At 32.0% G+C, this 132,879-nt stretch overlaps 1 protein-coding gene across 2 annotated transcripts; it reads right to left on the bottom strand.

Annotated features, from left to right (window-relative positions):
• Positions 1-17,265: 17,265 nt before the first annotated feature.
• Positions 17,266-105,790, bottom strand: LOC145313538 (sodium/potassium-transporting ATPase subunit beta-2-like). Of its 2 annotated transcripts, XM_080152986.1 has the most exons (20): positions 105,651-105,790; positions 103,657-103,709; positions 102,177-102,232; positions 101,068-101,093; positions 99,830-99,846; positions 96,465-96,505; positions 91,694-91,728; positions 89,388-89,445; positions 84,621-84,645; positions 81,251-81,286; positions 62,008-62,107; positions 60,290-60,363; positions 59,814-59,879; positions 55,987-56,077; positions 51,596-51,631; positions 44,996-45,057; positions 36,954-37,047; positions 32,248-32,321; positions 22,476-22,508; positions 17,266-17,463 (listed from the first exon to the last, which is right to left on the bottom strand). In XM_080152986.1, the coding sequence occupies exons 1-20, from the start codon at positions 105,681-105,683 to the stop codon at positions 17,379-17,381; spliced, it is 1,095 nt and encodes a 364-aa protein (XP_080009112.1). In that variant the 5' UTR covers positions 105,684-105,790; the 3' UTR covers positions 17,266-17,378. The 2 variants fall into 2 exon arrangements, with proteins under 2 accessions (XP_080009112.1, XP_080009113.1); XM_080152987.1 differs by lacking the exons at positions 99,830-99,846; positions 101,068-101,093; positions 102,177-102,232; positions 103,657-103,709; positions 105,651-105,790 and adding an exon at positions 97,504-97,840.
• Positions 105,791-132,879: the final 27,089 nt, after the last annotated feature.

Here is a 132,879-nt window from a genome sequence, read left to right on the forward strand (position 1 = left end):
ACAGAAAAATATTAACTATGTTGTCAGCTCTCAATCTAATCTAATGTGAATTATTTACATATTCCTTTATATCGCTAACAAGTCTCCCTATCTATGCCTATTTTTGAAATATCATTTTTCCTAATTTGTCCAAGAAAATATGCTCATATAATTGTAAGGGATAAAGAAATGAGTAAAAAATATATTTTATTACTGGCGAAGCTTCATTCATACCATACAATGTAGGATGACGTCTGCACATCTGTATATCCGTCTGAAGCTTAAGATCTCGTTAACGACTGAACCGATTAGGTTGTCCTTCTCAAGGGATATACTCACTGGTCCTTTGGTGGTTCCAAGCTATTCCCCCCCCCCCCCCACCTGAAAAATTGCCCTTTTCCTATTTTTTAATTTTCATGGTTGTGATTTTATCTTTCAAATTTCCTGTGAAGCCTCATAATGTGTATGGGTGAATCCACTAGTGTATTAGTGTAAGCCGTAGAAATGATCCCCAAGATTTGAAGGGTGCCTTTTAAAATGCAAAATGTTTAATGATTTTAAACCATGGCCTAATGCACCTTCTTAAATTCGGGTGTAAGGGTATTTGGAGCGTTTTTATTTTTCAAATCTGTGGTAGTTTATCATCTGATTTTTAATACCTTAATTTGATAATATATTTAGAAGATTTATAATGTACATTTACTTATCCCCTGAATCCTGCATAAATATGCACATATTTTTCAACATATAAATGAAATATGATCTATGATGATACAGCAACATATTTCTGATTTGCCTTTGATGGGCATTTTTTGTTTCCATATTTTTTGTTTGTTTGTTTTTATCCTTTAAAAGACTTGAAATGTTTCGAGGGACTGGAAAGCTAATTGAAAGATTCAAACTTATGAAAAAATATGAACTTCTATATTAAGTTGACCTAATAATAGCTTAGAACCTTCAATTGTCAAGGGATTGTTTTACTTTTATCTACCAGGCCTCAGCAGCCGTGACTAAGTCTGACATATTTGAGTCAGTTTTAGATATACAGCTGATTTTTAAAATTGTTTAAGGTTGATTTCTCTGAGGCCTACAAGCGGCTGTCGCGCGGCTGCCGAGTTCTGCTTAATACTAACTCCCTTACCCTTTGAATACAGAGCTTCTATATGCTAGGGTCAAAGACACTAACTTATTTATCAAGTAACTTTATATGATAGCTGTTGATATAAAATTTTCACACAGTTATTCATTATCATATTACAATGCTTCTGTAACCCTTTAATTCCAAAATAAAAACATGTACCAACAGTTTTTTTATAAATAACTAAATTATCTCTTTGGAATCATTACTAAAAATTTAGATTTTAGTTGCGTGGTCACTCTTTAAGTATTCGTGTTCCTCTGTCTGTCAACCTTTAGGTTAATCAGTGACGAAATAAATTCTCTTTCTTTCCATATTGTTCCCTCTTATTTTTCTTCTTATTTAATAATTTATTCTTTTAAGAACAAACTATACATAATTAAATCACATATTAATTTAAAGGAACTATCATACATTTAAATTTAAAAAAAAACATAAACAATTTAAAGAATAATAAAAAACATTAATCTAACTACACAGTAATAATAGAGTTAAAAATTTGTAAGTAGTAAATTGTCAAAATATATGACATTGGACCCGCTAGGCTCGGGTAGGGTGAGGGGGCTACTCACAATGGGCTATAGTGTGTACAAACATATAGCATTCATCAGTATTTTTTTCATTAAATACTGGATAATAATGTTCATGGTAAGCATATACCAAAACAAATAATAATGATCCCATGTTACTCTGCATGGGCAGACATATGATAATAATAGTGATAATCAACAAGATAATAGATTTGTAGTTAAATATGTTTATGTTATTCTTCAAGTAGATATGTTCTTCAAATTGATGTAGTCAAGATTCCACGGAAATAAAGATGGAGGAAAACCGTCTGCTTTGCTTTAAATGAAGTTTACTATTGTCACTTTTTACACTTTATACAAGATCCACATAGACAGGTATCAATGCTTCTCGGTGATGATTTCTTATGTAGTGTATACCATGACTTTGAATTGAAGGGAAAGTGTCAGAGATCACTGCAAGTCGTCGACAGCAAGACGCCAAAGTTTCAATAAAGAAACCCTCTACCCATAAAAAATGGCAGCTGCCTGGCATGAGTAAAACCAGGAGATAATAACTGAAATATCAGGAGTTATGTAAAAAACAAATTAGTTATCTCCAAGCTAAATTGTTTTGTCCCATATTTACCAATGTGATGATGCGAAGTTAGGTTCAGATTTCAGCCAAGCGTCACCCAGCGGTCAGGCTTGGGAGGAGGGAGAAGGGGTTAACAGGTTCTTGTAGAATGATGTAGGGAGGTTCTTCCATAAGGAGGGTGAGGAGGAGGGTGGGTCTGCAAGTAGAGTTTGTGGGGAAGTATATTCCCCAACAGATAACACAGAAAAACATCTTGGAAACAAGAAAAAGAATTTTTTCTTATATTTTAAGCTGGCTTCACTGAATGGTTTTGGTATGTGGAAATTTCTTCATGCTGGTTTTCTCACTTCTTTACATAAATTGGTTTCAAACACATTTTCTCAACCTGTATTATATATAAGCTGACTGTGTATGAGAAAGACTGAATAATTACAGCCATAATGGGAGCAAGCCCTTTAGCGTCCACACTCTGCAAAGGCTACAACATAACTGTCCCTCTTATTTTTATTCTCACTTTCTTCTTTTAATCCTTTCCCAACTTACCTACAACAAGAATGACAACAAGCATTATTGCGTTGGTATGATGCTAAAAGGAGTAATAATAGAATGCCAGTTCTTAATTATTTATTAGACGGACAAAGTAAACCGCAATATAGCTGCGCTTCAAACAACTTTTCTCCCCACTCACTTCTGTATATCACCGCCTAGAGTCCATTCATAAAAAGAGTTTGTTCACATAAAATATAGTTTTGATACTTTTATGGGGCTATAAATTAATTTTTCCCAATCATATCGATTTCCTCTCTTCTACACAGATATTATATCAGCAGACACAAATCAAAATTAAAAGAAATTTTAAAGAAGATATCATGAGATAAATATTTACATATTTACAAAGTTTTTTTAAACACAATATGTTGGTTTGAAAACAAGGAGGAATTTTATCAACTCTTAATTGAATTGAACAAAAACTAATCTTAATTACAGTACTTTTATTTGCTGTAAATGAGTGTGTGCATCAAATTATTTTCAATTGTCTTATCCCTCTACAAGATCGTATCAGAATACATTTCCTTTTCCCTGTCATATCTACTAAAAGTTCCATACGGTATACTTGTTTTCCCTTTAATATTTACACATAAAGAGGGCGTTTAATGTTATGGTTCTATAGAATATTAAAGTGAAATAGTCAGTCTTCTAAAAAACCAGGAAAAACTGTTTCCATAAAATTTTAAAATCATAAATAAAAAGAATGTAAGCTTCACATTGGCCCCAAAATGGTTTTGGGCTATCTTATATCTTAACTAAAGTCCTGGGATGGCTTTAGACAATTTCATTTTTTTGTATCAGAAAGATCAACAATCGTGTAGAAGTGGGGTATAGAATTTTGTCAACATTTCCATTAAAATTTAAATTGGAATGTATAAAACGAGCAAGCTAATATTGCCTGATTCACTTATACAATAGATACTAAATGGTTAATTTATATTACTTAAATATATTTTTTATGAATAGCAGATAGTTTATATTTTAAGCATATATTGAATCATTGATCCAACCCATTCTTTTAATTGGGAAGGCCTGCTTTGCCCTCTTTTTCACCCTCTCAAGTTGTACACCGTCGCGCATATTCCTGTGCACGCCACCGGATAGAAAGATATATTTCAACTGTATGACCCTATGACTATATAAAATTATGTTGAGTTATAAGAAAGCGTGTAAAAGATGTGTAAAAGCTAGAAGAGGTCAAAATGACGAACCCACCTTTTAGTTCCATTACTTTATAAGGACAGTGTTCCTTCATTTCTACATGGTGTTACCTCAGCGAAAAGTTTTTTCATAATTTGGTTGTTAAATGATTACAGTTCAGCATAGGGAACAGGAATGTTGCAATAATATTCAGTTATGATGATTTTATATTATGAACATGCATAAACATACTAGAATCTTTCAGAATCATCTTTAAAAAAAAAAAATTTAAAAAATATTCCTTACTTAAAATATCCTATTAAAAAAATAATCTTATTCCAGTCTTTTTCTGCCATTTTTGTGAATTATAGAGTATCTACTTCTTACACCAAAAATAGAGAAGTGAAAGAGATAGATAAAAAGAAACAATATCCCAAATTTTGCAAGTAAAGCCCTAAAACCCCACTCCAAAAAAATGACAGAATACAGAATGGTTAGGGTTTCTTTGGAAAGGTCTTTTGCAATAGTGAGGTATTAAGAAAAACAAACATTTAGCTTTGGAAGATTAAAATTATTCCTTTCCTAGATTGTACCCCTAATTGTTTAAGTTTCAAAGTTTATGATTAACCAAATATGAATCTGTTAAGGGGGTTATGTATCGGTCCATTTAAATAAAAAGGGATGGTGCTATGTAGAAAGATGTATAAAAACCGCAAAGCCCAACATGAAGCTGTCAAGACTCATATTATTGTTATGAGGAGTCGGTGTGGGGTTAGAACAACATAATTTACAATAGCATTATTGTTGATGTATTAATGACGAGATCTATTAAAACAAAAATAATACAATTGAAATCTTTTTGGTCCATTACCTTTTTTCCAAAGATTTAAAGTAAATACAGGGTGGGGCAAATAAACGGACATAGCGCCAAAACTACTTGACCAATCAGGACGTTTGACCCCACTATAAAAAGCTTAGCTAATGACCTTTTTGCCTATAAAAATCTTTGGGCGACGGAGGACGTGTACTCTGAGCTGTACGTGTATATGTTCAACAAGGCAGATTTGAATTGCGCCCGTAGTTGCTCAGGATTCTCGACTTGGGTCCACTAAATCTGACCTCAGCCCATCTGTAGGTGAGATAAACTTATGAAACTTGCTGGAGATACTGTTAGATACATAAGTAAGACACTAGAAAAGACTAGAGGTCTCTATCCCAGCTGGTTTGGCTGTAATACTTCTACAAAGTGAACCGTGGCATTTTTGAGTTGTCAAAAACGTCAAAAATCTTGAAAATGCCGTAAAGACCTCCCTCATTGCAATTGTAAAGGAGAACTTCGCCAGCTTGGACATGGACATAGTAATTAGGGCCTGCGGGCGGTTCAGGGGGCGGGTAGAGGCGGTGACTGAGGCTAGCGGCGATTTTATTGAATAATCTAATAGTCATATACCTAATTTTCTCTGCAGTTTTTAAAATTTAATAAAATCTTCAAAATTGACGATTTTATGTTAATTTGTTTAAAAATTAAAATTTGTCCGGTTTTATTTGCCCCACCCTGTATATTCAGGGATCTAAAGGAATAATACAATGTACCGATAACTTGATGTACATCCCTAATAAAGATACACAAAATTACCCCTTCTATAGATTACAATTAGTGGTTGATATGTTTGGACACTCCACTCATTAAACCAACCAATCAAAGTTCATTAAAAGTTGTTAAGCCAATGAATAAGAAAACATTATTATAAAACTTTAGGGACTAGTGTAAAAACAGCCAAATATCCCCTCCCATGTGAAGTATATTTCTTAGAAAAAAATTCTTTCGTTTTTTACATCAAGGGATATTCTTTAGATGAAAATTTTAATATCTTACTCATTATCTAATAAGCGCAAAATTCTGTCTTTTGTACCTTGAAAACTTATAAGGTTAATTTTTCTTTCATTTATTTCAAGTTACAATATTTTTTTTTATTATTTCTTTCAGTATTTTGCTGAAAAACACCCACTATCATCTTTATACATCATTTCCTTTCTATATAGGTATAGACGTATATAGGAATAGACATTTCATAAAGGATGTGCCACAGAGTATAAACCAACACAAGGACAGCATTGTACATAAGAAATGCAGCAAATACAACAAAGAAAGAAATTGTAGAATAAGCAATTTATATCCATTTATCCATAGATCCAAAAAGTTGAAAAATAATACTGTAATTGGTCAAGCATACGGACAAACCATAGTTAGACAAAAGCTACTCCACGATTCAGAAAATAATTATGTCGTCATGATTTTGTAACGGTTTATGTTTTCCTTACAAAGAGCAATGATTTTTTATATTTTAAGAAATAAACAGAGTTACCAAAGATGGAAATTGGATTTTTTTTGAACAAAACATATATAACAACGAAAAAAGGGATCTTAAGGGATAAGACAACGGAGAATAAATTAATGTACACTCCCAATTATGATAAATAAAAATATTCTACTGTGGATCCAAATAATTGTCGGAAAAATCTGTTAGTTTGTACCACCCAATCAAGATTTGTCCCAAAAGATTTAAAGGTAAATTATTAGAGAAGTATATAGGGAACAAGTATAACTGATACATACCCCAATGTCCCCTCCGTTCTTGTTTTTTTTCTACTGAATGATTTCAATGAACAATTTTAACATATTTAGTTATATGGATATTTCAACTTATTTATCCCTTCTAAATCATTCTGGTTGTATTGACTCTAGTACAAAAGGGCAGTAGTTTAAATGCTTACTTTTGTTATTTGATAGGAAATATAAAATTTTATATTTTGTTTGATATATTTAAAATAAACTTTTATGGTGGTCCTTATGCTTTATGTTATTGCTATAGTTACGAAAAGGTGCTTAAAATTTGAAAATTTTGTATTAAAAAAAACAATTTCATTTTTAAAAGCACAGCTTCAAAAGTGTATAGGGTTGTATGGTTGTTTCGTAACGGTTAGCTTTATTTTGTGCATGTTATAATTCCTCTATAGAATTTAAATTTATTATGAAATTTCACATTTTTTTTGTTTTGAAACCAAACTTCAATTCTAATGCTTAAGTCTTTAAAAAAAATAGAAAATAGCATGCACTTGTAATACAATGAAAGCAATGATATTTCCAGTGCATTACTGACTAGCATACTGAAATGCTGACATTTATGAATTGGAAAATTGCTTTGCTACTAACACGTATACTTGATGAAAGACTACTACATTGCTACTACAGAAGGCAGTTGCCAGATTTTTTCTTGTTTTGTGTCTTTTTAATCAGTTTGGCTCTCTACAAATCAGAAATGCAGGGATGGGACAATCAGGGGCGTCCAAGCTTTTTTTTTGGGGGGGGGTAAAAAATTATAGGGGGGGGGGTAATTCGTGTTTGGGGGGTGGTAAAATGGCGCGCGAAGCGCGCCGAAATTTTTTTTACCCCCCCCAAAATTTTTACCCCGGGGGTAAAATTTGATTGGGGGGGGTAATTACCCCCCCTAAAGTCTGTTGGGGGGGGGTAATTACCCCCCCCAAACTAATTTACCCCGGGGGTAAAATTTTTGGGGGGGGTAATTTAATTATGTAAAAAAAGCACCTACCTAATCTATTAAGTTAATAAGTACTATCCTATAACATAAAGTAGTAAGTATTTGACTATAGCTTCAGATTTCATTACTTTTAATACTGAGTTCTCCTTTTTAGGAAAGCTTCACATAGATCCCATGATGGTTCCACACTATTATAGGTCAATCCTTTGAGTGGTTTTAGGCTATTTTTCTCATCCCTTTTTACCCTTTAGAAAACACGAGTTCTTAGATGCTAAGGGCGCCACTACTATTCAAATATATAGTAGTATCTCATTCTTTAGAACATAAAGATACAATAATTAACTCACTAACCAATGAACCAATATGATTATACTTTAAAGTGAAGCGTCTTATAGGTCCTGGTAAGTTTTATAACTAGTTTTGAGACACCCTGACATCCTCCCAAAAGAAATCGCCTATAGAAATTCTTTTTCATTATTTAATGAAATATTTAATTTAGTTAGGTATCTATTTTATGGAATCTTCAGTGCTTTACAATTACATCATAGATCCCCCCCCCCAAAAAAAAATTTTCAGTAAATTTTTTTTTTAAGAACATTCAATTTGGGGGGGGTAAATACCCCCCCCAAAAATTTTTTTTTAAAGAACATTTATTTTGGGGGGGGTAATTACCCCCCCAAAATGGTTTGGGGGGGGTAAATACCCCCCCCCAAAATCGTTGGGCCCCAAGGTAGGGGTAATTTTTTTTTGGGGGGGGTATTGTTCAAAAAATTTTGGGGGTGCCTACGGCACCCCCAAAATCGTTTGGGGGTGCCAAATGGCCCATTACCCCCCCCCCTTGGACGCCTATGGGGACAATGGTTAGAAATTCTAATGTGTAAAGATCTGCCCTTGTTCAAATCTGTTGTAGTTGCATTAATACAAGGATGTTGTCATGTTGTTGATAGATTAGCATTGTCGATATTAGTTCAGCATTGACTACTTTTATCTAATGACATATTATTGAAAAATGCTTACAGTTTTTATTACAGCCGTGGTAGCTTATGTATATTAGGAAAAATAAAGAAAAGAATATGTTTAATTTAATCTCATTATCCGCTCCCTCCCTGCAAGAACTATTGAATGGTCTGAAAGGCATTTATTGTGTAACCTCATGCCCTATCCTTTTACAAGGTCTCAGGGTAACAATACATTAAAGTTTACCATAAAATTCTTCTGGTTGGTGATTAGTTGTTTATGTCTGCGTATTTTTGAGGTTAAAAAATTAAAAATAAGTATTTATGTTTTTTTATTTGTAAAATTTAATCAATTATTAAAAGTTTTAAATAAAACATCTTTGATATTTCACACAAAGGGCTTGTTGAGCCTTTAGTTTTATATTAATTCAATAATGGAAGTGATATTTTTTTTTCAGACCTAACCCCTGTGAAGGGCTCTAACTTTGCGGTGTCTATACCTGAGGTGCCCTAAACCTACAGAGATACCCAGTACCTAATATAACATAACATAATCTGACCTAAAGTAATTAACAAACAACTGAAAACTTAATTTGCTATCAAATCATCCTTTACTTTCGTAAGGTATGTTTTTTTAACCTTGTCTTTATTTTGTAACCTGTAACCACGTAGAATTTACTCCTTGCACCTACTTGTGTATATACCTTTTCCAATCACCATTTCACATTATCTCAACTCTATCAATTCTAAACTTTCCTTCTTTTCCAACTCACAATGGTGTAAGGTCCAATTTTACTTTTTTTTCAAACATGTATGTTAGACAATTTTAAACATGTATGTTTTCAGTGAGTAACATTTCTTTAACAGAATCATAAGCATTTGGGCTTATATGATTTAAAGAAAAAGATAACTTAATTTCTATGTTAGAAGTGTCACTATGTCTACCATAAAGCGTTATATGATCACTGAGTAACTGACTTTGTTCATTTGTCCGTCTGTTAGAGTTCATACATCTGTTTGATTGTTAATGTTCATATAGTGACATTTCAAGAGATTACCTATGAATTCTGCAATCCTTGATTAAATGACGAAATAGTGCTTTTAAGATAATTATGTATTCTACTTCTTTAAAAAAACAAGGGCAATAATGTGCAACAGTATTAAAGAAGCGTTACCAGCAGACAGACAGAACAAAACGTATATAGAAGCTTCGCTTCTACAATTTAAAAAGTTAATAGGGCAACATTTGTTTATTTCAATTTATTTTTGTAATGTAAACATGTATGTTTAGCTGGGCCAGAAAAAGTTGTCCCAAGAGAGGACATAATATGGGTATTTATTTCCGGAGAGTCAGATCAGAGGAAGGAAGAAGGAGAGAATATGGAATTCTTTTTCAAGGTAGTAAGGGCGGGTTGATAACATAACTTATGCGCATTAAGAGGGTAAAATATAACATGGAATACTATTTCTAGGGAATCTAAACGGGTAGTCAAGAGAGAAGGGTTAGATTAGAGTAAGGAACATGAAAGAATATGGTAATCTATCAAGGTAATAAGGACGGGTTGATAGAATTACTAAAGTAACTTATACGCATGACATAGGTGAAAGAAAATATGGAATACTATATCAAGGGAATCTAGAAGGGTAGTCAGAGAGAAGAGTCAAGACATAAAGAGGAAGAAGGAGATAATATAGATTTTCTTTAAAAGGTAATAATGACAGAATTACTAGAATAACTTAGGTTGACTTTTTTATAAGGACGCCAGAAAGAAATTCTGTTCTAAACATAAGCTTTAGATGCTAGAGAGTCATAATAAGCCTTCCTTGATACAAGACCTTGTGGTATGAAGTTCTAATATAAGTTTTTACGCTATAAAAAGGGTAAACCTATCCACCTACTTACCTTTGGGAAATATCGATGACAGTAGTTCGAAATCTCGGATTTTTTAAAACTTGTTTTGTTCCCCCCCCTTATTTTTGTGCATTAACTGGTGTTTATACAAATGCGCCAATTTCAAATCCCCTACCTACAATTTGTTTATAATATTTTTTATTAAAACTCAAATTAAAAAGTAGAAAGGCGGTTGACTTATCCCCCTCCCACTTTAATAATACCTAAAGGCTTCTAGGGGGCGTTGCCCCTCGTCTATCTTAAAATAAAAGCTATATCTTGCATTATTTTTTTCAATTAGGTGTTTGAACATGAATTGCATATAGTAAAAATATTTTTCTTTTTTAATTGTTATCTTAATAAGATAAAAGTTATACTTAAAAATTGTTTTAATAGTTATCATTATATTTAGCATTTTTAAATAAACACCAAAATTGACCAAAATATGCGTATATATTTTGTACTCACTTGCGTCATTTATATTTCAGATTTTATTTACCCGTCATCGAAATATCTCTAGGGTTGATGGCAAGAGAGGAGGGGTGAAGACCTTTACTTGGACGAAAAAACTAATTTACAACATTTATTTTTATTTTGGTGTGTTCGAACAGTAAGGTTCCTTTGCCTTTGCCTATGAACATTGAACAAACACATGAATGAATAAACAATGGTTGTATTATAACAGAGTTGTTTGTTTGTAAAGTTAAAATAGATCACATCACATCAGATACAGCTAAATGTCTATTCTTTGAAATATTCATGCTTAATATAATAATAATATATCCATTTGAGTCGCTTAAGATTTTTTAAACAGATGGTAAAAACTTTAGGTAAACTTTGTTATAATCATTATTATATTTTTAATGGGGTTACCACCCCCCCCCCTCCTCCTCGGAATTTTTTTTATTATGTTAAAAGTACATTATTAAAGCTGTACATACTTTAGAAATAATCTTTGTATTCCTCCCAGATTTATTTTATTATACTGAAAGTTTCCATCCATTTAATACCACACATTGGAGAAGAATCATACTTTCATGTAGGGTTACTTTTACATTAACATTTTGACATTTTTATAAATATGTTTAAAAGCTACTAATTATTATACAGCAGTTCATAGCTTGTTAATTTAGTCATGTTAGAATCATCCAATCTTTTTCAAATCTGACAAATCTTGTAATAGTTAGGTACAGTCTAGAAAGCGTAGCAACTCTATAATCAATTGTGTATTTTTAAGATTTTATGACACCAACGATTTTTTGACACGACTTTTGAAAAAAAAATCATTCAATTTCTTTAATAAATTTTCGAATTTTGTAAGGGAGGCAAAGAAGGGAAGTCCTGATGAGGTTGAGAATTTAAAAAAAAACCCGGCAAATTGCTGATTTGCTTGTAGATAAAAATTTTCTTTTTAAGATCGTAGCTGCAGCCACACAAAAATCTGGAAAAATAGATATTTAGAAATCCATCAGTCCTCATCTTGTGGCGAGAAGTTCCTACGATTAAAACAATGCATCAATTTATTTAATTTTTACATGAATTAAATTAAATATAATGCTGTTTGACGAAATGAAGATCATTAAATCTTAAATACAAGTAATTTCTAAGCACGACCAACAAATTATTATTAAACCTGCTGACAAAGGCTCAGGAATAGTCATCCTTAATTATGATGACTACGTAGCAAGTTGTACTGAACATCTAAACCTCCAACAAAAACAGTCTGATGGTTCAAGCCTCCCATATTACATAAAAGCTACAGATCAGGAAGTAAAACTGGCAAAAAGAGAAATCTCTAAAACTTTAGAAAATGCCAAGAACAACAGTTGGATCAGCCAAGATGAATATAAAGCAATGGACCCAACAGATTGTGGACCTGGGTACTTTTACCAGCTCTTTAAAGTACACAAGACCTTCCCTGAAGGCTCCATCCCCCCAGGTAGACCGATTGTCAGTGGGAGAGGCTCCATCACAGAAAACATCTCCAGATTTGTTGATCATCATACCAGATCTATGGTCAAAACTCTCCCATCCTACCTAGAGGACACTAGAGACTTCCTCAATATGTGTGAAGAAATAAATTCAGAGGGAGGAATACCTGATGATGCTATTATTGTAACTGTTGATGTCACTGCCCTGTATACAAACATCTGCAAGGAGGATGCCACCAGAGCTATGGCCGAAGCTCTTGCCAAAAGCAAAGATTTAGCTGTTCCTGCAACTCTAATACTTCAACTTCTAAACCTAGTATTCAGCTGCAATTTCTTTCAATTTGGTAAAGACTTATATCATCAAACAATTGGTACAGCAATGGGCTCTCCCTCAGCTGTAAATTCTTCTACATTAACCATGGGAATGTTAATTGATCCTGTTATGAGACACATGGCAACACAGATTGAACCAGACACAGATCTTATCAGAAAATTTGCAAGATTCTTAGATGACATTATTTTCATATGGCTAGGAAGTGTGGACAACCTTGAAACTTACCTGACAAACATCAACAAAATTCATCCAACAATTAAATTCACCCACAGCTACACCTGCCCTTTCCCATGCAATATTACTGAACAACATGACTGCTTTTGCTATTCTTCACGTAGCATACCCTTCTTGGACACTCTGGTAACCATAAAAAACGAAAAAATCATTACAGACCTGTATAGAAAACCAACAGACAGAATGCAATATCTTCTTCCTTCATCCTGCCATCCACCACATACAATAAATAATATCCCATATTCGTTGTGCCACAGACTAGTTAGAATATGCTCAGAAGAAGACACTTTGATGAAAAGACTAGATGAACTCAAACTATTTTTACTGATGAGAAATTATGACGAGAAACTGATCAACACAAGCATACAAAAAGCCTTAAATCTAAAAAGGAGTGAAGCCCTTCAGAAAGTGATAAGAGAGAAGAAAAACAGAATACCCTTTGTTGTATCCTACCATCCATCATTGCCCCCACTGTCAAAAATATTTAAGGATGCATGGAAATTTATGACATTGAATGACCAACGCCTACAAGAAATTTTTCCCCACCCTCCCATGGTTGCTTACAGACAGCCAAGATCTGCTAGCTTAAGAGCACGCCTTGTAAAGACAAAATTACCATCAAGAAAACAGAGATCTTTACCTGGCCTCAAAAAATGCCAACAACCAAGATGTAATACCTGTAGCTATATTCAAGAAGGTAAAAAAGTTGTTAGCTCAAATAACAAGAAAATTTACATCAATCTACAAGAGAGTGTTACCTGTGAAAGTAAAAATGTTGTTTACTGCATTTCCTGTGACAAAGCTGCATGTAATTTTGTTCAATACATCGGTGAAACACAAGCTAAACTAAAAGTTAGGTTTGGCCAACACCTTGGTTATGTCAGAAGCACAGATCATGACAAATACCCAACAGGAAAACATTTTAATCTACCTGGACACAGCATGACCAACATGAAGCTTTCGGTCTTAGAAAAATGCAAACTGGACTCATCAAACTACAGAAAAATTCGGGAAGCTGAATACATCAATAAATTTGACACACTAAGAAATGGATTAAATAAAAAATTGTAATTTTACTTGTTTTTTTATCTAAATATAAATTTACATTTGTTGCTTTGTTGTTAATCATTACTAAAAATACTTTTAATACTTTATTGTTTAATTTATGACATTTTTTCATACACTTTCATGTAAAATTAAAATCTTTTCAACACATTCACGTATTTCTGTTTTGCTAATTGCAATATTTAAAAAAAAAAAAAAAAAAAAGTCATACAGTACAAAACTTTCATTCTTTTGAACTTTGATTCTTTTAAACCCCTATCCCTTCTACCCCTTCCCTTTACACCAAAACCAGCGGTTAAATTGCTCAGTTTCAAACAAACCTTTGTACAGTAAAGAATAATAGAAGGGATAACCATATTCATTATAATACATTTAACTTTTTCTTTGTATTTTCGAGCACTTTTTCATTATTTTGTTGTTTCTTTACTTTAAAATAACCTAATTTTTTTCAAAATATATATCTGATTTTACTATAAATATTTGAAATATGGTTAATTTTGTGCAGGTTGACAAGGATTAGATGTGATTTAATCGAAATATATTCCTACAAATTGAGCTGTGTGTTTTTCCTTGGATAGTCTCTTTTCAACATCGCTGCCGTGTATTATTCCATAAATGTTGTTTTTTCTCCTTATGGAGAAAAGCGACTCTAAAACGGACTTGTTTAGAGTTATCGCTCATTAATATACGATCAAAAGGGAACTTTGTATATTGGATTCAATTTTAAGAAACGACATTTTGTTCAAAAGTAGAGCAGCACTAACAAACTAATATCATTTTACAGGTTTGTCGTTACACAGATCATTTAATTCAAATGATTTTTAAAAAGTTGCCAGTCAGCAAGAAGGATAGTATAGTTGAGTGATGTACAGGCAGACCTTAATTGATAAATAGCCACACGTTTTTAGGCGTTGTATGTGTTACCTAACCTTGAAGAATTTTTTCCTTGTTTTCTCAAAGATGACAATTATTATGTTTGTAAAATCATCACATAGCATCATTATATTTAATAGTTTCACAAACAACTTTAATCACGTTTTCAGGGATATGTTTCATAAAAAAATCTGGCAAAGCTTCTCTTTAATTGTCTTCTTTTATGGTCTGTTGGTTAAAATAATTATTACACAGCATCATATGATCGAATATTTAAACAACTTCATTCACTTTGACATGTACAACTTTTTCCAATACTTTTTTGTTTTTAAATATATTGGCAATATGACCAAATTACGCCCAACAATTAAAATTGTATACCTATACTTTATTCTATTTACTCATATAATTTCTTTTGAAATTGATTTATTTTTCAGAGAAGTTATCCCTGTATCTTGATAAGTAAAATAACTATGGAAAGTTTGAGGAAGAGAGGGAGTGTCATATAAAATTCAATGATCATTTCCTCAGCTTCTTCCAAGATTTTTTCTTACAGGCTTGAAAATAAGTGCCCAATTATCAAGATGTTTTTAGAGCCTATAAAAAAAATTACGTCATACAATAAAGTTGACCAATGATAGGCCAATACACAGACTAAATTACCAATAACAAGCCAGTATACATTTTAATTGACAAATGATAGGCCAGTAAGATGTCATTTTTTATAAGCACCATAAAAAAGCTTCCCCAATTATATCCTGAAAAATCTAAGATTTTCATTTTTTAAATAGCTTTTATATACAGAAACTTAAACTTAAACTTTTCTGACTATTAAAAACACTTATTACAACAGCTACAATTCCTGATTATTGCACTGTCATTATGACCAGAACTAATACAGTAAATTTTAATTCATAATAATTAACAATTTATTGCAAGAATTACATGAAGACGTTTTCACAACCGTTTGTACCGAGACCTTGAAATTAAGTCTTATTCGAGTCTATTAATATGTCTTTTTCTTCTCTTTCAGTATGTTCCATTTTAACTATTGTTTTAACATCGTTTGTCTATTTAATGCTTCTATTATGCGTAGCAATGCCCCTGTACAATTATATTTGTCTGTACGTATGTTCGTGTAAAATCAATGTATATAAAGCAACCATTTTTTTTTACTTTTTAACCATTTGCGTTCTGATGCAATATTTTATGACTATTGGCATCCGCAGCCGAAAGCATGCCTAAAGAAGGTATTCGATTTACAAAAAAAACTTAAATTGCAGTCTATATTTTGCAGTCTGATTATAAATAAAATTTGTTTTTCAGTATAGCACCAAGCCGCAAAAAACGCAGCTACTAATAGCTGCCCCCAAAAAGGGACTTTAGGTCTTTCTATAACTATCATTCAATAACAAATATTTTACTTACTTTTATTTTGTAACTATGGCATAAAAAGTTTGAAAAACTAAAGTATCTTTATTGTATGTTGTATCACAAGTAATTCTAAACTAAATGAACAACTGGAAAACATATTTTTTTTTATGGTTAACAAACAAGGGGTACAATATGAACAAGTAGCGCAGCAATATGTCGTTTTTAGGATGTAATATTTCTAACAAGTTATATGTTGTAAAGCTTGATCAGTAATGTGACTTCTCACGAAAAAAGCAAAGAAAAAAAGAACGACACCTTGGGTCATAATCAAACTTACCTGTGTTTTTTTTTTAACTTATTTGTCTTCAAATAAAACATAAACTCTCCAATCAAATAAAATGTTTAATCAACTTTGTAATTCTTTTTTCAGACACAAGTTTAAGTTATAGAGCAGCTAAAATAGGCAAAGAAATACAGTAGAGAACATAAGAAAAAATATAGGGCTCGGCAGCTGTCATCAAGCAATCCTTTTTTTTGTTCGCCTTGCAGATGCAAAAAGTGTCTTACATTAAATGCTTTTTTATGATTTTTAGAAATAGTTTTTTAATGGGTTGATGACAGAAGCTAAGCTCTAAAAAATAAGACTCTTAAACCACAAAACAATTTAATCACAATTTAACATAAACATTAATAAACAAAAAAAGAAAACGTTTAACAAAATACAATTATTCATAAATTTAATTTCTTTTAACAGTTTTTTTATTATATTATTGCTTCTTATTGCTTTAGTTTTAAAATGTATAGCACGCTTTCTTCAGATATATTTTTAAAAAGCTTTATTGGAATTTTAAAGTAATCACTTTTTCAATTAACAAAATAAAATTTTGTGCTTTGCTTTTTATGGCACAATTAAGTGAGAATTGGAAGTACAAATTCACCATAAATGATTAAGATGATTTCTAATTTACATATGTGATGATATACATAAGCACAAATTACATAAATTTTATCAGTAACATAAACATTATAACCATATACAAGATTCGACAAAATATTTAATCTATAATTGATGATAAAATATATTTTCTATCAATTCAAATTTTAATTGCATTATTTTTTCAAGAAGAAATTGTTAAATTGAAGATTTTAATAAAGTAGTTTTCAGAACACTGTGAGAGTCAGAATTGTACTGATGTTAGCAATAACAACAACCATTTGGAAAGTCGTCTTCACAACCAGAAAGTTTCGGATTAGTCCATTAGTATTTCAAAATGGATGCCACCTTTCCGCGGGTTCCTTGGGTCGTGCGAGATGTTCTTCGCCCACAACTTACACCTGAAAATTATAGGTCTTACTTACATATTTAACAAGAAGCTAAATTAATAAATATAATTATGTATTAATAGAAGCTTGCTCATGAAAAAAGAAAAAAGAAAATTAACTAAAATAAATCCTAAAATTTTCCTACTATCCGCATAAAGCTGTCTATGGTACGATGAAATAGATTCTATTATTTATAGACCGTTATAAAAAGTCAAAGCGAACGGACTTTATATTGAGTTTAATATTTAGGAACTGCAAGATTATTAGTTATAGAATAGATTTGCCACTGAAAATAAATAATAATATTTTTCGGTGATAAAAATAAACTGATAAGTTTCTTTAAATTAAAAAAAGTATTGAGTTAAAAGTATTATTGAGTTGATAATTCAATTTCCGCTGTTTGAAAAGTTGCAACTCCAAGACAAGAGAAATCACAATGAATGCACAAATTTATTTGCTGTAAAAAATAGTTGGTTCTATTGAATTTGTGCACAAATATTTGGCCACAACATTGCACAATTGTTGGTAATATTATTCAATTTAAATTCAACACAGTACGTACATTTAAACCGTGATTCCTATTAGTTACTTTAACTTCTAACAATAATTAATTCATAATCTCAGGTGAAAATAGCAAACTTTAAGACAGCTTTGTTGCTTGAAGCTGCTATGATCCTATCATGATAAAAAAAACCAACCCTCCTTTACCTAACCCAGCTGGCAAAAATATGTTTTTGTGTGTAACTTAAATAGAAAATTTAAAAAAAGGTAGAGAAAAATCTCAACTCCAAAAAATATAAATAAATTACAGAAGCACCACAAACAGACACTATCACTTATGGAGTAACTTCGCTACTAAAGACTTATAGTAGATTTGATATTCGGCATGTTTCAAATCATGTAAAAATACATGTTTTGAATATATTATTGTTTTTAAATTAAATGGAAGTTATTTTGTATAGCTATAACCAAGTGTAGAGAAAATTGCAGAATCTTAGGCCTTAACTTTTTGCAAACATTGGAGATTTTGGCAGTTACAATAAATGTAAATTACACTTTTGTTTTGAGTGTATTGTTATATTTCTATGTTAGATCTGTCAATTATTTTCTATTTTTGTGTTTTACTATATTTAGAAATTTATTGTTTTGAAAATATTAGTTTTGGTAAAAATGTTTTTCTTATTCAAGAATGAACCCTTAAAAAATTACATTGACCTCATTATAAAACAAAAGGCTAAAAAGCTATAAAGGTCATCATGATACAAAAGCTGTAAACATACTTCTTTAGGCCCTAGATATTTTTAGTACTTTCCCTGAATGTGTCTAGCGATCAATGAAACCACTTCCCCCCTGATTTTATTAATTGAAAGTAAGTAAATATATCCTATTGTAAAACAATAACACACGAAAACATTCCACGGACCTTTAATTTCAATTAATTTCAAAACAAGAGTAAAGGGTTCATGTGATCGACCAGGCATTTTAAGAAAAATCACCATAATTTTTTGCATGAAAATGAAAAAAAGAAAAATAATGAGCAGGCCTAATCTGTTTAGTGCCCATGTTTTACATAAATTATATGAATTGTAAAATGTGGATTACATGGTGTGGCATCAAATTAGCCATAAAATAATTAAAAATATTCTTTTACATGCGTAATTCACATTTAAATTATAGAGGTAATGCATATGTTAAGGAATTTGAAATAACTATATTATAAACTGAAAAAATGAATATAGAATACGTGGATATTGTGACCGGGGAGTTTTTCCGTTAATGTATACATTGCTAATAGAGCCCTCAGATCAGTGCGTCGATAAGTTCCTACGGCGCCCAAATATTTGTTTGGAAAATAAACTCCCCCCCCCCCCCTTGGAACTCCTTCCAGTAGCAGTAATCAAAATGTGGATTATGTATTAACAAGTAATTGAAAAAATTTTATAGGATTAGTTTTTTGCAAAATATTATCACACCCTTTCTATTTCAATATTGCATGTAATCCAATTTGTGTTTGACAAATTCAAATTTACGACTTGCTGTCTATTTATTCACAGAGCTCAAATCTTATATTTCCAGTGAGTAGGATCTAAGAAGAGCAAAAAGGGAAGATATCTAAATTTAGGAAAGGTTTGATAAAAAAAACTGCGATTAGAAAACTGGAGGGAGGAGATTTTGGGCTGTTTATTAAACTATTTCCTAAAGTCTTATAATAACGTTTTCTTGTTCGTTGTCTTAACAACCCTGGAGACTTTTATTGAATTTTGATTGGTTTGTTTATTAAGTTGGGTGTCCAAACGTTTCAACCAGAGGAGGTAATTTTGTGTATCAACATTGGGGATGTACATCAATATACAGGGTGTGCCACATAAAACCGGACTTTTTCTAATTTGTAAACAAATGAACATAAAATCGTCCATTTTAAAGATTTTATTAAATTTTAAAAACTGGGAAGCTAACTAGGTATATGACTATTAGATCATTCAATAAAATCCCCGCCAGGATCAATCACTGCCTCCACCCGCCTCCTAAACCGCCAGGAGGCCCGGGTCAAAATGTACCTGTTCAAGCTGGCGAAGTTCTCCTTGATAGTGGCAATTATGGAGGTCTTTATGGTATGGGCACGTCTATTGGTGCATGCTTCAAAGTAGCTCCAGGCCCAAAAGTTCATGGAATTAAGATCGGGCTGCTGGGAGGCCCCATTTGCTTAGGAAAGTGAGTAACCGCAGGATCTAAATTCACCTAACTATCAAGCTGCCCTTCAACACGGCGGCTCTCATTTGGGCCACAGTTGAGCTAGAACGACGTTCTATACCTTTTTGGAAATGGCATGAAGATTCAGCTAGGGTTGTAAGCGCAATATATAGTCTAAAAAGAGGGTCTCTAACGTCAAGAATCGAGAAATTTTCACGATTTTTGACGTTTTTGACATCTCTAAATCTGCCATGTTTCACTTTGCCGTAGTATTACAGCCAAGCCATTTTAGACAGAGACCTCTAGTCTTTTCTAGTGTCTTACTTATGTATCTAACAGTATCCCCAGCAAGTTGCATAACTCTACCTCATCTACAAATGGGCTGAGGTCCGATTTAGTGATCCCTAGTCGAGATATATTATACCACCAGCGCATTTCGAATCTGCCTTGTTGAACATAAGCGCGGCCAGCTTGGAGTACAAGCCAATCTTCGTCCAAAGATTTTTTTGTGCTTAAAGGTCATTACCTAAGCTTTTTATAGTGGGGTCAAACGTCCTGATTGGTCAAGTAGTTTTGACGCTATGGCCGTTTAAAAATAGTCCGGTTTTATGTGGCGCACCCTGTATCTGCTATTATCTTATCCCGTTAAATCTCTGGATAGAAAGACAGATGAATATTGAGGAACAGAGCAAACACTACGAAATCAGATCATGTGATATAGAATGGTTGAAAAAAAACTACAAAACAGAAAAGGCTTGAAATATGGATATAAAGGAGAAGAATAAAGGTGGAGGGTTGATAGAATTGTTTAAATATGAACCACAAACCTGCAATTCAGCATTACGTGCCAAATGGCCGCAATATATTTGCATAGATTTCATACAATACAAGTTGTACATCAAGTTTATTGTAAAGAATCAAAAATGTGGTTTCTAATTCAAAATAAAATTCATTGGAAACATAGAGAAAATAATAAAAGAGAGAAATCAAGGTATTTGGAGGAATAAAATAGGCAGTGGGCCTAGAGGCCTATATTGAGCAATTGCCGCGCTAAATTTTTAGTGTTATTCCACCACTTTTCAAAATGGGAATATTTTAAAATTAAATGTAATTTCCAGACAATTATAGTTGCCGTTTGAAGCATACATCTGATTTTTATAGGATGATATAGAAATATTTAGAAATATTACCAATTCTGATAAAACCTGATAAAAGAATATAAAAATTATCATTATTAATTTCTCTTAACTTTGCTACTGACTTTAATTATTACACACATTATTAGTTTATAAGATTCATATTGCAGTCTATCTAACTTTTATTACTTAATAAATAAACGTTTTTACAAATTTATATAAGAACTTGATTGTAAATCATATTAATCAGTTTTTCAGTGCCATCTAGCTTTGAATGTAGAACTAGAATATCAAAGAGTTCATCTAATTTTATTTTGTCTGTATTTTTCTTGTTTTGGATTTTCGTCACTAAAGGGCCAAACCCTGAGACTAAATAACATCACTTGAAAATGTTAAAAATATTGTAAAAACGAGTATTATCCTAGAAAAAACGTAGATAGCATTACAGATTATTCACTAATTTTTATTACACAGTTTTGAAATATTTTATTTAATATTTATCCTTAGTTTTCAAGTAAGAATTTGAAGTAGACAACTAGCGATCCTGGTGGCTTACAGCTGAACTATTAATTTTTTTATTAGTAAACATTTAAAAGTTTTATCATGTTAATTAGATTTAAATATTACATTTAAGCTAATTTGAAAAAAAAAAAAAATTTTGATCATAAAAGGTAAATCCTCCAATTTTTAAGCCAGGCGTAACAAACTTTTCTACCAGACCAAAGCCGTCCCTGGCTGTTTGTTATTTAAGATCCTAAATCAAATTATATTTTAAATATTTTCTTAAATTTTTTTTAAAAACCTAATAAGTTATAGAATAATGATAATAATAAGAAGAAAAAAATTTTTGTATTTTTTTTTCTATATATAGAATAGATTATGATTACGATGCAAAAAGCCGTGGGCGGTTTACACAAATAGCAGACGAATTATTTTAGTAGGGGGTAAGTAGTATTTTACAATGAAAAAGGGGTGAGTATTCATCCTCTTATCCTTTTTCCTTATGATTGGAAATCAAATTGTAAAAACAACGAAAATGTGTAACAACTATACATCACCAATGCACCATCTGATTTCAAGAATATCAGCTACTCAATAACATGTTGTATCCATAAATCTATCTGTCTTCCAGCTACTTTATCAAAAGTATTACATTATATTTATAAAACATAATGTCCATGTAAAAGTTTAATTTACCTGACTTGAATGATGACACCAGGAGTTATGCCTCTGAAAAACAAATTAAAGTTAAGGATATTAAATTTAATTACATTTATATTTATTATGCATTTTTTTGGGTTAAAAAAGCGAACCTTTTTAAAATTGTTCTATCTATTTAAAATTTTACTGTAATAGTTATATACCATTTAGTAAGCGTAGCAACTCTATAATCGTTAACAGAAAATCCGTAGGTTCATTTGAAACAAGTTGATTTTTTCACAAAAAAATTTGTATGATATTGTGGTATTCGGCAACCGTGAGCCATGCCTATGGCACCCCTGATCTGGGGTTCGGTGGAGGGTCAACGGCCCTCCCCCGAGTCCTGGGGAAGGGGTCTAGTGACCCCCTCCCTACGCTTAGAATTAATGATTGAATCTGTCATGTTTATTATGGTTAACTGTATTCTTAATTCTCCCCCACCCTTTTCAGGGATGGGGGATCATTATTGCCCAAACTGACCATTGTATATGTATTATTTATGCTTTTATGTTATGATTATTTATTCCTATCCATGTTATTATTGTTTGTTGTATATAGCTTCAGTATCTTTTAAACCTTCAATAAAGTGACAACTGAAAATAGATGTTGATCATTATCTAGTGAAAGCTAGAGAAGCGTAGCTTCTCTATAGTAAGGTGTCCACGTCTGTCACACTGCCGTAATCTAATTGAACTCCGGTGTCTGCCATTTATCCTCGGCGGATACCACAACTTTGGTGACAGCTGTGTGAGATTACGGCGAACCACAAGTGTAGAGCAGACGCGCATCTGAGGCTAAGGTACTCCCAGCAGTGAATCTGGCAAACTGACGCAAGCAACCTGAATTACCCACCCTGGACAGCAAGTTTAACTCTGCATCCGGCAGTTGTGGAAGCGAGACAGCGAAATTTGACGAATAACCGCGAGCAGCGCTGATATCTAACGGAGAATTGAGCGCCAAAAGGGCTGAAACAGGCCTGCGGACCGGCTGAAACAAGCCAAATAAGTGTAAACGGCTGGAAATAGGCCAACTTTACTGCAAGAAATAGCAGGATCCGAACCAGTGGCGCTAGCAGGACGGACCATTCCCTGCCGCCATCAGCCGGATTTGGATCAGCGGCGCTAGCAGGACGGGACATTCCCTGCCGCCGATAGGCTGAAACATGCCACATAGCTGCAAGCTGCGAGCTAACATACGAGTGTAGTGCACCAGAACAGAGAAAAACTACGTCAACTCCGAGTATCCTGAGAAGCTACAACGCAGCCACCCATCTAGAAAACAGATATTATATCACATTTGCAGGGATTACCACCCTAGTGTGATGGCCAAACAATAGATTTATGAGCAAAGCTTGGCAAACAAATTGTTGTGTTGTGATAAATCTAAGAATAGAACAGGCTTGGATTATTGTGTATTGTGATAACAGCTAAAAATAGAACAGAGTTGGTAAACAAATCTGTTATGCAATTGTGATAAGGACAAAAATAGAAGCTAGCTGTAACATAATAAAGACCCTGATATACAATCAAAACAATCTCAAGCCCACAGCACAACAACAATACACCCCTTATTCCAAGGGAAAGGGAGGGGCCCCTCTCCATTGAAGGCAAATACAATCAGGGTGATATAATAGATAAGCCTAGGATTAAGAAGAAAAGGCCCTATTACACCAGCACACAGTTACCCCCCTCCCTCACAGGGGGAACGGACGGAGTTACCCCCGTCCCCTCACGCGCTTCCCCCTTCCTACCCACACTAGACTAAGTCCGTCTGTAGTGTGGGGCTAGCGATCGGACACACAGAGCGCCATTCACGGGTAGCGCAACAGAGTGCGGAAAATATCATAAATCCAACGGACGAAGCGGACCAATGAGAGAGCGAGTTGAGGGGTGAGAGCGCGTTTTCCCCGTGTGCGCGGATTTGACGGCGCGGACGCGCGTTACAAGGACAGGAGATTCCACGCACACACACACACACACACACACACACACTCACACCGGAGCGGAGCTACTCCATAGCATTTAACAGGGGTATTTTTAGCAAATAAAGAATTGCAAGTTTCTTTCCTTCTAGCTCTAGTGTGATAAGGGAAAACCCAATCAGTTCCTGACAGCAGTTCAGACCCTCAACATCTATCTACCTCTACCAGCCTACCCTACAACCTCAACACCTAACTAGTGATAAGTACAGCTAAGTTATATCTTTGCAACTAAACCCCCAACCTAGTGATACAAACAGTGTTGGCTGTTAGGCTAGGAAGCCTCAAGTGACAAACCATTCATTTTAGTACTGTATAACTTTGTGCCCGCCGTTTCACCGTTGACCCAATGGACCAGCATCAAGCCCCAGGAGGTGACCAAGCCCCAGGATGGCTCCAGGATGACCCTCAGCCGGCCCCAGCCGAGTACCGCAAGCTGATGCTGAGCAATCTGCCGGAGTTTAGAGGGCCGCCCAAGCAATCCTGGTCGGCACATATCCGCAGACTTGAGATGTCATGGGCGGCTTACCGCGTGCCACCTCATGATTCCCTCAACCGCCGCAACGCCCTACTACTGTCACTGGTAGGGCAAGCGGCGGAAATGGCGTCCCATCTGTTTGGCGAGGCAGGCCAAGCCTTGACCTACGAACAGGTCAAGACCGAGTGTGAATTGTTATTTCGCCCTGCTTTTGAATCCCAAACGCTTAAACAAGCGTTTAGGGATTACAAGCAACACTCGACAGAACCTATACAAGCGTACATTTCAACTAAGTGCGCCTTGTATAGGGACGCCTACAACCATGAGGATCTTGAGTTGTTGGTGGACGAATTAAATCGTGGAATTCGTAACGCCAATGTAAAACGCCTCATGATGAACCATGAAATTACGAGTGTACCTGAGTACACTCGTAAGGCCATGTTCACCGTGACCATGGTTACTAAGCAGCTGAAGGAAGGTGTGTGCTTAGTGGACTCGACCGATGGGCTGACTGGATCTGCCTGCATCCAGTTACCCCAATATGACGAGTCGGAGCCAATGGAGATTGGCTCCTTGGCTCCGGGTCTCCACCAGATGGGGAAGGTCGCTCCAGATGACAAGGTTCCAGGCCGCTGCTACCGCTGCCAGGGGAGAGGCCACCAAGCTCGAGACTGCCCAACGCCTGTGGAAGTTAGCCTAGAGGAGAGACGCACCCAGCCACGCCGTGACCGTTCTGCCAAGTGTGCGCGTTGCCACTATGACGGTCACACGGCGGCCGACTGTAGAGCTGACTGGGCCCAGGTTTAGTTCAGAGCGTGGAGCGAACAACATCTCTCTCTCTCTAGCCCATGTGTATGTACTAGTCTGTACAGCACACCCCCCGCTCTTTACTAATTCCCCTTTACCCCACGCCCGTGGTCCCTCCGCGTGTTGGTACTGGGAAGATATGGTAGCCATGGGCAAACTCGTATATAGTTTTGGCACCATATTTTACACCGCCGTCTAGGCAAAATCGCCGGTGTAAAACCGTTAATACTATCCTTGTGAATAATCGCCTAATTAAGTGAAACAAAAATCCGCAAAACTTTTATCTATTTCTTTTTTAAAACTTGGCCACACCACACGAGGGCCAAACCAGTGTCGCTCTCTCATTGGCTAGTAAGCAAATAGCGTCCACAACAAACCACGCTATTGGCAGTCATCAATTTTTCCTCGCTTCCTATTGGCTAATTGAACTCGAAATCACCGCCATCTTAGCCACACGGCTTCACTCGCTTGAAAATGTTGCCGGAACAATCATCTCCCGCATTTTGGGAAAGAATGGAAGTGATTTTCGACAAAAAGTTTGAGGAATACGATAAAAATAAAGCCAAGGTAAGACATGAAGAAGTTTTTAACACAATCTCTAGCCATAAAAAAGAAATAGATGCGGTAAAAAAACAATTCTCCGAACTTAGTGATAAAATCTCTGTTCTTGAGCAAATTGACAATTTTAAGGATGCCCAATTATCGGCAGAAACTTTAAAAGCGATTAAGGATAGTATTGCGGTCCTCCAGAGTAAGTTCGAATGTTCGAGAGGCAGGAGGTGCTAGCCAGCACCTCTGCATCGATGTATGGGACGCCACCCGGCGTCGCCACCTGGGATGATAGGGGGGTGCCATCCAGCGCCTCCCACCTGGTGCCTGGGGCGACAACCGTCGCCGCCACCGAGATACCTGGATCCTGGAACGAGCCAGCCTCCAACCTGATGTCTGGGGCGACAACCGTCGCTGCCACCGAGAGACCTGAGTCCTGGAACGAGCCAGCGGTCCCAGAGGAAGGGGTGACACCCGTCACCCCCAGCCAGCCAGCGCCACCAGCCTGCAGGGAGAGCCCAGCTACATGCCAGCCAGCGCCACCAGCCTGCAGGGAGAGCCCAGCTACATGCCATCCAGAGCCCCCTGCCAGCCAAGGGAACCCAGCTGCTCAACATCAGGATAAGTTGAATTTGTTAAATGTGTTGTATCCAAAATATTGTAAACACCCAGCCTTGCCTGTGCCCCCTGCACCTGAGGCTGGGGAGATTGAAATTTGGGAAAATAAGGACTTGCCTGTGCCACATGCACCTGAGTTCCTAGGGCAGGGGAGGGCAGTGAGTAAGGGCGAGCCTGTGCCACATGCACTTCAGCCCCATGCCACTGGGCATGCTTTGGACAAGGGAAGGGAGCACTTAGGGCTAGGGGAGCCGACACCCAGGCAAGTGCCAGTCGCTTGCCAGTCTGTCATTGGGGAGGGTATCGGGGTGCCTCGACCGCATACAGATAACGCTCAATGGAAAGTTGTATCTAGCCAGGAGCAGCCCAGCCGTGTCCAGTCCCAAGAAGCAGCCGTGGCCAGAGCTGAAGATCCCCAGCCGCGTGTACGAGGAAGATGGTTACCTGGAAGCCTCTCCCATTGGTGGATGGTCCTGTGGGGCCTCCTGCTGGCAGCCGTGTGGCCTACAACCAGCTACGTCCTGGTGGGGTGGGACTGTGCCAACCCCACCCATGTCACGTCTTACAATAAAGAAAAGATGTGTAACACGGAGCCCCTACACCAGGAGGTGCCCCTGGGCCATGAAGTGCACGTCCTGCAGCAAGTCAAGGTGAGGGAAACCACTGGGTACAGCTGTCAGCTCACCGTGTCCCAGTGGACATTCAGGTGTGGGGTATGGGGTCACCTCAAGGTGACCTCGGTCCCCACCCTCATGAGGCCAACCAAGATAGACCCAGAAGCGTGCCGAGACCTGGCCAGGAACCGAGTCTACACGCTGCCAGGCAAGACCCAGCCACTGACGTTCCAGCTGAACCACCCCCTGTTCTTCACCATCGACATGGTGGGCGCCCTCGTCAACAGCCCCGAGGGGGTGGGTTGCGAGGGGGAGGACGTCCACTTTGAGGGCCAGCTATACCGCAACGAATTAGTGCTCCAGGAGCGACGGCTGCTGGTCAAGGAGGAGACCTATGTGGTGGAGGATGGACGGGTGGAGTCCCAGTCTGACCATCTGGCCCTAGAGTGTCCCCATTCTGAGCTGTCCTGCATCACTGGAGAAGCAACCTACGTGTGGGACCACCTGGGGAGAGATTGCCCCTTGAGGCTGATCCGCAGCCTCCAGCCCAGCCTGGTGATGGATGCATATCTGGTTGACCATCAGGCTCAGTTTTTCATCAACATGACCAACCCCACCTCGATTGTGAACTGCGACTTCGAGGCCCATGCCACAAACCATCCAGCGCTGTTCGTGGCAGCTGACCCAGCCGCGGCTGCGCTGCCCAGAGTGTCGGCCAGGGATGTTGACATTCCCCTTCAAGCACAGATACATGCAGGTTATATTGGGTTTACCCTGGAAACGCGCATGAAAAGCACCGCAGCAGAAGAAGTGGCGGCCAACTGCTGGAAGCTCCAGCAACTAGACCTGGCCCACCCGGTTCGTGTCCAGGGGAGCACGTTCTCGGTACTGAGGGGAGACATCCTGCTGCAGCTGACCTGCCAACGTCACAAGTACGTTGTCCGCGAACACAAGGAGTGTTGGGACAAAGTGCCAGTAGAGCCCACAGGTTTTGTAGACGCTGTGACACGGGTATACAGTGAACATGCCACCAAGATTCCCTGCTCCTCCACCTACCCCCTGACTGTGCACGCGGAGGAAGGCTGGATAGAGTTAACCCCCGCTCCCAAGAAGAGGCCACCCCCGCTGGATACGCCTAAGCAGTTGTTGACAGAACCCTTAGATGACTTCAGTTCAGGTGGCTTGTATTCGCAGGCTGAGTTGAACGACTGGCAACAACTGCTGGCGTTCCCAGCATACAAGAGTGCCATGCTGACCGGCCTATCCTATGGCTCCTGCGTTCAGCAAGGCAGCTGTTCGGCCACAGGAGACCATGGGATAGTGTCCTACAACATTGACCGACTGGCGGAGGAAGGAGAGGCAGCCCTGGATGTCTGGGCTGGATTTAGACAAGCCATCCACAAGTGGGGAGATGGCGCAGCCATACTGTGTTTGCTGTTGTTGATCCTCAAACTGCTGGGGGACCTAACCATCATCTCCCTGGCAGCAGCACAAGGAGGAGTCCGAGCAGCCCTGAATGCGATATCACAAGTGTTCCTGTACCATCCAGCTTTATATAGGAAAGCGCTGGCTAGAGCCAGGCTCAACCATGCCAAGTCCCGGGACTTTTCAGTGGACTGGGATGCCATTCCCATCGGCAGGGAAGCAGCAGAGGAAATGGTGTCTATGAAATCCACTGACAGCGGGCATGACCGCCCAGGTAGGCCAGGACCGCCTTCTGGCAGACCCCGCGGCCCCTCAGGAGGACAGGCCGTTGCTCAGACGATCAACCTGACAGCCAGTGCCCCAGCCGCTGCCAACAACAACCAGCAGGCCCCACTGCTGACTGTTCCAGCAACAACTGTGCCACCAGCAAACCTGATACCTGCCGGCGCTGACCAACGTGTCCAACCCAAGCCAGCCTCTGCCTTCTATCCCACATTGGGAGCCCATCAACCCTAAGAAGATACTCACCACTAGGATTCCATTGAATCATTATCGTTGTATATATTTTAGCCCTAAGGAGCGGGCCGAAGGCCTCAACCACTGTCGGAAGTCTGGTAGGGAAACCCCCTCCCAGCCTTCCGAGGGGAGAGTTGTGGTATTCGGCAACCGTGAGCCATGCCTATGGCACCCCTGATCTGGGGTTCGGTGGAGGGTCAACGGCCCTCCCCCGAGTCCTGGGGAAGGGGTCTAGTGACCCCCTCCCTATGCTTAGAATTAATGATTGAATCTGTCATGTTTATTATGGTTAACTGTATTCTTAATTCTCCCCCACCCTTTTCAGGGATGGGGGATCATTATTGCCCAAACTGACCATTGTATATGTATTATTTATGCTTTTATGTTATGATTATTTATTCCTATCCATGTTATTATTGTTTGTTGTATATAGCTTCAGTATCTTTTAAACCTTCAATAAAGTGACAACTGAAAATAGATGTTGATCATTATCTAGTGAAAGCTAGAGAAGCGTAGCTTCTCTATAGTAAGGTGTCCACGTCTGTCACACTGCCGTAATCTAATTGAACTCCGGTGTCTGCCATTTATCCTCGGCGGATACCACACTATAATTTATATTTTATAGATTTTGTCACCCTTGTTTGTTTATTTTTAAACATATGTTCCTTCCATTGAAATGAATAAAGTGATTGTATTGTTTCATAGCTAATTTAAACAAGGACAATTACGATACTCCAACCAAAGATTTAAAAACGCGTTCTACAATTTGTTAGATTAAGGACTATAAGGTTAAAAATCAATCATGATTAGTCTGTACTAAGTATCAGTGCACAACCTTTACGCCAATAATATTAATTCCTTACTGCTAATCTTTCGAGTTTATTAAAAGTTACTTGTTAAATAACATATTACTGATCAACTAACATATAAAACTCTAATAGTTGCTACACTTCTAAAAATAACATAAGTCATGACGTTTTGACAAGTCTAAATATGTTATTATGTGTCAGTAAGAATATATTTACCCAGGGAGGAAGGGGACAATGGGCTGTTAATTACACTAGTCCTAAAAGTTTAATAATTACGTTTTCTTATTCGTTGCATTAACAACTTTGGGGACTTTAGTGAATTTTGATTGGTTGGTTAATTAAGTTAAGTGTCAAACGTTTCAACCACTATATGTAATCTAAAGAAGGGGTAATTTTGTGCCTTACATTTGGGATGTACATCAATTTATCAGCTATTGTCTTATCCCTTTAAATTCCTGATATTTACCACCCTCATATTTTATTTACATTTTAAGTATAGAGTTTCATGAAGAAAATTTACTCATTCCACAAATTTAATATTTAATTCTTAAGGATGCGTCTGTTTATTTTTAAAAGCGAAGCTTTTCTATAATTAGGGTCGGTCCGTCCGAGATAGTTAGCTTTCATTCGTTAATTTAGGTATGTTAGAATTGTCCTATCGATTTCAAACTTTGCATGGTGATTCCTGTAGTTAGGTACGATTTAGAAAGCGTAGCAACTCTATAATCGTTACCAGAATGTCCGTACGTCCATTTTAAACATGTTGATTTTTTTACTTTATTAATAAAAATTTTTCATGTGATAAAATCATCCGATTGATCTGATTTTTTGATTACTGATTCCTATTACAATAAGGTACAATATTATGAGCGAAGCATCTCTATAATCAAGTATTAAAAATGTCAGTATATCCTTAAACAGAATTCTGTATTTAAGAAGTTTTGCAACAAATTTACGTATAATTTTGTCAAACCTTATATTTTCATATTTTGTATATTCAGTTCTGACACTCAACAAAAGTTAATGTTCGTCTGTCATATCGTTTCAGAGCTTCGCTTTTATGGATGTTGTCATCCTTGTTATATCTTAAAGCTACTCTATTGCTTTATATGTTCCGCAATTTTTCTGTCCATAAGCTTCGTAAAAGAGAAAAAAATGCATCTATTCTTTGACACAAATTGTTCGTCTGTACGTTTATTACACTGTGGTAGATATGAAAATTCTGATGCTATTAAAGATAAATGTCTGAAATATTTTGTGTGATGATTCCCATGACCAATGCGCATCTACTATGTAATATAATCCACTTAATTATCTAAACTGTGTTTTGTCAAGCTTATGAATGTTTTATAACTCAATGCTCTACATATGAATTTTGTCTTACTTGTTGAAAATGAATTACGAGTGGGATTTTGTTGATGTAGAAAAGCTGGGCATTTAAGGGAGTTGAATCCATTTTTATAGAAGCAGAAATATAATCTATGATTATGGTTTGGACCCTCTAAAACTGTAATCTACCTTTCCACTTTCCCCTCTCTTGGTGAAGATATCTTCAACGCCGATACGATTTTTGAAATGTAAGATTCTACTTTCCCCTCTCTTGGTGAAGATATCTTCAACGCCGATACGATTTTTGAAATGTAAGATTCTACTTTCCCCTCTCTTGGTGAAGATATCTTCAACGCCGATACGATTTTTGAAATTTAAGATTCCACTTTTGCCTCTCTTGGTGAAGGTATTATTTATAAATCTGTTTATAAAGTATATCTTTATAAAAATATATGACCCACACTTGCCCTAACATTAAATAAAATGATGCAATTAGTTATTTTAAAGAATTGCTATTACAAATTTACATCTAAAACATAAATAGACTTGAAAATTAAATTAAATAAGAAATTAAGAAGACTACTTACAGCCAAGCTAAGCATATAGAACAAGCTTTGATTATAAAACCGAGAAATAATATATTTACCTGAATTGTATAAAAATAAGCGGAGATAGATAGTGTTGTTGATTTAGGTATGGATAATGGTAACCTGGAAATCCCTGAAAAAGATAGATATAGATATTTAGTGTTGTTCATTACGGTATGGATAGATAGATAGAGTTGTGGATTAAGGTATGGATAGGTAGATAGCTAGAGTTGTTGATTAAGGTATGGATAGGTAGTTAGCTAGAGTTGTTGATTAAAGTATGGATAGATGGATAGTGTTGTTGATTAAGGTATGGATAATGGTAACCTGGAAATCCCTAAAATAGATAGATAGATAGATAGATAGTGTTGTTCATTAAGGTATGGATAGATAGATATATAGATAGTGTTGTTGATTTAGGTATGGATAGGTAGATAGCTAGGGTTGATATGGTAACCTGGAAATCCCAAAAATAGATAGATAGATAGATAGTGTTGTTCATTACAGTATGGGTAGATAGATAGTGTTGTTGATTAAGGTATGGATAATGGTAACCTGGAAATCCCTGAAATAGATATATAGATATAGATAGTATTGTTGTTGAATAAGGTATGGATAGATAGATAGCTAGATAGTGTAGTTCATTAAGGTATGGATAGATAGACAGATAGTGTTGTTAATTAAGGTATGGATAGGTAGATGGATAGTGCTGTTGTTTAAGATATGGCTAGATAGAAAGATAGTGTTGTTGATTAAGATATGGATAGATAGATCCTGGTATTGATTTAGATATGGATAATGGTAACCTGGAAAAGATAGAAATAAAGATGGACAGATAGAGACCTACGTGAAGTTCTCCCAAAACGGAGAACTTAAAATAAATACTTAATAAACTCAAAGATTATTAAAAACAAAGCTGTTGTGATAATCATTTGATTTTCTCAAATCATAATTTGAAGATGGTAACGTTTATTCTGTTATTTATGTTTCATATTAAAGTTTAAACAAGGTATAGGGAGTTTCATTTTAAATATGGAATTATTTAAACATGCACAGTTAGGACAAAGATCGTGCAATCAAAAGGTTGTTTGTCAGTTAGATGTTACCAAAACTATTATCCTTCAGAGTATCGCATTCCTTTACAAGCGAATGATGCTCTGGCACTTCTTACCGTGGTTCTAAGCTCTTGGCTTTTACAAGATACATTGCATTTGTTGTTAAAGAAAGGTTTTATTGAAAAATTCAAGACTATACTCCCCCTACATTCTAGGGAATCTGTGATTGCTCATGCTATAAATAATTTCCTCTTAGGAAACATTAATGATTTGATAATAATCACTAACACAAAATCTTGCCAAATCTCAACAATCAAAACTCTAAATAAACTGGGCTGCCGTGATGGGATAATGAAAGTAAAATTTCTTTTTCAATTATCAAGTACAGCTTATCCTTGTGCTGTTATGATATTAACACAAGATTATAGTCACATTGTCGATGAGCTATGATCGACCTTTATCTGATACCACATATTCGACACGATATCATTGGAATTTTAAATGTTTATTGTTCTAATTTAAAAAGTATCTCATTGCAGGGATCTAAAGGGATAAGACAATGACCCATTAATTAATGTACATTCCCAATGATAATCCACAACATTACCCCATCTGTAGGTTACAATAAGTGGTTGAAAATTTGACTCAACTCAATGAACTAACCAATCAAAATTTAACAAAAGTCCCCAAAGTCGTTAGGACAACAAATAAGAAAACATTAAAAACTTTTGGGACTTGTGTCATAAACAGCCAATTGTTCGCTTCCTACCAGTTTTAATTGGAAAGCTAGAAAAGAATGAATATTTATTAAATAATCTTTTGTTTGCCTAACCCTGTATCCCTGGTCAGTAGTTTAAATATACTTGGAGGGATTAAGGTAATCAATAAACAAGGATGACAATATTAATAAGGAACACAGCTGGAATCATTGAGATTAACTGGCACACAATTTTGTGTTCTTTTGTATTTTGATTAAAGGGGGTTGTTTCTCTTTTGAAAATTGACATAGTTTTCTGTTTTGTAATTTTCTTTAATTCCAATGATAATTAACGTAATGTTTATCACAGCTCTGTACGTCCATTTAAGTCAGTATTGTTCACTAAATTTTAACTTTTTATTCACAATAATAACAGCATTTCTAATTGTTACTTTTGGCAAAAATACATAATATGCCACTTTTGAATCTTAATTCTAAACTATCATATTATTTTGAAAGGGTTTCGAACTCTTGATGAATTCACATTATTAAACTTTGACTCTTTAAAATAAACCGCGAAGAAATGAGAATTTTTCATTGTATACATTTTAAAAGAGATATATTTGTGTTTGATTAACTCATCAATTCTTTTTCTAAATCTCAGATTATTATTTTACCTTTTATAGTTTTCTTTCTTTTTCTCTTCTAATGCTTTATTTCTGTTTCTAGCTTAGATTTTAAGTATGGTTTAGCCAAAAATCCTGTTTTCAGTCCATTACAAAACAACAATTATTTTCTTCATTTCTCCCATGAATGAGTAAATCATCCACTTTTTTTCCCCTAACACTTTTGTAGGAAGTAAAGAAAGAAAAGAATAATCTGAAATTTGGATCTTCAGTAAACAATCATGGCATATCACGGAGAAAGGAAAAGGTCAATAATATGAAAAAATTTACATTTCTTTCAAAATAAGAATAATCAGGAATTTATGTTATTCTTCATATTGATTTTAATTCAATATAATACTAAAGTTAAAAAGTTACAGAACTATTTATTTGTGATTCTCTGTGAGGGAAATATTACCCCACCCAATAAGCAAACACACACGCCCTCTCACCCTCTCTTCCCTCCATAGTTTTTATAGTAGCGCAACCATTCCTCAATATTACAAAACTTGTTTATGCAATTTTCCAAGGTAATCAATTAAGGTAAAGTGAGTATTTTTTCGAAATTCAAAAAAACATCCTCATACATATGTTACATTTTAAGGAATCATAAGCATAGATCAGACAGTAAAGTTTCGTTGAAATGCCAGATACGTTTTTCCAGTTTTGCTTCGAAACCGATTAATATCCGCTGGATTAGAACCGGTTCTGTGGCATCGTATTACAGAAAATTTTTCACGAATGTTTAAATAAAAATCATGAAATTAATACCAGTTTTGTTAGCCCGGCCCTTCAGTCCCCTGGAGACTAGCAAAACTAGTTGAAATCTTAATTTTTTAAAATTAATATCTGCAGAAAGCTGTCTATAATACAATGCAAAGATTGTAATATTGTCTTATTTTGGTACGGTTAAGTTATTCTTTTAGACTAAATGATGTTCCTATGTAAATTGAAATCCTTGTTATTCTCTTAGTAGGGAAGAATGTGTAACTTATACGATAATTGAAAAAGGTTTTTCTACATTCAGTAAGCAACACAAAAAAGATTACCTTATTTATGTATATATATATTGTGACGGAAAAAAAGAAAAAATAACTTTAAACAATTTAAAATAAATAGGTTCTTTTTGGATATATTGTCATTTAATTTTAACAAATTGAAAATGATTATTCGTTGGAAGAACTTGCTTTATTACAAAATATGGTAAAATAACAGTAGTAATAGTAGTAGAATGTCTTTTGTCCCTGAAAGAAATTCATTACAAAGAACATCTATTTTACCTCCAATTTTTGAACTGATAGAACTGGTAGAAAAGTATAAATAACAAAAGTTTTCTCATGTGCAAAACTTTTTCATAATTAAAATACTCTATTCTTGATATCTTTATTATAAATATGTCGACATGTTTACTGGTTATTGTTTCTATCCATCAAAGACCAGCTGGACATCTTGTTCCCATCACATATGCATGTTTTATAGTTAAACCTAGAGGTGTTATATTGACAACATTAATAAATGGACGTACAGACTTTCTGGTAACGATTATAGAGTTGCTACGTTTTCAAGTAATTGTGGACTAAATTGAATTTAATTAAGCTGGAAAAGGCTGAAATATTACAAGAAATAATATTTCTGACTTCATAAAAAAAAACATTTTGTTGATACAATATAAGCAACACCGTTTAACTTTATCGGTTAATATTCTTGACATCTGCAATATATGCATAAATAGATAAATATATAGATAAAGAGATAAACGTGAAAAACAAAAGAAGATAAAGATTATGATAAATGAAGAGATAAACAGAAGGATAGAGGTAAATAAAATTGGGATGCTAAGGGAAAAGAGATGAAGAAGTCATAGATAAGTTGATAGTCTTATTAAATAAGGTGAAGTTGATTAACAAAATATACTCAAAATTAAATAAAATAAAAGAAACAGAGTAATTAGATAGATAAAACATGAAATAAAGGAATGCATTTTTGATAAAGAATATTGTACAAGTAATGAAGAGAGAAAATTAATAAAAACTTATGAAAAAGACTGTAAAGTCAAATTATAAACAATATTATTATTTTTTGATGACTTTTGGTATTGTATCATATGCTTATAAAGTAATATAATAAAAACTTTATGGAAACTTATATAATATTGCAATATTAATAATGAATGTTTTTTTATAATTCATAATGATAATTATTATTTTTTTTTTATCTGATACTATCCTATTAAGCTATGGCTCTTACTTTTTTTCTATAGTATCATTTGTTTTTTTTTTCATTAAAAAGGTATAACACAGAACTTTGCTTCCCTCATATGCTACCCAAGTAACTAAGTGAATACCAACCTGCCATGGCCCATAGTGGAGAGGTCCCATATTTTCTGTGTCAGCCGTTGTTTCTCCCTCACACGACACCCAAACCATTCGCATCTGAGGACATCTGATAATAAATAAATTTGATATTTACAGAGGAAGATAGTAATAACATTTTATGTGAAACTAGCGGTTACACCCCTACTATCTAGGGACTTTTTATTGTAAGGAACATAAAGTGACACTAAACATTGCTTAAAACCAACACAAGACTTAAATCTGAAACTTAAATAGTATAAAACTAACAAACCTATGTGAACCTTACATGAAAAGAATAATGCAATCGGATCGGTAGTTATTGGGATCTTCAAACAAACAAAAATCCTTGATACTTTATAAAATAGGATATCAATAAAACCCTAGAAATTTATAGCAAACAGGTTTAGATGTTCTAATATTGTTAGTGCAAAATTGTAACTGTACACACAAAACGCACTTTTCGTCTATAATTTATTTTAAAAACTAAAATATGACTAATTCTGTAATAAAGTCAATTAATTGAAGTTACACGGAAGCATTGACGTATAGACAGTTCCTAAGTAAGAATTATGATTATAAAATAAACATATTATATTTTGCTTTATTGTTATAGACAACAAGACAGCCATGTTTACCAAATGTCTTGTATCTCCCTATTAAAATATCACTTTTGTTTGCTTTTTCCCCAAAGTTTGTCATCTTTTCTAAGGTTAAAAATATTAGAAAAGTTTGTTTTCATTCTTTTTATTTTTTAATCTATGGTCGGTATACATCAGTTTCTTAATAGCAGTTTGATTTTAACAAAGTGTTTGACGAAAAAAAACATATTCTGTTAAATTAAACTACTACCCATTAGAACAAATATTCAATCTATAAAATAATCTAATATCCCTCCCTCTCTGTGTGATGATACTAGACTAAGATGTGAGATAATCTAATATCCCTCCCTCCCTGTGTGATGATACTAGACTAAGCTGTGAGATAATCTAATATCCCTCCCTCCCTGTGTGATGATACTAGACTAAGCTGTGAGATAATCTAATATCCCTCCCTCCCTGTGTGATGATACTAGACTAAGCTGTAAGATAATATAATATCCCTCCCTCCCTGTGTGATGATGCTAGACTAAGCTGTGAGATAATCTAATATCCCTCCCTCCCTGTGTGATGATACTAGACTAAGCTGTGAGATAATCTAATATCCCTCCCTCCCTGTATGATGATGCTAGACTAAGCTGTGAGATAATCTAATATCCCTCCCTCCCTGTGTGATGATACTAGACTAAGCTGTGAGATAATCTAATATCCCTCCCTCCCTGTGTGATGATACTAGACTAAGCTGTAAGATAATATAATATCCCTCCCTCCCTGTGTGATGATACTAGACTAAGCTGTGAGATAATCTAATATCCCTCCCTCCCTGTGTGATGATACTAGACTAAGCTGTGAGATAATCTAATATCCCTCCCTCCCTGTGTGATGATACTAGACTAAGCTGTAAGATAATATAATATCCCTCCCTCCCTGTGTGATGATACTAGACTAAGCTGTGAGATAATCTAATATCCCTCCCTCCCTGTGTGATGATACTATACTAAGCTGTAAGATAATCTAATATCCCTTCCTACCTGTGTGATGATACTAGACTAAGCTGTGAGATAATCTAATATCCCTCCCTCCCTGTGTGATGATACTAGACTAAGATGTGAGATAATCTAATATCCCTCCCTCCCTGTGTGATGATACTAGACTAAGCTGTGAGATAATCTAATATCCCTCCCTCCTTGTGTGATGATACTAGACTAAGCTGTAAGATAATATAATATCCCTCCCTCCCTGTGTGATGATACTAGACTAAGCTGTGAGATAATCTAATATCCCTCCCTCCCTGTGTGATGATACTAGACTAAGCTGTGAGATAATCTAATATCCCTCCCTCCCTGTGTGATGATACTAGACTAAGCTGTAAGATAATATAATATCCCTCCCTCCCTGTGTGATGATACTAGACTAAGCTGTGAGATAATCTAATATCCCTCCCTCCCTGTGTGATGATACTATACTAAGCTGTAAGATAATCTAATATCCCTTCCTACCTGTGTGATGATACTAGACTAAGCTGTGAGATAATCTAATATCCCTTCCTCCCTGTGTGATGATACTAGACTAAGATGTGAGATAATCTAATATCCCTTCCTCCCTGTGTGATGATACTATACTAAGCTGTAAGATAATCTAATATCCCTCCCTCCCTGTGTGATGATACTAGACTAAGCTGTGAGATAATCTTATATCCCTCCCTCCCTTTGTGATGATACTAGACTAAGCTGTGAGATAATTTAATATCCCTTCCTCCCTTTGTGATGATGCTAGACTAAGCTGTGAGATAATCTAATATCCCTCCCTCCCTGTGTGATGATACTATACTAAGCTGTAAGATAATCTAATATCCCTTCCTACCTGTGTGATGATACTAGACTAAGCTGTGAGATAATCTAATATCCCTTCCTCCCTGTGTGATGATACTAGACTAAGATGTGAGATAATCTAATATCCCTTCCTCCCTGTGTGATGATACTATACTAAGCTGTAAGATAATCTAATATCCCTCCCTCCCTGTGTGATGATACTAGACTAAGCTGTGAGATAATCTTATATCCCTCCCTCCCTTTGTGATGATACTAGACTAAGCTGTGAGATAATTTAATATCCCTTCCTCCCTTTGTGATGATGCTAGACTAAGCTGTGAGATAATCTAATATCCCTCCCTCCCTGTGTGATGATGCTAGACTAAGCTGTGAGATAATCTAATATCCCTCCCTCCCTGTGTGATGATGCTAGACTAAGCTGTGAGATAATCTAATATCCCTCCCTCTCTGTGTGAGGATACTAGACTAAGCTGTGAGATAATCTAATATCCCTCCCTCCCTGTGTGATGATGCTAGACTAAGCTGTGAGATAATCTAATATCCCTCCCTCCCTGTGTGATGATACTAGACTAAGCTGTGAGATAATCTAATATCCCTCCCTCCCTGTGTGATGATACTAGACTAAGCTGTGAGATAATCTAATATCCCTCCCTCTCTGTGTGATGATGCTAGACTAAGCTGTGAGATAATCTAATATCCCTCCCTCCCTGTGTGATGATGCTAGACTAAGCTGTGAGATAATCTAATGAATCCATGTAAATCTTCATTATTCTTATCTCTTCGCATATCACGGCTTAGTTACCCCCACTCACTCTCCCCATTCTTAGTATCGCAGCTGCTTTAAAAAGGAGTCTGTCCGTCCGCTATTCTCTTTTAAGTAAGTTTAAATTACCAATTAGAATAGTTATGATTCTCAACTTATTTTTTTACAGTTTATAGTTGTTTTTCTATTAAAGCACAAGCAATATTCTTTTCAATTGTGCTACTTATTGATAACTTAGTCCTTATTTTCTTTTAATAATTGTATATTCTGTTCAAGTTATACTTATATGTATCTTTATCGTTTTTATCTAAAAATCTTTATTATTTATATATTACCATTTTTAGAATCATAGTTACTCTGCAATTTATGTTTCCTTTGGTCCGTGTAATTGCAACTAAAGAAAATGTGATAGTTTATCAAGCATCTTAAGGTTTATAAGTCAACAAATGACAGAACGTGTTTTTAAAACTTTAGGACATATATTATAGTTCATTTTACCTTCCCTATCTGGAGTTTATAGAAAGAAAAAGGGGATGAGGGGTTGTAGTCGAAACTCTGCAACTTTCAATTCTAGTTTTTTTTTAAATAAGTAAAAAAAACTTTTAAGGGGGATAATTGTTTCTAGTAATAATTTTTCTTGGTCGGTTGGTGGAACCCTCCCCCAAAAAACTATAAACATGTCTAGAACTTATGAGAAGCTACACTTCAAAGAAGAACTGGTACACACATTAACGTCAAAAGGTCATAAAAGATGTGGAGAGGAAAACAAAGTTAGAGGAGTCATTTTATGAGGACATTTTGTAATAGTTGCACGTCTAGAAATTATTTAATAACATAATTTGTAGGAGTCGTCAATTGATTAATCTGACGGCAACATATGGTTTTATCAGGGTTGAAAGGATTAGAAAATAGGCTCGTAATCTTTATAACAAGACAGTACGATGTCGTCTTTTCCTTAAGATCTCTGTAACCACTGGGCCGCTGGAATATCCCAACTGTTTTCTTTAGACTATTTCTATAAGGGGTGGGACACATCCCTCTTCTAAAATTGGACCTCACCCCCCCTCCCAAACAAAAATAATGATTATAGTAAGGGGTTACTATAGATAAAGCAAATGAAATATTATAAGCTTCTTTGCTAATTGTGTTATCCATGTGTTTTAGTTTTAGAAAATGTTAATAATGTCATAAGGATTATGAAAGGGAATCTTCGAGGAAAGTTACATAGTATTAGAATAAAGAATAGATGTTTTAATATAGATTGTAGGTATATTATTTTTGTATTCATTTCCTTCTATTTAAATAAGAACTAGTAAGTTTTTCTGTATTTTTACTTAAACGGCGGGATAATTTAGCTGTGATTTTTAAGGAAGCCTTTGCTTAGTTTTTTTTTTCAGATTTGAAGCCCATAGAGACAGGGCAAGATCTGTAGTCTTTGGTTATTTTAAAGAACTTTTTAGTTAATGATTATGAACATTATTTAGAGCATTAAAAGTAAAAAGGTTACTAAGGGGCAATAAATACGCCTCCAGTATTATTCAAAATTACATATATCTATTAATCTAAATAACATGGATTAAAACTGTGAGTATTAGTATGATGTTGTGTAACAACAAAAGATAAAATATCCAAAAGTAGCGAAGCTCAAAGTTGTAAAAACAACCACAACTGTGCAATATGCTAATCAAATATGTTCTTTAATACTTCTTTTGGTCCTAGGACAAACGCAGGAGTGTTAAAATATTAATTTAATTAGGTATTTCTATACAGATTAGGTTAGGTTAAGATATGAATATATACAAATAAACTCCCCCCAGGGGTTAGGCATTTAAAAACCTATAAGATAGTTTAAAATAGGTTAGGTTAGGTTAAGTTTCCACTCCGACGTTTGTCCACTGCAACGTTTGTCCTAGGACCCTTCTTTTACTTCTGAAATGTCCTTTAAGTCCTTTTCAATTTCAATGTTTTATATCGACTTTAGTTATATGTAAAAAATAGTCTTAAATGACATTTTATTAGTGTTATAGTGAAATATTTATTTCTGTAAATTGTGACTCGCGACAGACAGACAGACAAACCTAATAATCTTTTGAGAAGATCCCCTACCAATAATGGGAGGGAAAATGCTAATTGGTCAAATTATATTTCCCCCCCACTCTTTGAAGTAAATGCTAATTTTTGGCAGGTTTACTCCCATCACATATGCTTCTTGTTTGTGTATATTTTGATCCTATTTGTAATTTGTCTGTGTTACTTATTATCTCTTAAACTACAGAACTAAAGGATATTTACTTTTTAGAAAAATCATCAATTCAACAATCTTATGTTGTTAATAGCGAAGCTTTTCTACGGTAAGGGTTTATCAATAAATCCTTAAAGTACAGCGTAACGGATAGCTCAAAAAGTAGATTTAGTCTTTAACATATTTATATAAAACCTTATGTGAGGATTCCTATAATAATATGGCATAATAAAGATCAGAAAAAAAAGGAAATATCATCTGTTGGAAAAATGAATGTCTTAAATTTTTAATGGAGGCATATTGGCTCCATGAATAAAATCTAAGGAAGTTCACCTATTTTATTCTACTTTTTTTTTAGAAGTTTTGTACATATTTGGGAAATTTGAGTTTTTGTTATCCTTGTTTTACCTTTAACTGTTTAAATGACATTGAAACTTTAGTTAATTTTGCATCCTTAATTGACTCTAAACAATTAAAATGTTTAAACATACTTAAATTGTTAAATACACATTTCCTTCTGAAAAATTACATTTTAGGAATTATGTATGTAGGAATATAAGGACATTATAATCAGTAAAATTTAATGGACTATAGCTGCCGAAGTTACAGGATGTATTACAGTCTATTAAAGCATTTCTAACAGATAAATAACTCTTTGAATTAAAGAAAATTATCACGAATACTATAATTAATATATTTGATATTAATACTCTCATTTTGATATTGTTATTTCTCGCATCGTATTATATTTAATCAGCTTTCCAAGGATATAAAATGTCCAATTAAAAAAAAAACTGGTTTTAATCTTATTATTGTACATTTTTATATTCATAGAAAACTGGATATAATAGGATGCTAGACGTAATTTTTTCGTATGGATGAGAACAGGTTCTAATACACCAGATATTAATCGGTTTCGAATGAATACGAGAAAATAATCTGAGTTGCTATCTTTTTCATAAAAAAACCTTTGTATTTCCTATCCTTTCTTTACCTGTGCAGCATAGGCAAATGTGCATATTTGACCGACATATAGTGATCAACTTGAAAGCTTTAATTCTTTATAAAGCTGGAAATGACAAGTGTAGGAGTACAATAGCAAGTAGAATTATAGCAAATTTCTAGAGATTTTATATAAAAATAACCTTTATTTTGAAACTTAAAATCATTGAACCTAATCTTTATTTGAAATAAGTCATTTTAAAGTAAAACATTATTTTGAAGAATTATTTTTAAATCTATTTTCTTTTTGAAATATTCCCAAACTATATTATAGAATTTAGGCTATTATTTATTTCCACACCATACTTCTAACATATATCATTTCTTTGTGCCCAACTATTTTAAAAATTTGCTGAATTATTACCACACCCAATAGTACAACTAGGATATAAATTTAGCATATTCAGAACGCAAATATTTAAGATTGACTACTAGCTGAATTATTTCCACACCCTTTCTTCTATCCTCAACAATTTTAGCTGTATGATAGTTTGTTGGATTATTACCACATCCAATAATAGAATTGAGTATATAATTGTAGCTGCTATCTGTCCGCAACTATGTGAACAATGTATAAAAAATACTCAACAGCAACGCACAGGGATTGGTGATTGGAAAAATAATCTTCCAAAAATTAGGATACTAAACATTAAGAAAACTATTTTGCCTCTAAATTATTAAAGTAAACAATTCTAAGAAGATTAAATCATTAGTAAATTATTTGCAATTTTTCTATCCCTTTATCCCTGAAGACACAAAACTGACCTATTAACATTGTTCTGTCAATTTTTGGGATAGTATTGTAAAAGAGAAAATCAAATAGGATAGGAATGGAAAAGAATACATTTTTAGGAAATTATTTAATAGTTATTTCTCGTATCGTATTATAAACGGCTTTCCGCGGATATAGAATGTACAATTATAAGATTAAAACTAGTTTTTTTAGCCCCGTGGTGCCGAAGGCACCGGCTAAAAAAACTAGTTTTAATTTTATGATTGTACATTTCTATATTCGTAGAAAACTGGATATAATACGATGCTAGACATAGTTTTTTCGTATTCATGAGAACCGGTTCCTATCCACCGGATTCAAATGAATACGAGAAATTAGGTTATGTTCTTTTTCTTTTTTTTTCTTTTTTTTTAAAGGACAAAACCCCTTAGTTTGTAACTAGGAACATACGGGAGAGGGTTGGCCGGCAAGCAATTATTTTCTCATCCTCTACAAAGCCATCATCCCACTGGTTTTAAAACAATTTACCTACCTTACAGTCCCGTCCCCAATTCAATTTTTGAAAAGGTGAGGTTAGATGAGGTTATTATGAGCCCAGAATAATAATGAAATAACATAGGATTGTGCATCACTGTATATAAAGAAATTGTCCTCAATTCAAGTTCCGCCAATTATATTTAATCAGGGCTCGGCAAACGCTTGTAAGGGTCAGGGAAATCAACTTTTTACAATTTAAAAAATTAGCTGGAAGTATAAACCTAAACCAAATCCCTCTTCTGAAAGAAATTTTTAAAGCATCCAAATGGGTCTTAATTTGAGGCTTTGTTGCGGCTGCCGAGCCCTTTTTAAAAAAAAAAAAGATACTTACTTTTCTTCAATTGCTGGACCTTTCCCTCTACAATATTTGTTCCAGTACTTGTGAATATATCCCTGAAAATAATATAACATCATTAAATTAAGATATCACAATTAAATAGCAAAGTTCAGCAGCTAGTGAGATCTTAGGGAACGATGGAATTATTACAGAAAATAAAAAAAGCTTAATTAAATGTAAGATCATATTAAACTAATAAACACCGTATTAGTTTGTCCGCTAAGATCTTACTAAGTTACTAAGGCTCTATTTTTAAATTAAATTTATTTTCATATTTAATATAGTCAAAGAATTTCATATTTGTAAAATGTTCATAACTTGAGCTGGCAAATCTAGTTATATTCATAGAGAAGTTGCACTTCTAAAAGTATTAATTCCTTTTAGATTAATAGATACATATTTCCTGATAAGGTTACAAACAAATAATGATTAAATTGATTATTGAGACAAAGAAAAAGTTTTATCTTGTGAAAAGAAAAGTTTTGTATTTCTGTTGGAATTAATTGTGTGCCTACACTGAACTATGCCACAAATTTAGCCAGATCATTGCCACTTTGTGCCACCAGTGGCTAGGGTTTTTATCAGCAAATATAATACCAATTACAATAAAAAAAAGGATGACAACATCCATAAAAGCGAAGCACTGAAACGGTAGGACAAACGGACATTAACACTTGTATAGTGTCAGAACTGAATAATTAGAATATAAATGTATAAGAGTCGAAGCAAAATTGTAAGTAAAATTGTTGAAAAACTGCTTGATACAGAATAATGTTTATGAACATACTTACATTTTTAGGACTTGATTATAGAGTTGCTTCGCTTATAATATTGTACTTTGTTGTCCCAGGAATCAGTATACCAAAAATCAGATCAATCGGATTATTAGATCACATAAAAATTTGTTGTTAAAAAAGTAAAAAAATCAACATGTTTAAAATGGACGTGCGGACATTCTGGTAATGATTATAGAGTTGCTACGCTTTCTAAATCGTACCTAACTACTACAGGAATCACCATGCAAAGTTTGAAATCAATAGGACAATTCTAACATGCCTAAATTAACGAAAAAAGCTATCCGTTACGGACTGACGGACGGACCAACCTTAATTACAGGGTGCGCCACATAAATCCGGACTTTTTCTTATTTTTAAACAAATGAACATAAAATCGTCAATTTTAAAGATTTTATTGAATTTTAAAAACTGGGAAGTAAACTAGGTATATGACTATTAGATTATTTAATAAAATCGCCACAAGCCTCAATCACCGCCTCTACCCGCCCCCTGAACCGCCCCACGATCCTGGTCACTATGTCCCTGTCCAAGCTGGCGAAGTTCTCCTTGATAGTTGCAATGAGGGAGGTCTTTGTGGCATGGGCGCGTCTATTGGTTCATGCTTTAGTGGCGCTCTAGGCCTAAAAGTCAATTAGTTGAAGATCGGAGCTGCTGGGAGGCCATATCTCCTTAGGGACATGAGTAACTGCAGGATCCAAATTCACCCATCTTTCAAGCTACCCTTCAACACGGCGGCTCTCATTTGGGCCACAATAAGCTAGAACAACGTTTAATACCTTTTTGGAAATGGCATAAAAATTAGGCTAGGGTTATCATCGCAACACATAGTCTAAAACGAGTTTTAGGGTTACAAATGGGCCTTTGTAGTCAAGAACGGAGAAATTTTCACGAATTTTCACAATTTTTGACGTTTTTGACATCTCAAAATCTGCCACGTTTCACTTTGATGGAGTACTACGGCCAAGCCATTTCAGATAGAGAGCTCTAGTCTTTTCGACTGTCTTACTTATGTATCTAACAGTATCCCCAGCAAGTTGCATAACTCTACCTCACCTACAGATGGGCTGAGGTCAGATTTAGTGGGCCCTAGTCGAGAATCCAGTGTAAACTATCAGCGCAATTCGATTCTGCCATGTTAAACATAAGCTCTGCCAGCTCGGAAAACACGGCCTCCATCGTCCAAAACTTTTTAAGGGCAAAAAGGTAATTACCTAAGCTTTTTATAGTGTGGTCAAACGTCATGATTGGTCAAGTAGTTTTGGTGCTATGGCCATTAGAAAAAAGTCCGGATTTATGTGGCGCACCCTGTATAGAAAAGCTTCGCTTTTAAAAAGTAACAGAATATCTGCCTGTTTGTATGTATGTCTACTAAGATCGGTTATAGTCCTTTTCGTGACAACGCTCCTTAAGGGGCGATGGTTTGTATTTTTCACAGTAGCTTTTTTACTATTTCTAGCCCCTGCGGGGCCAATTGCCTAACCCTGCGGGGCAATTACCTAACCCAATATAACCTAACCTAACCTTAAATAACCTATTAAAGGCCATTTTAAAAATACTACGAATCGCTCCTTAAGGGGCGTTGCCACGAAAGGATCTAATAAACGGAAGAATCAAATCGTTTCAAAATTTTCAGAGTGGTTTTGCAGGGGATGGTTTTAGGCTAAAGTGGAGGGGGTGTTAGAAATGTCACCAAATAATTAACACTCTCCTGAAAAAGAATGTTCCCTATTTAATAACAAAAAATGAACTTGTTAAACAAAATTTTGAGTCAAAATATTTGAGTGACTTAAGCCTAAAAGTAAGATATAGTTTTTTAATTGGTTTTACATTTGGTTACTGAACAATAGATTATTTTATTTTAAAAATAAATTCTACTGGTGGCGGCCTTTCAGAAGGAAAAATGTAGTATTTGCTGAAGGCTTTCTATAATCAATCTTCTGTAACTTTGCTGAGAGAACATCACACCTATGCTCCAAGGACAAATGAGTAGACAATTAAATTAATCACTTTCTAACACAAACTTTACACACAAACACTTTTCTCACAACCACACACACACACATACTTACACTTTTCACAAAGAATTTAATTTTAAATTTTGTTCAATGGTTAAATTAAACCAGCTTGAATAATTGTTATCAATAGTTATTGCACATGATATTGCAGGGAACCCATTCTGAACATTCTATTTAGTTCAAATAAATAAGTGAAGTAATTTTTTTCTGTCTTTCAAATTTGATTCCTTTTGTTCTCCCCACACTCTTAAACGTAGCTTTTATACAAGAGAAAAGAATTGCTGCCCAACCAACCCACATATATTGGAAAATTCCTTATTCTTGACTTAGAATAAACTATATAATAAATGCATATAAATATATTTTTACAACTGTGTCTAACCTAACAATTTAACTAAAACCAAAGGCTAGATATGTACTTTTATATCAAGCCTTTATACAAGAAAGAGCATTGCTGACCAACCAACCGACATATGTTGCAATTTCTTATTCTTGACTTTCTGAATTAGAATTAACTGTAAATGCATGTATATTCTTACTATTTCAAAAATTCCTACAACTGTGTCTAACCTCACAATTTACCTAGAACTAAAAAGTGAACTCTTGAACAAGCTTTATTGGTAACCCATCAAAAGAAAGTTTGGTTTTTGGTGTATTATATTTAGTTTGACATGGAGGTGTTTTCCCATAAATGCCTTGTTTAGCACAGAAACCCCCCCCCCCCCCCCTATCCCCTATATTAGAAATAAGGGAAGGGGGGGGGGGGCTAGTTATTTTTTAGGTTAGATTATATTGGGTACTGCAAAACTAAGATATAGATGATATTGTAGAAAAAGTTAAATTCTATAGAATAAAAGCTTTGAAATTTTCAAATGCTTTACCAAAGTCAAACCTACAAACATTAAAAGTTCAAAATCAGTTATAGTCTAAAATTTGGAAACTATAGAATTTTATCATTTGATCTTTAAAAGTAATTTATTTGCAAAGTTAAAGAGAAAACCATTTCTTTTAAATATCAGATTTTAGTACAATTTTAAAATCAATAATGAATTATTTCAAATTGTAACAACTTTTTCGACAAAACATTTCTAATTTCTTTAAAAATTACCTTTTTTTCAGCAGTTACCCTTTCCTACTTCGCATTTCTATTTCATTATATTTATTATTTTTTATGTTTTTCTCTCTTTTTTGTGTAATCTTGCACAATTGCACATACTGTAAAAGTATTTTTTTTAAATTATGCAAATTACTTTTATTTTTATCTACTAACATCTTTGACTAAATTGTTTTGATAAGATTTTTTTTATAAAAATAATATTTGAAATTATTTAGAATATGATTCATTAGAAAAAATAAAAAAATCAGTATGAACAATTTAATTAAATAAAAGTTGTCAATTTAGAAAAAATATTTTTTATAGTTCATGAAGAAATAACAGTATGCAGTTTTATACAAGAGTGTAATGTAAGTGTAATATTTGAAATGTCTTAACTAAAAAGATGAGTTTTCAAAATTGCAAGTTTTTCAACATTATTTTTCTTCAAAAATTGTAATTTATTAAATACAAACATTTTCTTTGGTTTTTTTTTTCCGAAATTGTCAGTTAAAAGATTTTAATTTTATATATAAAATCTGAAAATTCATAAAATAAAAAATCACCAATGTAATATAAAAGCTTTTAAAACATAATGATTTTAAATTGACCGTTTTTCAAAATAGGATCAAACTAAAAAAATGACACTTTTAACAGTTATAAATCTATCTCAACCATGAAATTAAGTTAACCAAGTAACAACTGCTGCTTCATTACGAAGTATATTTTTTAAAGAAAAAAATCTTTATTATTAATCGCATCAGTAATAGAAAACAACAACAACACAAATGGGTGAAAAAGGAATTGACAAATGTTGTCCTAATTAAATGATGTAAGTATCTAAAGAAACAACTATAAAATATGCATAAAATCAAAATTTAATTTATAATTCATAAAGTTTTGATTAACATTTTATAATATTTCATATATTCTAAACATCTATTGAAAAATTCTTATTGGTTCAAAACTATTTTCAAGTATTGAAATAGAGTATTTATAAAAAGCTGCAAATAATTCATATTAGCAAATAAATTTTTGGTCTTCCCAGAAAAAAATACTTTTTATTTTTTTATTTATAATTGGCTGCGTAAATAAAACTTGTTGAATTAAACTTATAAATTTGATTCTTTGAGAGAACCACGAACATCAAAAGCTAAGAAAAAATGGCTGATGCAGTGCCAATTATTGACATAATTATTCATGATTTTTTTAGATGTTTTGAATTGACACTAAAATGGCATGGTTGCTTACTCCCTTAAGGTTTCAATAACTTTTCTTCTTTACAAACTTTTACAAATTTGGTTACTTGTGTGTGCATGGGTGTGTGTGTGTGTGTGTGTATTGAGCATAACATGCATTCTCAGATGAGTAAACTTGTTATTCAAAATCAAATCAAAGTGTTTCAATAAAAATTAAGATTAATATTTTTCTAAAAATGTACCATATAATAAAGTAGCAGAATGTTTGTATGTTTTATGTTTTGACAAGAAAGGCTTGGGATGATCAGTCCACATTTCCCAGGCAGGTTTTAGACTGTGTTTTTTTGGTTTGGTAAGTTAACTTTGAGAAATAGCCATTCCTTTTTATATTAATCAGGATTAAATGTGGGAAAGTTGTACTTCATGATCCTAATGCGGCAACGCTTGCGGCTAGGGAAGTTCCTTTTTTGAACCTAGTAATAGTGTCTAACTTTTTATCTTCGTGACGTAACAAAAATCCATCTCTTTTTTAGGGGTTTCCTTTCCCACCTCCCCTCTCATCCTTTGATTTTTGTTACGTCACAAAGATAAAAAGTTAGACACTAATACTAGGTTCCCTTTTTTTCTAAAACCAGTGTTTTTTCATTAAGCCTAAAAGATTAACTGACTTTTATATACACTTTGAAAACCAAATAAAATCTGCCAAGGTTTCTAAAATCAAACCCCCTTTAAAGTGTATCAAAAGTCGGTCAACCAACTATTTTGTCTAACTTTTAAAGTTTATACAAATTTTCACCCATTCTGCAAAAGGACATCTTCATTAAGAGGAATTGTATTTATCAAGGTCTTAATCTTAAGCTATTCATATCAATATTGAGATATACGGTTAGGACAAACTAATGATCTTGAATTTTTTGAGCTAAACAATACTTTTATGTTCCTAAATTAAGGGAAGAATAGTAAAGCCTTATTAATCATAATACGTGTAGAGAAGGTAGTAGGTTCGAGACTAAAGATGCTTATGAAATATGTCTACTCTTAGTACGTCAGGCAAACGACAAAAGAAAAGAGAAGTGAGAATAGATAAAATCTACAGAAGTGGTAATTAGGACTGATTTATTCCTGAAGATCCCTGGATCTAAAAACATGGGCAGTACTCATTACTAAGCATTATTATTAGGCAGCTTCTATTAACAATGAAATTAATTCGAAAAAAAATCACGAAACCTATACGTATTTTTCAGCTGTCGTTGGGGGGCAACACATCGTAAAATTGACGACCTCTCCATTTGCCCCCCAAATATTATTTCGGATTTATTTCGCTTGTTGGTAATACCTTATTCATGATTATTAGAGTTTCCAAATAAATATGATGCAATCGAAATTCAAATGGTAAATTGTCTGTAACATAATTATACACTACAATGAGGAGTCCTGGTCAAGGTAAACCAAATTAAGAACTTTTGCTTTAAGACAAGAGTAATTTTTACCTTTAAGAAAGTTGGCATGCTTCTTATGTTATCAATCTGAAACAAAACAATAAAATCAAATTCAAATAAATCAAATTTAGTTCTTATTTAATTTGTGCTGACAAATTCTCAATCTCATAAGTTTATATTTACTTATTTAGGAACCCGGTATTAGTGTCGGACTGATTATGACGTAACAAAAAAAATTAGCCAATAAGAGGCCACTATGAATTTTACCATTGGTCAATAATGTCCTCTCATTGGCTAATTTTTTTTGTTACGTCATAATCAGTCCGACACTAATACCGGGTTCCTTATTTAGTTGAACGTAATGTCATTGCCGCACCTTGTCATATTACCAGTGTATTATTGGATGTCTTTAAGACAAAGATACACATCTTAAGTTCATGTTAGCAGCAAATTATAAATTTAGAAATTCAAAGTTGTATCATCGTCGTGATAGAATGTCAATAACAATTATATTTTAACAATAACCAAAACCAGACCTTTTCTTTTTCAAATCTAATTTACCTACACTTCCTGTAGACCCTTAAACCCTCACAATCTATCATTTCAAATATTTTTTTCCAAAGTTTCTTGCCCCTTTGGGGATCTATAAACCTAAGGGGTACTAAAACTTAACAAAGCTTTTTTCAGAACCCATTACTGATAAGTTTTATCCTTAACTATACATTATTTTTCATCTTTTTTGGGGGAGGGGTAGGGTGAGGATAGTTCAGATACAATATAGAAAGGATTTTGCCATATTGTTTTGTATAAAGTTTAAATATTACGGCCATGGTATATTGAAAATATGTCACCGGGCGGAAATGATGGAATTAAGGTTTTATACTATTCTGTCCTCCTATTGGGGTTCAATCATTAAAAGTTTTATTATTCCAAATTTTAAAAAGAAATAAGGTTTTTGTCTGAGTTCTTTTCAATGTCTAAAACTTTAAAGCAATGTTTATCAAGAATCATCTAAATATGTACTGTATTGCAGTTTATTGTTCTGTTTTCATGAAATAAATATTGTAAGCCTGTTGTCTCTGCACTACTAACGGAAATTATTTTGGTTGTTATGTATACTAAATATTTTTAAGTATCATACCTTAGCCAAATCGATGCAAAAATACTGTTGACAGGACAAAGTTTAGGAGAAGGATCATATGCCAGTTAATTTAATTTACAACCCTTTCTTTTCCCAATAGTTTCCAACAACCAATGATTTTATATTACACAGAAAAATCAGTGAATGATTCTATAATCACCCATTGTGCTTTCCCTGGCTCCCTGATTTAAAAGAAGTGGGAGGGAAGGATCATGTCATATTTATTTAGAGTTGAAATAAAAACACATTTCTTCAATTTAAAACCAGAGCAAAGCTACTCTAAAGGAATTAGGAAAATTGCATCTTTAAAGTTTCATTATTATAAATGAGAAAAATGAAAAAAAATTAGTTTTCTTAGACGCATAATTAAACATTTCTATTATAATGGATATAGAATATTATGACAGAGGAAATTTTGTAGTCAATTTAGGTTGCTACCATGATCCTCAGTTATTGATCAGTTCGTTCCTCTAGTAGGAGGGGAGGAGGTTATAAAAGTGGATGGGTTTTTATCGTTATATATGCCAGCTGGAAATAGCATATTATCAGTGTATGTGAGAATCTCTATCCACAAATTCTAAATATCAATTCTATTTTGTAATCATTCTGAGACAAAGATAGAATTTTGTAGATAACATTTTTAAAAAGTTCATAATGGAACTTTGACATTGGTTTTACACTAAAAACTCATTTAATATAATGGAAAATATTATTTCCTTTGCACATAATTGTTCTTGTTGTTCGCAAAGTTTATTAAAAGGTAATTCTCTCTGTTTACAAAGCTTCACTCTTTTTTAAGCGTCTTGATAAAATTGTTGGTAATAATATTGTCAATAATTTAGTGCGGCATTGTTTGCGTCAAAGATATACTTTGTGATTGTATTAATATTCAAGGTATAATGATAGAGGGGTAAATAAGGTAATGCTGATAATAACTGCTTTGAAGGAAAATTTAGGACTTTAGAAAAAGATGACTTAGCTAAATCGTCTTTATTAAACTCTTGAAATTATGCTAAAAAGAATTTTAAAAATTAAAAAGAATGAATTCTTCCTGTTTGAAATGCGGGAATAGTTATTCATATCATCGTTTAAACATCTTTCCGCGGATATTACTATGAAAAGTTATAGAATTTAAACCAGTTAAGTTAGCATTGAAGGGCCGAGGGCTCGGGCTAAAAAAGCTGATATTTTTTTATATAATTTTATCTTAATATTCGAAGAAAATACTGTCTGATGATTTCTCAGTATGGCTGAGAAACGGTTCTAATCCAACGGATACTAATCAGTTAAGATGTTCCCCATTTTTCAATCTCACCAACCTACCTCTTTATTTATGTTAATTTTATTGGCATATAATACAAACTACCCAGTGCCAAGGACAACATCACAAAATTAATTGTCATCTTGCAAAAACTTTTCGATAATGTGATTAAAATTATAAGCACTACAGAGATTTACAATAAACAATATTCTGTATCAGACAAGAATATTGTCAGATTCCGATTATGCCCATGATTTTTAAAAGCAAAGCTTTTCTATAATATGATCGGTCCGTCCGTCCGTACGTCCGTAACGGATAGTCCGTAACGTAATTTAGGAATGTTAGGATTGTCCTATCGATTTCCAATTTTGCATGGTGATTCCTTTAGTAGTTAGGTACGATTTAGAAAGCGTAGCAACTCTATAATCATTACCAAAATTTCCGTACGTCTATTTTAAACATGTTGATTTTTTTACTTTTTTAACAACAAATTTTTATGTGATCTAATCATCCGATTGATCTGATTTTTGATATATTGATTCCTGGGACAACCAAGTATAATGTTATAGGCGAAGAAACTCTATAATCAAGTCCTAAATATGTAAGTATGTCCATAAACATTATCCTGTATAAAGCAGTTTTTCAACAAATTTACTTACAATTTTGCTTCCACTCTTATACATTTATATTCTGATTATTCAGTTCTGACACCATACAAGTGTTCATGTCCGTTTGTCCTACCGTTTCAGTGCTTCGCTTTTATGGATGTTGTCATCCTTGTTTAATTTTGTTTTTTTGAGTTTAGGGGTAAAATGGCGCACAAAGCTTCCAAAAAAATTATGTTCAACCCCGGGGGTAAAATTACATAATGGAGTAGTCAAAGGGACGATAAACAATTAACCAATTGTAAAGATATATATTCTTTTTTTTATAAAATTAAGAGTATCATAATAAATTATTAATTATTAAATAACGTTCATTAAAGATAAAAGAAATGTAACACAATTCTATTAAGTTAAGTTCTTTAAATTTAGTTCTTTTGAGAAATAATAGAAATAGAAATGCTGAACACTGAAATTTTTAATCATATAAACCCATGGATCAGGGAGGTTATACATACGATTTAAAAAAAAAATGACAAATCATTTACCAGCACGCTTAGATTTAAATCAGGGATTCCTGCCTTCTCTTTTTTTATCCCTAAAAGTTTCACTCCCCCTTGCCAAATTCTTTGCACGCTTCTGCCTCAATCCCAGTTTAATTTGACATACTTTCATGACAACTGACAAAAGAGACACAAGATTTTTTCAACAATCGCCAGCTGCCGAGCCCACATATTTTTTACCACTTTTATCCTTGAATTATTTAAAGAAAGAGCTAATTGAGCATTTCTAGAACGTTTGTTTCATTTTGTGTTGTCATCAACATTTTATTAAAAAAAATCTTTCTAAAGAATTCATTTAGTTCTTTGAGACTGCTTAATATGATTACATTTCTTTTTTAAAGAGCATAACTACTATACAAGTGTTTCAATTGTTATAATTTCTACTGTCATGTAATGCCATAAAACTAAACTGATAATCCATAACCTGTATATACAGTCTTTACACAGAAACTTTCTTTCATAAGATTTAAAATTTGGATTATATTTTACTGTTATTATCATGTTGTTGCTGTATATACTATATACTTATGGGCATAATAAACCTTGTTAAAAGCAAAGCTTTTCTATAATTAGATTCGGTCCGTCAATCCGTAACGTAAGGCTATTTTCATTAATTTAGAATTGTCATAACTATTTCAACTTTTTGTATGATATGATTAATATTATCCAATCAATATTATAAGCAAAGAATCTCTATAATCAAATCTTAAAAATCAAAGTATGTCCTGTATTTAAGCAATTTTTCAACAAAATTTGTTTAGACTTACAAATTAATATTCTGCTTATTAAGTTCTGACACTGTACAAGAGTTATTTTTCGTTTGTTATTCGCTCGCGTTTCGCTTTTATGTATGTTGTCATGCTTGTTTTGCTTACCTCTGTTAGATTGTAATATGGCTGGGGTTCCCAACCAAAAACATTATTCATCTTTAGTATGACACAGGGCTGCCCGTGGTACATTCCAAACCTAGAATTAAATTTAAGTTAATGACAATAAAGTGATACGATATGACAAAAAAGTATTGAACACTTTTCGTCTTTCAAATTTGCTAAAGGTTTAAAGAGCTGCACTTTACCGTGCTGAACCTTAAAGTTTTGCAAAAATAGATTTATAATCTTTCAATTTTTTCTAAATAATTATGCCAATTTTTGTTAAAAAAAACATGTTATTATTTGGTTCTTTTTCAAATAAATTTAATTTGATTACATTATATAAAATATTTTTCAGCTTTCCTTCAAAACCGATTAATATTCGCTTCAGCAGAACCGGTTTTAGCCTTACTGAAAATTTATCTAATGCATTGTATTATAGAAATTTTCCACGAATATTAAAAAATCTTATCATATAATCAATACTAGTTTGTAATATCTGCGGAAAGTTGTCTATAAAACAATGCAATAAATATATATTCCTACAAAAAATGTAGTAACATCATACATGACTAATATTGAATTAAAATAATATTTGATGTTTACAAATTTGTCGTGGAATTTCTAAAAGGAATGAATTTCTGAAAACTGTACATTAACCTAAATGTCACATTTTCCTCAGATTTATTTATATGTTCGTAATATTGTATGTGGTGTTCATTTAAAATTGCTTAAAACACGGTTTATCAAGTCTAATTAGGGTTTTATTGAAAAAAATATGAATATGTAGATAGAAAAAGACTAAACTACATAACTTTCGTGTCACTTTTAAGGAACACGATTCCTGTGACGTCATATACATTTCTTAAAGAAAAAGGGAAGGGGGAAAGAAAATCTCTTCAAAAGAGATGGGAGAAAAGGGAATCGTCTTCCTCAAAAGTGACACAAAAGTTATGTAGTTTAGTCTTTCTCTGTAGATAGATTAAAAAGTTAATATTTGACCAAAAAGATTTAGAGGAAATTAGTAAAAGAAGAGGTTGTACTAGTAACTTTCTAGATAAATAAAAAGGGTGCACTGAAAATTTCTTGGTTCAAATTCCCAAAGATGTATCGTTGTGACATCCCCCCACCCTGATTTTTTTATTTATTGTACTTTTTATGTAAAGATTTTAAAAAAATCCATTCGGCCCTTTTTTAATACTTCTTTTTTATAATTTATCAATTGTGCCTATAGACTTTATACTTAAAATACTTACTTTCTCCAATTTTTAGGATAGGTACTATTAAATATAAAAATTAATATTTATTCCGTATGAACACAACAAGTCTCAATTGTAGATTGTTTGAGGTATAATCAGAAACTCGGGGATAATATAATGAAAGATATATTAATCTTACCCTTATTTTAGAAATTTACACTTTTTTTAATTTTGTAAAATTGGGGGAAGATTTATTTGTATTTTATTTTCTTATCCCTGTTGTCCTTGAGGTTTGGTGAAGACAAATATGATCAAAGACAATGCAACATGAATCTCAGAAATGCAAAGAAACCGGGATCTTAAAGGATAAGACAATAGAAGATGAATTGGTGTACAACGATTCTGTACAAGGAAATCATTAGTGGAAACATTTGGACACTGTATTGTATAACACGATTAAGTTTCGTTAAAAGTCCCCAATGTTTTTAGCCACTGTATCAGAAGACTTTGGGAACCAGCATAATTTTAATTCTAATGTTCCCTCATTCCTTGCAGCGACAGTCATAGACAAATTTGCCAAGTTACATTATTATTTCTACATCGTAATATAATTGTCATTTTAAAAATTTTATTCCTCAGTTTCTTGAAAAATCATTAAGGATTTAAATTTTTAATTAAAAAACTAAATAATAATTACAGTTCTTGGTCATTTAATGGCTTGATAAATAGCAAAAGATAATTTTTTAAAACTTTTTTTTTTATCTAATGTATGATTTTTTTGCGGATGATTGTATAAAAACCTCTCAATAATCCTTATAATAAAGTGACAGGATGTGTGTTTGTTTGTCTGTTTTTCTGTACCGAAGAATCTCGCTAAACGCTGAGCCGATCGGGTTCTCCTTAACAGGTTAACTTTTCATAGGTCCCGGGAAGGTTTATAACTATTTTGGGGAAGGGTTCCACCACCCACCCAAGAGAAATCGCACCTAGAATCCCCCCAATTTTTTTTAATTTTTAAAGAAATCTAAATCAACTCACCCCTCCTCAAGGGCCAATAGAGGCCTCTAGGGGTGTAGCCGATAGTTCTAAAATAAACTATTACTTTGACATTTTATCATGATAAAAGTTATGTTTTGTAAATATTTATTATAATTTTCAGAATTATGAATGTCAAAAAGCATGTTATAACAAGATAAAGAAATTCCCCAGAAGATGAGATTAACAAATCTTCAATCAGGATTTCTTAGAATCAATTAAAACAGAGAGGAATAGATCAATGGAAGTTTATTTAGGCCCCCAACTAATAAAATGTTTATTTTTAAACTGGAAATAAGGAGCACGGGTGGATTAATTCATCTGCTAACAACACATCCCTTAACCAGAACCGGTTTTGATCCAACGGATATTAGTCAGTTTTGAAGCTATACTGGGAAACTTTTTATATACATTACAAAGAATATTTGCATTAAAAAATGTTGTTTATGTTAAGAATATATATGCAAAAATAAAATATTAAAAATATTCCCCACATAAAAATGTTTATTGTTTTATTTTTTTATTTTTATGATATTGAAGATTATCATAAAATTTAATACATTAAAATATGAAATAATATGTTAGGTTTGTGGTATATCTAAGGTATGAATGTATCAAAATAGATAGGTCCGTCTAAAAATCTACAAACTGTGTTAAAATATTAGGTAATTATGCCTGGCATATATATAAAATATACAACAATTGTCTACAATTATCTATTTTTAGATTTTGACTTTTTCAAGGTGTTTGATGATCTTTCTTTCTGATACTATAAATCAATCAATCGATAAATCTAGGGCTCGTCAGTTGTATATGTTAAAATTTGAAGAAAGGAAAACTATTTGTTATTTGTATTTATCTATGGAACCTTTTTTGGTGTTTATTATCTTTGTGTTAATGTATGAGCAGTAACCAACCAATCGCCAGAGAAGCAAAAATAACACCAACCATCCTTGTAACTAATTTTGTAAAGAAAGAAAAACGGACATTTTGGATAAACTAGACCCTTACTCGAGTTTTGAATACTTGATTAAGCTTTCTTTTAAACCTAGAATTTAAAAAAAATGTTCTAAATAAAATTGTGGGTGGAACATCGTATTAGTCAATTATTTGGACTCTACCTTTGTTTGTTGTTTGTATTTAATTTTTTGTCTGTGTGTGGACACAATTAACTAAGTATTGTTGGTAAAAACAACACATACACACATTTATTTATGGATATTGTTTTTACTTCAGCAAAAACTATGCTAATAAATATATATTAGGATTATGGAGCGGTGAAAATTGTCTTTTTCTTTATCTTTATTTTTATTGTATCAATTGCATCAATACATTATGGGGTGATTTTGACTAATATCTCGAATTATATTTACACTTTGATGGAGCCAAAATAAATTTTTTAAAATATCCGTCTTAAAGTCGTCTTACTTTTCAGCTCCTGTGCAAGGTAACTCTGTTTCATGATAACAATAAATGTCGTCTTACTTTTTAGCTCCTGTGCAAGGTACATCTGTATTAAGGTAAAATTAAATGTCGCCTTACTTTTCAGCTCCTGTGCAAGGTACATCTGTATTAAGGTAAAATTAAATGTCGCCTTACTTTTCAGCTCCTGTGCAAGGTACATCTGTATCAAGGGCCATCCATTTTCGGTTACCTATATGACACCTGAAATAAAATAGAAATGTATATTGGGCATACCAAATACCTTCTTCATACCTTTCTTGAAAATACATGAGATAGAAGTTCCTTCATGTTCTTTTTGATGCTTTTGATTAGCCTATACTCTTTTATTCTTTTGAAGGATATATTCAATTAACAAAGTAAAGTATTAAAATTATTTTAAAAAGCAAGCCAAAAAAATTTCAGTTTTTTTTCCATCATTTATTATTAAAGATTAAAACTAACAGTTAACAATTAACCATGAAGTTGAAATGAAATAGTCTTTTTAAAAAATTTGCGAGTTTGTTTTACCCTGTTCAATATACGTTTCTCATCTCCTAATTGTTTTTAGAAGTCAAAGAGACAGTGAACTGGTGGCTTGTTATTGGCAATACTGAGCCTTATTAAATTGTTACCTTTCTGTGGAGGTAAGTTGAGTTTTCCAGTTACATACAATTGAGCCACCTGGTCTCTTACCAAAAGAGTAAGCCTGAAATAAAAAAAAATAAGGTTAAATTCATAGGGGCTGTTTATTACACTAGTCCCCAGAGATGTTAAAATAACTTCTTCTTATTCAATAGCTTAACAACTTTTTAACTTTAGTGAATTTTGATTGGTGGATTCATTAAGTTGAGTGTTCAAACAATTCAACCACCAATTGTAATCTACAGAAGGGGTAGTTTTATGTATCTTCATTGTCAATGTATATCAAATTTTCGGCCATAGTCTTTTGATTCATATATTTTTAAACAAGGAAAACAAAGGGTGGAGAGGGGGTTGGTTTAAGAGTGTTTACATCTTTAAATTTTAAACTTATATTTATGTATAAATAGATTTAAATTAACTATTCTTAAAGTACAGTCTTTCTTTTTTTATAAGATTATGATATAGCTAATTGTCAATACGTTTTTTTTTTAATTCAAATGTTAACTTTTTTACCTTTTTTCTGTAACTGAATAAACAAATGGTAAGTTGCGTGATTATTTCATAAATATATAAATATTTCAAGTCAATTGCTTGAATAAACCATTTAAGAATAATTTCAATTTCCATTAAATTGTAAGAAAATACTTTTTAAAACAAAGACTTCTAAATGATAAAGATAAAATGGGATTTTGACTTTCTTTAAACCATGGGCATTTGAAAGAAAGTCAACGGCACATTTTATTTCAAGAGCAAAGTCAGTTATTCTTAATATTTTTCTCTCCACCGCCTCCTTCCTCCCAATCTGTACCCTGCTTTAATCCCAATTGATCGTATGACATGATTTGCAATGATATTGCAAATCTCGCGAATTTTGCAAGAGTTGCTAAAAACTTTCAGTGATTTCTGCACCCTCCTCCCCCCTCTTACCCCCCCCCCCCCCCTATCGATAAACTCTTCCAACACCCAAATTACAATTTTTGCATTTTTAAACCACCTTTCTTTTAAAAGATAGCTTTTCTAAAACTAATGAAAGTCCGTCTACAACGAAAAACTTTTGTTATAGTAGTCAAAATTTGTGACAGCTGTTTTAGAGTTTTTGCTAAAAAAATAGAGATGTTCTTCTGTGAGTAATTACTAATTTTTATGCATTCAAACAAAGCACTGATACCACTCCTTCTTATTTCAAATGAATGATTGTGAAAGGGAAGTTCCATGCCTAATAAAACCTAATCTGATCTAATGTAATAAAAAAAACATGAAATCTAAATTTAATTATTTCAAATTAAGGAAGGGGGGGGGGGGGTTAGTGGTCATAAGATTACTTAATGTAAAAGCACCTTCTAATAATAAAATCTGTTGTAGATATCTTGCTTTCTTGGATGTTGTCAACCTTGTTATAACTTCACTTAAAAAGCTTCTCTATTCCGGATACTTTTACCAGTTAAGAGATTAAAAGGATTTTAGTAAAAGTTAATGGGAGGATAGAAAAGTTTAAATTGGGGATAATTGATGCATTAAACGGCAACCAGGCCGCTTTAATCAGGTTTAAAAAATATTCTTTTTTATAAACAGTACAAATTGAAATTTAAAAAAAATATAGTAACAATATTTATATTTTAAGGGAAAAGGGGAATGCTTTAACTTTAAACATTCTGTAAATTTATCAGTATCTACCAGTTCGCATCATATCAAAGAATATAAAAAATACCTTTAAATATTCTTTAAATCTATCATTGAGTATTTGCCAGTTGCCAGCACCGCCATGACGGAATGATATCAATGTTGAATGCAGATCTACCGGCTGCGGTCTGAAAAAATTAACACTAGAACAAAAAGGACAAATTTTATTAGCTGATGAGGTCTGAAAACAAATATTCAATATTTAACATTAGAACAAAAAGAACTAATTTCATTTAAATCAAAACACAGAGAAACAAAGATGATATTTGAAATAAGAGAAGTGTATGCCATTTGCGGCATAAACGACAAAATAAAGAGCATGAAATCTTATATTGGATGCTTATTGCTGTAGAAAACGTTCACTTAAAATTTCAACCGTCTATCCTGAATAGCAGCAGAGAAATTTACGTTTTCCCTCACAATGACAGACAGACAGAGATCTATTAAACTATGGTCCGATTTTTGTATTTGTAGCATTCTCCAATCAAGAGAAATCCCAAAACATACAATCATGGTTTTTAAATTCTCCAATTCATAAGGTAAATATAGTAGTTTTTAAAAGATGGTTATATTTCTTGTTACAACTTTTAATTGGAGACTGCTACAAATACAAAAATTGGACCATAGTTCAATAGATGAGTTGTCATAACGCTCATGTACTTGTATACCATATGGGTCATCATCACCACCAGTAAGAGCGTCCTTTAGATCATCATCCCCAAAATTAAGATTCAGATTATCATTTTTTTGCCATATTAAAAAACTTTTTGTTTTACTTTTTGAGCTAATTATTATTGCTAACAAGTATTTTTCAAAATTTTCTTTCTTTGAAATACGTTAATTTTTGCCCAATATTATGTTTCAGTATATTTCAATGCATAAATCCCTTCAAGAATAGCCAATTTAACAGAATCAAACTTTAAAAATGACAGAAAAGTAAAAATAATTATTTTTTCTGTTGATTTTATGGTATCTGTGCATATAAAAGGTAACACCCAAATTTGCTGTTTTTTAGTATTTTCATAAATTTTTCTTGAAATATAAAGATATCTTAAAACTGATTGATTGGGCTTGTAAAGGAACCATTTGAGTATCTTTAGTCGAAAAAGGTCTGATTTGCGAGCATTTTTTACTAAGTTGTGGCCAAATAACAATTAAACATAAAAAAAGGTAACACACTTTAGATGCTCATTTGAAAATCTTGGAAAATTTAAGCCTTTGATAAAAGTAACTGTGAAACTAAATAATTCACGTTTTCCCCCATAGCGTTTTGGACGGACACGCGAACAGATAGAAGGACATTTTAAAGTAAATATGCTTTTCTAGGACTATGTAGTATGTAGTATGTAAATTGTATTTTGTTTTATTTCATCTCACTTTCTTTTTCAATTACCATAAAAATCATGTTTATTTTAATCTTTTGAATCAAATAAGAAGATATTTAAATATGAAGAAAAGAAAATCTTCTAAACACACAAAAATACATTTGCATATAATACATACTGACAAAAGATAATATAAAAATGGATATAGTCTTTTTTTCACACCGAACCTTTTCCTAGAGAATGGATAAACAAAAATATCTTACTCAAATAGATCTCAATAAATAAATTGATGATTAAGTTGCCAAACATCTTAAAGACAATCGACCTTAGTCTTCGAATAGGATTGTCTTTAATTATGGCGTTGCTTAAGTTATTACACGAATCAATCATTGAAATTGCACCCAAAGCGCTAGTTGTCCTTGCGTGTCCTAAACGCTGCAAAAACCAAAACATTCTGATGGAAACTTAGTCTTACTATAAAAAAAAATCTTAAATATTTCATATTCATCTAACCTATGTAATGGCTTTTGTGTTAAGGGAATGCTTTAATGTTTTATCCATATTCTTTATAATCCAATTACACATACATATAAACATTGGAATTTGTAGAATTCTGAGTTCTCTTTGCATTAGCTATTTCTTTTACAGGAAAATGGACATATATCTAGCCATTTTAATGAGATTTGTGTATTTTTTTATTTTAAAGTTTTAACAGCATTACGTTCTTTCTACTTATTCTTGTTTTAAACTCAATATTCCTTAACTCCATTTGCTTTACAAAATTGCATGCAGTGCCACTAATAACTTTGACAAAACATATGACACATGCCAGCTTTTTGAACCACTAAGCACCAACATTTTTTGAGTTTCTGAGGTTTTACTTATAGGGGATGGGGTATAGACGTTCAAAGGTGTGGGTAAAGGGGTGCTCACCCCCTCAAACCTTTTAAAGCGATAGCAGTCTTCTGAACTTGAGGTAAGAATAAACATAAAACATATATATTATTGATTACTATAGATACAATCTTATAATATCTGTCCCTATGTCTGTTCAATGTTTGGTCCTTTGTTTTTATTTTATTGTAAAATTATTCCAATATTATTATTCATGCCATAAAAATAAATATACAAATATGAAAAACAAAACACTTCATATCACTGTTTTCTATTTGCTTATATTATCCTTATATTTTTTATCCTAATTAATTTTGATTTATCCATCTAACACTTCATCAGCATTTTTCATACAGATGCTGTCAACATTGTCGTATAGATTTTAAGGCATTAGAAAAAACTGTTTATAAATTACAAAAGACCTAATCCTACAAAAGGCCTAATTAAATTTAACATAAATACAAAGTTGACAAAATACGTAAATTTTAACCTAACTTAGCCTTTTCCCTGCGGGGAGCCCTAAACCTGCGGGGCTACTCAATATTACATAATGCAATTGACAACAAAAGGCTTGTAGTGTAGCGTTGATATTTTTTTTAAATGTTAAAAATTATGTAACTTGGCATGTTAAAATTAAGAGGAAAAAAATATAATAAAAATGTCTAATTATACCTATTTCAAGAAAATTCATGTTTTTTATGCAACTTTAAATTTTTTAAATTTTTTATTCCATCAGCTACTCTCTAATTTGGTATTTCCGGAAGTCTGATAGCCACTTAAAGATCTTCAAGATTTTTACCTTTAGCTTTCTTATAAGCTGACTTAAATAAATTATAGATAAAAAGTGATTAATGATTTGCTAACATTTCTTGAAAAACATTCTAAACACCCTCTGATTGCTGCCCTGCTTTTAAGCTTACTTCTCCTTGCTAATATTGTAACCATTTCTTTATTTGAAATTTTGGTATTTTACTCAAAGATTGAAGAATTTCAAAGAAGAAACATTAGATCAACTAAGAATTAGTGAGAAATGTTAATACATTCAAAATTTAGGTTTGCACATTTCATTTTTCAGCTTTACAAATATATTTGATAAAATTATGATATTTCTTTTTATTAAGAAGATAATGCTAGCCTATAGTAAATAGTAAATTTAAGAGAATTAAATAAACAATCGAGTAATTTATTTTTAAAAATTTTAATGTCATTTCAATTCACTTTTTCTTTTTTTTTGAAAATTTACCTTTAAACTAGCTAGTTATGTATCAGACAATGGTCGATAAATTAATTGCGTTCCTAATCATGATAAACCAATTTACCCTTTTTGTACAATAAAGTTATTGGTAAAAAATATTTTACACTAATAAACTAATAAAAATCTCTGTACTAACGAATGAGAGAGCGTTTTTTAAAAAAATCTTTGGATCCCAATAAAATTTAAACATTAATGAAAAACAATTATTCGAATTTACCCTATCTAGTAATCCTATAAAATATATGAGGTTGGGACACTGTTTCCTCTAAAAACAATTTAGACTCAAACAATTAGTTCACATTCCTAATTTCATTTTCTTTTTGTAGCGGCAACTCCTGTTGGTTATAACTACAAAAGTATAATTTAAAAACTAAATTGAAATAAGGATCTAGTAAGGTTTATTAACAAATAAAAACTTCAAAACAGACTTTCAAAAGACTTGCAGAGCTCAATCGCTGTATATTTAATCACGAAATCTTCCCAAAAAACTTATGATTTGTTTTTGCTTCATTCAAAATCTAATTTATCAAAGGACCAATAAATTTAAAAATTAAAAAGTCTCACTATGAAATGTCGACATGTCTTTATTTCTCCGATGAAATTGAAGAGTTTAAAGTATGCGTGTGCACCGCAAAAACCCCAGACCTTAACACAGTAGCCCATTGTTGTTTAAAATCTTTGAAAAATACAAATATCAAATCGCTAAACTAACAAAATTAATTGTTACAAAACAAGCCTTAAAATCCTCTCAATTGATATATAATTACATGGATGTTGCACCAGATTTTCATGTACTCTAATAATTCCAGGTGAATAAAATAACGATACCCCCATCCACCCTTTACCCTATCATTAAACCTCCTGCTAGATAAACGAACTGACCATAAAAAGAGTTCCATATTAGCAAAATGACGACAAATTTCCCCCTTTCAATTTATCAACGCCTTCTAAAACTATTATCATATCTTTGAATTGAAGAAGAAAAAATGGATTGATTTTCATCTAAAACTATTATTGTAGTAACAAGTGCCTCAAAAAATACATCACAAAAGATTTATAGAAACAAATTATATGTCTGTTTAAAATAAACATCTTTGTTGTAGCGATTGTACTAAATAATATATTAATAAATAAATTTTTTCCCACACTTTGTGGCTTGCAATAATTTTCGCAAACAAGCCTGAAAACTAAATTTAGCAATGTTGCTTATGTACATAATGTTAAATTAAAAGAACCACTTCAACGCCTTTACTAAAGCTGCAAATCCTAATAGAGATCGTAATGGACAAAAGCACTAGGACAAACACAGAATTGTTGAATATAGTATGTGACGAATTAAATTATTTACTAAAAGGAACAATAAAAAATATGAGCAGTTTTCAAGGGACACCCAATTTTGTGGCGTATAGTTGTGGTTTGCGAAAATATTTGCAATTTGCATGTTTTTCTTGATTTACACACGCCTTGAATGTGTGAAATTAATGGAAGATTGAACGTAATAATTATTAGCAAAGCATTATTATTACCTTTTCCTAGCTAAACCCCGAACAAACATATTATGCAAATCTGAATTTTCAAAATAGCAGCTTTATTATTCATTTAGGATGATTTTAAAATGAATATGAAATTTAGATGCCTCTTTTGGTTACAAAATTCCACTTTTATTTTTTAACTAATCAGTACCAATAAAGCACAAGATCTCAAAAACAGCATTTGGGGGAAATACTGGTGAACAAACATATTATGCAAATCCAAAACAAAGCAACAAAAAAAAGGTTTTTTGGCACTTTTCTCCTCTTTTAAAGATTGATTATGATAAAATAATAATTTTTTAAGGGATTTATGCATTAATTATTATGAAATATAGTATAAGGTAGAAATTAATGATTTTTCTAAATAAGAAATGTTTGAAAAAAATAAATTCGATCCCTATCACTTTAGAGGACAGCTGCTGACCCCCAGTCTTATGGATGAACCTAAATACATGTTAAAGATAAAAATTACCCTGAAAATTATACAAAAATGTTTTTGGTGTGTTGAAAAAATCTATTTTAAAATCTTGATTTTGAGGATGATGACCTTTAAGATGCCCCTATTGGTGGTGATGGTGAGCCAAATGTTATCAAAGTGCATGTCCATGATCACAACTTATATATTAAACTATGATCCAATTTTTGTAGTTATAGCATCCTCCAGCCCAGCATTATTAAAAAAGAAAAGAATTGCAATTTTATTTACTTCAATTCATAAGGTGAATACTGTAGTTTTTAGAAGATGGTTATATTTCTTGTCGGAGGGGTCCATTGAAGGCTGCTATGACTACAAAAAATGGTACATAGGTTAATAGACAAGTTTTTTGTAATGGGCATGTACTTAGATAACATTTGGCTCACCATCACCACCAACAGGAGCATCTGAAAGGTCATCATCCTCAAAATCAAGATTTTAAAATAGATTTTTTCAACACATAAAAAAACATTTTTGTGTACTTTTCAGGGTAATTTTTATCTTTAACATGTATTTAGGTTCATCCATAAGACTGGGGGTCAGCAGCTGTCCTCTAAAGTGATAGGGATCAAATTTATTTTTTTCAAACATTTCTTATTTAGAAAAATCATTAATTTCTACCTTTTACTATATTTTATTATAAATAATGCATAAATCCCTTTAAAAAATATTATTTTATCATAATCAATCTTTAAAAGAGGAGAAAAGTTCCAAAAAACCTTTTTTTTGTTGCTTTGTTTTGGATTTGCATAATATGTTTGTTCACCAGTATTACCCCCAAATGCTGTTTTTGAGATCTTGTGCTTTATTGGTAATAATTAATTAAAAAATAACAGTAGAATTTTGTAACCAAAAGAGGCATCTACATTTCATATTTATTGTAAAATCATCCTAAATGAATAATAAAGCTGCTATTTTAAAAATTCAGATTTGCATAATATGTTTGTTCGGGGTTTAGTTACCTCATTGGGGTGAGGTTTTCTATCATCTAAAAAGAACCTAAAATCTGCTTGAAATGGGATGCGAACCTCTAACAACCCCCTAAAGTTAGATAACATCCAACAGTCAACCAACCCTTTCATTGCACGACCTTTTTCTTGAAGTCCTACTTGTGTGTGAATGGTAATGAGTTGCGCCTTGCAAGACATGGTATGTCACAGAATCGCACCCAACACCTACCCAGACGCTAATACCGCGGGTGTACGTAGCGTCATTATTCTGAAGGACACAAATTCAAAGAGAGTCCTATGGTCTGATTCGGAAAAAAGGAATAATACACATTTCATTAGATTTTTTTTAGAAAACTGTCCTCTTATTGCCTCAATGTGAAGCTGTCCTAAAAGTTTGAAATCAATCTAAATTAAAGAAAGTTAGATATACATACTCTAAAATCTACTTTTTAAAAATTTCAATTATTTTGTTCTTCATTTCATTTTGCATTGTTAGGACACAAAGCAGTTTGTTTTGAAAACTTGACAGGAAAAAAGAAGATTTCAACCAAAGCAAATTTAGATATAAAATTTGAATCTAATAAATCCAATTAGTAAAAAAAGAATCATGATTCATAAGGATGAAAGTTAAAGGTAGAAAAATACTTCTATTGTTCTATTTTTATTCAATAGGATGCAATATTCCTTTTTTTTTTATAAAATAATCCCAAATATTTTTTACAGTGCAGGTAAACTATTTCGAATAAAACGCTTAGTAATTTTTCTACATCAGAGATAGATATGCAGATAACAGGGTATAATTCAAATAGATAAATTACAGGATAAAATACAAGGAGGTCACTTTACACAGTAGCTAAGCGAAAAATATAAATTAAAATTTTCAACTTACTAAAATAGTTTTGGACCATGCAAAGAAAACAAAGAAGCGAGATTTTTGTATTTTCACAGCTTTTGATAGGTTATTTGAGATTAGGTAAATGTTAATGATTTCCCTGCAGGGTTAGGAAATTGGCCCCGCAGAATTAAAGCCACCCGCAGGGGCTAGAAAAGCTACTGTCCAAAAACGACAAAAAGCGCCACTTCGTTTTCTTTCAATGATCCAAAAATTTATGTATTAGTGTAAATAAAAGTGTTTATGTATTACACTTTACAGTATTTGTATTGTTAATTGGCAGATTTAAGCTATCTTAAAGCAACTTAGGTATAACCAAGACAACAAGATTCTTTTAAAAATGTATTAAAAAATCATTAAAATGAATGCTTTATTTTTAAAATGTATGAATGAATTTTGTTGTTTAAATCATTATTGTTTAACTGATAATGTTACAGATAATTAAACAAGAATAATATGAGTTATAAGAAGCGCAGCAAAGCGTTACAATGTAAAGTGCATTTGAAATAAAATACGTTTAAGGGTAAATTTTGTTTTATGTTTTACTTTTTGATTAAAAAGATTTCCTACTCATCATTGTTTGGAATTACATTTATTTAGTGACGGTCAGACGTACAGACATCATATATAGAGTAGCTGCGCAACTAATAAGTTAAAACTTCCTGTATAAAATCATGATAAGCTGTATAGATAATAGTAAAAACAGAATATTTAGATTACTCCCAAATTACATTATACTTAGAACTATTCTATAGTATTCATAAAATGCAGAATTATAAGGAAATATATGTCCATAACAAGCGAAGCATAAAAAGTCAATTTTTTTTAAAATTCATCAATAAACAAGGAAGACAAAAGAATTTGTTTATTTATTCGATATCATTTTTAAAAATATAAATCGAGGTTTAGTGAGTAATCAACTATAAAACCCAATTACAATTCGTTATTATAATCATTTTAATCATAGGTGTACTTTTGAAAGCATAGCAACTCTTAAAATAAATAGGAATTTTTTCTGCTATATAAGTGAAATGTGTTTATGTTTGTCCGTTAAGATCTCGTTAGCCACTATTAGGATTTTTAATCAAAGATTTCGGATGGTTTTAGGCTATTTTTGTGACTCCTACAGACAGACCATAGTTTTATTGGAGTCAAAAAATTGCATTTGTCTATCCTTTTATTCCTGATTAAACCAAGTTAATTAGCATATGCAATACATTTTGTATACTTACAGACCATTTCAATTCAAACCTTATTTATGGTTTGTCTCAAGGAGGTAAAGGATATTAATAAACTAGAGGTGGCGTTCTAAAATTATTCCGCCATTAGCTAGATTGAATATTCATATTCTTCTTCCATTGTCCTACCCCTTTTTAAAGTATTTCCTCTTTCTTTAAAATATTTTAGGATCCTAATATTTTTTATTTAAAATTATCGTCCTGAAAGGGTTAAAATGTTTAGTTGACTGTTAAATTTCAGTTCAATATCTGACCACATTACGCACATATCGCTAGTATCAAATCATTTTAAAATTAAGTTTTCTTTTATTTACTATATTATAAATTTAAACTTTCTGTTTTATGAATATAAATTTAGTACTTTAATATAATTCAAATAGCAACATGAATTAAAAAAAGAATTTATTCTTCATGCAGTAAAATAATGGGTCATATCGTTCTGGTCAATGGAAGTTTATTATGGATTATTGGAGCACTATGAGTTTTAAGCATTTATTCCTTGGAAAACTTGAGCACATTTATAGACATTTATTTCCTATATAGATCTGACATGGTTCTTGAAGCAATAAAGCAGGCTGTTTTGTACATGTTAAAAATTGGAAGAATCTATTAAATAAAAGTTATCGCAAATATACTTAGTAAATAACTAATCTACAACCTGTTCTTCCCTCGGATATTTTCTACTAATAGAAGAAATTTGCATATTTGATTTCGGAAAAATTTATTTGATATAATGAATTGTCCTATTCCTGTATCCCAGATGAATTTAAGGTTGCCTTTGGATGATTAAGTTTTTTTAAGACACATATTTTATTGCAGTAAGTTGCTTTATATTTTGAAAATTATTAAATCTAAAGTTTAAAATAATGGTTTGTTTGTATACTGTATGTACAAAAGTAATAAAATGTAAAAATAGTAGAATTTACAAAAATCATTTAATTTTTTATTTTCCTTGATTAAAAACTAGATAAATCTAGTAAAGTTAATGGAGATATCAATGCAGTGTTCCTAAATTCTCGTTTGGACCACCCCACACCCACCCTAATATAAGTCCAGAGCTGGATCTTTAAATCGTTTAGAGGTGCGCTAAATCGGGGCGATCCAGTACCGCACCACTAAACAATTTAAAGATCCAGCTCAGGGGTACTCAACTGGTTCTCAATTTTCATTTTTTCCTGAATAACTTTTCATGCAATCTTACATCTTGACTAAATATATTCTTGCTATGTTACCATTGCTGCACGTTTTTCTTTAAAGTATGGATGAATTATTTTTGGTGAAGCTAATAAAATTGTCCTTGCTACATTTTTAATGAAACACATATCTTCATAAGGTTAGGTTAAGTAAAGTGCCACAGGACAAGTATCCCGAAGGGTCAGAGCTTGACATTTGGCCAGTTAACGCGATATATAAATGAAAGGGGGGTAGGGGGTAAGTGGGTCAACCATGCGAAAAATAGGATTCTACCAATCTCGTGTTGTGGTATAATTTTGTTGTCAAGAAACTTAGAAAAATGGCATTTTCTTTTATGTGTGAATTTCTTAACTGTAAGGATAAAGAATATGTCATAAAATCATAAAACCATTGATTTCTTTATTTTTATGAGTAAAGGAATATTATAGTCTATTATCTCTTTAATTTAGGAAGGACATATTGACAAAAAACATTAATGCCCAAGAATAATCTTGAATTGATGTTCCCTAAAATCTTAATTACCATAATGGTTTGAATTGGTATAAGAAGACAATTAAGCTTCTCTTTATTATCACTAAATGTAAAACTTGAATGAAGTAGATATTTATTTAAACAATTAGTTACTTTTATATTTGCTTAACTAACAAAAAACTTGCATTTCTCTTTATCCCTGGTAAATTTGAAAAATTGAGCTACTTTATATTTTTTAATGCATCCTTGTTGTTAGGTGTGCCATCAATTCCACCATAAATTAATCCCCAGATTGGTTTCAAACCCGATTACCATCCACTGGATTAGAACCGGTTCTGAACCATACACTGAAAAATTATGTAGTGCATCGTATTACAGACAATTTTTCATGAATAAAAAAATCATAGAATTAATGCCCGGGCCTGTGCCCCCTCGGGGCCCTCTGGGTAAACAAAACAAGAATCAATCAGATGTTTTTATCTGCAGAAAGATGTTTATAATACGATGCGATGAATAATCATTATTACTGCTGCACAAACTTCCCCCTTAACATCTTTTCTCTTCCAAATTCTACCAATTTTATTCCACTTAGTGCGATTTTGTGAATATATTTCTTTGCACATGTGCAAATTTGCGAAATTGATGACACACCTTGCTGTTTACATGAATGTTTCAATATTAATGGTACAAAGAAAGTACATAAAAACTAAGAATAGTTATTTCTCGCATCGTATTATAAACGGCTTTCCGCGGATATAGAATGTACAATTATGAGATTAAAACTAGTTTTTTTAGCCCCGAGGTGCCGAAGGCACCGGCTAAAAAACTGGTTTTAATCTTATGAATGTACATTTTTATATTCGTAGAAAGCTGGATATAATACGATGCTAGACATAGTTTTTTCGTATGGATGAGAACCGGTTCCTATCCACCGGATTCGAATGAATACGAGAAAAAAGATTTAAATAAAATGTTATGAAATCAAAAGATCCGTTCGGCTGAAGTTGATTTACAAATTTGGCGGCTGATAAAGAAACTACTCTGGAAAAGAGGCAGCAGCTTTGCTTTCTAAGCAGTATTTGGGTGTAATATTAAATCACGCAAAGACTGATTTAAAAATTATAAGGATGACAACATGCATAAGAAGCGAACCCCGAAAAATATAAATGGACAAACGGATAATGAGATCTATAGAGCATATGTTCAGTTGTCTTAAAAATAAAGTCACGAAACCTTTTTCAAACTAAGATTAGGCGCTTTTAAGGCATGAACGACAGACAGACGAACAAAACAATGTAAATGTAATAGACCAGATACTCACATGTAAAAAGGTACCTTCACTAAAAATTTTGCTGTCTATCTTAAATAGCCGCTGAGAAAATCATATTTCCCCAATAGCGTTACGGACTGACTGATGGGCGGATGGAAAGAAAATCATAGAGTAGCTTCACTACAAATAATCTAACAGAAGTTCTTAAAAATTCCATGGAAATCCAATAGTGTGCTAGCTAGTTGGCTATGGTTTATATAAAAAATGGAAAAAATCCATATTAAATCACACGTTGATTGCACAAAAGAAAAATCGCATTGCAAGAAGACAGGGATGGAGCAATGGATGTAATATCAATCCTCTACCAATACTCAACCTTAAAAATAGTTCTAAAAAGATTACAAATTATCAAGGGAGGGAGTAAAATAAATTTTTAATTTTTATCTATATCTTTATTCCTTAGCCTTAGTACATTGCGGTAAGGGAAAAAAATAATAAAATTCTCAACTAGACTCGATATAGGGGCTTTACAAAAATGGAGAGAAATCTTTTTGGAAAATAATGAACATAAATATTTTTAGAACCATCATTTTTTGTTGGGAGAATATGAAGAATCGACGCTTTTCAAAAACAAATTTTTGGGCTCCCTCCCTTCCAGAATTAATACAAAAAAAACATATCTATATTCTCTGTGGTAGGCTATAAAACAGAAGGGCATTATCCCTATTAAGTACTATACCTGCGGGGCTCTTCTATCCTAATAAGTTACTTGCTGGTAAATTTTAAAATGAGGGAAACTGTCAAAATTTCCTGGACTTAAATCATACAATACATTCTCACAAGGAAAGTGTTTTATTTTTAAAGGCTTTATTGTTTCTCAGGGTAATAATAATTAGCAACCAAATTGTGGTTCAAATACTTTTTCATAATCAAATAAATATTCCAGACCAAAATAAGCATATAAAAGAAACAAAACTATTTGTCTTCTATCCTTATGTATAAGTTACAGGATGTCCTTGAGTCTCTCAGTCAGTCTGTTTGTGTGTCTGCACCAAAGAATCTCGCTAACCCCTGAACCGATATGATTATCCTTATATTGTAGCGTTACAAAGGGTAAGGGAAGCTTAAGCCATTAGAGTTTTGTATGCTATAAATGAGGAAAAGGAAGTTTTTTTCATATTTTAAAGAATTATTCTGATATATTAAATTCATATTTGTAACTCAATTTTAAAAAATTAATTTCATAGCAACTGATAAAATGACGTAAAAAATGATATAGACATGTCTAAAAATGAAAATTATACTGCTTGATTTCCAAATTTTTACTTTTACAAAACTATAGCAATATTAGTTATTTATAAAAATTATATTTCCGTATAAGTAGTAAAACATTAGATATCATTTTAGTTATCGGTGAATGGCTTTTGGATGGTCGTATACACCTTATACTGAGAATAGCTGCGCTAATTAAATTATTTTATATCAAGAATTCCCTTATATAAACGTTTAATTTAAGATCTTATTTTCAAATTAGCTCTAAAAGTCCAGATCAGATTCTATTTAAATCTGTCTAAAAGAAGTTGTATCAACTTTTTTTTTTATAGCTAGCCGGTTCTTTTAGTAAGTAGTAGATGTAAAATTTTTCATAGAATTCAAATATGCAATCGGTTTTTTTGTAGACCTCTTATTTTTTAAGTAATTTAAGTTTTTTTAAAAAAATAATTAAGTCGGTTTTAAGGTACTAAAACGCAACAAAATAAAAGAAGAAAATGGTCAGTAAGAACAAAAATAGTAAGATCTTTAATTTGACACCTTACTTTTAAAATTCTGTTGAGTAATTATTGAAAAAATCTATTTTTTTAACCTCGGTATAATAAAAACTTTAGACCTAAATATTTTCTCAAACAGACATAAAAAACATGGGTTCATATATACCATTAGAATCAGAAAAATATTACGAATCCATTGTAAGCAAAATTGAAAAAAATTAAAAAATTAAAAAATTACAGAAATGGCCAAATTATTTTTTTTGTTCAGACAACACTATTGTCTTTCCTTTTTTACCCCCTCTTTACCCCCTCTTTACCCCCTTCCCATTTTTATACTCAATTGAAGAATTAAGACGTTGCCTGTACAACATAATATGATATTTTCATATAATTCCTTTTATTGTAGTTTATATACTATATTGTAAACTTTTTTTTTCAATTTTGCTTACAATGGATTCGTAATATTTTTCTGATTCTAATGGTATATATGAACCCATATTTTTTTATTTGTGAAATAATAAAATTAAGTTCAAAGTTTTTATTCTCGTGGGTTTAAAAAAATCGATTTTTTCAATAATTACCTGACAGAATTGAAAAAGTAAGGTGTCAAATTAAAGATCTTACTATTTTTGTTCATAATGACCATTTTCTTTCTTTTTTTTGTTGCATTTTAGTACCTTAAAATCGACTTAATTTTTTTTATTTTAAACTTAAATTACTTAAAAAATAAGAGGTCTACAAAAAAACCGATTGCATATCTGAATTCTATGAAAAATTTTACATCTACTACTTACTAAAAGAACCGGCTAGCTATAAAAAAAATAGTTGATACACCTTCTTTGAAAAATCTTTAAACTAAACACTTCAAAATATTGAAAAATATTATTAAAAATTTTACAAATATGATTTTTAATTTCTCGGAGGCAAATTCGGAAATAGGGGATAATTGTAATGAAATATTACTTTTTTTTGCGTTTTATTTCTTTAACTGTTAATTGTTCTATATTATGAGCAAAATCAGTATTTTTTTTAGTAATTTTACCTACAAAAATTAAACAGTACAAAAAAACAAACTTTGTAAAAAAAAACTTGAGATAATTAAAATTCATAAAACTTGACAGCCTAATCTTTATCTTGATTTTAAAATATTAAACTAGTTTTTAAAATGGCCGGGTTATTGAATACAAAACCATATAATTATAACCACTTTTGCTCTTCTTTACTGTTTACATAACTTGATTTTTGTTTTAAATTCTAAAAGCAAAGCTACTATATGTATGAGTCTTGTGAGTTTGGTAGCATTGGTAAGTAAAACAATAGGCATTGAAAAAAGACAAAAAAAAATTCTGAAAGTTTACTTTAAAAATCAGAAATAAAAGGAAGATATGAAATAAAATCTAATAGATTTATACCCCTTATCGAAAAATTTTAGACAATTTTCAAATTTTTGCTCTTGATAATTGGTTTAAAATTGAAGTTTTAATAATGCTATTCTATTTTCATCTGCTATTTTACAGGGTTCGGTTGCCGCGCCTTAAGCAAGCCGTGCTAATTTTGAACAATTTGCAATTGAAAGAATTTGTTTTACATATTCCACTGGCGCAAGTAAGTTATATAAAATCTGCAGTTATAGTACTACAACCCTTTTTTAAAATGCTTTCATCAACTCGCAGCTTCAAAAGAGCCGCCTTAAAATGAACGGCTGTCGATCCCAACTGTCTATTTTAAAGTGATGCATGTTTTATACATTTATGTAGGTTCTATATATATATTGCATGCGAGATAAAGAGAGGATTATGCAATTTTTAAAAACTTACTGGACAGGACAGCTATTGCTGTCAGGGATCTAAAGGGATAAGACAATGGGCAATAAATTAATACACATCCTCAAGGATGCTACATAGAATTACCCTTTCTGCAGATTACGCTTAGTCGTTGAAACGTTTGAACATTTAAATTAATGATCCAACCAATAAAATTCACTCTGGTCCCCAAAGTTGTTGAGCAAACGAAGAAGAAAACGTTATCATAAAATTTAGGAGACCAGGGTTATAAAAAAGCCCAATGTCCCCTTACTCCCTGTATTGCTTCACAATATGTATAATGTAAATCAAAACTAAATTGACAACATACATCAAAAGCTATTGAAAATATAAACAAGGTTGACAACATCCATAAGTATCAGAGCACAAAAAATCATGGATAGACAATCGGACAAAGTGATTAATGGGGCAGATTTTAAACCTTAAGTGGAAGGGGTATGGGTGGACTGAAGAACAGACAGACAAAGTGAATCATAGAGTATAGCTACGCTACTTACAAGGACATTCATAGCCAAAATTTTAACTAAACAAGTATTTGAAACTTTTGTATTCTGTCTAAAACATTTCTACAATTAAAGAATGTTTTTTTTAAGTAAGACAAACGTTTTATTTAATAAGTGGGTTATTATTTTATTGTCAGAGGTTTGAATATACCCCCTCATCATCAACATACTTAAAGGACTCCTGCAAGAAATAACACGCTTTAACTGCTGAAAGACTGCCACAAGAAGACCCAATACCCCAAATTATAAGCCTTCAGCTTCAATAACAAAAAAGTTCTAGGCATTTCAAAATAGCATTTTATGTACAATGGAATTTTTGAAAGATTTCCAATGCTCATAAAAGAAAAAAACAATATTAAATTACGTTGCCTAGACATAAAATTATAACCTTATCTTTGTCAGAAACTCAGATTGCCTGTAACTGATTACATTTTTACAATAAAAACACCACATTTCATAGTCAAAATCTATGAAAAAAATTCGATTTAAATTGCATTTTTAAACGAAAATCATAGCGGAAACAAAGGGGTAAACTAATACAAGCTTAGCTGTGATTGGTTGTTAAGCTGATTCAGCCTTCTGATTGGCTACAGTACATTCGGTACAACGCAAGTAAAACTTAATTTTTTAATGATTTTGACTATAAAAATTGGTATTTTTATTGTAAAAATATAATTAGTTACTGGAAACCTAAATTTATGACAAAAATAAGCTTATAATTTTGTTTCTAGGACACGTAGTTTAATTTTAAAGTTTTCAACATGAGCATTGCAATTCTTTCAAAATTTCCATTGTACAAAAAATGTCATTTTAAAATGCCTAGAACTTTTTTGTTATAGAAGCTGAAGGCTTCAAATTTGGGGTATTTGGTCTACTTGTGGCAGTCTTTCAGCAGTTAAAGCGTGGTATTTCTTGCAGGATTCCTTTAAAGTCAAACATACGTCCTTTGATTGGTAAATTAATGCGCGAAGTGCACAAATTTTTTTCACACCTACCCCTAAAATTTATGGGGGTTGAACTTTACACCCTCTTTGGATGTTTGAGAGTGGATTGGTGTATCTGGGGGTTGTAAATCCTTGTCAAGAGAGGTGTACAGGGGTGTAGAAACCTATAGGTGGGGTGGATACACCTCACGTATGCACGCTTCTGTTTAAAATGCATCGACTTCTCGTACAGACAACTTTTGGCGTTAATCAATCTACAAACTTAAACTTATTTCCACATATATCTGTATATATTCATAACAAGGACAATTGATGCAGATATTAAGGGAAGCTCTATATGGTCATTAGAATATAATTATATCGATAATATGTCAGCCTTGACCACTTTAATGAAGCCAAATAGTCCAGGTAAGACAATATGCTGTCAGTTTTTACAACATATAAGACCACTCCACCAAAAAAATAATATTTTCATGGTTTGAGTTCACTAATCTTAAAGATCAATCTTTTAGATGGAAAAACAGAACTATGCCTGAACTATAGAATAGCTGCTTTACTGTGTACATTATAGGTTGATGTCAAACTAACTTAATTAATTTTCAAGTAAACTTAGTTAAAGAGGACCTTTCTTGTTTTACTTTATCTTTGTAAGCTGTGGTTTCAAAATTATCTAACAATTTTTTTTTGAAATTTGAATCATTTTTGATATAATTTTATTGTACATGGTTTTTTCTGAGTTTTCTATTTGGGGGAATCATTTTGAGATAGTTTTAGGCTATTTCATTTTCAAATTTAAGTCCTGGGATGCTTTTTCCTCCAACTTAAATACAAATCCCTTAGATGCTAGGGGCCTTTAGTAATCAATAAACTTAAAGGCAATGTAAAATATATCAAAATATTCCAGCAAATGAATTTTACTTTCTTATTAACTCTATTTTTTTAGATAGCTAATCTTTAAGCACTAAACAAATAAATATAAAATAAATTGTTAAAGTAACAAGTGTCCCTTTATCTGATGCCTTAAATAGAATATAACTGCCTGACCCCTGTCCTCTGTCCTCTAGTAATCTTTGACTGCTGGACATCAAGTTAACAAATTCTAATTAAACTTATTGAACAATATACTTAGGCTTGTGCTTGTTTGTTGGTGAGAAATAAAGAAATTAATAGAGTTAACACAGATAGTCATTCTTCTAATTATCAATTTTTGGGTGAGAAAAGACTTTTGTGTTTTGTGTCTAGGGTTGTTAATCTTCTGTTGTTTTAGCAGCAGTTGGTGGGCAATAACATACAAAATAAACGTATAGGTATAGCTTTACACTTTAGCAGAAACGTCAAAGGGTAGGGATGAGTTTATGCCCCCTCCCCCCCCCCTCCCAATAAAAACAAGGATTGCAACATCCATAAAAGCAAAGCACTGAAACGGTAGGACAAACGGACATTAACACTTATATAGTGTCAGAATTGAATAATCAGAATATAAATGTATAAGAGTCGAAGCAAAATTGTAAGCAAATTTGTTGAAAAAGTGCTTGATACAGGATAATGTTTATGGACATACTTACATTTTTAGGACTTGATTATAGAGTTGCTTCGCTTATAACATTATACTTTGTTGTCCCAGGAATCAACATACAAAAAATCAGATCAATCGGATGATTAGATCACATAAAAATTTGTTGTTAAAAAAGTAAAAAAAAATCAACATGTTTAAAATGGACGTACGGACATTCTTGTAATGATTATAGAGTTGCTACGCTTTCTTAATCGTACCTAACTTCTAAAGGAATCACCATGCAAAGTTTGAAATCGATAGGACAATTCTAACATGCCTAAATTAACGAAAAAAAGCTATCTCTCTGTGGCGGACGGACGTAAGGACGGACAGACGGACCGACCCTAATTATAGAAAAGCTTCGCTTTTAAAAATTGGAAATATGTTATATCCTACTCCTCCCCCCTCCATAAAATGTTACCAAAAAAAATAAAAAGCTCAAACGTCCTTGCAACTTTTAATACCAACTTTATTACAAATTACAAACCAATAACATGTAAAACTTTTGTTTTAAGTCTTGCGATTTTTCAATGCTGTAATACTTGTCAAATCTTAATTTCAAATGATTTCTTATCTTGACACATCTGAATCCTGACTGAGAATTCAAAAATGCTGTTTTAACAAGGATGAATATAAGGATGAAGTACAAAAAGAAAGAAATCCTATTATAAGCTTTTTTTATCTGTACCGAAGGATCTCGCTAATCGCTGAACCAATTCAGTTCTAGTTTTCAGTAAAGCTTTCTATAGGTCAAGGGAAGGGATATCATTATTTTAGGAGTGGGCATCTTCACCCTCCCGAAAGAAATTGCCCATAAAAAAATTTGCACCTCTCCCCTTCACAAAAATCAAGGCTTTTTACTTTTAACTGATAATGTGGAGCGGGGGTGGGTCGATTAAGGCTTCTAGGGGCGTAGCCGCTAGTAAATAATATATGGGAACTAATAGACTGACAGACGAAGTTAGTTACAGATGAGTTTTTTTTAAATTTATATATATATTTTGCTTCTCTGTGAGAAATGTTAAAGAGAAATTAAACAAAACTGGCGGGGATAAAAATATTTAACTGAAGAGCATTTTTGCAAATAAAACAAGATTATGATACCCTGTAATTGCATATCAAGTGTTAGACCAATGGATCAAAAATCAATCTTCCTCCTATTTAATAAGAACAACTCCTACCTGATAGCCAAACCAGGTACAGTTCCACCAGTTTTTCTAAAAAAAGACATAAAATATTAGTTTTCAATATTAGTTTAAGTTAAGGTGAAACTGGAAGCTGGACAAAGTATCTGAAAAATCAGCCTTGTGACGTCATAAAAATGAGGGATTATCCATCCCTTTTTAGGGCTTTTCTTTCCCACTTCTCCTCTCATCTCCCTCATATTTATGACGTCACATGGCTGATTTTCGAGACACTTTGTCCAGCTACTAAAACTAAAGTCTAATTTGTTTGTGCTGAGTTATGAAACGGTGAAGCACATGTATTAGACTATTACATTAGCCTCTGCAGGATCTAAAGGGATAAGAAAATGGACATACATACATCCCAAATGATGATAAATAAAATTGCCCCTTCTATAGATTAAATTATTGGATGAAAAGTTTGGAAACTACTAACCAATTAATCAAAATCAATATGAGTATCCAAAGTTTTTAAAGCAACAAATTAGATAACGTGGTTATAAAACTTTGGGTACCAGTAAAATAAGCATGGTTGATGTGTGTGTTCCATCAAAATTCTACAAGAAAAAAATCCATGAACCAATTATGCAATAGCGTGGAAGAATGTGTTTGCATGTTTGATACTATTATAGTTATTACTATTCATAGAAGTTCTATATTTAAATTATGACGTAAGCCAGGAACCCGTTTACATGTAGGTACTATACTACTTAGTATTTAATCAAAAGCGAAGCTTTTCCACACTTAGGGTAGGTCTGTTAAAGCTTGTAATAACATAAACTTCTATCATTTTATACATATTATTGACACGTTCTGTTATTGGATCTCTAACTGAACGTTATATCTATCATATATAATACTAAAAACCTCTATCTACCATATAACCAAAATCTGTTCATCTTTAACCTCGCCAAAGTTATGATTGTCAAGAAAAATAGTTTGAAATTGTATGAGAGCATCCCATCAATGGATGTTGACATCCTTGTATGATTGCAAATATTGTAGTTACACCCGAATGATTGTGCCAAAATATATTTTGCAAGGTGTTCCACAATGACACAAGTGAGGTCATACATCACTTCCGCATAAAGTTTATTACAAGATTAAACTCCATAAGTAGTTTTTTTTATCGCATCTTATTATAAACAGCTTTCTACGGATATTGAAATTAAAAATTATAAGATTAAGACCAGTTTTGATAGCCCCGAGAGGCCGAAGGCCAAGGCTAACAAAACGTGTATGAATTCTATGATCTTTATTTAAACATTAATGGAAAAATGTATGTAATGCGACGCTATATTTGATTTTTTAATATGGCTGATAACCGGTTGTAATTCAGCGGAAGCCATAATGGAAAAATCATTACTATACCACAAACTACCTTTTTTCTTCTACTTGACTTATTAATAATTAAAATATGTAATTAAGTCTCTTTTTCAATTACGCGATACTCTGCAGTTGTGACACTTTTTCAGAAGTAATAGCGCACCTACAGGTAATATGATTCCTATGTTTGTCCTTAAAAGGAAATTTAGCTGCCAAAAAATCTAAATAATTCTGGAAATAGTGTAAAGCTGTTCTATAGGCCATGATTCAACAGATTCGAAGAATTTGGGGAATAGGATCATGTCAGAAACCTGTGTGCCTCTCCTTTTGTAACCTTTTCCACTTGCAAAATCCGTGCACGCCACTGGTTGGAAATACGAAGGAAGGTTCTTTTTTCAACTGGCTGTCCGCACAGCCTACGTTAACACTTTCTTAAAACTTTTACATCAAAATTATTCAAAAACTAACAATGCTGAGAGGATGCACGAGTATGAGCAATTGCGCGAAAAGAAGATTCTTTGTGTTATTAGGATTAGATAATTTCTAACTTTAAATTGTAGACATTTTTAAGCCCCGATCTAATAATGTTCGAAAATAGGCTGTACGTTTATTTATCTTTAAGATCCTTGATTCCAATTCAAATATAATTTTGCAAATAATGAAATTACCATCCTTGTTTATTGTTAAGAAAGTACACAATTGAAAGTACTCAAAAACAAATTATTAAACTATAAACAAATATGTGAGATGCAAATATCATTTTGCGGAAACGTGCTTTTTTGATTAATTTAGCTTATTTTTTATCAAGTTAGAATCTTGACATGATGTACGGTGGGTCAAAGACAGGACTAAAATATTGGGGTTTAGTCCCTTTCGTGGCAACGCCCCTTAAGGGGCGATACTTCGTTGTTTCACAGTAGCTTTTCTCCTATTTCTAGCCCATGCGCGGGGCTCTAACCCTGCGGGACCAATTACCTAACCCTGCGGGGCAATCACATAACCAATATAACCTAACCTAAAATAACCTACTAAAAGCCATTTTAAAAATACGACGAATCAATAATTCAATACGTCGATACAATAGAAAGATATCGAGGATTTTAATATGATCCCTACTTTGATAAATAAAAAGCTATATACAATTATACATTGCATTGATACAATAGATAGCAATTTTTAGATTTATGGGGAAAAAATTATTATTGTTGCTTTAAGTCTTTAGAATCCTGTCAGGTTTCTGAAAAGTTGAAAAGTTCCTTGACCCCTAAAAACTTTCATGTAGACCTATATTATATTAAATTTCTTATCTATCCCACTGTTCAATGTACTAATTTTAAATGGATATCAGAACTAGATTTGGTGAAACTTTTCAGCTTATTTCTAGTTTATTGGTGTAAGTGTAACAGATATCTATTTTTACGTATGTACTATGCAAAAAAAAACTAAATCTAAATGGGAAAATTCTGAATATGATATATAATTGCAGAAAGATGTTTTCTAAATATTTGGTTATGACAAAAAGATAAATGTTTTTATTAACCTGACATAATCTATTTAAACTTTGAGCAACTCAATTAATTTAGGTTTCTTTAATTTTTAGAAGCCCAGCTACACTATATTACTGTATATATGTCCGTCCACCGATTAAATCTACAGCTATGCAGAATTCCAGGCCTGCTATGTATCCATTGACATTCTTTTACTGTAGTTTTAGTAGCGAAGATACTATTCGGAATGTCAATCTGTCCGTCTATGATTTTCTTTCCAAGGGGTTAAGTTATATACCCTTAATTAGCCTAGAGATAACCACAGAGCAACCAGGAAAATTAAGCTTAGCTACTCTATAATTCAAAATTTCCATGTGAAACGTGTGGAAACGTGATTTTCTTTGCTTTTCTGTTGTTTTTCTTGTTAAATTTTAATAATTTCGTGCTTCGCTATTAATGGATGTTGGCATAATTGTTTAGGTCGTGACTTACAAATTGACTTAAGGCCATATACTAATTGTAGATAAGCTTTGCTTAAAAAATTGTATATTTACCTTGGCACAAAAGGATCTACAAGCTCTAAAAAAAATAATAAAGATGAATCAATAAAGTAGTACAAAATTCAAATATTTGCTTTAAAAGATTGTATTGAAATCTGTCTAAAAATCTAAAAAGGTGACTTTAAATGCTTTTTTTTCAATTGTTGATATATTTAGATTCCCACCCCCCTCACAATTTTTAAACAATACATTAGATTACCCTACTTAAAACCTTTGAAACGCTTCATTTTAGCCCCACCAAAACGAGCTGAGATGAGACGTCCCTGTAGTGGATGGTCGACTTCTCCCACCTCCCTTTCCCTCAACTGCCCCTAAAGCTTCCTAGGGACGTAACCGCTAATAAATATTAATTCAATTGTCCTTCTGAGTTTATCTAATAAACTTTTTTCTTTACATAAATGTTTGTCTGTCATGTTCTAACATTATTTTTAGTCTCTGGGTAATTCTTGTCTTTTTGATAAATTTCCTTACAGATAAGATAAAAAATGCATAATGTTTAGAGTTCAAGGAATATATTTATATAGACTAAAAAATGCAGAAATCGGGAGGGATAAGACAATGGACGATAAAGTGATGTACATTGCTCATCCCCATTGATTTTAAACAAAATATTACCCAGTAAAACAAGAAGCTTTTTATAAAGCCTATAAAAAAGTACGTCATACTGGCCTACTATTGGTCAATTAGAATAGTACACTATACTGGTCTGCCATAGAGATAAAATCAACCTTATTCAACGTTCACTCAAAGCCCCAAAAATAATGGACTTAAAAGTGTATTAAACTGTATATAAGACATTTGCAAATATATTGATACCATTAATTTGCCTCTTAAATCAAAAAAAAGTATGTTTTTTTAATATTTTTCTCTTGCTACAAATCAAATTTCAAATTTGAGTCACCAAAAATCCTAAACTAATTTTTGCTCTAGAAGAATCAATTTTTGGAGTTAGAAAGTGCTTAATACCTCATTTTAATCGCCTGGCATTGCTTTATAATATATAGGAAATAACTTAGTTGTTTATAGAACAGCTGACTAAAAAATCGAGGTTTTGTGATAAACCCACTTTAGTTGTTGCTCCATAAATGATATTTTTTTTCCCAATTTTTTTGGCTGTAAAGAAGCTTTATATATTCATATAACATCCACCTAAATTTGACTTTTGGTATTTTATTTATAACATCACCAGAGGGAATTGAATTTTGGAAAAAAATATTAATTTATATTTTACACTGCTATGCATAGTTCTTGTTCTTGTTTCTAAAAAATATTTATATTATTAAAAAGAGAATTATTTAACGCTTCTATAGGTATGTTTATCATTTTTCTAGGCTAAATATAACTATAATTACACTATTTTAAAGTTAGACATCATAACATATTAACACAATTATTGAATGGGTCTGTATTATTAAGCTGGCAACCCTTAAAACAGCTGCATTTCATTATCCTATTATATAAAGTAGTAAGCTTTCTTGTCTTCAGCTTAAGATTTTGACAATTACAGTACCTATTAAGTTCTCTGTTTTATGGAAGCTTCTTATAGGTCCCTGGATAGTTTTGGAATTTTGAAAAAAATATCAATTTATATTTTACACTGCTAAGCATTGTTCTCGTTCTTGTTTCTAAAAAATATTTTATAATTAAAAAGAGAATTATTTAACCCTCTAGTTTTTTCGATCTCATTTTTTTTGTAGGTAAGATGGAGTGCTGTGACTTTATGACTTTTTAAGTTTAGTAATTATACGTCAGCAAGAGTTGATTTTATTAGGATATCTGGTCTGTGTCGGTTGTGGTGTCCGGTCAAAGTTGGTTGGGTAGCACCAAAATTAGAAACAAATTCTAAAAAAATCTTAATTTCTACATTATGACTTTTGTGTATAAGGAGAAACCTAAAATTTTTTTGGTGAATACTTAGATATCAATGACCTTCTGAGAAAAAATGTGTTATGACCGTTTGACCCCTCCCTGACTGACTTTATGACCGATTTTTGTCCGGCTTTTACTACAGACATATATCATGAATATCGTGGCTTCTATTACAACTAGAGTCCTATAAATTTTTTTGGTAAATCCTTGAGCAACATCAAACAGATAAAAATATTAATGGCACCGCGGAAAATGGCGGTTTCCGTTATTTGCCGTTTTTTGGCGATGATCAGAAAAAGTAATTTTTTTGATATGAAAAATAAAAGTTCATCCTAAAATTTGGTCATCCTAGCTGCAAAATTGGCCGCTCTACAGCTGTTTTAAAATTTAGCGGCTGGCCGCTAAAAAGCGGCTAAGGAGCGGCCTGGCTGCTATGACTAGAAAAAGTAAAATACACATGAACCACCGAGATAGAGGGGGGGGCTCTTGGAGCCCCTCCCCTGATCTATTAAGGTGGGAATAGGGGCCCGAGCTGTCAGGGTTAATGCTTCTATAGGTATGTTTATCATTTTTCTAGTCTAAATATAACTATAATTTCAGTATTTTTTAAACATCATTATATTCAAGTTATTGTAATTTTAAATAAAATATCAATATCAAGAACTATTGGAACAATTTTTACCTTGCAAAACAAGGTTTTATAAAGTGTAGGATCCCTCACAATACCTATCTGTCTGTCTATAATGCATTACACATGTAATGCTAATAAAGAGGATGCTATAAGAGTGCTATTATAATGTGAACTTCTCATAATTGAATGGGCTTCCTGAAACCAGAGACCATGAAGTTGGCCTAGTCACTACAAGGGGGAGTGCAGGAATATCCAGGGGGAGGTGCTTGCAAAAGGGTAATTTTTTAGGGATGGGGGTAATCACCCCCTATAATATATTATGGGGGGTATAAACCCAGCCGAGCGCTGCAGCCATAGTCATTATTTTGTAGACAGAGGTATAAAAAATTTCAAAATTGAAATATTATTAAAATAGCAGTCACTCCTAGGTTTTATTTAAGCAATGTCCACTCCAATGTTTTTTACTCCGACGTTTGTCCACTTCAATGTTTGTCCACTCTGACGTTTGTCCCATTCCTACGTTTGTCCACTCCAATGTTTGGGACTCCTGCATTTGTCCACTCCGATGTTTGTCCCACTCCTGCGTTTGTTCCACTCTGACGTTTGGGACTCATGCATTTGTCCCTCCAATGTTTTTCCATTCCTACATTTGGCATGGAACCGATTATTGGTTGGGGTGCTAGTTTGATTCCTAGATTTTTAAGTTTTCAGGATTTTTTACTTCTATTAAAAAAAATTTAAAAGGCTGGGTTTATACCCCCCATAATATATAATAGGGGGTGATTACCCCCATCCCTAAAAAATTTACCCTTTTACAAGCACCTCCCCCTGGATATTCCTGCACTCCCCCTTGTAGTGACTAGGCCAACTTCATGGTCTCTGGTTTCAGGAAGCCCATTCAATTATGAGAAGTTCACATTATAATAGCACTCTTATAGCATCCTCTCTATTAGCATTACATGTGTAATGCATTATAGACAGACAGATAGGTATTGTGAGGGATCCTACACTTTATAACACCTTGTTTTGCAAGGTAAAAATTGTTCCAATAGTTCTTGATATTGATATTTTATTTAAAATTACAATAACTTGAATATAATGATATTTACAAAATACTGAAATTATAGTTATATTTAGACTAGAAAAATGATAAACATACCTATAGAAGCATTAAATAATTCTCTTTTTAATTATAAAATATTTTTTAGAAACAAGAACGAGAACAATGCATAGCAGTGTAAAATATAAATTGATATTTTTTTCAAAATTCCAAAACTATCCAGGGACCTATAAGAAGCTTCCAGAAAACAGAGAACTCAATAGGTACTGTAATTGTCGAAATCTTAAGCTGAAGACAAGAAAGCTTACTACTTTATATAATAGGATAATGAAATGCAGCTGTTTTAAGGGTTGCCAGCTTAATAATACAGACCGATTCAATAATTGTGTTAATATGTTATGATGTCTAACTTTAAAATGGTGTAATTATAGTTATATTTAGCCTAGAAAAATGATAAACATACCTATAGAAGCGTTAAATAATTCTCTTTTTAATAATATAAATATTTTTTAGAAACAAGAACAAGAACAATGCATAGCAGTGAAAAATATAAATTGATATTTTTTTCCAAAATTCAATTCCCTCTGGTGATGTTATAAATAAAATACCAAAAGTCAAATTTAGGTGGATGTTATATGAATATATAAAGCTTCTTTACAGCCAAAAAAATTAGGAAAAAAAATATCATTTATGGAGCAACAACTAAAGTGGGTTTATCACAAAACCTCGATTTTTTAGTCAGCTGTTCTATAAACAACCAAGTTATTTCCTATATATTATAAAGCAATGCCAGGCGATTAAAATGAGGTATTAAGCACTTTCTAACTCCAAAAATTGATTCTTCTAGAGCAAAAATTAGTTTAGGATTTTTGGTGACTCGAATTTGAAATTTGATTTGTAGCAAGAGAAAAATATTAAAAAAACATACTTTTTTTGATTTAAGAGGCAAATTAATGGTATCAATATATTTGCAAATGTCTTATATACAGTTTAATACACTTTTCAGACCATTATTTTTGGGGCTTTGAGTGAACGTCGAATAAGGTTGATTTTATCTCCATAGGTAATTTAGTCTGTGTATTTGCATTTGATATTTGTATTGTATGACGTCATTTGTTTAGGCTCTATTAAGAGCTTCGTAAAAAAGCTAAGATTTGTAGAGTAGCTTTTACTCAAAAGAAAATAATAAAATAATATTTACCTAGATATGTGACTAGGCAACATGAGAAGAGCAACGCTAGACTGGTAATGAAACAAAACTGAAACATATTTCTTATTAACATTCTATTGTAGGGTGTGGGATCTAAGAAAGATAATTTGTCACTTTCCCTCCTCCCCCCCCCCTGACCCAATACGATTTTGAAAATAAAAAAGTATAGAGCCTTTCAAGCTGAAAATAATATTTTTAAAAAATTCTAATTTCAAATTTCTAAACAATTGTAAGTTCTCCTAATGTTAAATTTGAAACAATTTAGTTTGTCCGTTATCCATTTTCTCGGTACATAATATACTTTTAGGAAAATCTAAATCAAATTATTTTTATTTAATCTTTGATATTTTTGTATAGCAATTGTAGAAATTCCAAATTTTCAGGAATTTTAGGTGCTGCTGGTTTGCACAAAATTATTCTTGTTCTGTCATGATAGAGATACATAAACCATTTTTTTGAATTATTATTTTTTTTAGAAATTTTGACCACCAAGTTTTTTGCTTGGTTTAACAAATATAATCAGAAATGACTAACATAAAAAAATAATTCACGTATATTTTTCTTTTAAATAAAAAATAAATGAAAATAAACATGATTTCTAATTCTCATATTTCAAAGCTCTCATAGAGTCGGGCAGATAAATAAATTTGTTAATCCAAAACAATATATGATATTATTTCACTATGTCTTAATGACATAATGCGAAGAGTTTGGCAGTAATAGGTTCGAATCTGAGCTTACCGTATTTTACCTTTTAAAAAGTCAGATGTGCAACATTAATAGCCTTAAAATGTCAATTCCTTAAAAGTTCCAGGGAAAGAAATACTTTAATTTTCCCAGCTATGTAAGGGTCAACAAATTTGAGTTCATATTTCACTGTTTTTGCTCAGCTCAGAACTTTGCTAATTGTGTTTATGTGCTAACTGAATATCTGGGCTGATATACTCACTTTTTGCTACCCTAAAAATTAGCTAATTTATTTATTTGCATTAAATAATTGTAGGTTAATAAACTCATAAAATGCGCATACAAGAATGACCTTATTACTAGGAAGTGAAGAGCTTAATTAAAAATTAAGTGACTTAACAAAAAGAACAGTCAAACAAAAAACAGTCGGAAAAAATATCGCAATTAACAAGCGGACGGAAAACAGGCATTGGAAATATAAACATGACTTACAGACAATTAGATTATTACATAAACTTACGGATAAATTGGATTAGTAAACTATCTGACAGATATTTTAAATTGTAGAGTAGCTTCGCTACTGAAATCTATTTTACAATGACAGTAAATGTTAGTAAAAATAACCATAAACTGCATAAATTAGCATTTTTATGAATAAATAATTCAATATCATTAAATATGTATTTAATGTTTTTATTGTCTGCATAAAAATTATAACAGAAAAAAAAGAATAAAATTTACCAATAAATCTAAATAGAATGTTAAAATGGACAATAATGATTATAACAACAAATAACCTCCAAGTCTTAACAAGTTAAAACTGTAATCTATAATACAAAGTAGTACGATGTCTGGCTGTCTGTCTGTCTGTCTGATACTTAAGATCTCAGTAACCACTAAAACTATTGGGCTCTACTCTTCAGGGAATATACCTACTGGTCCTGTGATGGTTTTAAGCTATTTTCTTAGGGGGTTGGACACCAACCCTCCCACCAACCCATTTTTTTAAAACTAGAATTTAAAAAGCGGGGTCACTAACTCCCCCCCACCCCGAAAAAAAAAATTTCCCCCCCCCCACCCACAATTTTTTTTACCTTTTCTTTTAAAATCTAAATAACACAAAAATATGTTAATCAAACCTCTTGGGGCAAAGCCCCTAAAGGCTACGGGCGAAGCCATTAGTATGATACAAATCAGTAAATGAAATGCTTAAACTATTTAGTTCATAAAATACAGACATGCGTTACTCACCTAGAGAGCAATAGAGTAGCCGCACTAATTTATTTAACAAGGATGACAAGATCCATCAATCATGGATTTCAACAAACGAACGTATTAACACTTGATTGTGGATATTCATCGCGTATTACATGTTGTGTTAGGAATCCTAATATTAAGATGAAAAAATAGGGCAAATGCATTACGTAAAATCTTGATGTAAAATTTTTATTGAAAATAAACATGTTTAGAACTTTTAGTAAAGATTAAAGAGTTACTGATATTTATAAATCGTTTCAGAAATCATGTATAAATTACGGATCAGATCTTTACTTTTCGGACGAACAAAATAATTTGAAGTGTAGAAAAGCTTCACTTTAAGAAAACATTACCTGCCACGCCACTAGTGTTATTAATCTATTCTTTCCTATGAAATAAACCATCTTGTAGAAACTTTTTTTTATTAAAAATACTTTTTGGAAATTTATTTTTAATAAGAACTATTAAATCCATTATCTATGTGTAGCACAGCAATTACAAAAAAAAGAAGTTAAAAAATAAGATTATTTTTAAGTATATATTTAAAATCATTAAGACTTGATTATTAATAATTTTTTGCATGCACTGTCATTCTTACTTGAGTTTATGTTTTACTTTTTTTAAATCGACAAATAAACAAGGAAGGCATAGAATAATTTATTGGCGATACCATATTTTAAATTTGTTACGCTGATAACTAAACATAAAAAAAATCAAATTAAACTAAATTTAGCTAATAAAACTTGAATCGGAGGTAAAATCGATTTTGATTATATGTGTATGTATAGCATTAGCTTTACATTAAGTACTATATTGCTTTCTTTAGATATATTAATACTAAAAACATATTAATTTTCTTTGCAAAATATTTACTTTTTATGGTGGAAATAGAAACTAAAACAAGGATCAAAATATTACAGACATTGATGCAACAATCATTTTTTTCCTTTTTTTAACGAAGCTACTTTGTATGTACATAACTAGCGGCTATGCCCCTAGAGACCTCCAGGGGCACTCGAGGGGGTGGGGATTTGATCCACCATTAGTTTCAATTTTAGTTTTAAAAGAAAAAGTAAAAAACTGGGTTGAAATTTTTTCTAGGGGCAATTTCTCTCTTCCCCCCAAATAGTTATAAGCTTTCTAGGATCTATGAGAAAATACACTGTAAAGGAGAACCATATAAATTCAGCGGTTAGAGAGATCATATAGACACAGATCATGTAATTTTTTTATCATTCACTTTTTTGAAAATATATTTTCAAAAAGCTCAGCTGTTCTTGAAAGAACATAAAAATGTACAGTTAAATAGTATCGGAAAGTAGACTTTTAGTCAACAAAAAAATCAGCAAAACAAACATGAAATTTAATAATAGTCAAATAAAATATCTTTAACGTACTTTTGTTAGCTGTACTTTATAAGAAAAAAGTTTAGCATGTCAGGGAAAGTAGGACGGAAAAAGTAAATTATAGAGTATCTTCTCAACTCATAAACAAGTGCAATTCAATGAAAAAGTAACAGCTTCTAACTAATAACACCTCCCCCATCCCCTATTTCCTCTGATGACCCTTCCCATAATCCCAGGAAGATTTGCTTGCAACATAAACCAATATTTATCCTAAATAGTTGGTTAAATCCAGAATACTTTCTATTCAATTAGCTTGTTTACTTTTTAAAAAAATTTACTGCTTTTTTCCAACCTTCACATATGTTTTTTTTTAGTAATTAATTTTGAATTCAAGTTTTAATTTAAATTAAAGTAGGAATGACGCATAATGATTTGATAAAATCAAATAAAAAAGAAGAGAGAAAAAATCTGCAAAAAAGTCCCCCTAAAAAGGGAACATCAAAAGGTTTTACTAGTAGGACAGCTTCGCTTCCTTCTATTTTTTTAATGTACTTTGAAAATGATCTAAAATAAAATAAGTTTGAAAGAAATAATAAGGATTGCAAAAAATTACAAAGATAAATTCTGATATAAAGCTTGGAAAACTGCAAAAATTCGTTAAATTTCTATCCCATATCATATACGTTTTTTACCCAACTTTTTTTCATATTAATTAAAAACAGGAAAAATCCTCTAATAATTTTAGAAACAAACAAGGAAACATTAATCCATTGAAGCATGACTAAAAGGTGAAACTATGGTTTTGGAAAGATTATAAAAAAGGAGAAATTAATATATTATTTAGAAAGATTTTAATCAATTTAATTTTTAACTGTATGATAAATTTTTGAATTCAATAACTTAAATATTTGAAAAATTTAAAAAACAAAAGAATGAAAACGAAATAAGAAGCTATAAAAACTAATGAAATAAAAATATCAAAAATCAAATTGAATAATAATGCAGCTACATTCAAATAACGACATCATGAAATGTAATAGTATGTGATAATTAAAATCTTATTAACAAAATCAATGAGAAAAATATTTCATTTTAATTGTCCCAGGAACAAATTGTCCTTGTAAAAAAAATGTGTGTGTGCACATCACAAGCAACGTGACTTTTCCTTAGTAAACTTCCTTAAAAAATTATTAATTGCTTTATGGACAATCATTCTTTCGTACATAAAATTTATTATTTCTGTGTCAATACAGCCTTTAGAATGGAGTAATTTGACACTTAAAAATTCAAATAAGTAAAGCATTTTTTAAGTGAAAGGGGAAAGTTTAAATTGAATTGAATTGGCTGGCATGGTGTTTATTGTCAAAAAAATCTTCAATAAGGTGTTTCCATCTCTAGCACAAAAAAAACTCTAAAAGTGTACTTGCTAGAAAATTTCAGTTCAACTTAGAAAGAGGATCTGTAAAAAAATATATTTACACATATATTTGATGCTTATTTTACCAAGCAGTTGGTTCGGTGGTCAAGAAATAGGTCAAAAAATTTGATATTAAATCATAATGGCATCGATTTGATTTCTTAAATGGTGATTACAATGACAATGAGGCAACATTGTTATTGATTTAATATGTTTGCCATCTTACTCAATGTGTGGACTTTATTTTTATGTAAGATGTTCTTCTTTCTTTATTGAAAGAAAATGGATTAAGAAATTTTGTAAAAATATACATATAATATAGTGGGAAAATGATATATACAATGTTACGCTTGATATGTCCTTGTAAAAAAGGTTTTAACTACAAATTACATAGTACATTTCAATGTATGGAATTCTACACTTCACTTTAAGAAATAATTGGCATTTTCAAACTTGCATTTTAACTTATGTTGATATAAGAACAGCATAAAGTTAGAGAGAGAAAACCCTAGTAAAGGAAAATTTATATTGGATATTTCGTTAGTTTCCCTCAAAGTGCCAACTCGAGAACAGAACTCCACCCCCCCCCCCCCTTGTTTTGAAATTATTCAAAAATAAGTGGGGTAGGGGGGGGGGGTCATTTGGTTGTTTATTTATTTAGTTCAGGTTAGGTTAGGTCAAGGGTAACCCGGTAGATATGCAGGGATAGCCTATCTCAGATGTAGGCCTTGCAGGGGTTAGACATAGGGAATAAATTTACCCCATCCCTCCTTTATTTTCCCTTTAATTTAAAAATAAGAGTTAGTGGGGTGGTTCATGCTCGAAAGGCACTGTAAATGAAAGTACCGAAATTTCGTAATTGGGAAATTTTTTACAGTGTTTGTATATTTAGTATAATCACCGTTCAATGTAATTAGTTTTATTGTCCTAATTAAAGTTGGGCCATTCCTTTAAACTTTAAACTTAGGTAAAATTCTTCAACCCGTGTCCTACATATATGGGATATGTCAATTAGGGAGAAAACTGTTTTGGCGCTAAAAATATCGCTAGTGAAAAATGTTTAACATTTTCTTATGAGCGATTTATCAATAACTAGTAAAAAAGGTAGAAGAAATTAAACTTTTCTTCAATTACTATAACCCTTCCCCTAAAAAAAACAAATTTAAACAATATTTAAAGTTAGGTATAAAAATTGTTGAAAACCAGTGTCTAATTATATATACGTACTATGTACTAGAAGCCAAAAAGCCTTTCCACCCTTGATTGCACCGGGCTGCACAGGAAGGAAATGTAAAAATGTTACACCTTTTTAATTTGGTAGAAAAATCAGGCCCCTAACCTCACGATGACTCACCATGCACAGGTAGCAAACAACTTACCCCTACAGGACTTTATTTAACCAAACCTAACCTAATTTCTCTATGTTCGGTGCCAATTTTTAATCTGGAAAATCCGTTAAACATTAATTTAGATTTTCACTTTTTTGACACTAGGAAATGGAAGGTGGAAGATATAAAGGGGGTGAACGGATGAACGGATTAAACAAGAACAATAATATAAAAAATAACACAGCAATATTTAGATGACAAATTTAAGGAAAGAGAACAGTTAACTTTAGTAAAGAAATACCAAAATGAATACACGACATGTTCAGTAGAATAAGTATAAATGAGAAATAGTTTGTCTGCTTTTGGAGAACTACTTTAACTATATGTATGTATGTTTTTGTGTATTAGTCTATACAGAGGTATGTGTGAGCATACGGAACCAAACGGAAGTGACTGACGTACGAACATACCTTAAATATCAAGTAGCTTTGCCAAACTAAAGGTATACTGATTAGGCACATTAGGATTTGACAGAAGCGGAGCTTCTCTATAATAATACTCCCCTTGATAATTAAAAGTTTATAACAAATTGTTCATATTTGTTCATGATTCACAAAAATGATTAAAACCGTCAAAATTTGAAATATTCTGAAGAAATTAATAAACCAATTATTTTTTCTAAATTAACTTCTATTATTTACTTTAGTTTGTTTTCAATTGAATTGCAATTTCAAAAAAAACAAGTTGGTCGAATTATTCAGAAAACAAGAAAATCTTATTAAATAGGCGCGGGGTTAGAAAGCAGTATTCCTTATTGTTATTTTTATGACAGGACTTTAGGCTTCGCCCATAACGAAAGTTTTGGGTAGGTGCCTCCTTCCCTGTATATTTTTTATTATTAGAATTTGGCGGTGATTTAATTTTCCTAAACTTAAAAAACTGCTTTAACGAACGATCGGATATAGACAGCCGGAAATGTCCTAGTTATAAAGAAGTTGTTCTATAATAAAGTTCATACAAGATGTGTTTATGCCTAGTTTCGCTAAAAACGGAGGAATCTTCTTCTTTATTTCCCTGAAATTTTAAAGGACACTCGTCAATTTTGGTCTATTGTGATGTTATTTTTAAAAGTTGTATAAATTACTTTAGAAAATTAGGTAAAGAAAAATATAAAGCAGCAAAAGAAAAACTAATCACGTAATTTTTATAGATATTTACTTTTTTTCTAACTATTTAAGGTAGTAATTGTAATATATTTGAATTGTAAAAACGGCGTTCATTAGTATTTATTCAGATGTAATATATCTGGTACATCATTGGTGGAAATTAAATTCATTCAGAATACTAGAGGAATTAAAAAAGTTAACAAAAAAGTTAAAATAAAATAGATCTAATAAATATTATTGTGTTAAAAATACTCTTACTTATTAGTTTATTCATTTAAAAAATCAATCTATTTCCATTTTATACAGTCGACAAATAAGACTCAAAAACATCATTAAAAAAGTAATTAATAAAAAAATGGTAGTACTAAATGTTTAAAAGTTGGAGACTTTTAATTAAGTTCTAAAAATGTCAACAAAAAAATTTTGAATTTAGTTTGATAAAAAATCCTACTTGCACAGAAACATGTGACAAATGAAAACCATTTCCTCAATTTTAACACATTTCTATTCACTTCAAAGTGTCACATACGACTGGGACTCGAACCCGCTGTCATGAGTAAAATTTTGCATTGAAACTCGGAAAAATAATGTTGAAATTCCCTAAGAAAAACGCTTAATTCCATGGGAAAGGAAAAATCGAATAAAACTTGAAAATTATCATATTATGCCATTTCAAAAATCACGCTTTTCATAAAATGACTCATTATCTACATATAATCTGTTTAAATTTTAATTTTACTTAGTTTTCCTAATGTATAAAAAAACATTAATGAAAATAACAAATATTAATAATTAATTATAATGATCACATCACGTTATTATTTTTAAGTAAATAAAGAAGGCTTTAAAATAGCTTTTATCTAATTCCTAAAATAGACCAAAATTGCAGAGTGTCCTTTCTCGTACATTTATTATATGAATAACCTAAGGCAGGAAACTATTCTCTTCTCCAAAATATTCTTCTATTAACTGAACTCTAGTTATAACCAGAAAAGCAAAGTTTCTATTACTATCTTATAACAAATAACTTTCGCAGGCATAAAAAAAGTGTTTGAAGCATTTCATGTGTCCTGTCCGACTCTGTGGAAAGCACAGAAATATTACAATAGTACAGAAACGAGGACTCTGGTATATAGTAGTACTATGTATAATGTATGGTATATTAGACTTGTCTTCACTTAAACCAAACACACAAGACTTGCAGTTAGAGGAAAAGTTTGGCGAATGCAGGTGCTCCCGTAAAACAGCTAATATGTCACATCCACAATATGTCTGTTTAATTTAATTATTAACCACTAAATATTGTATTAAAATTTATTAAATTTGGGGGGCAAAATTCTTGGCAAATTAATTAAATGCATGCGGTTTTGTAATTCACAAATTTTAACACAAAGTCTTTGTACAGTTTTGTGAAAACACCGGAATTTGGTCACCTGTTGCGATTGGCATTTTTTAGTTCACCAGAAGCTGTAAAGCTAGCGAAAAAAGTTTGGTACACGGAAAAGGTCCTTCATAAAAATTGTGTTATGAGTAAAAATGACTCAGTTTTATTAGTTTTACTTATACTAGGAATTTGTACTTTGGATAATGTAGCTTAGCTTAAACAAACAGTAAAAAATGCCTAGGTATAAATTGAAAAAAATATCCATATTAACATGAAACAGACCACACACTGAACTATATTCAGCCATTTATACTTCATATGGAAATGACTTTTAGTATTTAAACTAATTTCATTACACTATGACATTTCAAATATAAACCGTTTTAAAATTAAATGTTGAAAATTTTGAATAAAAAATGTATTGAATTGAAAATTTAAATAAACATAAAGTATTTATGTTTACAAATATCTTGACCCTATACTGAACAAATGATGGGGAAATGGGAAAAAAGGTGAATAAAAAGATTTTTGAATAAATTCCCCGTATCAAAATTGGTTCAACTATAATTCTCTTTCTTCAACTTTTATCCTTTCTCGGGGATTATTTGCATTTTTTTCTTTTCTTACCAAAAGCTGTCTCTAAAAATGAACTTCAAGCACTGATATTCAAATACAAGATGCTGTAAATTTAGAAATTAAAAAAAAGCTTCCACCCCCTTCGACACACAAACATATAACAGATATTTAAAGAAAATATTCACTTTATCATGCAACATTAACAAATTACCGTCTAAATAAAACTAATTTTAACGGTTGTTGCACACGAAAATTTGCTACATTTAAAATCTTAAATAAGCACATATAGTACTTCCTATTATAGCACGGAAAAAAATGGCGTTTCTTTCATTGATTGTTATATAATAGTGCTTTAACCAAGGGTTGAAAGCTAACTTTTTTTCACCCCTTACCTAGAAAATATATCCCTTTTTTTGAGTGTATGTGCTTTGGTAAAGGAATAGAAAAAAAAGTTTTAATAGTTATTTCTCGCATCGTATTTTAATCGGCTTTCCGCGGATATAGAATGTACAATTAAAAGATTAAAACTAGTTTTTTTAGCCCCGTGGTGCCGAAGGCACCGGCTAAAAAAACTAGTTTTAATCTTATGATTGTACATTTCTATATTCGTAGAAAACTGGATATAATACGATGCTAGACATAGTTTTTTCGTATTCATGAGAACCGGTTCCTATCCACCGGATTCAAATGAATACGAGAAAATTTGTTATTCCTACAAATAAAGGGATCTAAAGGAATAATATAATGAACGAAAAATTTATGTACATTCCCAATGATAATACACAAAATGACCCCTTCTTTAGAATAAAATTAGTGTTTGAACCGTTTGACCCACGACTTAATGAATCAACCAAAAACAATTCAATTAAAAAGTCCCCAAAGTTATTGAGCCAACGAATAAGAAAGCGATATTATAAAACTTTAGGGACTAGTGTCAAAGACAGCCCAATAACCCTTTCCTACCTGATATATAAACCTTTAGTTTAGCCCTTTTCTTATGCTACATTAATTTCAGGCTATGATAATTTTAATAGATTAATATTTTGCCACCATTTACCCTAGAATTTATAAAATATTAAATACTACCATATATATGTAAAAGGTTAACTTATTGTCCGAAAACCAAATAATAATTTAGACTTGAAGTAGAACTTAAAAGTTAGGTAATTTATCTATTCCTCTAGTACTGATGTGTGTGTGTGTGTGTGTGTGTGAGTCTGTGTGTGTGTGAGTCTATGTGTGTGTATAGTATACATAAATTGGCAGGCTTACCTGTCCAGCAGATAATCCCTGCAAACCAGATTCCATCAATATTCCGAACATTTTCAGTTGCGCGGCCATTTTGTTTGTTTTTGGGTTCCTATACTCTTTTTTTTGAGTTTAAGCTACTCAACAAATTTTCAGTCAGTCTGTCGGAAAAGTCATTGTGAATTGGCGAGAGAAAGAAGGATCATTGCGTTTTCTTTAACAGAGATTTTTACATTTGGCTTTATTTTAATTGATAGGATGCAATCGTCTTTAGTTACCCTATATAATGTCATACAATAATAAATTAAAAATACATTGCTTTCTTTTGCACTTTAAGTTAATATTTAATTTTGCAAGTGCAATTACATTTCATGTGCAGTTTTGTAATTGTGTTTGACATTTAATAAAGCAGCCGTTTCCACAGCCGCGCTAACACTCCATTTTTTTGCAAACCTCAGACGATCGTCCTATATCTAGAAACGAAAAGAAAAGTGGCTTGCAGATGGGAGTATATCCAAACTCCCAACAAAATTAAGGGGGACAATAACCTTCCCTTGGACATGCACCCTCATGGACACATCCACATAATACATCCAAGAGGGATGTCAAAAGAAAAATGTCACCAGGCGAAGATGCAGCTGAATAAAAATCAGTCTTTAAAACACCGTTTTTTAAAATCTGCGATCACTCTATAATTGACCACTGCCGAGTCATGCATTTAAATAATAATAATATTCATTTTATTGTGTTAGCAAACTATTTAAAAAGTAAACAGTAAATCCAATCAAATATAATTGGGTTGGTTTTATATGTAGGTTGACTATTTGTTTTCACTTCAATTGTAATAATTGAAACAAATCAGTTTAAGCCAACATAATGAAATTAAGACCTTTAACCCATTTTGTCTTTTAAGTAATTTTTAATTATGGATTGGACAAACAGGTAAATAATTCGTTAAATAAGTTCGCTAATTATAAATTAAATGTTTTCTTTTAAGCAGCTGCTCCCCTAAATCTAAGGGCTCTGCATTCGAGGATGTGATGTAGGCCTAAAACCATCCCAATATGAAAATTATATAGCCTAAAACCATCCCTTAATATGGGGCCTTTCTACAGTGGAGACTTATTGAAATCTTAAGCTTCAGACTAAAAATCCTTACTAATTTATGTAATAGGAAGTGTTTTGCAAATATGAGAAGTGTCCCCCACCCCCTCCTCCTAATTTTATTTTAGAATGAAAAAGTGGCGGAATATTGATGAATTCCTCTGGACGCTGCAACACTTATCCTCTGAAAGGAACAATTTCCGTTGGAAAAGATACACAAAATATCCAAGAAAAAATTCAGAGTTAAATTGATTGTTACCTAAATGATTTTTTTCAATTATGATTAATTTTAAATGTTGAAATCTTAATGATAACTAGGATGACAACATCCATAAAAGCGAAGCTCTAAAATCAGATGATAGGACAAACGAACATTAACAAAAATTGTTGTCATAAACGTTTTAAATGATCATACGGACTTTCATAATACAAAAATTGAAATCGGTAGGACAATTCTACCTTGCCTAAATTAACGAATAGATATCCGTTAAGGACAGGCGGACCAACCTTAATTTTATAAAAGAACACTTTTAAAAAGATGAAGCGGACATTTTGTGTTAGTTATTAAATATACGATTTCAGCAGTGATTGGAAATCATCATTTTGTCCTATTATTAAATCTACGGGGGGGAAATCAGTCTAGTAACTTATTTCTTTCTCCATGGTTAATACATCCCAATTTAAAAAGAGCAATACAAATACTAGTATACAGGTCATTGAATCTTTTCACCTTAGATAATTCATAATATTTGCTATTTTACCGTGGCTCTTTAACTCTTAATAATCAATATGCTGTCTTATATGCTGGCATACAATTTCAATGGTTTGTTCGATTAGATATTTGGCATTACAAAATTGATTATAGCTGACATCGATATGCATTTTTTCATAGATATTATTACCATTATTTATCTTGAATGTTTAATGTTCAGTAAGGTGGACATTGCTGACATATGGATATATGATGTCTCTTCGTCAAGATATCTTTTTAATAACTGGTTTTAACAAGCTGCTATATTTAAAGACTTCTGAAATATTTTTTGAATTAATTGTCCATTAAACCACGAGTTGTTAATTCGATTAATGAAATATGATTTTCTTGACTAATTTGAATGATAAATGTCTGGAATTTTATTTGTTAGTATTTATATCTGCGTCTACTCTTTAACAAACTTTGTCTGTCTGTCTGATTCTTGGACGATTAAATAGATTTTTAGAAAAAAAATAAAAAGATGTTAATATCTTTTCCATAAATTATTCCTTATTCCTTGACTTGCTATAGAATTTTCTCCAAACTCGCTCACGGTCTCTTTGCTGTCTAACCTGAAATCAAATTATTCTATGTTAGTATCAGGGATACAGAGATAATAACATAAGGGATAAGCTGAATTTATCAATTCTCTGATATAGCTGAATATGAATAATGTCTTCTTAACAGACAGAAAAGATAATAAAGCAAATGAAATGTTTTTGCACTGATATTGGTATAATGTCCCTCTTGGTTTTGAATGTTCCAAAAGAACCTTTGAAAATAAGGGTATAGAAACAGGTTTTTGGGCTATAATTTGTTGAAAAATTCAACATATTTTATTCTTATTCAAAATGTCCCAAGCCAAATAAGATATAAATTATCGATTTTTGCCAATGGTAAGTGGGTTACATTAAGCAATTCTTTTGTCCTTTAAAAAAATCAAAAAAACCGTATTATCAAAACTGATTTTAGGCATCTTCCAATTGTTCTAGATATAATATGTTAGAGACAGACAGAAATAATTCTAAATCACCTAATTAAACCACCAGTCTTTTATACAACATTTAATCAATATATTGTCTTTTATTACCGAGAGGTTGCTTAGCAACCTATTTTTTTGTGTAACATACCAAAAACTTATTTTTTATTGTAATGTATAATTGTATAGGAATTAATGCAACATTTATATATTGAAAAAAGGAATGTTCTAAATTTGTTTCATTTTTAATCAAACCAAGTATCTTAAGGTATATGGCAATAAATTGATGTACATCTCCAATTATATAAACAAAATATAAATTTCTGTGAATTAAAATTATTGGTTGAATAGTTTGGATATTACAAATTTGAACTAACCTATCAAGATTTAATAAAAGTCTCCAAAGTTTTAAAGCCATAAATTTATAAAACTCTGTATATCCACAAATACTTAATCATTTATATTCCAGAGATCTATCACTGTACCCCAGTAAATATAAAACATAGAAACAGGAATATTGTCAGATAGGATCTATATATGTATTTGCATAATTTTGTTTTTATTGTATTCAAAGGAATATATTTAACCTCCCTAAAACAAGATATGAGTTAGTTGGTAACATTAGATAAATGGAAACACAAAATATTTTCTCCATTACTACCGTAGCTAAATAAATTTCTGTTGCTAAATAGATAAAAAAATATAGTTAGAGTTTTTAAATATAATCTATAGAAAAACAGGAAAAATATTATGTTCTACTGCAATTAAAATCGAAGCTTTCATCATGGGATAGTATCGGCGAAACGGCTCAACGTACGTGATATGCCTTTACTTCTTTTTTGAGCATTTATTAGATGCACTGGATGGGTTCTCTGCTTTAGGTAAGCTTCTAAAAGGTCATGTAATGGTTTTCCGGTATTACATTTTCAGATTTAAGTCTTTTTGGTGGTTTTAAGCTATTTTTCTACTCTCTTTCTGCCTTAGAAGCTAGGCATTGTGTTTACCATTGCCATTTACCTTGAAGCCTGTGATATGCCATGTTGATATGAGTCTCTTTTAACCATTCGATCCTGAAATAAAAAATATCGAGAATGAGAACACAGTAATAGTGTCTGACTGATTATGACGTAACAAAAAAAAATAGCCAATGAGAGGCCACTATAAATTTTACCATTGGTCAATAACGGCCTCTCATTGGCTAATTTTTTTTTGTTACGTCATAATCAGTCAGACACTATTACTGTGTTCCGAGAATGACAATATTCATTAGTAGCGAAACTCTTTAATGTAAATAAGAACAGTCAGACATATTTCTTCTCGAATAGTATTATTATTTATTTAAGAGCAATACAGATAGAACGACCGACGAAATAATTTATGTAGAAGATGTAAATTGGTGAGCCAAATGTTGATCCAATAAATCAGTGCTCTATCATAAATATCAAACGGGAAAAGTGCATTTCCCTTATAAAAATTTGATGTATCTTGAGCTTTACAGGCTGGCCGACGGACAACGTGAGTTATTTAGAATATTAGAGACAGAGATGTGGCAACTGAACTGAACAAATATTTTCTTTAATTTTTTTTGTGCCAATAGCATGTTGTAATAAAAAAAACCACCTCTCACTCAAAAAGAAACTAGCAACAAAATATTCTTTGAAAAGGGTCCAAAGAAGCTACTGTCGATGTCACTTGCTCATTAAAATGAATGGACGCATAAATATTCCTAATTAAGTATGTATTATATAAAGCAAAGACAAGTGAATGCTATTAGTTAGATCTTTGGATTAGATCCTTGTCTGCCAATATACATAAAGTGTCTGCGTCAATTATTCTGTCAATAGGCCAATCCTTTAAAGTTTTATCCTTAAGGTTAATAAAGTCCAATCCTTTAAAACATTTTCATATAAGAATTGAGTAAATTTATGAGTGAAGTTATCCTTTCCACGACAGATACTTCCTTAGATGCTTTAGGCATTTTTTAAGCAACTGAAAGTGGGCAAAACACTTTTTGAGGAAAATGAACATGTTTTTATGCTTATTTTAGGGTATTGATTAGAAAAGATCTGTTTGTTTAGAACTTCACAAAGTAACTATTACTTGAATATCTATGTTTTTAACCATAAACATTGCAATTTATTGGCAAATAAACAAAAATACTTGTATGAGGAAAAGAACCCCGTAATTAATGAGATTGCATGTCAAAAATTGGGTCAACCATCCCACAGATAATAGAATTTTATATACAAGGAATGGTGCAAAATAGGTGAAAGAGTGAATTTACCCCCCATTCAAACATTTTGGGTGATACAAAATTCTACTTGCTTTATAAAGAACTAGTGGCTGCGCTCCTAGCATCTAGAGGCTCTATATTCGAAGGGATAAGGAAAATAGCTTAAAACCATACCCAGACTTATTTATAAAAATAAGATAGCCTAAAACAATGTCAGGTTCTATAAGAAGCTTTCCTCTAAAGGAGAACCATATCGGTTCAGTGGTTAGCGAAATTCTTCGCTACAAACAAAAACGCTTAGTACTTTATATATTAGGATAGTTTTTGATATCTAGCTAACCAAATTTATAAAATGTCGACCACACTATGTGGTATGCAGGTGGCTAACGCGCGACTGCCGAGCCCTAAGTTTAAAAACCGAGTTTCCCTACAGTCTATGATTACTTCTTGAAATGGTTATGATGAGACTAGCCAATCATTTATCAATTCATATTATTATATTGTTTGTCAAACATTGGAAGAATGTTGATTTTTTGCCCATTCTTTTGTTTATTAACAGGTTTATTCTTTTTTTTATTAAAACAAAAAGGTAAATCTAAAATTATATAATTTTTTTAAAAATGTTTTTTTGGTGCAATTTACAAAAAGACCTAATTTTTGAATTAAATAATTTTACTTGTGTGTGTTAATAATATATGATCTTATAAAAAGCACATAACAATTAGACAGGCTGACTATCAAAATTGTAGCATAGCTAAAAAAATTAATATTGTCTTACCGTTTGCGAGACAGGGGGAACGCGAGATTCCATTTTTGCATTCTGAAATAGTTTGAATGGTTAATCATATAATATAAAATATTTGTTTGTTTGTGTGTGAAGCCTAAGATCTCGAAAAATCATTCCAAAATGGTTGTACCGGTAAGCTTTATAAATGTTTTTGTGTGCATTTAGGCTATTTTCCTGACCTACCCGCCCTTTCCCAGAGGCTTAGGCGAATCCTCTAGTAGATTATAAATTGTTCGTTATGCAAAAACTGTCAATAATAGAAATTAAGCCTGAGCTTTTAAAAACAAAATATGCATTTATAAAAATGGTAATTGATTGTTATCTCACAGACGAGTTGATCTTAATTTTTTTTTATAGTAAGCCATTAAAAATCCATTAGATGTTTGACAAGTTTAAGTAATTTTCCTAATTGGTAGTAATAAATATCCTATTTATTTCAGTTTTTATACAAACATTCCCACTTTTTAACAAGATAAAGCTTATTTGATTACAAGACTTAAAATTTAAGATTGTTTGTTCCTTTTATCAAAAATATTCAATAAAATTTCAGATGGTATTTTGAGAAGGAGAAACGCCATTGGTTCATCATATAATAAATATAATTTTAACTGAAGTCAAAAAAATGTTTGGATCATGGAAAGAAAACGAAGTAGCGGGTTTCGTCATATTTTCACAGTAGCTTTTCTTCTATTTCTAGCCTATGCGGGAAGCTCTAGCCTTGTGGGGCCTCTTTTCAAAAGTTACTGTGAAAGTACGACGAAACCCGCTACTTCGTTTTCTAACATGATTCGAAATTTTTTGCTTGCTTTTATTTAGTCCAAAATTTTCATTTATTAGTCGCGTAACCTAAAGTATACTTAAAAACATAACTATTATGATTTTTAGAACTAGCAAATTATGTTGTAAAACTAAAACTAAAAGAATTTGCACTCACTAAATGATGAATATATACACTTGTTTCTTTTATTAAGTTATTTAGGTGCATTTTCATGCATTTTGAGCAATAAAGAAAGTACATACTACATAATAATACTTAAAATGTAAAAAATTACAAGTCAGTAATGTCCATAAGAAGCGAAGCATATATGTAAACACACTGATACACATAAACAAAAAATAAAAGGAAAACAATAGAGGGGGGAGGAGTTAAATAACTGTTTATTTTCTGGATTATATATCTGTACTTAATACATTTATTAACACAAACACACCCACACATTAGGATTTGTAAAAGTATCTAAGATTATGTATCAGGTATCTTTCTTTCAGGCAGCTTTACTTTAGACCATCAGATATAAGCTAATGTAGGGGAACAATCTTCCCAATTAGTGGCACAGTCTTGCGAGGCAAGGAGCGAAGTACTTTATTGAAGGTTTTAAACTTATAATGGCATAGGACATATTATTGACGAAAAAATTAAAAATAGTAACTGTTGTTGATATTCTACTAAAGCACAGAATTGTCCTTGTTATTTTCAAAAATCTAAATTTCATTACTTATTATCATCAAATAAGTCAATAAAAGTTTGCTTTAAATATTTATATTGTATAATTATGTTATTCTTTATTTTCACATAAACACACTAAATAATATGGTACAAAAAGAAGATTTTTTTGCACATAATTAGATCCTCTATTTCTCTCTCTATGTACTTATTTTTTTGCTAAGCAACATTTGCAGTATCATAGCAACCAAGTTTTCACACAGTTAAAATTATTAAAGTACACGAGAACAATTATGTATTGGAGTAATTATAGCACGGGTGTGCGAAACACTTTGTCTAAGGGGTTATAAGGGGAGAGGGGCATTTTAACACTTTTGTCAAACCCTTTGAAATTGAAAATTGCAAAGATTTGTTGAATTAACATTCTTCCAATCTTATGGTTTGCTATGTTTAGCTTAAACGGATCTGACAATTTCTGTAAGCTGCGCGTCCTCTAGAATAAGAACAGTATTATGATAGGGTATTTACCTCCCTCAACAGATTTCAGGGGAATTACTTACCACCCCCAAGCAAATTTTAACCCCTTGATAATTTATTTAAGGTATACAACAAATCAGGTGCACTCTGCGCGCCATTTTACCCTCTCAAATAGGAATTACCTTTAATATCAAGATTTTTTACCCCTTAAGAAAAAAAGCTTCGACGTCCATTCATAGAACTTTCAGTAGAGATCTTACAGAGTCCGTCAGTCTGTTGGACATGCTTTTATTACATAATCATTACATTTGTTATGGTATATGGACTCGAATTAAATTGCAAGTGTAAAAATAAGAATAGTACAAGTATGTGTGCATTTCGATGCAGTTTTTGAATGTCGTATTTAATCAAAACAAGTTTAAAATAACTTCCACATAGTAGAATTTGACACGCATAATGTGTTCTATAAATCTCTTAATTCTTACTCGTAAAATATGCTTAATTTGCAACTTAGCTAGACCCGCGACTGTGGCATAACACATAGAGCATCCAATCTTTGTATAAGTAGAATCCCAGCCTAAGAGTAACAGGATGTCTGTTTGTACCGATATGGTTCTCCTTTACAGTGTAGCTTATTGATCCTGGGAAGGTTTATAAATATTTTGGGGGCGGGTACCACCACCCTTTCAATAGAATTCGCACCTGGAATATTACCTCCAAAAAATTTCCTTTTTCTTTTTAAATTAAAATGAAAAGAAGATGGTCTTCTTACAACAATCCCTTCCACCTCTATGGGCGTAGTTGCTAGTGGCTAATAAATTACAACTCTTTTATTTGACATTTTGTCTTTGAAAGCTTATATCATAAACATTCATATGAGGAGAATGGATAATTTGGTTTAGTTAAATTCATTTTTATTTAGATTTTAAATAACTAAAAGCTGTGCCCAACGGGCTTCGTATTCGTAGAGAAAACATAGCCTAAAACCAACCCAAAACTCAAAATAAAATAAAACTATAAAACCATCATCTATGTGAAGCTTCCATAGAATTATTTCAGTGGATAGCGAAATAAAACCTTACTATGTATTATTACTAGGACTGCGTAGTCGAAGGGGAGGGGATGAGCAGAAAAATAGCCTAAAATCATACCAAGATTTGAATCTAAAAATAAAATGCCTAAAACCATCCCAAAGACCTATGTGATACTTCCTCAAAGTGGAGAACTCAATCGGTTCAGTGGTTAGCAAGTTCTTAGGCTACAGACAAAAAAAGCTTACTACTTTATATAATAGGATAGTATTCTACATGGAAATTGTTGTCCTTGTTTAAATCAACGCGTTTAGATTGTCAAGATTCCTATCTTGGTCATTCCATCAGCTCCACAAAAGGGAAGGGTCAACAAAAAGGGGAAAGGTCGTTCCAAATCATATTATATGTACATATGAAAACTTAGAGGAAAACAAGGATGGCAACATACATTAGCAGCAAAACACAGAAATTTAATACAAATTTTTAAAGTATTAGTAATAGTTGACAAACTTGTATTGTAAGACCTCTACATTCAATAGCAGCCAAGAATGAATACATATGATACCCTCCATAGCATTTCTGACCGACAGACGGACAGAAAAAAAGTTTAGACTGGATGCCCATTGGTAAGTAAATTCTCAATATTAAGCCAACTATCTCTAATATCAGCTGAGAAAATATGTTTTCCAAATAGCCGTTAATACGGGCGGATAACAAAACAAGTTACAGAAAAGCTACGCTGAAAATAAGGGCTAGTAACAAAACAGAGGGAAAACGTATTAAAAATTTCTGGTTTTTTAGACTTGATAAACTTATTAGATATAAGAAAAAAAATTTGACCCATCGACGTGGAGGAAAGCAGAACTTGGCAGCTGCGCATAAGCCGCTTTTTACTTTAAATGTTAGATGTTTTAATAGACAATCCATCTTTTCATAATTTCTTTTTTTGCACACAAGCGGGTTTAAATTTGAGGCTTATGCGCGACTGAGGCGCAGTTGCTGAGCCCTGAAGAAAAGGCAAGTATATTAGTTTTAATTTTTTCTAGAAGTTTGACGTGAATCTTCCATGAAAAAGCAGAGCCTGATGCTTTCACTAAAACCTATCTTTGATCACATAAACTTCATAAACCGCCACCCTGGAAAGGTATCTTACCTGCAGGGCTTTTAAAACCTTTCATACACCTAACCTACATGAATTAAAACACTAAAATGTTTTTTAAATAGTTCATTTATGGTCTATATTTATGTGAAAATATATAATTTTTAAACTATAAGCTAAAATATTTTTTTTATTGTCATTATACTAGTTGTAGGTTTTAGTTTGAACATTTTTTGTCGATATAAAAATAAGACAAATTGGCAAGCTATTACAACTGCTGATAAATATCTTAATATTTTACCCTACATTTAAGATATACTACAAAGTAAACCATTAACTTTTAATGTCAACAAGAAGCAGCCATGCTTAACTGGATATATATATATAGTGTACAGTACATGCTAACCAAATATGAAACCTCGTTCCACTGGTTAGATGCTACCAATAGCCAGAGAGAGAGAGGGGACAATGGGCTGTTTTAGATTAACGTTTTCTTATTCGTTGGCTTTAGTGAATTTTTATTAGTTGGATCATTAAGCTGAATGTTTAAACGTTTCGACCACTAATTTTATTTTACTGAAGGGGTAATTTTTTGTATCATTATTTATTTGCTATTGTCTTATCCCTTTAGATCCCTGGCTAAATGCCCATATATGATGATAGATTTTTAGATAAGCTTTCAAATATTTCCAATTATTCATCTAAATTTTTTGAAAACAAGAAATTTTGGTTTTATTTGGTTTTGTTTTGCCTAAAACTAGCGACTAAACCCCTATTAGCCTCTAGGGGGACTTTAAAGAAGATAGCAGAGGGTGGTTGACCCTCACTTCTATATTTAGTATTACTTTTTAAAAACTGGTAGGGGTTCCTAAAACAATTTCTCTTTAGACGGGTGAAGGTACCCTCTCCAACGAAAAAAAAATTAAAAACCGTCCTAGAATCTATATAAGGCTTTAATGAAAATGAGAGTTGGATCGTCCCAGCCGTTAGCAAGATCTTCTAGAACAGACATACATACAGATGGACATCCTTCCTGTTTCTTTGATATCATAGAATTTTAGGCTCCAACATCTACAAAAAAAAACCCCTAAGAAAGTACGATTCAATAATTTGACGATTTTAATTTAAATCACTTCACTATAAATCAAATTTCCGCTGGATTGGAACCGGTTATGAACAATACTGAAACATCAAGTGTCATATCGTATTACAGACAGTTTTCCACGAAAAATAAAATAAATCATAAAATTAATCTCTGTTTTGTTGCTAGCTCCCTTATTTTATCATCCGCGGAAAACTATCTATAATAAGTTGCGTTGAATATCTTAAATTTCACTACACCATATAGTGACTACTAAATTGAAACAGTGTCTTTTAAAAAAGTGGTTTCACTTGAAATCCCTATTTTTATCGCACCATAAACTTGTTAAGTATCAGTTTTTTGCGTTCCGCAAAAAAACTGATATTGGCGCGCGGAGAAGCAGAAAAATTTGCCCAGGGAGCTATGAGTATGGGTCATAATATACTATTATATGATATAAAAGTAATATAATATATTTGATTTAAGACAGTGAACTGTTTGACAAATAAGAATGTACTGTCGAGACTTGGAGTCAAACAGGAATCATTTTCTGTTAATCTTTAAATCAAAAATTTTTCCGCCAGGCCAAAATATTATTCTGTAGCCTTCTCTGTCGCGTTTAATTTACTCCATAATATTTAGTTTAGTCTGCCCATACCTATTTCTCCCCCTCTCTCTCTCTCTTTCTCTCTCTCTCTCTCTCTCTCTCTCTCTCTCTCTCTCTCTTTCTCTCTCTCTCCTTCTCTCTCTCTCTCATACACTCGTTTTCTCTCCCATCCCTTTTATTTCAATCCCATCTTTCTGTTTTAAACTTTCTGATTATCAGTAGCGCCGCCTCTCTACAACTGCCCATCTGTCTGCCTGAACGGAGGATTAATTTGGCTGCTAATAGAGATAGACTTCTGAAATCCTATGCAAATGTCCACTTTCTCTACCAGAACTCTATTAATGTAAAGGGATTTATATTGGGTAAACATAATTTACTCGGCTGCTATATTAGATAATCTTCCGAAATTTCTTGAACAATAAACATAAATGAACATCCACTCTTTAACTTACTTTGTCTGTTTGTCTATAAGCAATATGATTTATTTGAATGCAATTTCTTGTGATTATTCTCTTTATGCTGAACAATAAGCATATATTCTGTACATTACTTTGTCCCTGCATTTTATTTAATTTTTCATGTTCTGTGTTTCGCAACTTATGGATATGGTCATCCTTGTGCATATGCTGACCAACTAATATGGCATTATGATAATGGGTGTAAAGATTTCAAAATTTTATCATCAAGTCATGAAGATAAAGTACTTGATGGGTGGATTTCTCACAACTTGTTCTGCTTGGATAGCTACAGCTGTATAAGATATAAGTATATTTTATTTACATTTTTATTTTAGATTTTTACAAAATAATAAAAAAATGTGATTTGGCTTCAATTTAATAATTAGTTTGTTACTCTTTTTTATGTTAAAGGGAAATTTTAAAATAATTAACAGAGAAGGTTGGGTCGAAATTTGCAATTTGCTTAAATCGAAAAATTATGAAAAAGAAGAGGTTTTAAATAAAAGAAATAATTATATTTTTGTTAATCCCCTGATGAAACAATATTTGTAATATTTTTCTATGAATATTTTATGTAAGTAGGAAGGTGACATAACCCATCCATCTTCTATGAAATGGACCAAAACCTGTCTTGACCAAATTCGAGGCCCCTTAAACATTTAGCTTTTGAAATATCCAGTGCATAAATTTATGAAGAGTTTTAAAGATTTTCAGGGATATAGGAATTAGGTGAAGGATTTGATTCAGGGATAAACAATAGAGTGTTAGTAAATCCTCCCACCACTTACATTTTATACGTTATTATCCTTTCCCCTCTTTTAATAAAATTATTATGTCAAATGATTGTTAGATGGTAAGCAGATATCCTATTCCTACATCAACTTGATACATTTATTTTCACGTTTTAATTACCCAAATCACTTGATTTTTAGAGTATTGATTCCTAAAAGGAACTTAAATGTAAAGAAGAACTAATTCGGTCCAGCAGATTTTTTGCTACGATAAGACAGTTCATAACTTTGTAAAAGGATATAAAATTATCTCATTATGGTTATAATCTCTTGAAGAGGAACATGCTTAACATAAGAATTCAATTTCATAATGGGGGGAAGTGTTAAGTAGAATAAATTAGCAAAATCAAACAATAATTTTAACTTTTTTTATTTAACATTTTTAACCATCAAAAGACCAAATTAAAAAAATATTTATGAAATAAATTACTCATTTTCTTTGCATTAATTCTAATTTTTCTCTACAAATCTAATTATTTTTATTATTAAGTTATTAGGCATGCAATAAATATAGAATTTAATATTTTCAATTTTTATTAATTGCATTTTTATTACATTTCTTTCTTCCTTTATACTACTTCTAATAGCTAAGCTTCTAATGTTTGTGTCTTATTTAGAATACCTAAAGACGGGCACAGCACCAGCAACTCTGTGAACGTATGTTATAGGGGATATGACAAGTCAAATATCAGCACAAACAAGTCCCAGCACATTCTTGTATCTATTTTGTATCAAATTTTATATGTGGTCTATACATTATTTATTCTATCCTTTTCTCTTTTTTTTTCTTTTTCATTCTCAATGCTTGGCCACATACTTTTCCTATGAATTCTACTATTGAACGCAATTGTCACGATTTTAGGGGAAAAGCTGATCTAGTTCTATGCTGCAATTGCAGCAGTATGAAATATTTCAGAGATTTTCTTTTTGTCCTAAATTTTCTTATTATCCTCAATTTGTCTTTATTTCTTTTCTCTCTCTTTCTCTCTCTCCCTCTCTCTCTCTCTCTCTCTCTCTCTCTCTCTCTCTCTCTCTCTCTCTCTCTCTCTCTCTCTCTCTCTCTCTCTCTCTCTCTCTCTCTCTCTCTCTCTCTCTCTCTCTCTCTCTCTCTCTCTCTCTCTCTCTCTCTCTCTCTCTCTCTCTCTCTCTCTCTCTCTCTCTCTCTCTCTCTCTCTCTCTCTCTCTCTCTCTCTCTCTCTCTCTCTCTCTCTCTCTCTACCTAAGGAGGTAATGTAATATTCATATTTGAAATATTATATGTAAGAATTGAACAATTTAAACTTGGGGGGTGCAATTCAATTTGAGAGATAAAAGTGGCCATAACTTTTCTACAAATGTTTGATATCACAATTTCAATTGGGTTCTATGTGTACGTTACAGTCCCTGTTAATCTTAAGCGACATTGGGTTGACATATTATTCAATTGTACTTCTAATATGACATTTCCTTCGTTGGAAAAGGTCATAGCTGATATATTGTGACAGGGGAATTTTTGTCATCAATTTAGTTTGCTGATATAGTCTTCAGATATTGGTCAATTCGTTTCTTAAAGCTAATGGGAGGGGATATGGTAAGATAATAAGGGGGGAGGGGTCGTTATATTAGCCAGCTGGGATGAAAATTTATTGGGGTATGCAGGAATCTCGCATAATATCCACGTATTCAAATATCCATTAGACACGGATATTTAAATGAATTGATAATATTACTGAGATAAATAACACTTTATTCGCCATGTTGACTTTTAAATTAATCAACAATACTTTCTTCCCTCTATTTCTAACTGACATAGCCAGCAGAAATTCGGTCTAAGAAGTTTGGTAAGTAATAATCTTCTGGTAATTACAATTAGTTGGAAAAACCAATCAGAACTCAATTTAAGTCCCCAAGGTTATTAATCCAACGAAAAAGAAAACGTGATTATAAGACTTTGGTACTAGTGTAATAAACAACCAAATGTCCCCTACCTCTCTGATAAACCAACCCTGCTTTACATATCCAATTATTTATGTATTATGCATACCATGTGACCTTATAAAAAAATGTATTATTGGGATTTTTCCACGACATCTTTTTGTTGTGTTTTTTTTCTGTAGCAAAACTGCTATTTAAATTTGTATCAAGCTTTTTTCTCAACGGCAAGGCATATGAATTGAGTCATGTGTAGGGAGGAGCTGCAATTAAACTTAAAAACTTATTGAGATAATATTTTTTCTTTATTAGATTGTACAAAGTACACAGTTAACATACTTTTCCATCGATTATCTAAATATAAGCTGTTAATTAAGATGCAGTTGCTATTAGGCTGCCATGGCGGCTGTGGCTGCAGCTTGACAAAGCTGCTAAATTGAGAATTGTTGACTAATTGGCGGTGTATATTTTCCAAAATAAGGCGGATATAAACTTTATTGTAAAACGTCTTGAGCTGTCAAGACTTAATTAATGCTTCGATAATAACTCTAATTAATAATTCTCGCAGTACAAGTGCACAAAATATATACATTTTTTTGCATACAAAAAAAAATCTCCCAAAAAATCAATGGTAGAAATCAAGTATTGTTTAAACCCCACGGAGATATAGGAATTAGAAATAGTCATAAAAATAATGCAAGGTTTTATGTTAAGTCTTAAATTGTTAGTCATCAAACAATCACGCTTACATCAATAAACAACATGCCAACGCGCACCAATTATTGATTGGCCTATAGTTTCTAGGACCCTAGGTGCTTTCTTGAACACGATGGCAAAAGTATTCCGGTATTTGATTACAAAGACCTAGTGGACCTAAATATACAAAGGCAAATAACAAAAAAATTCATCTGATTGTGGAATTGATAATTTTTATACTATATATTCTACTAGCGGCCACGCCCTTTAAGCTTTCAGAAGGGAGGATTGGGGGAGGTCGACCCTTCCCTTATTTTCAATTTTAGTTTTAAAAAGGAAAAGTAAAAAAAAAAAATTTTTAGGATGCGAGCTTCATTTTTTCTGGAAGCTATTTCTCATCGGAGGGTTGTGACACCCTCCCTCCAAAATAGTTATGAATCTTCCCAGGACCTATAAAAAAAACTACTTTGTAAAGGAGAACCATATCGGTTCTGAGATTAGCAAGATCCTTCGGTAAAGACAGACATACAGAGACACAATTCAGACAGACTTCCTGAAAATTCCTTGTAGATTACTTTTTCAAATAATTTGCTTTGCAAAAAGTTATACCCTGAATTAAACTATCTTCCGCTAGTCATATGATAACGTAACCTTACCTGACCTAAAGTAATAAATGAAAAACTAACCCCCCCCCCCCCTCCTTATATTAAATTGAATTGAAAAATGCTCAACAAGGTACTTTTAGTGAAATCGGATACTAATTCCTTCATCCCTGACAAGCTATGTAAAGTTCCAAACTTGTTTCAAACATTTCACATCTTCCAGATTTCTTGGTCAGATAACATACAGGAAGAAAGGGATAAGAAAATGGTCGATAAAAATCCTTTACCATTACCTCGTAAGGGCGGGATCTAGAGAATCCAGAGCAATATCCACGTGCAATGGGATGCGATACTCTAACACCCAAGGATTTAGGTCAAGTAACATCCATCAGACAACCAACCTTTTGATTGCATGACCTTTGTCTGAGAAGTCCTAACTGTGCATGGTAGTGAGTTGCGCCTTTTTATGGGCCAAGACATTCCCCCTACTCTTTCTATTTATGTCGCGCACCATACATAGTAGCAATAAGAACCATTTTTAACGTCTTTAGTTATGACGCGGTGTTGGTCCGAGATTCGAACCTATAACCTTCAGGAGACGAGCCACGATCGCGGGTTTTATAAATAAAATCTTACACCTCACTATAAATTAATGGAGGTAAAGTGGGAAGATTTAACCCATTCCCCCTATCAATTGTAAGGTACCAAAGCAAAAACAATAAAGGGTTCTTCTATTTCTATTGCAAAAACTTGTTGATAATCCCTAAAGATTTATTTACAGTCAACTGTCCCCTTTCTCCCTGAAAAGCACACAATTCTTGTTTTGTTTTATTATGGACCAACTTCTATACAAGTTTAAATATCTTACTTCTAGCTTTCTTTTTCTTCAGTCTTTTTTTAAAATACAAGGCTATATTACAATTTTAATTCGATTATTTTCATATTTATCACAAACTTATATATTATGAACCCCGATGGCGCTTTTTTATGCCTAAAGTAAAATCGTGTAACCCCCCCCCCCCCCCCCGGGACCTATGTAAAGTTTCCATAAAGATGATAGGATTAGCAGTTATTTAAATCTTAAGCTTGAGACAAAAATCCCTACTACTTTTCATAATCTAGGATATACTAACTTAAAAGTCATTATAAAAATATCATTGCAATATAGATATAGGTTTCCAAAAATATATGCATAATTCTATTAAAGCCACCGTAAACATTGAGCAAATTTGATGTATAATTGCATGTCGATATAATATCAGCCATACCATTACCCACCTTAATGAATGCAAAATAGTTGACTTACACTAATGAAAATATATGTCAATATTGTTAAAATTCTCTGAAAAGTTTTCCAAAGTGGGAAGTTATCATTCTTGTTACTCTATAAAATTGACTTTACTGCTTTATTATCGCAAAAAGATATTCTTTGAAATTGACTTAATTTGCAATGTCTGATAGTAAATTTAACCTATGCTTCTTCTTTGTGTATTATGAATTTATTATTGAAAAAAATATAATTATTAGTGATTATACCCTTTTAAGGAGCAGGTTATTTTTCTTTGCCATTTATGGGTACATATAATCTATAAAAAAAAAGAAACCTCACTCCCCTGAAATTTGGAAACCCTTTTAAAAACTTATACTTCCATGATGTATGATATTAATTTAATGATTTATTTTTTCCTATCTTCGGAAAGCTGTCAACAAGATAATCAAAATTGTGTAAATTTTGTCCATGTTAAAGCTCATTATGATTTATATCATTTAATGGTGCCAATCTAAATCCTGTTTAGGGACACCATCCAATCATATATTTAAATAATATTAATTAATATATTTTATGTACTGAACATTATTTAATACAAATTATCTATACATTTTCGGGCGGGCGGGCGTACCTTCATACAAGCTAGCAGTGTACAAACTTTTCAATCGATTATTTTAACCTACAGAAGGGATAAATTTGGGATCATGGAGAGAAAATGACGTCGCGGGTTTCGTCGCATTTTCAAAGCAGCTTTTGATATGTTATTTTGGGTTATGTAAGGTTAGGTAAATATTAATAATTTATCATCATTGAGGTTGTACCTCATACCTTAACCCAAAATAGAGAATAATCGTTGTTTATTCTGTCTACTCACGTTTAAAGGGGACGAATAATTAATTCTCCACATTACCATCCCTGTTACTTACAATAAAATGTGGTTGTTTATTTAAGCTGAGATTATCACTCTAGTTGATCAGAGTCGAAACCTTTGTCTACTATTTTACAATAAGAATTACAATTTCCAATTTTATTTCGAAATAACCCCTGAAAAAATAAAAATATTGTCTGTTCCAATGATAATAAACAAAATTGCTATCTCTGTAGATTATAATTAATAGTAGAAAATTTTGGAAATTGCTACTTTGAACCAACCAATGAAGATTAAACTAAACTAACCAAAGTTTTTAAGCTAACGAAAAGGAGAACGTGTCTATAAAACTTTGAGTACTAGTATGTATTACAAGCTAAATTCCCCTCCCTCCCTGGCCTGGTAAAATAGTTAAATGAAAAGTTTTGTAATTTTAATAAATACTGAATGAAATAGGTATTAAAACAAAATGGAGGGCCACTTTAAGTTGATATAAAATTTAAATGCAGTATTCAAATAGATTAATCTGGATTTGTTACAATTTAGTTTCAACAAGAAGGACAATATTTATAGAGCGAATGTTCACGAGACAGAAATAGGGGCATTAATAATTTCAGAGCAGCAACGCCTGTTTTAATAAAATTATCAATCAATGGAATAACCTATATTGAAATTAACAGGAAAATTTAATGTGGTAATGGTCTACTTTTTTCACCACATATTGACTTATCGTCATTCGAAACATCTTATCAAATCAATAAGATTTTTATATTATGTACAGTATAATGAAAATAATAACCTTTTTATTTCGATTATAGAATGCTAGCTAGAATATCTCATATTATCATTTACAGTCAATAATAGTTAAACAGCTCTAATGTATCTCTAATATCACAATCAGAGTATCAACAGACATGCCTTAAATGTAGGAAAGCTTTGCTGCTAAAAATCAAGTTATAAAGGGCGTGCACGTAATTAGATCATATCAGTTTCATATGTTTACACCTCAAAGTTAAAATCATTATAATTTATTTTGTGGGAAATTTAATTTAGATTTATTGCACTTATTTCAATAACTAATTTGACTTTTGCTGTAAGACTACTTTAAAATTGTTTTAGGTTGGTTGGTCGGTTTCTCCATCTGCCTGTAGTGTTATTGTTGAAAAGCAGGTGGTGTTGCATACCTTTCCGAAAATTTTTCAATCTTTTATGTCTTCAGAAGTTGACATTGGACTTAAATTTAATTGCTCCCCAAAGTTTTATCAACACGGTTACTCATTCGTTGCTTAAAAACGTTGGGGATTTACATTAAATTTTGATTAGTTCAATAGTGTTCAACCAACAAAAATCTACAGAAGGGTTAATTTTTTATCAAAATGAGAGTTAAACATGAAGTAATTGTTCATTGTCTTTTCCCTGCCTTAAGATACTTTATTACCCCCCATTCGTTTCATTCCCCTTTTTATTCTTATACTCTTTCTTATTTCAGTGGTTACCTATCTTAAAAATCGTACTCTCCTTTTTTTCGATCTCTTTCTCCGTACCTTCGCTTTTATGGATGTTTTCATCCTTGTTTTATACGTTTCTGTAATTGTCCCCTTATTGGCCGTGCTAATTATAGTGCAAAAATAAAATAAAGCGCAAAAATTTATATTATCATATCTTCACGTTGTGTATTTTAGACAGGGATCTTTAGAGACAATGAACAATAAATTGATGTACATTGTACACTCCCAATTGTGATAAATAAAAATTATCATTTGGTTACACTTTTTGAACAATGCTTGATTGTACCAACTAATCGAATTTTCAAATAAGTATCCAAAGTTTTTAATCCAAGTAAATAGAAAACATTTTTACAAATTATTGTGTACCAGTAAAATTCAAAATCCAATGTTCCCTCTCTACCTAATGTAAGGTCGATTTGCAATATGTGTATTGTGTATTGCAAATTCTCAAGGAGGATGGAGCTGCAACAAATTTACAAATACGCGTAATTTTAAATGTTATAGTCAAAAAATTTACTTTTATTACATATATTTTGAGTTTTTAATATATTAAGAAAAATTTTTAAAAAGGGGTCAGGTACTTAACAGAGATTGATTGTCTAAAGATCTGTCAGACGTACTTGCCATAGTTAGAGAGTATATTATCCACTAACAAAGATACGCATGAGAATAATTAGCGCGACAGTTATTTTTAGACGTACTTTTAAAACCACTCATTTCTTGTAAAAATAACTTGAAATGTATTATTATTATTTTCTTTATAGTAAACTTTAAGATAGAATATCCTTAACATAAATTGTAAATATTCATGGGTACTTTGTCCTTTCCTTAATGGGACCTGCATTCAAAAGAACAACTACACAATTTTTGTCTCTTAAAAAGAATTCCTTACTTATTGTTGATTTTATAGCCCATCAGTCTTTGCCTCTGTTATGCACTGTGAATATATGAACTATACATATTATAAAGATTCGCCAAACAAAAAAAACATGATCATTAATGATGATTACATTTACTTTATAGATTAAATTTTAAAGCAAAAGTGTCCCTTGTTGATAGCTAAAATCTGCATCTATGGTCAAAGACTTATTTTGCCAAGGTTTTGTTACAGTCGCTAGTTAATGTTACCTCAAAGGATTAGACAATGGACGGTCCAATGATGATAAACAAAATTATATCTTTTGTAGATTAAAATTAATGGTTGAATTTGATTATTGGTAGTTGTAACCAACCCATCAAGATATTGTTAATAGCACATAAAACTTTTAAACCAACGATTGAGACCATTATATTTAATTCAATTAATAACAAGTCTGATGTAACCTCACCCTCCCTTTTTTTCATTTCTATACTTTCTATACATTTTCAATACGAAGCTGCTCTAAAAATCAAAAGCATGTAACATTACACAAATAAAATTCATACCTAAGCATTTAAGTCTCTAAGTAAAAAATTCCGACCACGGGAGCCATTACATTTTTTTGACAAAATTAAAAGCTTTGTTGGAGTCAAACTATCTACCAGAATGACCCTAAAGGTTTGCTGGTGACTTGGTGCCCCTTTCAGGCTAAGGAAAGCCATATTGGTCCAGTGGTTAGCTATGGCTCCTTTTACAGACAGACACACAAATAGACATGCAGACAAACATCTTTTGTATATGGATTTAACAACTTTATTTATTTTAAGCATCGTTTTTACTTATTTATTCATTCTTGTTAATGACATCTTTTAAATGCATGTCTTGTCCCATCAGGGATAAGATGGTTAGATAATGGAAATGGAAGATAAATTAACCTTCACCCGAAGTCATAATACAAACATTTTTCTCAATTTGCATAGATTTAAATAATAAATGTATGATCGAGAACAATTACCTGCCCCAAACACTACACTAAACAAGAGTACCTGCCTTTAGGGGAGAGTTAAATATAGCTCATGCCCCCGTTATTCTTTTGATTTAATATCTAAATACTTGAAGATTAATTTATCGTACATTTCCTTATCCCTCCCTGTTGTATCTATAATGAGCATAGAGAAAGTGGTGTAATTTATTAAGCTTCACAAAATAAACAGCTCTATAAATGTTATAACTGAACTATAAATTAAAGCGTTTCAAGTAATTGTGGGACTAGGCAGCAGTCATAAAGCTGTGGTTGCTTTCTTTAAGGTTATTTTTGCGTTATTCTATTTTCGAAAGTGTAGGTTCATTAAAATTTAGTAAACAGCTTTATAAATCTTTAATTTTTTTATTGTCCAAGATAAAAATGCTTGAATATAGATGAATAATCTAGAATTTAATAAACATAAAAAAAGATAATAATTACAATTATCAACACAAATAAAAAGCCATTAAAAAAACTTTTGAATTGACCATCGGCCTGAAGGATTTTTTTTGTGTACTGTACTCATACTGTAATCATACCAATGTAGCTTTACTCAAAAACTTCTCATTAAACTCTTTTTGAAATTAAATTTTCCCAAAAATTGTATTTTTGCCAATTTAAATATCACAAGGGGCTAGAGGCACTAGAGTGATGAGGAAGGGGGAAAATTTTTCCAGGGGTTATTTCTCTTGGGAGGGTAGAGGTAAACTCCCCGAACTTTTTATATCCTTCTCATTTCCTACAAAAAGATTCACTTTCAAGGAAAACCATGTATGCCGAACGGTTAGCGAGGTCTTTAGCTACAAGCACGGTCATCCGGTTACTTGTATAAAATAATTTTGTATTTTTGGACAAGGCTAAAACACAGAGTGCCATCTTCATAAATCAGAGCTTTTATTTAAAGGGACGTTGTCTTTTTTTAAAAGACAGTTTTTAGCAGAAATGATGGGAACATTTGACAGTAAACTAAACACTAACAGGTTCCTATTGCTGATATGTCAAATGCGCGACATAGATAGTTTTAGTATGTAAGGTGATTGTCTTGGCCAAACACAAACAATGCACAGCTAGGACCTCCGGACAAAGGTCTTGCAATCTATGAGTTTGGTTGTCTTTAGGGTGGTTGGTCGCATTATTATTCACTTCATTATATAAGAAATTGTTCAGAGATACACCATTAAAAGTTCTAATGGTGTATCTCGTCTTTGATTTATAAAGTCTACTTCTAGGATAGATGTTTACTGTAGTCATATGAATTTAGACAACGGGGTTAATGATGAAAAAAGACACTGTACCTTTAATTGCTCAGTATGCCTTATTTGCATAACTGGTTTCTATCTTTTTAGTAAAGGGTTACAGGGATTGGTCAATTGAGAATTAATTGATATACTTCCAGTCCCCACCCCTCCATACAATAGGTTTAAACTTTTTAAAACTAGACCGTTGTAACTTTATTTGGTTTATTTTAAAGGTAAAAACAGAAAATCGTACTTTTACGATAGGAAAGTATTATTGTTTACCATTGTCCTATCCCCTAATCCTTGTCAAAAAAAATTATTTGCCATAAATTTCAGATCATGGGGGAGGAGGAAAAAAGATGTAAAATAGTAGTCTATGATATTTTATCATAGATGCAGGGACGGTATGTTTCAGCTTATACCAATAACGAAATTAATTCGACAAAAAATCACGAAACCTTTACGTTATTTTCAGCTGTCGTTAGGAGGCAACTCATTGTAAAATTGACGACCTCTCCATTTGCCCCCAAAATATTATTTTAGATTTATTTCACTTGTTGGTTTTACCTTATACCTGGGTATGTTTAATTATTAAAATCTTACACTTATTCTTATGTTTAAGGGTTCGACTACTCTATAGAAAAGGTATCTCGTTGTATATCTTTGAACGAAAGTATACATATGTTTATAAACACACACACACAATATGTCTGTTAGATATTAAGTTTTTTTAAAGATTTTCTTACAAACTTCTGTATCACTGTAATTGTACTTTTTGTTGTTTTATGTGGTTTCCTTTAAATCTAACAGGCTGAGTGCCACTGTAGCTCCCAAGCCTGATTTTCTTCTTTGCCAGATTTATATCAATCATCCCTTCAACCCTGGAAATTGGTGTGCATAAATTTATCAAGATAATGAACACTTTTTGGCAATAAAATATTCCAGAGATGTATAATTATACCTAAAATCTTTTTTGACCAGAGGCGCACTTTTACACTCATACATAAAATAATAAGAAGGCCAGGCTTTAAACAAATATATGTCTTAAATTTATAACATTAACTCAAAAATAGAAGTAAAATTTACAAAGCATCACATATCAGATAATAGGTAATCTAACAAGATCAACCTAAAGACCTAAAAGTGAATTCCCATATAATAGAACAACTTTTTTTCTCCCAAGTATGACGTTTTTGGGATCTAGACTTTGGACAGACATATTTGGTGAAAGGAATGGACGTTTTGGTTTTGAACCATTTAAAGATTTTAGTTGTGATTTTTCACATATTTAACGGAACAAAACATTTGATACTATTTTTATGAAACAATTGCCTTACATTTAAACTTTTTTAAAGGTCCATTGTTACGGACTCAATGCTGGAAAGCCCGAATTATGGCGAATGCACGCCTAATTATAGAATAACTGGCCAGGATTGGGATGAATGATCAGGAAGGTGGTTGTAAAGTTTTATTAAACTCTATAAAAGCAGTTGACAATCCTAAAAAATATACATAATTAGTACATTCAAATCATTATAAAATAAGATATATCAATTGCTTATTCTTACTAAAAAAAATATTCAGTGTTATAACCAATTGGACTCTGTTTAATTTTTTAAAAATTAAATCAAATCTTTAGGTATTTGACAAATTAAAAGACATCTAAGCTTTTTTAAAGAAAATATTTACGCAATAACAAAAATAAGAAAATCTAAAAAAATATCTTTTTCAATAGCTACTTCTTTTGATTTTATATTTTTTTTCATAAAAAAAACATTTATTACACAAAAATATCTCTCGGTTTTCGCCACGCAATTTTTCATACTTAGGGAGGATTAAAATAAATCACAAACTCTTATCTCTTAGACACATTTATTTAGCACCCAAACCACTACCAGATCTATGCTCCTAGAGGCATCTTGCCCCTCGAAAATGATAAGAAAATAATCTGTTCTTTTCTTCTCAGAATCAACACAACAACAACTAGGCCTTATGACCCCGCATGTGCGGACCGCATCAGAGAACACCAATGCCGCGCTTTCGCTTCCGTCCCCCCTCCCTAAACCTCCCAGAGAAAAGGGGGGGAAATGTCGTCTTACATCACACAACCCTTATACCAGAAGTCTCATTTATAATATCAGAAATGATTTTCATCTTTCCTGAAAACAAACAAAAATCATTCCCAAAACATCCATGTATATTGTATAGTTTATTTGACCGAAACATTATTATTCACCAAAAATGCTTGACATCACTGCTGGGAAGTTCTTAGAATCACTAACTTTTATTCGTACATAGTCCCTGTTTATGTAAGTTTAGTGTTGTTATAAAGTATAAAGGAAGTTATTACATATTAGTATTCATTTTATTACCCCATATAACAACATTTTCATTAATTTTATTGCAGCCAGCTAGGGATGCCAAACTAATTTTGTTTAAGCTTCAAATAAAAACAATTCAACCACATTTACATGTGTCTAAAAAACTATAGGGTGTTCTTACCATACCAAAATTTGATTTACAACATTTGAACATAAAATTCAATCTTACTCCCTGCAACTGCAATGACGACTGGATACTAAAAGTTTAACCAAAGCTGCCTTTTTTTTTGTTGTGCACCAGTAAGTTATAAAAACATTAATGATAAATGTTAAATATTGATAATCCTATTACATGAAGTAACATAATAAGTTTTTTTTGTGTTTTCGTCTTAAATTAAGAAAAGTCTCAGTATGATTATTTTGTTTTCATATTGATGTCTTGGGGTGATTTTAAACTATTTTTCTGCCCTCTTTTATCACAAAGTTCTTAGATGCTAGGAGCGCAGCCAGTAGTGGATAATTTTATCTTATATTCTTCTTGCTTTTATGACTGTAACTACATATAGTATTCCAAATTTGTCTGCAATTCAATAAGATGACTCTTGTTTTTTTACATGCTATTCTTAAGTAGAAAATCAATTCTATAATTAACTTTGCTTGTTCGTCCATCTTAATTTTTTTTTAAAGATTACAGATTTGGTTGGATTGTATATCTAATGAAGAAATTTCTTAAACAGAAAACTATTGTCTACTATCTATTTTCTTTTTGGATGTTCTTACGATTTTATGTAATTAGCTTCGCTTTTTATGACTGTTGTCATAATTGTTTTATACACTTTTGCTTTTCTTGTAAATAGTTTTACATTGTCTTTGTACTGCCAGTAGTTTGGTAAATATACTATTATTGGAATAAGTAGATTATAAAAAATATGTTTTATAATCTGGCATTTATACTAAATTCCAGATTTATAAAATGGCCATGTTTAAATATAAAGGTTATAGAATTGTTTTTCTGGTTAACGCTAAGTAACTTAAAAATGGCTGATCTGACTTAGATTTTGCTTTGCTGGCAATTTGATAATTGCGTTGGGGTTTACTTTGATTTTCAGAATATTCACCCTTGTCCCCTAGAGTTTATGTGCAATACAGCTTAGCTAGTATAGATAGGGAGGTATGAAGGCCTAGGAAAACCTAATTTCTAGGCTGGCATAACGGTTGTTATAGGATTTGACCTAATAAGAAGTTTTCTAGGTTATAACAATAATAAAATTTATCTCGAAAATATAAATTAAATATTTTTGACTTTTAAATAAACTAAACCTGTGACATTTACCTTACTGAACAGAATCACTTTATATTCCAGGGTTGGTTGTCTAAATAAACACACACACTCACACACACACACACACACACAACCAAACATAAGAACTCACATATTCACCTAACTAGGACATAGGAATACAAGTTTATTTCTTTGTTTTACAAGTGTTTTTATTATGTATTTGTATTTACTATTTCCCCCCTATATACTTGCATCCTATTATTGGTTTTCAGTTTTTGCCATAGGACTTACTTTTAAAAACCTTTAGATAAGTAAATATTTTTTTGCGGCTTTAGCCTAGTTGCAATGTAAGTTTTGTCGAAATATATGTATACCAAGGCAAATTTGTGATCCATCCAGTAAATGTAAGGTTTAAATGGCAATAAGTGAATAATAAAACGATTTTTGCACTTTTTTAAAAATGTCATTGCAATGAGTACTAGGTAGTAGTTGATGTAATACCATTGGGCTTGACTGCGCTTTAATTTCACCTAGCTTTCTACAGCCGTCCTCTCTAGCTAAGGTGTACGAATCATTTTGCCATCTTTTCTTACCTACATTACTTTGTTAGCCAGATGTATTTCTTGATGAAGTTAAAATAAATAAAATGTCTTTGCTCATTATTTGTCGCACCCTGTGTTCTACTGCTTAGAGTTATCGTTTTATTTGTTGCTCCCTGTTTCCTGCTACTTTTACATTTTACGTTAATTATAAAGTAGCTGCGCAACTAAGAATGTAAATAAATTTATTTTTGTTTCCTTAATATATTCCCTGTTGTACAAAAAGGCAAACAAACACAAAAAAATAAATATATATTAAATACCCACTTCGTTCCTTGAGAAGGTCTTTATTGACGTGTAATCATTTTAGCAATTTTAAATTAGCAAATATATGTTCTTTTTCAAAAACGTGTTTGTAAGAATGAATGGAAGTAAGTGGGTGAAGGGGGTTGGGATATTGCAACCTTTTAATGAAATTTACGGGACATTTAAAATCACGGGGGGGGGAGGGGGGTCATGTGTATTGCCCCAAAAATAGTTCGTAAGTCATTTATTGCAAAAAATATTAGATATTTTGTTAATAACTTTTGATAGTTGATCATTTCTAAATTCATTTTTGCTAAAATTTTAAAATGTTAATATTTGCCGTTATATCTGAAAACTTTTTGTTATCTTGAGGTAAGTAGGTTATTATTTATTCTTCTCTTTCTCTCATTAATTCAGGGACAATGAGGATAGTTAATTTACATTCCTTTCTTCTCCTAGATAATTTTTAGCACCAAATTCAGAATTTCAAAAATGAGGGAAAGATCCATTTAACATCCATTGTCTTATCCCTGTATCCTTGCATTAACTCATTAATTTGTTGCTAATTCAGTTCAACATCTTTATAGACCTACGAACAATGCAAGGAACAGTACTTACAAAACAAAAATAAAATAAAAATTAAAAACTTTTTAAAACAGTCTCTAATTTTCTTTCGGTTAAAATAATCACATCAATATCTTCAAAATATTAGTGTTCTGCTGCATGCTAGTATTGTTAACAATAAGGAATAAAACACAGAGAGTAAGGAGACTTTGATATACAAATTGCAATAGTACTCAAACTCAATCAGTTAGAGTAGGTGCTTATGAAACTTTGGGTACTAGCTTAATCATAGTTCAAGAAGAAGCTTAAACATATAATATAAATGACCAACGATAGGCCAGTATATATTGTAAAAAACCTATGTATACTGGCCTATCGTTGGTAATTTGTATTGTATGACGCCATTTTTTATTAGGCACTATAAGATGCTTCAGTTCAATGTTCCTAGAAATATTTATAAAAATAAACAACAACAATTAATATTTTAGAGTAGCTTTGCTACTAATAAAAGGGAAAAGAATTAGATAAATATCAAATTAAGGTTTCTTAATTTTATGGTTTGTAGCAGAATAAGAATTAGCTTCTCTTCCCATAAGAAATTTTACTTTTATTTTAGTTCTATACTTTTTCTTTTTTTGTCTAAAATTTCATTAACATATAGAAATTTTATTTCAAGAATTTGCCCAAGGTCAAAAAGTACTAGAAAAAATATTGCTTCTAAAATTTCATTAATATTTTGATCAAAAATCTTTTTGTTTCGTCCATTTTAGAATACATCAACTTAAATTTAAAATTCGAGAATTCCACATATGAACAAAATATGTACTGTACAAAATTGGATCCTAAATTAACTACCATTATTGCTGATTATTGGACATATGTTTAACTTACTCTTTTAAGAAGCTTCGCTTCTATTGGATGTTTTAGTTTGTGTTTCCATCCAAACCAAAGACTTAATAATACTTTTTCCATCTTCTTATTAGGCAGTTAGGAAGTTGACAGTTTTTTCTTCTCTTAAAAGTAAATCAATTTCATCATTTTTATCTTTTACAGTTAGAAATTGTCGTTATGCATAATAACTAGTCGAAATGGAATATTCGTTTGTGTGTAATTGTCAAAAATAACGCCAAGAAATATTAGCAATACGTCGGTAATAATGGTCGTTGATGACTTAATGTTGACATCATTTAAAAAAATATTTTTTGAATATTTACGTTGATAATTTAATAAACAATTTATTTAGGGAATGAGTTTACACAAAGAAAATCTATAAATGAAAATTAGATTGAACCTCCTAACTGTTAATTGCAAGTTTTTGCACAAGATTCAAAGAAATCTCGCAAGAAAACTAATCAAAAACATTGCCAATATCCCTTGAATGATCACGATACCACCCCTCCTTGCCTTATTTTAACAGCAACTTTCAATACAAAGACAGTGAAGACTTTCTTTTTTAACATTTACTATTTAAGGTTTGCTAAGATCAACATTTGGATAGGTTAAGTTTAATATTTTGTCCCCCTACAGGGTTTAAAAAGTTGTTTTGAGCTCCCTTGGGGTGAAGAATTATATATCATAAAAGTGGTTAATCTTTATTTCTTTTATCCCTTATTTTTGTGTTATTTCCCTCAACAGAAGCTAACTACTATATCTATGAACTAGCGGCTTCGCCCCTAGAATCTATGGGCATTGCCAAAAGAGGTGGTTTAAAAAAAGTACTACTGGAGCTGCCACCACTAATTTCAAATTATTTTTAAAAATTGGGGGGGGATTTTTTATTTTTTGGGGGGGGTTTGGGGTGTCCCATCCCCTAGCTAAAACTACCACAGGACCAGTAGGTATATTCCCTGAAGAGTAAAATCCGATCGGTTCAGTGGTTACCGAGATCTTCAGGGACGGACGGACAGATAGACATACAGACGGACATACGGACGGACGGTCTGACATCATTCTACTTTGTATTATAGATATACTGTATATTTGACTAAGACTTCCCTCTTTACCTATCTTTTATTCAAATTTTTATGCCTCGGGGGGTTTCATGTATAGCCCACTAAATAACTTGAGGAAATCTTCCAAACATTAATTATTTATTTCTAGAAAATAACGCAAATATATAAATACAAATAGTTTTAATAAATGACAAATTCAAACAAAATTACAAATGAAATTATGGAAAAAAGAATCACAATGATGATTACGTCCAATAATAGTGAAGATTTTTAAATGATATACCAAACAAGAAGAGATATAGAAAAAGAAAGGAAAATGAAGAAAAAATAGAATATAGAGGAAATGATTTACCTTTTCCCTAAAAAAAGTTTAAAAACATGCCAGTGACCTATAAGGAGATTAACAAAAACATCCTGTAACCTTTCTTGTGAAGGATGGCATTACTGCTAGATATTTAGTAAACTACATTCAAACATAAACAATGACTAAACTACACTTTATGCTACAGCCGCTGACCAAACTAAAATAAACTGTAAGCAAAACTTTGTTCTTTAAGTTGCAAAGATGCTCTATAACTCCAGATGTTTGAAGGAAACGTAAATTTCTAAGCTGCCATTAGAGTTAGTCGTCTGAAGAGTTTTTGTTAATTTCACTGATCTATTTCAATTACTCTATAACACGTCATGTCCGTGCGTCTGAAATGATATTTCGAAAATGTAATTTACTGGGATCTATTGCGTAGAAAGCACTTCAATCGCTTATTGAATATTCTAATAAAATTTAGTTTTGTTTCTAGGCTTCTCTACTTACAGATTTTTGTTATCCTTGTTAACTTACATGTCCAAAAGTCAGACTTTTGACAAAAAGTTGTGTGTATGTGTATTGTGTGTATTTGAGTGTATAATTGTGTTTAGAAATAGGATATCCTACAATTTCAAACTTATTTTGCTTTTTATTTTCTTATACACGTCTTAGGTTCCCTTCATCTATCTTTATACCCGGAAGTATCTGTATGTGTGAGGTTTTAGGCTATTTTTATGAAGAATTGGTCAATTCCTACCTTTATTAGTTATGGATAGATGGATTATTAGCTACGACCGCTGCCTGGATAAGAATTAATTAGGCTGAGTGTAGCTAAGAGTGGAAGTGGCTGCAGCTTAGAATTGCTGCAAGTCGGTCAGCTTCTTCAGAGCTGTTTTAATGAGTTCAACTGCATCCCTCTAAAAGCCGCATGGCTAAGAGTGACTGTGGTGGAGGGCAGCTGGAGCTGAATTGATATTTGTTAGCTGCGGATGCGGATTAAGAATAGCTACAGCTTATTTGGTAGCAACAAAAAAAAACGCGACAAAGCCCTGGGATGTTGCTTTATCCAAAATATTACTTTAACATATTAAATCAATTAGATTTCATAACCGAATGTCTATAGAATAAAAATTTTTATCAGCAGATTAAATGTCCTTCTTTAGTTAAACTATCATAATTGTGATATTTTTTTGCTCTTCCTTGGATGAAATTTTTCTTGTTATATTTTTGCTCATGTTTTTTCAAGATTTACTCTTTTCCGTTTTTCTAAATTTCCCTCCTTGCACCCCAATGAAATTTAATCTAATCAAAGCTGAGCAGTTTTATTCCCTTTTTCTCCTGTCGTGCTTCTTAAAAAAACACAAGGATAGGTTGTGATGAGATAAAAATCATACCTTTAGTAGATGCTAATTTCAATGATTCATACCTTCGTATCAGTAACTAAGTGGAGTAAGTGTCCCTGTTACAGACAACCAACAACTTGATTTTTGTGTAGAGGACAAACTGTTCGATTTGATGAGTTGCTTCGCCAGTTAAGGTGTCAATACATTCCCTCTACTTTTACTAACATATCAACAATCACAGCATATCTTATTTGTAAGATGTTTTGTTTTCCTAAAGAAATAAAAGTTAAAATGGATATTATATTCCTTATTCCCTGCAAATCTTTTATGATTTTAAATTGGAATCAAATCTGTCAAGAATTGAAGAGTTAGGGAGTGGGATGGGCAACTTCTGAATTTTTTTTTTTTTTTTTGACAGGACTGGGCAGTTATACATCCTACGTAACACATACTATATTACACAACACATTTATCAAATTGTAGCATTATAACAGTAATCAACCTATCCTATTATATAAAGTAGTAAGGATTTTTTGTATGAAGCTTTAGAGTACTATAACTACATACTAAACCATTGAAAATCCTTATATAAAAGTAAAAGGATGTGTGTCTGTCTTTGTGTAATGAATAGTCTTTTCAACCACTGAACCGATATCTTTCTCCTTTACAAGCTTCCGGAAAGGTTTATAAATATTTTTCGGAAGGGTACCCGCACCCTCCCTAGGAAAGACACATAGAATAAAGAACCCCTCCCAACATATTTTCTCTTAATTTTTTTAACTTCCCCCTTTATTACCTTATTGCCAGTAGCCTCCATAGGTGTAGTCGCAAGTCTGAAGTAAAGTATTGTTGATACAAATTATTTTTTTCTCTCGATATTTTAGCCACCTTAAAATTGTTCCAAGAAATTATACCTCATTCTATACTTTTATTTTCTGTGTTTAATATTCTATGAAAACACAGAAAAAGGATAAACATTAAAAACATGACTCATTCTCAAAATATTAAATTTTGGGTTTATAATTAAATTGTCCAAAAGAATAAATTGAATTTTGTCTTTCAAGTAGCGAAACTATTGTAGTATAAAATGTGTCGGCTGGTTTTCTAATCGTCAGTATTACACATATATCAAATTGTAGCATTATAACAGTATTCAACCTATCCTATTATATAAAGTAGTAAGGTTTTTTTTTGTATGAAGCTTAAGATATATATAACTACATACTAATCACTAAACAGACCTTCAGTTCAGGTGAGCTTTACATAGTCACAAGCAACTAGCTGGTTTTGGGGTATTTCATTTTCAAATTTTAGTCTTGTGATGGTTTCAGGCAATTTTTTGCCCCCATTCTATTCTTTTATATACAGAGTCCTTTGATATAATTGGTACATACACTTTTATTCAATTGATAGCTTAGGACTAAATTTTTATATTTTTCTTTAAAAGTTTAATGATACCTATTTTATTTCGTATATTTACATTAAAACATATTTATTTTCATTTCAATATTCAATTAACTAATTGCAAAGTTTGAAAACTTTATATAAATACATACATATTAAATCAAATTAAATCTACAAAATTTAATTATTAATTAAGAGAGTAATTTGATATTTAAAATTGTAAATATCATCACATAAATAT

This window comes from Acartia tonsa, chromosome 3 (genome assembly GCF_053477335.1).
Source record: "Acartia tonsa isolate MP-2025a chromosome 3, ASM5347733v1, whole genome shotgun sequence".
NCBI classification, from domain to species: Eukaryota; Metazoa; Arthropoda; class Copepoda; order Calanoida; family Acartiidae; genus Acartia; species Acartia tonsa.

What these genes read in the sequence shown, in the direction of transcription:
- LOC145313538 (XM_080152986.1), bottom strand. Translation starts at nt 105,683, where the DNA reads ATGGAATCTCGCGTTCCCCCTGTCTCGCAAACG. An exon ending in TAACACTAGTGGCGTGGCAG is followed by an intron (nt 89,446 to 91,693) that starts GTAATGTTTTCT and finishes AATATGTTTCAG; the next exon opens with TTTTGTTTCATTACCAGTCT. An exon ending in TTGCCTAGTCACATATCTAG is followed by an intron (nt 84,646 to 89,387) that starts GTAAATATTATT and finishes TATTTTTTTTAG; the next exon opens with AGCTTGTAGATCCTTTTGTG.